General features: G+C 46.2%; 2 protein-coding genes across 3 annotated transcripts; one reads left to right on the top strand and one right to left on the bottom strand.

The window, feature by feature from the left end:
- The first annotated feature begins 59,153 nt into the window (after nt 1-59,153).
- LOC132407732 (catechol O-methyltransferase-like) lies at nt 59,154-135,111 on the top strand. Of its 2 annotated transcripts, none has more exons than XM_059994665.1 (5): nt 59,154-59,313; nt 77,059-77,341; nt 97,875-98,068; nt 118,280-118,411; nt 134,776-135,111. In XM_059994665.1, exons 1-5 carry the CDS (start codon nt 59,188-59,190, stop codon nt 134,953-134,955), a joined length of 915 nt encoding a protein of 304 aa, XP_059850648.1. In that variant the 5' UTR covers nt 59,154-59,187; the 3' UTR covers nt 134,956-135,111. The 2 variants fall into 2 exon arrangements, with proteins under 2 accessions (XP_059850648.1, XP_059850649.1); XM_059994666.1 differs by lacking the exon at nt 59,154-59,313 and adding an exon at nt 59,344-59,471.
- On the bottom strand, nt 81,646-116,931 carry LOC132407731 (uncharacterized). Its single transcript, XM_059994663.1, has 2 exons — nt 115,944-116,931; nt 81,646-91,093 (listed from the first exon to the last, which is right to left on the bottom strand). Exon 2 carries the CDS (start codon nt 85,573-85,575, stop codon nt 84,595-84,597), a length of 981 nt encoding a protein of 326 aa, XP_059850646.1. The 5' UTR covers nt 85,576-91,093; nt 115,944-116,931; the 3' UTR covers nt 81,646-84,594.
- Nucleotides 135,112-144,179: the final 9,068 nt, after the last annotated feature.

Raw genomic sequence — 144,179 nt, 5'->3', positions numbered from 1 at the left:
TATTGAATGCTTTTATTGTCTTCTACTGTCAAGACCAATCCAGTTGAATTATAACCAATGCTATAACTTCTTTAATTACAATCATTAATTCTCCAGGCTCGTCCTCTCTAAGCATTCAGTAGTTACTTTAAATGCTTTTTATTTAACCCATCGAAGCTCTTACTGTCTACTTTGATGATTTGCTAATCAATCCACATACTTAATCTTCTGTATAATTTTTTTCAGCCATCCTTTGCTAGTTACGAAGTATTTCTCAAATCTTTGGCCTATTATAGATCTCTGAGCTTTCCTTTTAATTTGATACCACTCTTCGTTGGTCCATAGGCTGTTTCTTCCTCATCAGAATTTACCTTCACAGAGACATGGAACATAGAACAGTACAACACAGAAACAGGCCATTTGGCCCACAATGTTGTGCCAACCCAGCTAAAAAGCAAATCAAAGACTGTCAAACACTAATTCTTCCTACCTACACCACATCCATATCCCCCCATCTTCCTTACATCCATGTGCCTATCTGAATGTCTCTTAAGATCCTCGAATGTATTTGCCTCTGCCACCACACCAGGCAGTGCACTCCAGGCATCCACCACTCTTAACTTCTATGCATGCCCTCTGGTATTAGCCATTTCAACCCTGGGAAACAGATATTCCCAGTCTAATCTATCTATGCCTGTAGTGTTCTCGCACAGGTGTAAAAGAACTCTGAACTAAACACCGAGGTAAACCGTGGTCAATGAAGACAGGAACGCAGTAAGATTAACTGTTCACTGTTCACTCTTCCACATTAACTTATGGTGAAAGCTGTTGATAAAGCAGTACAAAATGTATACAGTATTTGTTTCCTTCTTGATATCACATTTACATCATAAATACTTGCAAAAGTAAAACTACAACAACTACATTACATTAAAGTGCAACATACAGTCAGAAACTACCTACGCCATCGACTGCTTTAAATACACTTCAACACAAACTATCCACAACTCTTTAAATAACAAAAACATAAACCTTATCAATCGTCATTACTTTCAGCGTTAACATTTTTAATTCAACATATCGATTATCTCATGAACTTACGGCGTTGCTTCACTGATGTTTCTAGTGCGTAGAAAGAAAACTTTTCTCGCGCTGATCCTGCACATGTGAGCCCCCTCCTTCCCGTTTCTCCAAACCGGTATTTTCCCACAAGACGCGGCGAAACCAGGTGTGATGTCATCGCATGCCGCGATATATCACAGACAATGAATTTACTTTAAACAATCTTAACTTTAACTAGAAAACGATAACAAACAAATTACTAAAGTGAAAATATAATAAACTAAACAAATGTCATAAAGGCAACACAATGCCTCTCATAGTTTTGTAAACCTCTATCAGATCTCCCCTCAGCCTCCAGCATTTCAGAGAAAACAACCCAAGTTTATCCAGCCTCTCATGATAGCGCCTGCCCTCTAAACCAGACAGCACCCTGGTAAACCTCTTCTGCACCCTCTCCAAAGCCTCAACATCCCTCCTATAGAGGGGTGACCAGAACTGTTTGGAGTGAACTCTGAACAAAAATATTGGACAATGTCACTGCAATGCAAATCAGATGAACTGTTTGTGGAGGGTATTGCTGTTACATATTCTTGTGTGCATAGCGGCTGTTATTTGTTTCTTTAACGGTAACTGTACTCTAGAAGGAGAAGGGACAAAGGTGGGATTAAAACCAGTCGTTTTGGGCAGATGGGGCTCGTCAGCCGTGGTTGGCAGCTCGGGTAGGAGAAGGAAAACTCTGATCTCAAACCTCCGCTGCCTTGCGACTATACCCACTCATGGGGAAGGCTTCAGGAGTAAACTCTGAGCAAAAAATCCAGAGCTGGAGTTTCTGGGGCAGTCCTACACTGAGTTCAACACTGACTGGCAACTCTTGCGACGTAGCTGGCACCAAACTGTATCAGTTCCTGCCATTCTTTTGGGTTCATCAGCTGCATGGAGAGGGGGAGCCTGTTGCATGGGCAACAGCTTGCTGTCCATATTCTACTGCCCTGGCTTGCATATCACGTAGACAGCTGGGACCTCGACCAATGGAGGGCCTTACAAGAGATATATTCTGGATACCCAACTCAGCAGTAGCTTGGACTCATTGTTACATGGCCTTTTCGTTTATCCACTGCATGCCTTATGATTTATGTCAGTTCTGAGAAACAGAAATAAGCCATCTGGCCTGAGGGCAACTATGCACAGATGAGCAGTAATCCTTAAGACAAGATGACATCTCAGATGACTTGCCTGCTTATTCAGCTGCACACGTGTAGGTGGGGAGAAGAGAATGACAGCATGCAGAGAGAAAAGAATCAAAACTACAAAAATTATTGGCAATAAAACTCTAATGTGACGTTGTCATTTTCTTCAATCTATTTGGAAATACTCAGATATTAGCGATATTTTCCTTTTATTCATTTTCCAGAGTAGAATCAAACTTCATTGTTTAATGGTTCAATCTAATATCAGAGAATGTATATAGTATACAACCTGATATTCTTACCCTTCACAGATATCCACAAAACATAAACCCCCCAAAGATTGAATGACAGAAACATCAGAACCCAAAGCCTCCTCCCCCTCCCACACACAAGCAGCAGCAAAAGCATCAACCCCCCCTTCCTCCACTTGTTTCAGCAAAAGTACTGACCCCCTCCCCACCATGCAACCAATAGCAAAGCCCCCAAAAAGACCAGTCCGTAACCCAGAACTTTGCATCTGTTGGGGTCCGGGCCTTGCAGCCAGCCCTCCTGTCACACGCAGCCATTGGATCATCTTGGCTTAAGGAGGTACACCTGTTGCCTATTAGGGGACAGTTGTTTATAAGGGGCTTGGGGACTAAGCCTGGTTATGGGGTTGTCCTGCTCTGAAGCTGGTTTAACCTGCTCTGTACCTGGTCTGCTGGCTCTGAATCATGCTCTGTACCTGTTTTGCCCACTTGGAATCTGGTTCTGCTCTGGTTGCTGCCCTGCTCCGTATCCTGACTTTGCTCTGGTTTCTGGCCTGTTCTGCGTCTGTTTTGTCTGGTTGGTCTTGTTCCCCAGTTTCTCTCATGTGTGCTGGTCCCGCTGTTCCGCCTTATTCGCCTTGCTTGCGCTGCCATGCTGTTGGTTGCCTTTCCCAATTTACTGGTGTATCATGGCAGTCCTGCTGCTCACCCTAGACCCAGCGTCCTTCTGATCCCTTGCCTCTGTCGGGCAGGTCTGGCTGGACTGCCGCTGCCCAGCGGAGGTTCTGCCCTTTCCACCCATTACTCCCTAAGGGTTGTGCCCTGCACCTGCCCAGGTGTCTGAGCCTTGCCCAGGCCTCCGTGTTTCTGACTGGGATTCTCCTGCCTTGCCTGACCTCCGGGATCCAGCCCCTCCTGCCTTCCCCTTGCATGCCATGGCAACATCCCATCCTAGTACTTCAGTGTCTACGTCCTGCATTTGGGTCCAATCCTGCCCCCATTCCTGACAGTATCTTAGACAGGCTCTCTCTCTCTCCATTGAGGGACCAGCAACTTGTTCAGATGTTAAAATCTACTGCTGTGCTTCTCCGAGTCCCCTCACTCAAAGGCTGACAGGCTCTCACTCACCAAAAGAGAGAATTACTTGGGTACAGGGGATTTCTTCCAGCGGCAGTGCACATCGCCTGCTGATTCGATATTTCAGTCTCCCACGACACATCAGTCATTGACACCAGTGAGGAACTCGGTTGTCCACAGAGCCGCACCTGGAGATATCAAAACCCCAGGCCTCACAGTGAGTCCGAGAACGAGAACCCATTGCCCATGGAGAACCGTAGTTTCAGCTGTAGCTGTAGATCACGGACTTTGACAGGACCCCAACCACCTTGAAAAGAAAAGAAAGACATGAGGAAAAAAGAATAAGCTGTTTCACAGACAAACTGGAAGAATTTCAAGAAACAATAAATTAACTTTCATTGAATACAATGTGTTTAATTGCATAAAAGTGCTGACGCTTTGCAATTGTTCAACTAGGCTAAATTGCTTTGCGATTTTTGTTTGTATTCAGCATCTGAGGATTCTCACTTATGTGTTCAACAATAATCAGCCAACCTTTCGCCGTGCTCATCACTGACAGCACCAGGATTTTCAGAGAAGAAGTCTAAAGGGGAATGCAGAAAATGAATCTTTAGTGACAAGTTGCACTTCATGCTTGAAGCATGTTGTCAACCGGCTGCAAGTAGTTTGGTGCTTTGTAGCTGCCCAGAAAATTTTCAACAACATCCTTGAATACCTTCCATGTGATTTTCTCCAGTCCCACTAGAAGTTCTTTGAATTGCTTATCCTGATGTCCTATTTGATTTGTGGACCAATGAAAATTCCCCTCCTTAATCCTGGCATCAGCTATTCTGACTTGAATTATGAATTGAAATAACAAATATGGGCAATTTTTTAAAAATAGTGCACGATAGGGAAATTTCATGGTGATTTTCACGATCATCAAACTCCGGCATAGTTAGGAAGCTGTAGGGGTGGGCAGTAGAAGTTCCAGGGTAGCCAGTGGTCCTGTATAGAAAAGGAACTCCTTTGACTCGAAGACAATTCTTTCTGCATCATTTTCTGGATCCATTCCATCAAACAACGGCCACTTTGACCGAGAACTGAATGAACCAGGCATCCAGGTGCAGAATGTGGATGCCAGAGGAGCTGAATTAATTGCACGTACTACAGGAGTCGCTTTTCTACATCTGACAACAGGTTCTAACCTCGATCATAGCGATGGAATCTGTCCACTTGCAACCATGTTCTTCCATTGAGAATGGGTCTTTCTTAGAGCATGTTATGCTAAGGCTCATCCACTGTATTCCTCCTTACTGCAAAGTATCTTTGTGACATTGTCTTCCCTCTAAAGAACAAAATGCTGGCAATGTTCAGCAAGAGAGGCGGCATCCACGGGGAAACCATTAAGACTGGTTGGGTTGAGTTATTCTCCAATCTTGGTGATCTACTTGCAAATGTTTCATCATACAAGGAGACATTATCAGTGCACTTTTGATTTAGGGGTGTCGTCCAAATGCTTGACCTGTATGTAGTTATCATTCAGTTGATTGGTCATCATTTTGGAAACTCAACTATGATGTGGGGAGGAAATCTCGTTGCTGATCGGTTGCACAGCAAACTTCATGTGTTCTGGTCAGGAATTTTGCCCACATTGGCTCATAAATAGGATCAAGGTCTACATGTCTGTGTACAGAATTGTTCATGGAAAACCACTCTTCCAGGAATTCTCTTGCATGATAAGTGCTTGCTTACGCCATGACTTTCACTAGTGCCCAGTTGAATTTGAGCCCCTCTCGATCTTCATGGGTAGAGATCAGGGAGATTTGGTCACGCTACTTCACAGCCAGTTGATGTTCATGGATCCTTGTGGTTAGTTTTCTCCAAGCTTGGCCAATGTAACATTTGTTGCAGTCCTCACATTGGATTTTGTAGACCACATTGGTCTTGTCCAATAGCTTGGTTCGTTCTTTTGATCTGCAAAGCGCACTCCTCAACATTACTGTCAGCTTATGCGCAACCAAATTCTATGTTCTTGGAGCAGCTGGGCTGCAGCTTCTTTGATATTTCAGATGTATGGAAAGACAACCCATTTGGTCATTAATATTTCAGACCGAAGACTTTCATCGGAATGTACTTTAATGAGAGCCTTTCCTCAGAACATGATTAATTACTTAAAGAAAGGAGAGAGGTAGAAAGAGACAAAGAAATTAGTTAGTGATGCCATACTTGAGGATCCAATAGGAAAGAGTCATAATATCATGTCTAAGGTCAAGAAATTTGGATCAAATTATCAAAGTATATAATGTCACCATACTAAACCCTGACATTAATTTTCTTGAGGACATACTCAAAAAGTCTACAGAATAATAACCATAACAGTATCAATGAAAAACTGCACCAACTTGGGCCTTCAACCAGAGTGGAAAAGATGACAAACTGTGCAAATACAAAAAGAAAGAAATAATAATAATAAATAAATAGATCAATAAATAGTGGATGAATACATACATATGTACATACATACATGAATAAATAAACAAGCAAACAATAAATATTGAGAACATGAGATGAGGAGCCCTTGAAAGTGAGTCCTTAGGTTGTGGAAACATTTCAGTGGTGGGGCAAATGAAATTGAGTGAAGTTATCTCCTTTGATTTAAGGGCCTGATGGTTAAGGGATAATAACAGTTCCAGAACCTGATGGTGTGAATCCTGAGGCTCTTGTACCTTCTTCCTGATAGCAGCAATAAGAAGGGAGCATGTCCTGGGTGGAGGGATCCTTAATGATGAGATTCTGCTTTCCTGCAACAACACTTCATGTAGATATGTTCAATGGTGGCATGGTGACACCTGCCGATTGCCCCCAGTACATCTTGATCTGTGTTGGTCATTGACAGAAACAACACATCTCACTGAACATTTCAATGTACATGTGACAAAGAAAGAGAATCTCTTTAATCTTTAAAAAAAACAGAAATGCTGCCCATTTTCTGAATGATGAGAGACTGAGAAGCATTAATGTTCAAAGGAACTTGGATGCCCTTGTACACAATCCACTGCTCTGACACGAAATGTACTCATTAACTTCAGGACCTATCCAGCAATTCACTTGTTCCACTATATTTCATATCATCGCCAAAGGCAAAGGTACAAAAGCCTTCCACCAGTCACAGTCAGAGGAAATATGCCTAAAGATCTTAGGTCAACTCAAAAAATCTAACTGAAATCAAACTGTAGGTGTGATGAAGGGTCTCATTCTGAAACGTCCATGCTTCATTCCATTCTATAGATGCTGAGTTCCTCCTGCATTTTATGTGGGTAATTGTAGAAGTTACTTTCTGATTAAATATGCTCTTTAGGTGGTAGAAATTTGATTGAACTTTTAAAAAGTATTAAAATATAAAAAAGATGATGACTACATATTCATTCCTTGATTGTTTGAACTGGATATATCTGAACCTACACACACCTACCTTTATGAGTCCTGATGAAAGGTAGGTGCACGAAACATTAACTGTTTATTTGTTTCCATAGAATCTGCCTGACCTGCTGAGTTCCTCCAGCACTTTGTGTGTGTTGCCCTGGATTTCCAGCATCTGTAGAACCTCTTGTCTTGGTATCTTAAACTAGCTAACTTTGGTTCCTTAAGGTTGTTATAGCCGGGGGGTGGGGTGGTAATGGGGATAAACTCCCATTAGCTATTAAATGCTCCCAGTGCCGTGCATCCCAAAAAGCCTCTGACAACTAAGTCCAGCTCCTGGCCTTTATGTGTGGCTTAGCGAATAATCTCAGCAGAACCATTTCTACTGACAGGAGAAGGAGCAAAGGCAGGTTACTGGTGCCTTAAAACCATTTGCTTCAGACAGATGGGGCTTGTCAGCCATGGTTGGCAGCTTATCTAGAAGACGGAAAACTCTGTTCTCAAACTTACACTGCCTTGCAGCTATACCTACTCATAGAGGAGGCTTTGGGAGAAAACACCGAGGGAGAAATGTGGTGCTGGAGTCCCTAACGCAGTCTTACATTGAGTTCAATGCTGACTGGCGATCCCTGTAATACTGCTGGTACCAAACTGCATTGGTCTCTGCTGTTCCTTTGGGCATGGAGATGGGAAACTTGCTCTCCATATTATATTGCCTAGGCTTGCATATCTAGACAGCTAGGATGCAACATTCATGACCAACCCTGACTGCTGCAGGCCTCATTCATTTACTCACTCAGTTACTTTTCTGAGTATTTTGTACAGTTAAAAAAGATGCTTTGTTAAATCATAAGTTTGTGCTGTTGGATAATGAAGTTGGTGTAATTATCCTGAATTAGGATTGGAAGAAGCAATTAAGATTCTTCTCACAATGAACAGCCTGATATCGGGTTCCAAATGAGTCCTCCTGTTGAATTCCCTTACCAAAATCATCCTGGATTCCATCCTCCAAAGCTGGACCCAGACCCTCTCTGCTCATAGAACACAGAACATAAAACAGTACCGCACAGGAACAGGCCCTTCAGTCCACAATGTTGTACCAAACCAGCTAAAAAGCAAATCAAAAACCCCCAAACACTAATCCCTTCTACCTACACTATGTCCATATCCCTCCATCTTCCTTACATCAATGCACCTACCCAAATGACTCTTAAAAGTTACATTTGGATAGGCACATTTGCCTCTACCATCATACCAGACAGTGCATTCCAGGCATCCGCCACTCACTGAGTAAAAAACTTAGCCCTCACATTCCCTTTAAGCCTTACTCTTCTCACCTTCAATGAGTGCCCTCTGGTATTAGTCATTTCAACAGCGGGAAATAGACACTCCCTCTAAACCAGACAGGATCCTGGTGAACCTCTTTCTGCACCCTCTCCAAAACCTCAACATTCTTCCTATATTGGGGCAACCAGAACTGTATGCAATACGCCAGATGTGGCCTAACCAGAGTTTTATAAAGTTGCAACATAACCTCCTGACTTTTGAGTTTAATTCCTTGACTAATAAAAGCAAGCATTCCATCAGCTGCCTTAACCACCTTGTTGACCTGTGTAGCCACTTTCAAAAAGTAATGAATTTGGATCCCAAGACCTCTCTGCTCAGCAACACTGTTAAGGATCCTGCCCTTGACAACGTAATGTCTCCTTGCGTTTGCCCAGTGGCAGGATTGGAGAAAAATGGACGATCATGGGCACAGTAATCTGCTTGGCTGAAGACTGCTCAACTCCCAGAACCTTCTCAGAGACAGAAATGATGCAGTATCTTTCATGAAAAATAGATCAGCTATAGTTTAACATGGTCTGGTTAGTACTGAAGCTTTGTTTTGACACCATTAACTTATCCTCTGTTGCTTTTCAGTTCAAAGTCATTGTTATTCTTCAGCAGTTTCCAAATACCATTGGTTCAAAAAGCTAATAATTACTTCATTTTTTTCCACCCAAAGTATTCTGAAAACCCATTGCGCTTACACCTTAAATATCTCAAGCTGTGAATGAGCAGGTCTTTGTGCAATTCAACCAATTGTTTTATCAAAATTAAGATCTCACAAGGTAAATAATTTGATAACACAACAGTGTTACTTCCTCAGAATTCTTTTTTCTTTAGGGTACATCGCTCAAACACAAATATAATTTCAAACTACTTGTATCATGTAGGAATTTGGAGAAACAAGAAATTAACTTTTATTAAATATAATGCATTTAATTGCAAAATGGTGCTGATGCTTTACAATTGTTCAACTAAGCTTTTTGTTGTGTTGATAATTTTCATTTGTACTCTGTGTCTGAGGCTTCTTGTTTATGTGTCCAGCCAGCATTGATGGATTCCTGTTGCCCTGATACCGTTTCTCCATGACCACTGTGTCCTGGTGAAACCTTTCACCGTGCTCATCACTGACAGTGCCAAGATTGGCAGGGGAGAAGTCTAAATGGGAATGCAGTAATTAATCTTTAGTGACATGCTACACTTCATGGTTTTGTATACTTGAAGCATGTTGTCAACCAGCTGCACATAGATTGGTGCTCTGTAGTTGCCAAGAAAATATTCAACAACATTCTTGAATGCCTTCCATGTGATTTTCTCCGGTCCCACTAGAAGTTCTTCGAATTGTCTGTCATTGTTGACCTGTTTGATTCATGGACTAACAAAAATGCCTTCCTTCATCATGGCATTAGTTATTCTGAATTGGATTATGAATTAAAATAATAAATATAGGCAACTTCCAAAAAATGGTGCATGATATGGAAATGTCATAATGACTTTCATGATTAGCAGCCTGAAATCCATGTGATATACGCAAAAGCATTCAGGAAGCCAATCTGTGTTGTCCGGTATAATTGGTGCACTCCAGTAGTGACTGGAAGAATGCCAACCTGAACACTGGGACAAATCCTTGCTGAGTGTTATTGTAAAATTTATCTGAGTCCTTGCAAAGGGCCCAAGTGCTACACCTGCCCATACACCTCCTCCCTCGTCTCCATTCAGGGCCTCAAACAGTCCTTCCAGGTGAGGTGACACTTCACCTGCGAATGTGCTGCAGTTGTCAGATGAGTCTGGTGCTCTCAATGCAGCCTCCTCTGCATTGGTGAGACCCATTGTAAGTTGGGAAACCACTTTGTCAAGATCCTCTGCACCATCCGCCACAAGTGGGACTTCCTGGTGACCAAACATTTTCATTCCAATCCCCATTCCAGTCCTGTCCTGTTGATCCATGGCCTCCTCTACTGCCAAGATGAGGCCACCCTCAGGTGGAGGAGCAACTCCTTATAAATCTGTCCGCGTAACCTACAACCTGATGGCATGAATATTGGTTTTTCCTTCCAGTAAACAGTTTCCACACTCCCCCCACTTTCTTTATTCCCCACTCTGACCTTTTTCTTCTTCTCAGCTGCTTTTTACTTCCTCTGGATCCCCTCCTTTTCTTCCCTTTCTCCTGTGATTGACTCTCCTTTCCTATCAGATGCTTTCTTCTCCAGCCCTTGACCTCTCCCACCCACCTGGCTTCACCTATCACCTCCCGGCTAGCCTCTTTCATTCCTCCACCTTTTTATTCTGGTGTCTTTCTCCTTCCTTCTCTGCCCTGGAGAAGGGTCTCAGCTTGAAATGTTGACGATCTATTTCTCTCCATAGGTGCTGACTGACCTGCTGAGTTCCTCCAGCATTTTGTGTGTGTTGCTCTCTGAGTTATTAGTTTTGATGAATAACTGATGTAACATAATAAGATTTGACAGTATCACCAACACATTCCTTCAAAATTATCCTTGAGGGCCCTCTCCCTCTCCATTTACACTACTTTTTAATCTGTAGTGCTTGTCAAAGGATTGTTTGTACATCCAATAATCTGCTGGAAGAACTCGGAAGGTCACACAGCATCTGTAGGGGGAAGCCCTGTATCAGGATTAAATAGAGGTGACCCTCCCCCTCCCACCACTGAGGTCACGCTCTCTTCTCACTGATGCCATCAGGAAGAAGGTACAGGAGCCTCAGGATTCACACCACCAGGTCCAGGAACAGTTATCACCCCTCAACCACCAGGCTCTTGAACTAGAGGGGATAATTTCACTCATCTTCAATTGCCCCATCATTGAAATGTTCCCACAACCTATGGATTCACTTTTAAGGACTCTTTATCTCATGTTGTTGGTATTTATTACTTATCTGTATACTACTAAAACTCTTGTGCTCTGTGTGTCTGTTTGCAACCTCCAATTAGCACAAACGGTGCATTACAGCAGCACTATTATTGGCTAAATCGACTTAAAATGCATTATCTTACAGAATGCAGGCAAAGTTCAGGGTTATACATTCATATAAAATTGCTCCCTCGTCAAAATCAACAGCCCTGTTTTCACCTGAGAGCCGATGTCAGCCATGATGGAAACCGCGACGCGACGCCACGACGCAAGCGCACGGCCAGCCTCAGCAGTGCCTCATGACGCTCACAGCAATGACACCAACCAGAGCAAACGGGCAGGGCAGCTTTATTTCATACCGCTGATCACCATCAGCATGTGCAGGATTGGGACAGATCAAGCTGCCACCCATCAATAAGAGAGAATTAAATCTTATTGTAATGATGTACTTCGAGACACCCATCAAACCCTTTGCTGCAGTCAAAGGACAGCGGTGACTATATCCCGTCCATTTAGGAGAGCGCCAACCACATCATCAAGAATAATCAGCGTACTGGAGGCTTTGGTGTTACTGATTCGTATCTTCTATCCAGCATTAGGGTAAAAAAAATATGGTTAGCCTAATTATGCCACGTGGAAAGAGAAGGGGGACCTTATGGTCAAGAGATGACACCAAACGTCGTCAGGAAGCGGCAAGGAGAGGGAGAGAACAAGAATCTGATGAGGCCAGGGCCGCACGACTCCAGGATCGAAGAGTCGGGATGAAAAAGATGAGAGGAGGAGAGGCATGCATGCCTCCAGAATGACAAAAACAGGCATGGAAGGAGGAGAGAGGAAGAGACAAAGGAGCAGAGAAATGCGTGTCTCCAGGATCAGAGACAAACATCAAATAGCAGAAGAGATGAAGAGACAGGGGATGAAAGGACTACACGTCTCCAGAATGACAATGAGAGGCACAAGGGTGGCAGATCAACCAGACATGACGCCATCAAAAGTGTCCTTCGTTAAACGAGGAGGAGCTATTGATTCCAACCACTGTGTTGATATTAACTGTAAGCTTGAGAGTTTTAGATAACGGCCCATTAGGACTAGCATTTATAATTTTTCCTTTCATTAAAGTCAGTGAATTGTTGGTCTGCTTCAGTGTCTCTTCCTCCACACTTGGGCCCTAATCAAATGTTTTGATCTACATATGGTGGCATATGTGTACTTCGATAATAAATTGTACCTTAGCCTCATAAAGAAAAGATGGGCACTTTTATTCCTGATGGAGAGTTTCAACCCAAAATGTCAACAATTCCTTTCTGCTCCTCCCATGCAGGTGTTGCACAATATCCTGAGTTCCTGTAGCAGATGTTTTTTTGCTCCAGGTAACAGATTCTGCAGTCTCTTGTGTCTCAATTTGGACATCCAACTGGAACCAGATGGGGCTAGGATCATGTGCAGAGACCTTGTCCCCATCTGCTTCCATCTTCCCATCATGCCCTGCTCATCTGGATCCACCAATCTCCTGCCAGCCTCTATTTCGGCCCCCATTCACTACTATCCCACTTGCCTCTCGGTCTTGATGCAGAGTTTAGACCAGAAACATTGACTTGCACCTTCCTGCCTTCACAGATGTCACTTGGCCCCTGGAGTTCTTCCAGCATTCTGGTTATTTGTTAAAGATTCCAGCATCTGCGGCTTCCTGTTCTCGAGGCACTGAAAGATATGGGCTGAAAGCAGGAAATGGAATTACTGCAGATGGGCAGAAAGGTTGGCATGGATGCGTCAACTGAGAATGATACAACACCTTTATCGTACAACAACCAATCCTGAACCAGTGTGGATCCTTTCACTCTCCTCAAATCTGAGCTGATTCCACAACCTACAGACCCACTTTCAAGACTCTACAACTCGTGTTTTCAGTTCCTTTATCCTGTGATGCAAGCCAATTTGTAAATGTGTGCATGGACACACATACTTAAAGAAATATTGGATCCTTGTGGTTACCGCCAGTGGTTTTGATCAGTCAGATAGTCAGCAGATGCTTCCATGGCCACGGCACTGAGTGAAAATGTGACAAAACATGAGCAGGAGGAGATAGGCAGCTACACTGTCTTAAACACCACGGTTTGGGGCAGGCGGCAAAACGCACCTTGTCACAAGGAAAACTCCTTACCGACAGCAGCAGGAATTGAACCCCTGTCGGTAACTGCTGGTACTATAAATGATGTCTGATTGATTTAAGCACCAGGCTGAATTGATTGGAAAGATTGGGTACGGGCTGAATCATGGTGGTGGGGTCATGGAGAGAGGAACAACCCGGTGTTTGCACAATTTGAATACTAGACCAGATTGAAAAGGTCAGGGTGTTGGGACCCACAACAGTTCTGCTAGCTTGCACCATGATGTTTACTCGGCTCTGCGCTGAGTAACGAGGTTTTGGCCTGCTCTGGCTGCAGTGATTACCGTCTTCGCGTCGGTGGTCCTGTGATAGTTACTGGGACCTGCGCTGAACTGAGGCTGCGGCCTGCTCCGGCTGCAGTGATTACCGTCTTGGCGTCGGTGGTCCTGTGATGTTTACTGGGACCTGCGCTGAACTGAGGCTGCGGCCTGCTCCGGCTGCAGTGATTACCGTCTTGGCGTCGGTGGTCCTGTGTTGTTTACTGGGACCTGCGCTGAACTGAGGCTGCGGCCTGCTCCGGCTGCAGTGATTACCGTCTTGGCGTCGGTGGTCCTGTGATGTTTACTGGGACCTGCGCTGAACTGAGGCTGCGGCCTGCTCCGGCTGCAGTGATTACCGTCTTGGCGTCGGTGGTCCTGTGATGTTTACTGGGACCTGCGCTGAACTGAGGCTGCGGCCTGCTCCGGCTGCAGTGATTACCGTCTTGGCGTCGTTGGTCCTGTGATGTTTACTGGGACCTGTGCTGAACTGAGGCTGCGGCCTACTCCGGCTGCAGTGATTACCGTCTTGGCGTCGGTGGTCCTGTGATAGTTACTGGGACCTGCGCTGAACTGAGGCTGCGGCCTGCTCCGGCTGCAGTGATTACCGTCTTGGCGTCAGTGGTCCTGTGTTGTTTACTGGGACCTGCGCTGAACTGAGGCTGCGGCCTGCTCCGGCTGCAGTGATTACCGTCTTGGCGTCGGTGGTCCTGTGATGTTTACTGGGACCTGCGCTGAACTGAGGCTGCGGCCTGCTCCGGCTGCAGTGATTACCGTCTTGGCGTCGGTGGTCCTGTGTTGTTTACTGGGACCTGCGCTGAACTGAGGCTGCGGCCTGCTCCGGCTGCAGTGATTACCGTCTTGGCGTCGGTGGTCCTGTGATGTTTACTGGGACCTGCGCTGAACTGAGGCTGCGGCCTGCTCCGGCTGCAGTGATTACCGTCTTGGCGTCGTTGGTCCTGTGTTGTTTACTGGGACCTGCGCTGAACTGAGGCTGTGGCCTGCTCCGGCTGCAGTGATTACCGTCTTGGCGTCGGTGGTCCTGTGATGTTTACTGGGACCTGCGCTGAACTGAGGCTGCGGCCTGCTCCGGCTGCAGTGATGCCTGGCTCTGTTTCTTTCATCAAACCAGTTCCAAATGCTAAATGCTTACTTATATCTTTTTTCTCTCTGCGCATTGGGTGCTTGAAGTTTTTTTAAAATGGGTCCCTTTGCTTTGTGGCTTCCTGTAAGGAGATGAATCTCAAGGTTGTGAAATGTATACATACTTTGATAAAAGTATACTTTGAGCTATGAACTGTAAAGGTTGCACTAACCACTAAGCTTCCTTGTCCTTTTGACAACAAAAATCTCACACAGTATTTCGTGTAATTACATCCTCATGCACGGACTTGGCGAAAATGAGGCTAATCCACTCCTGGACCTGAGTGGTAGGGTAACCGTCCCTGCCCACTGCAGAGGGCTAGACATCAAGGCCAGGCTGTACTGGAGAATGGCATCTCACTCTAATCATGCCATCTGAAAGCAACCACAAAGAATTTTCAACTTTGTAAAAGGAAAAAGGTGAGCTAAATCAAAGATAATAAAAGTAAGCAATATTTGGCCTTGAGGGGAACAGCAGAAAAGGTCAAACATTGCCTTTTTCAAGAATGCTTTTTCAAAGCAGATGACAGTTGCAATACGGGGAAAATGATGTAATGGCCTTTGATTGACGCTACAGATCTCTACCCAAACAAGATCTTGTAGAAACCAGCTTGTCTGAAGAGGGTGAGTGTGTCTGAACAACTGTCGTTCCACAAAGGTAATTACTAATATTTCTGTATTAGAATGGTTGGATAAACTGTGATTGAATTTTTTTTACAAGAAAGTAATATTACCTCATCCCACTATCATTACCCCATGAAGCTAATGACAAATTTATTACAGGTCAGTTCTACTGGTACAGCTTTATATTATAGTGCAGGAGTAGTGGACAGGTTAATTGATTATCCTTTGAAGTGACTGTCTCCAACATGGAATTAATGTCATTAAGATTAGGAGAGAACAGTTTTAGGAAAACATTCGTCAGTATTTTCATGCAGGTGCATTATATCCAGAGGGTTGTCAGAGCGTTACCGTGACAACCAGACAGTCTCTATATTCAGCTCCTTGACTGGAAAAGTCATTAAGAAAAAACATAGGGATGCCCTTGTTTGGTCTGAGAAGCAACGCGAGGGAAAGCCAAAGGAGAGGGGAAAAAGACTTGTCTGCTGACAGAAAGAGGCACTCTGAGGGGCAGAACAAACTCTGTTGTCGGAACTGGTGAAACCAATGTCTAAAGAGGGCTTTCTCCCTTGGTGAAGTAACAATGGTAAGAAATAGCACCACGTTGACTTGCAAACTGTTGTCTTTCGTATACAGACTCTAGATGCAGAGGCAGTGCAGGGGATCTCCTTGCATGAATGTTTTAATGTTCCGAACATCACTGCCTCCAAGCCAAGGAAAAGACAATTGGAGGAATGAAATAAATTCTGTTTATTCATAATCATTGTTTGCTATAAATCCTTCCCTAATATTTTTAAGTTAAAAAAAGGTCTCTTCACCGGTAGGTTGGATACTGAAGATATGTGAAATGACCCCATGAATGAGTTCTGTCAGTGACCCTGTGAGTTCTTTCCTCAATTGGCAGCAATTAGCTGAGGAACCAAGGTCAAAGGGGTCCCAGCAGCAGGCAAGTGATCAGCTGCAAGGACCTCCTTTTGGTTCTTTGTGTAGGACCTTCAGTGTCGCTCAATCTGAGCTGGAGCGCTTTCTCTGAGTTGGCAGATTGTTATTTAGTCATATTGGTCACAATTCTGGTGATCTTAACAGGGTAGGAGGTGGCAGGAAGAGGAGAAAGTATGGTAAAGACGCCTACATTCTCGCTATTTCTTGGAGTATTTATCTATCTATTTATTGATTGATTGATTGAGAGGTCTCCTTTCGGCAGTCCATGGAGTAAGACACGTGTGGTACTGCTCCTTCCTTTTACAACTTACGCTCCACTGCTAGATTTGTTTAAAGTTTGAAGGAATTACTTTAAGTGAAGGAATTATGATTCAATTATGATGACTGAAACTCGAGCTGGGATCGAAATAAGAGGTGGCAAAATTGTTTCTGAAGTTGACCAAACAAATCAATTAGCGGAAGTCTCTACTTCAAAAAGCTCTCTATAACAGGAGATATTAGCAGTAAGATCGGTATGCTGGACACCAAGATTGATAAACTGATGGATGCTAATGGAAAGCTTGAAAAAACTATCTCTGCTGTCCAGGAATCTTTGAGGAATCTGGAATTTTAGTATCAGACGCTCAAAAAGAATACAAACAGAATTCAAAGAGAACAGCAGACAGTGAATCAAGTTAAGAACCCAGTTTCAACACCTGGCACGGTACATGATGGACTGGGAATCTGTGTGTTATGTCCCTAGTAATAATTCTTAGAAAACTACGTGATGTACTGGGAATTTTGTTTCTTGTAGTCTCACGCGATAACCTACCACAACAGTATAAAATCACTGCGCAGAATGCTCCAAACACACTTTGAGAGAGACACACACTTTCGGAGAAACACTTTGGGAGACACACACTTTAAGAGACAGACATGTTGGGAGAGAAAAACTTTGGGAGACACACACTTTGAGAGAGACACACGTTGGGAGAGAAAAACTTTGAGTGAGACACACTGTGGGAGTGAAACACTTTGAGACAGACACACTTTGAGCGAGACACACACTTTAGGAGACACACTTTGGGAGAGACACACTTTGGTAAAAACACTTTGGGAGAGACACACTTTGGGAGAAACACTGAGAGAGACACACTTTGAGAGACACTTTGGGAGAGACACACACTGAGAGAGACACAATTAGGGAGAGACACACACTGAGAGTGACACACTTTGGAAGACACACACTGACAAACACACTTAGGGAGATACACTTTGGGAGAGTCACACTTTGAGAGAGACACGCATTGGGAGAGACACACTTTGAGAGAGACACACTTTGGGAGTCACACTGAGAGAGACACACTTTGGGAGAAACACACTTTGAGAGAGACACACTTTGGGAGTCACACTGAGAGAGACACACTTTGGGAGAAACACTGAGAGAGACACACTTTGAGAGAGACACACTTTGGGAGACACACTGGGAGAGACACACTTTGGGAGAGATACACTGATAGAGACAGACTTTGGGAGAAACACTTTGAGATAGACACACTTAGGCAGAGACACACTTTGAGAGAGACACACACTTTGGGAGAGACAAACTAAGAAACACACTTTGGGAGAGACCCACTGAGAGAGACACACTTTGGGAGAAACACTTTGGGAGAGTCACACTTTGGGAGAAACACTTTGGGAGAGTCACACTTTGGGAGACACACTTTGGGAGAGACACACTGAGAGAGACACACTTTGGGAGACACTCTTTGAGGGACACACTTTGAGAGACACACTTAGGGAGAGACGCACACTGAGAGAGTCACACTTTGGGAGAGACACACTTTGAGAGACACTGAGAGAGGCATACTGGAAGAGACACACTGAGAAACACTTTGGGAGACACACTGGGAGAGACACACTTTGGGAGAGACACACTTTGAGAGACACACACTGAGAGACACACTTTGAGAGACACTGAGAGAGGCATACTGGAAGAGACACACTGAGAAACACTTTGGGAGACACACTGGGAGAGACACACTTTGAGAGAGACACACTTTGGGAGACACACTGGGAGAGACACACTTTGGGAGAAACACTGAGAGAGACACACTTTGGGAGAGACACTTTGGGAGAGACACACTGAGAGAGACACACTTAGGGAGAGACACACACTGAGAGTGACACACTTTGGGAGAGACACACACTGAGAGTGACACACTTTGGGAGACACACACTGTCAAACACACTTTGGGAGAGTCACACTTTGAGAGAGACACATTGGGAGAAACACTGAGAGAGACACACTTTGGGAGAGACACACTTTGAGAGACACTGAGAGAGGCATACTGGAAGAGACACACTGAGAAACACTTTGGGAGACACACTGGGAGAGACACACTTTGGGAGAAACACTGAGAGAGACACACTTTGGGAGAGACACACTTTGAGAGACACACACTGAGAGACACACTTTGAGAGACACTGAGAGAGGCATACTGGAAGAGACACACTGAGAAACACTTTGGGAGACACACTGGGAGAGACACACTTTGAGAGAGACACACTTTGGGAGACACACTGGGAGAGACACACTTTGGGAGAGACACACTGATAGAGACAGACTTTGGGAGAAACACTTTGAGATAGACACACTTAGGCAGAGACACACTTTGAGAGAGACACACACTTTGGGAGAGACAAACTAAGAAACACACTTTGGGAGTCACACTTTGGGAGAGACCCACTGAGAGAGACACACTTTGGGAGAAACACTTTGGGAGAGTCACACTTTGGGAGAGACACACTTTGGGAGAGACACACTTTGGGAGACACTCTTTGAGGGACACACTTTGAGAGACACACTTAGGGAGAGACGCACACTGAGAGTGACACACTTTGGGAGAGACCCACTGAGAGAGACACACTTTGGGAGAAACACTTTGGGAGAGACACACTTTGGGAGAGACACACTGAGAGAGACACACTTTGGGAGACACTCTTTGAGGGACACACTTTGAGAGACACACTTAGGGAGAGACGCACACTGAGAGTGACACACTTTGGGAGAGTCACACTTTGGGAGAGTCACACTTTGGGGAGACACACTGAGAGAGACACACTTTGGGAGAGACACACTTTGGAGAGACACTTTGAGGAGACACATTGGGAGAGACATTTTGGGAGAGACACACTTTGGGAGACATACTTTGACAGAGACACACTTTGAGCGAGACACACACTTTGGGAGAAACACTTTGGGAGAGACACACTGAGAGAGACACACTTTGGGAGAAACACTTTGGGAGAGACACACTGAGAGAGACACACTTTGGGAGAAACACTGAGAGAGACACACGTTGGGAGAGTCACACTGAGAGACACACACTGAGAGTGACACACTTTGGGAGACACACTTTGGGAGAGACACACTGAGAGAGACACACTTTGGGAGAAACACTGAGAGAGACACACGTTGGGAGAGTCACACTTTCAGAGACACACACTGAGAGTGACACACTTTGGGAGACACACTGACAAACACACTTTGGGAGAAACACTTTGGGAGAGACACACTGAGAGAGACATACTTTGGGAGAAACACTGAGAGAGACACATGTTAGGAGAGTCACACTTTGAGAGACACACACTGAGAGACACACTTTCAGAGACACACACTGAGAGTGACACACTTTGGGAGACACACTGACAAACACACTTTGGGAGAGACACACTTTGGGAGAGACACACTGAGAGAGACACACATTGGGAGACACACTTTGGGAGACACACTTTGGGAGAGACACTTTGGGAGAGTCACACTTTGGGAGAGACACACTGAGAGAGACACACTTTGGGAGAGACACACTGAGAGAGACACACTTTGGGAGAGACACACTTTGGGAGAGACACACTTTGGGAGAAACACTTTGGGAGAGTCACACTTTGGAAGACACACTTTGGGAGAAACACTTTGGGAGAGTCACACTTTGGAAGACACTCTTTGAGAGACACACTTAGGGAGAGACACACTGAGTAACACACTTTGGGAGGGACACACTGAGTAACACACTTTGGGAGAGAGACACTTTAAGAGACACACTGAGGGAGAGACACATTGAGAGAGACACACTGAGAGAGACACACTTTGGGAGAGACACACTGGGAGAGACACATTGAGAGAGACACACTGAGAGAGACACACTTTGGGAGAAACACACTTTGGGAGGGACACACTGAGTAACACACTTTGGGAGAGAGACACTTTAAGAGACACACTGAGGGACAGACACATTGAGAGAGACACACTTTGAGAGAGACACACTTTGGGAGAGCCACACTTTGAGAGAGACACACTTTGGGAGAGACACATTGAGAGAGACACACTTTGGGAGAGACACATTGAGAGAGACACACTTTGGGTGAGACACACTGAGAGAGACACTTTGGAAGACACACTTTGAGAGACACACTTTAAGCGAGACACACTTTGGGAGACTCACTGGGGGAGACACACTTTGAGAGAGACAGACTTTGGGAGACACACCGGGAGAGACACACTTTGGGAGGGACACACTGAGAGAGACAGACTTTGGGAGAAACACTTTGAGAGAGACACACTTTGGGAGACGCACTTTGGGAGAGACAAACTGAGAGAGACACACTGAGTAACACACTTTGGGAGAGAGACACTTTAAGAGACACACTGAGAGAGAGACACTTTGGGAGAGACACACTTTGAGAGAGACAAACTGGGAGAGACACATTGAGAGAGACACACTGAGAGAGTCACACTTTGGGAGAAACACTTTGGGAGAGACACACATTGGGAGAGACACTGAGAGAGACACACTGAGAGAGACACACTGAGAGAGACACACTTTGGGAGTCACACTGAGAGAGACACACTTTGGGAGAAACACACTTTGAGAGAGACACACTTTGGGAGTCACACTGAGAGAGACACACTTTGGGAGAAACACTGAGAGAGACACACTTTGAGAGAGACACACTTTGGGAGACACACTGGGAGAGACACACTTTGGGAGAGATACACTGATAGAGACAGACTTTGGGAGAAACACTTTGGGAGAGACACTTTGGGAGAGACACTTTGGGAGAGTCACACTTTGGGAGAGACACACTGAGAGAGACACACTTTGGGAGAAACACTGAGAGAGACACACGTTGGGAGAGTCACACTTTCAGAGACACACACTGAGAGTGACACACTTTGGGAGACACACTGACAAACACACTTTGGGAGAAACACTTTGGGAGAGACACACTGAGAGAGACATACTTTGGGAGAAACACTGAGAGAGACACATGTTAGGAGAGTCACACTTTGAGAGACACACACTGAGAGACACACTTTCAGAGACACACACTGAGAGTGACACACTTTGGGAGACACACTGACAAACACACTTTGGGAGAGACACACTTTGGGAGAGACACACTGAGAGAGACACACATTGGGAGACACACTTTGGGAGACACACTTTGGGAGAGACACTTTGGGAGAGTCACACTTTGGGAGAGACACACTGAGAGAGACACACTTTGGGAGAGACACACTGAGAGAGACACACTTTGGGAGAGACACACTTTGGGAGAGACACACTTTGGGAGAAACACTTTGGGAGAGTCACACTTTGGAAGACACACTTTGGGAGAAACACTTTGGGAGAGTCACACTTTGGAAGACACTCTTTGAGAGACACACTTAGGGAGAGACACACTGAGTAACACACTTTGGGAGGGACACACTGAGTAACACACTTTGGGAGAGAGACACTTTAAGAGACACACTGAGGGAGAGACACATTGAGAGAGACACACTGAGAGAGACACACTTTGGGAGAGACACACTGGGAGAGACACATTGAGAGAGACACACTGAGAGAGACACACTTTGGGAGAAACACACTTTGGGAGGGACACACTGAGTAACACACTTTGGGAGAGAGACACTTTAAGAGACACACTGAGGGACAGACACATTGAGAGAGACACACTTTGAGAGAGACACACTTTGGGAGAGCCACACTTTGAGAGAGACACACTTTGGGAGAGACACATTGAGAGAGACACACTTTGGGAGAGACACATTGAGAGAGACACACTTTGGGTGAGACACACTGAGAGAGACACTTTGGAAGACACACTTTGAGAGACACACTTTAAGCGAGACACACTTTGGGAGACTCACTGGGGGAGACACACTTTGAGAGAGACAGACTTTGGGAGACACACCGGGAGAGACACACTTTGGGAGGGACACACTGAGAGAGACAGACTTTGGGAGAAACACTTTGAGAGAGACACACTTTGGGAGACGCACTTTGGGAGAGACAAACTGAGAGAGACACACTGAGTAACACACTTTGGGAGAGAGACACTTTAAGAGACACACTGAGAGAGAGACACTTTGGGAGAGACACACTTTGAGAGAGACAAACTGGGAGAGACACATTGAGAGAGACACACTGAGAGAGTCACACTTTGGGAGAAACACTTTGGGAGAGACACACATTGGGAGAGACACTGAGAGAGACACACTGAGAGAGACACACTTTGGGAGTCACACTGAGAGAGACACACTTTGGGAGAAACACACTTTGAGAGAGACACACTTTGGGAGTCACACTGAGAGAGACACACTTTGGGAGAAACACTGAGAGAGACACACTTTGAGAGAGACACACTTTGGGAGACACACTGGGAGAGACACACTTTGGGAGAGATACACTGATAGAGACAGACTTTGGGAGAAACACTTTGGGAGAGACACTTTGGGAGAGACACTTTGGGAGAGTCACACTTTGGGAGAGACACACTGAGAGAGACACACTTTGGGAGAGACACACTGAGAGAGACACACTTTGGGAGAGACACACTTTGGGAGAGACACACTTTGGGAGAAACACTTTGGGAGAGTCACACTTTGGAAGACACACTTTGGGAGAAACACTTTGGGAGAGTCACACTTTGGAAGACACTCTTTGAGAGACACACTTAGGGAGAGACACACTGAGTAACACACTTTGGGAGGGACACACTGAGTAACACACTTTGGGAGAGAGACACTTTAAGAGACACACTGAGGGAGAGACACATTGAGAGAGACACACTGAGAGAGACACACTTTGGGAGAGACACACTGGGAGAGACACATTGAGAGAGACACACTGAGAGAGACACACTTTGGGAGAAACACACTTTGGGAGGGACACACTGAGTAACACACTTTGGGAGAGAGACACTTTAAGAGACACACTGAGGGACAGACACATTGAGAGAGACACACTTTGAGAGAGACACTCTTTGGGAGAGCCACACTTTGAGAGAGACACACTTTGGGAGAGACACATTGAGAGAGACACACTTTGGGAGAGACACATTGAGAGAGACACACTTTGGGTGAGACACACTGAGAGAGACACTTTGGAAGACACACTTTGAGAGACACACTTTAAGCGAGACACACTTTGGGAGACTCACTGGGGGAGACACACTTTGAGAGAGACAGACTTTGGGAGACACAATGGGAGAGACACACTTTGGGAGGGACACACTGAGAGAGACAGACTTTGGGAGAAACACTTTGAGAGAGACACACTTTGGGAGACGCACTTTGGGAGAGACAAACTGAGAGAGACACACTGAGTAACACACTTTGGGAGAGAGACACTTTAAGAGACACACTGAGAGAGAGACACTTTGGGAGAGACACACTTTGAGAGAGACAAACTGGGAGAGACACATTGAGAGAGACACACTGAGAGAGTCACACTTTGGGAGAAACACTTTGGGAGAGACACACATTGGGAGAGACACTGAGAGAGACACACTGAGAGAGACACACTTTGGGAGTCACACTGAGAGAGACACACTTTGGGAGAAACACACTTTGAGAGAGACACACTTTGGGAGTCACACTGAGAGAGACACACTTTGGGAGAAACACTGAGAGAGACACACTTTGAGAGAGACACACTTTGGGAGACACACTGGGAGAGACACACTTTGGGAGAGATACACTGATAGAGACAGACTTTGGGAGAAACACTTTGGGAGAGACACTTTGGGAGAGACACTTTGGGAGAGTCACACTTTGGGAGAGACACACTGAGAGAGACACACTTTGGGAGAGACACACTTTGGGAGGGACACACTGAGAGAGACAGACTTTGGGAGAAACACTTTGAGAGAGACACACTTTGGGAGACGCACTTTGGGAGAGACAAACTGAGAGAGACACACTGAGTAACACACTTTGGGAGAGAGACACTTTAAGAGACACACTGAGAGAGAGACACTTTGGGAGAGACACACTTTGAGAGAGACAAACTGGGAGAGACACATTGAGAGAGACACACTGAGAGAGTCACACTTTGGGAGAAACACTTTGGGAGAGACACACATTGGGAGAGACACTGAGAGAGACACACTGAGAGAGACACACTGAGAGAGACACACTTTGGGAGTCACACTGAGAGAGACACACTTTGGGAGAAACACACTTTGAGAGAGACACACTTTGGGAGTCACACTGAGAGAGACACACTTTGGGAGAAACACTGAGAGAGACACACTTTGAGAGAGACACACTTTGGGAGACACACTGGGAGAGACACACTTTGGGAGAGATACACTGATAGAGACAGACTTTGGGAGAAACACTTTGAGATAGACACACTTAGGCAGAGACACACTTTGAGAGAGACACACACTTTGGGAGAGACAAACTAAGAAACACACTTTGGGAGAGACCCACTGAGAGAGACACACTTTGGGAGAAACACTTTGGGAGAGTCACACTTTGGGAGAAACACTTTGGGAGAGTCACACTTTGGGAGACACACTTTGGGAGAGACACACTGAGAGAGACACACTTTGGGAGACACTCTTTGAGGGACACACTTTGAGAGACACACTTAGGGAGAGACGCACACTGAGAGAGTCACACTTTGGGAGAGACACACTTTGAGAGACACTGAGAGAGGCATACTGGAAGAGACACACTGAGAAACACTTTGGGAGACACACTGGGAGAGACACACTTTGGGAGAAACACTGAGAGAGACACACTTTGGGAGAGACACACTTTGAGAGACACACACTGAGAGACACACTTTGAGAGACACTGAGAGAGGCATACTGGAAGAGACACACTGAGAAACACTTTGGGAGACACACTGGGAGAGACACACTTTGAGAGAGACACACTTTGGGAGACACACTGGGAGAGACACACTTTGGGAGAAACACTGAGAGAGACACACTTTGGGAGAGACACTTTGGGAGAGACACTGAGAGAGACACACTTAGGGAGAGACACACACTGAGAGTGACACACTTTGGGAGAGACACACACTGAGAGTGACACACTTTGGGAGACACACACTGTCAAACACACTTTGGGAGAGTCACACTTTGAGAGAGACACATTGGGAGAAACACTGAGAGAGACACACTTTGGGAGAGACACACTTTGAGAGACACTGAGAGAGGCATACTGGAAGAGACACACTGAGAAACACTTTGGGAGACACACTGGGAGAGACACACTTTGGGAGAAACACTGAGAGAGACACACTTTGGGAGAGACACACTTTGAGAGACACACACTGAGAGACACACTTTGAGAGACACTGAGAGAGGCATACTGGAAGAGACACACTGAGAAACACTTTGGGAGACACACTGGGAGAGACACACTTTGAGAGAGACACACTTTGGGAGACACACTGGGAGAGACACACTTTGGGAGAGACACACTGATAGAGACAGACTTTGGGAGAAACACTTTGAGATAGACACACTTAGGCAGAGACACACTTTGAGAGAGACACACACTTTGGGAGAGACAAACTAAGAAACACACTTTGGGAGTCACACTTTGGGAGAGACCCACTGAGAGAGACACACTTTGGGAGAAACACTTTGGGAGAGTCACACTTTGGGAGAGACACACTTTGGGAGAGACACACTTTGGGAGACACTCTTTGAGGGACACACTTTGAGAGACACACTTAGGGAGAGACGCACACTGAGAGTGACACACTTTGGGAGAGACCCACTGAGAGAGACACACTTTGGGAGAAACACTTTGGGAGAGACACACTTTGGGAGAGACACACTGAGAGAGACACACTTTGGGAGACACTCTTTGAGGGACACACTTTGAGAGACACACTTAGGGAGAGACGCACACTGAGAGTGACACACTTTGGGAGAGTCACACTTTGGGAGAGTCACACTTTGGGGAGACACACTGAGAGAGACACACTTTGGGAGAGACACACTTTGGAGAGACACTTTGAGGAGACACATTGGGAGAGACATTTTGGGAGAGACACACTTTGGGAGACATACTTTGACAGAGACACACTTTGAGCGAGACACACACTTTGGGAGAAACACTTTGGGAGAGACACACTGAGAGAGACACACTTTGGGAGAAACACTTTGGGAGAGACACACTGAGAGAGACACACTTTGGGAGAAACACTGAGAGAGACACACGTTGGGAGAGTCACACTTTGAGAGACACACACTGAGAGTGACACACTTTGGGAGACACACTGACAAACACACTTTGGGAGAAACACTTTGGGAGAGACACACTGAGAGAGACATACTTTGGGAGAAACACTGAGAGAGACACACGTTAGGAGAGTCACACTTTGAGAGACACACACTGAGAGACACACTTTCAGAGACACACACTGAGAGTGACACACTTTGGGAGACACACTGACAAACACACTTTGGGAGAGACACACTTTGGGAGAGACACACTGAGAGAGACACACATTGGGAGACACACTTTGGGAGACACACTTTGGGAGAGACACTTTGGGAGAGACACTTTGGGAGAGTCACACTTTGGGAGAGACACACTGAGAGAGACACACTTTGGGAGAGACACACTGAGAGAGACACACTTTGGGAGAGACACACTTTGGGAGAGACACACTTTGGGAGAAACACTTTGGGAGAGTCACACTTTGGAAGACACACTTTGGGAGAGTCACACTTTGGAAGACACTCTTTGAGAGACACACTTAGGGAGAGACACACTGAGTAACACACTTTGGGAGGGACACACTGAGTAACACACTTTGGGAGAGAGACACTTTAAGAGACACACTGAGGGAGAGACACATTGAGAGAGACACACTGAGAGAGACACACTTTGGGAGAGACACACTGGGAGAGACACATTGAGAGAGACACACTGAGAGAGACACACTTTGGGAGAAACACACTTTGGGAGGGACACACTGAGTAACACACTTTGGGAGAGAGACACTTTAAGAGACACACTGAGGGACAGACACATTGAGAGAGACACACTTTGAGAGAGACACACTTTGGGAGAGCCACACTTTGAGAGAGACACACTTTGGGAGAGACACATTGAGAGAGACACACTTTGGGTGAGACACACTGAGAGAGACACTTTGGAAGACACACTTTGAGAGACACACTTTAAGCGAGACACACTTTGGGAGACTCACTGGGGGAGACACACTTTGAGAGAGACAGACTTTGGGAGACACACCGGGAGAGACACACTTTGGGAGGGACACACTGAGAGAGACAGACTTTGGGAGAAACACTTTGAGAGAGACACACTTTGGGAGACGCACTTTGGGAGAGACAAACTGAGAGAGACACACTGAGTAACACACTTTGGGAGAGAGACACTTTAAGAGACACACTGAGAGAGAGACACTTTGGGAGAGACACACTTTGAGAGAGACAAACTGGGAGAGACACATTGAGAGAGACACACTGAGAGAGTCACACTTTGGGAGAAACACTTTGGGAGAGACACACATTGGGAGAGACACTGAGAGAGACACACTGAGAGAGACACACTGAGAGAGACACACTTTGGGAGTCACACTGAGAGAGACACACTTTGGGAGAAACACACTTTGAGAGAGACACACTTTGGGAGTCACACTGAGAGAGACACACTTTGGGAGAAACACTGAGAGAGACACACTTTGAGAGAGACACACTTTGGGAGACACACTGGGAGAGACACACTTTGGGAGAGATACACTGATAGAGACAGACTTTGGGAGAAACACTTTGGGAGAGACACTTTGGGAGAGACACTTTGGGAGAGTCACACTTTGGGAGAGACACACTGAGAGAGACACACTTTGGGAGAGACACACTGAGAGAGACACACTTTGGGAGAGACACACTTTGGGAGAGACACACTTTGGGAGAAACACTTTGGGAGAGTCACACTTTGGAAGACACACTTTGGGAGAAACACTTTGGGAGAGTCACACTTTGGAAGACACTCTTTGAGAGACACACTTAGGGAGAGACACACTGAGTAACACACTTTGGGAGGGACACACTGAGTAACACACTTTGGGAGAGAGACACTTTAAGAGACACACTGAGGGAGAGACACATTGAGAGAGACACACTGAGAGAGACACACTTTGGGAGAGACACACTGGGAGAGACACATTGAGAGAGACACACTGAGAGAGACACACTTTGGGAGAAACACACTTTGGGAGGGACACACTGAGTAACACACTTTGGGAGAGAGACACTTTAAGAGACACACTGAGGGACAGACACATTGAGAGAGACACACTTTGAGAGAGACACACTTTGGGAGAGCCACACTTTGAGAGAGACACACTTTGGGAGAGACACATTGAGAGAGACACACTTTGGGAGAGACACATTGAGAGAGACACACTTTGGGTGAGACACACTGAGAGAGACACTTTGGAAGACACACTTTGAGAGACACACTTTAAGCGAGACACACTTTGGGAGACTCACTGGGGGAGACACACTTTGAGAGAGACAGACTTTGGGAGACACACCGGGAGAGACACACTTTGGGAGGGACACACTGAGAGAGACAGACTTTGGGAGAAACACTTTGAGAGAGACACACTTTGGGAGACGCACTTTGGGAGAGACAAACTGAGAGAGACACACTGAGTAACACACTTTGGGAGAGAGACACTTTAAGAGACACACTGAGAGAGAGACACTTTGGGAGAGACACACTTTGAGAGAGACAAACTGGGAGAGACACATTGAGAGAGACACACTGAGAGAGTCACACTTTGGGAGAAACACTTTGGGAGAGACACACATTGGGAGAGACACTGAGAGAGACACACTGAGAGAGACACACTGAGAGAGACACACTTTGGGAGTCACACTGAGAGAGACACACTTTGGGAGAAACACACTTTGAGAGAGACACACTTTGGGAGTCACACTGAGAGAGACACACTTTGGGAGAAACACTGAGAGAGACACACTTTGAGAGAGACACACTTTGGGAGACACACTGGGAGAGACACACTTTGGGAGAGATACACTGATAGAGACAGACTTTGGGAGAAACACTTTGAGATAGACACACTTAGGCAGAGACACACTTTGAGAGAGACACACACTTTGGGAGAGACAAACTAAGAAACACACTTTGGGAGAGACCCACTGAGAGAGACACACTTTGGGAGAAACACTTTGGGAGAGTCACACTTTGGGAGACACACTTTGGGAGAGACACACTGAGAGAGACACACTTTGGGAGACACTCTTTGAGGGACACACTTTGAGAGACACACTTAGGGAGAGACGCACACTGAGAGAGTCACACTTTGGGAGAGACACACTTTGAGAGACACTGAGAGAGGCATACTGGAAGAGACACACTGAGAAACACTTTGGGAGACACACTGGGAGAGACACACTTTGGGAGAAACACTGAGAGAGACACACTTTGGGAGAGACACACTTTGAGAGACACACACTGAGAGACACACTTTGAGAGACACTGAGAGAGGCATACTGGAAGAGACACACTGAGAAACACTTTGGGAGACACACTGGGAGAGACACACTTTGAGAGAGACACACTTTGGGAGACACACTGGGAGAGACACACTTTGGGAGAAACACTGAGAGAGACACACTTTGGGAGAGACACTTTGGGAGAGACACACTGAGAGAGACACACTTAGGGAGAGACACACACTGAGAGTGACACACTTTGGGAGAGACACACACTGAGAGTGACACACTTTGGGAGACACACACTGTCAAACACACTTTGGGAGAGTCACACTTTGAGAGAGACACATTGGGAGAAACACTGAGAGAGACACACTTTGGGAGAGACACACTTTGAGAGACACTGAGAGAGGCATACTGGAAGAGACACACTGAGAAACACTTTGGGAGACACACTGGGAGAGACACACTTTGGGAGAAACACTGAGAGAGACACACTTTGGGAGAGACACACTTTGAGAGACACACACTGAGAGACACACTTTGAGAGACACTGAGAGAGGCATACTGGAAGAGACACACTGAGAAACACTTTGGGAGACACACTGGGAGAGACACACTTTGAGAGAGACACACTTTGGGAGACACACTGGGAGAGACACACTTTGGGAGAGACACACTGATAGAGACAGACTTTGGGAGAAACACTTTGAGATAGACACACTTAGGCAGAGACACACTTTGAGAGAGACACACACTTTGGGAGAGACAAACTAAGAAACACACTTTGGGAGTCACACTTTGGGAGAGACCCACTGAGAGAGACACACTTTGGGAGAAACACTTTGGGAGAGTCACACTTTGGGAGAGACACACTTTGGGAGAGACACACTTTGGGAGACACTCTTTGAGGGACACACTTTGAGAGACACACTTAGGGAGAGACGCACACTGAGAGTGACACACTTTGGGAGAGACCCACTGAGAGAGACACACTTTGGGAGAAACACTTTGGGAGAGACACACTTTGGGAGAGACACACTGAGAGAGACACACTTTGGGAGACACTCTTTGAGGGACACACTTTGAGAGACACACTTAGGGAGAGACGCACACTGAGAGTGACACACTTTGGGAGAGTCACACTTTGGGAGAGTCACACTTTGGGGAGACACACTGAGAGAGACACACTTTGGGAGAGACACACTTTGGAGAGACACTTTGAGGAGACACATTGGGAGAGACATTTTGGGAGAGACACACTTTGGGAGACATACTTTGACAGAGACACACTTTGAGCGAGACACACACTTTGGGAGAAACACTTTGGGAGAGACACACTGAGAGAGACACACTTTGGGAGAAACACTTTGGGAGAGACACACTGAGAGAGACACACTTTGGGAGAAACACTGAGAGAGACACACGTTGGGAGAGTCACACTTTGAGAGACACACACTGAGAGTGACACACTTTGGGAGACACACTTTGGGAGAGACACACTGAGAGAGACACACTTTGGGAGAAACACTGAGAGAGACACACGTTGGGAGAGTCACACTTTCAGAGACACACACTGAGAGTGACACACTTTGGGAGACACACTGACAAACACACTTTGGGTGAAACACTTTGGGAGAGACACACTGAGAGAGACATACTTTGGGAGAAACACTGAGAGAGACACACGTTAGGAGAGTCACACTTTGAGAGACACACACTGAGAGACACACTTTCAGAGACACACACTGAGAGTGACACACTTTGGGAGACACACTGACAAACACACTTTGGGAGAGACACACTTTGGGAGAGACACACTGAGAGAGACACACATTGGGAGACACACTTTGGGAGACACACTTTGGGAGAGACACTTTGGGAGAGTCACACTTTGGGAGAGACACACTGAGAGAGACACACTTTGGGAGAGACACACTGAGAGAGACACACTTTGGGAGAGACACACTTTGGGAGAGACACACTTTGGGAGAAACACTTTGGGAGAGTCACACTTTGGAAGACACACTTTGGGAGAAACACTTTGGGAGAGTCACACTTTGGAAGACACTCTTTGAGAGACACACTTAGGGAGAGACACACTGAGTAACACACTTTGGGAGGGACACACTGAGTAACACACTTTGGGAGAGAGACACTTTAAGAGACACACTGAGGGAGAGACACATTGAGAGAGACACACTGAGAGAGACACACTTTGGGAGAGACACACTGGGAGAGACACATTGAGAGAGACACACTGAGAGAGACACACTTTGGGAGAAACACACTTTGGGAGGGACACACTGAGTAACACACTTTGGGAGAGAGACACTTTAAGAGACACACTGAGGGACAGACACATTGAGAGAGACACACTTTGAGAGAGACACACTTTGGGAGAGCCACACTTTGAGAGAGACACACTTTGGGAGAGACACATTGAGAGAGACACACTTTGGGAGAGACACATTGAGAGAGACACACTTTGGGTGAGACACACTGAGAGAGACACTTTGGAAGACACACTTTGAGAGACACACTTTAAGCGAGACACACTTTGGGAGACTCACTGGGGGAGACACACTTTGAGAGAGACAGACTTTGGGAGACACACCGGGAGAGACACACTTTGGGAGGGACACACTGAGAGAGACAGACTTTGGGAGAGAGACACTTTAAGAGACACACTGAGGGAGAGACACATTCAGAGAGACACACTTTGAGAGAGACACACTTTGGGAGAGCCACACTTTGAGAGAGACACACTTTGGGAGAGACACACTTTGGGTGAGACACACTGAGAGAGACACTTTGGAAGACACACTTTGAGAGACACACTTTAAGCGAGACACACTTTGGGAGACTCACTGGGGGAGACACACTTTGAGAGAGACAGACTTTGGGAGACACACCGGGAGAGACACACTTTGGGAGGGACACACTGAGAGAGACAGACTTTGGGAGAAACACTTTGAGAGAGACACACTTTGGGAGACGCACTTCGGGAGAGACAAACTGAGAGAGACACACTGAGTAACACACTTTGGGAGAGAGACACTTTAAGAGACACACTGAGAGAGAGACACTTTGGGAGAGACAAACTGGGAGAGACACATTGAGAGAGACACACTGAGAGAGTCACACTTTGGGAGAAACACTTTGGGAGAGACACACATTGGGAGAGACACTGAGAGAGATGGTTTGGGAGACACACTTTGGGAGGGACACTTTGGGAGAGTCACACTTTGGGAGAGACACACTGAGAGAGACACACTTTGGGAGAGACACACATTGGGAGAGACACTGAGAGAGACGGTTTGGGAGACACACTTTGGGAGAAACACTTTGGGAGAGTCACACTTTGGGAGAGACACACTGAGAGAGACACACTTAGGGAGAGACACACTGAGTAACACACTTTGGGAGGGACACACTTTAAGAGACACACTGAGGGAGAGACACATTGAGAGAGACACACTGAGAGAGACACACTTTGGAAGAGACACACTGGGAGAGACACATTGAGAGAGACACTGAGAGAGACACACTTTGGGAGAAACACACTTTGGGAGGGACACACTGAGTAACACACTTTGGGAGAGAGACACTTTAAGAGACACACTGAGGGAGAGACACATTGAGAGAGACACACTTTGAGAGAGACACACTTTGGGAGAGCCACACTTTGGGTGAGACACACTGAGAGAGACACTTTGGAAGACACACTTTGAGAGACACACTTTAAGCGAGACACACTTTGGGAGACTCACTGGGGGAGACACACTTTGAGAGAGACAGACTTTGGGAGACACACTGGGAGAGACACACTTTGGGAGGGACACACTGAGAGAGACAGACTTTGGGAGAAACACTTTGAGAGAGACACACTTTGGGAGACGCACTTCGGGAGAGACAAACTGAGAGAGACACACTGAGTAACACACTTTGGGAGAGAGACACTTTAAGAGACACACTGAGAGAGAGACACTTTGGGAGAGACAAACTGGGAGAGACACATTGAGAGAGACACACTGAGAGAGTCACACTTTGGGAGAGACACACTTTGGGAGAGACACATTGAGAGACACTGGGAGAGACACACTTTGGGAGGGACACACTGAGAGAGACAGACTTTGGGAGAAACACTTTGAGAGAGACACACTGAGTAACACACTTTGGGAGAGACACACTTTGAGAGAGACACACTGGGAGAGACATACTGAGAGACACATTTTGGGAGACACACTGGGAGAGACACACTTTGAGAGAGACAGACTTTGGGAGACACACCGGGAGAGACAGACTTTGGGAGAAACACTTTGAGAGAGACACACTTTGAGAGAGACACACTTTGGGAGAGACACACTGAGTAACACACTTTGGGAGAGAGACACACTGGGAGAGACACATTGAGAGAGACACATTGAGAGAGACACACTTTGGGAGAAACACAGTTTGGGAGAGACACACTTTGGGAGAAACACACTGAGAGAGACACTTTGGAAGACACACTTTGAAAGACACACTTTAAGCGAGACATACTTTGGGAGACTCACTGGGGGAGACACACTTTGAGAGAGATAGACTTTGGGAGACACACCGGGAGAGACACACTTTGGGAGGGACACACTGAGAGAGACAGACTTTGGGAGAAACACTTTGAGAGAGACACACTTTGGGAGACGCACTTCGGGAGAAACTGAGAGAGACACACTTTGGGAGAGACACACTTTAAGAGACACACTGAGAGAGAGACACTTTGGGAGAGACACACTTTGAGAGAGACAAACTGGGAGAGACACATTGAGAGAGACACACTGAGAGAGTCACACTTTGGGAGAAACACTTTGGGAGAGACACACATTGGGAGAGACACTGAGAGAGACGGTTTGGGAGACACACTTTGGGAGGGACACACTGGGAGAGACACACTGAGAGGCTCACTGGGACGGACACACTTTGAGAGACACACTTTGGGAGAGATACACTTTGAGAGACGCTTTAGGAGACACACTGAGAGAGACACATTTTGGGAGAGACACACTTTGAGAGAGACACATTTTGGGAGAGATACACTGAGAGACACTTTGGTTGAGACACGGAGAGACACACTTATGGAGAGACACACACTGAGAGTGACACACTTTGGGAGACACACACTGACAAACACACTTTGGGAGATACACTTTGGAAGAGATGCACACTGAGAGAGATGCACTTTGAGAGAGGCACACTTAAAGCGAGACACAGTTTGGGAGAGACACACTTTGGGAGAAACACACTTTGAGACAGACACACTTTGGGAGAGTCACACTTTGGGAGAGACACTGAGAGAGACACACTTTGGGAGAGACACACTTTGGGAGAAACACACTTTGAGACAGACACACTTTGGGAGAGTCACACTTTGGGAGAGACACAGAGAGAGACACTGGGAGACACACTTAGGGAGATACACACACTGAGAGAGACACGCTTTGGGAGACACACACTGACAAACACACTTTGGGAGAGTCACACTGAGAGAGACACACATTGGGCGACACACTGGGAGAGACACACTTTGGAAGAGACGCACACTGAGAGAGATGCACTTTGAGAGAGGCACACTTTAAGCGAGACAGTTTGGGAGAGACACACTTTGGGAGAAACACACTTTGAGACAGACACACTTTGGGAGAGACACTGAGAGAGACACACTTTGGGAGAGACACAGAGAGAGACACTTTGAGAGACACACTTAGGGAGATACACACACTGAGAGAGACACGCTTTGGAAGAGACACACTGGGAGAGACACATTGAGAGAGACACTGAGAGAGACACACTTTGGGAGAAACACACTTTGGGAGGGACACACTGAGTAACACACTTTGGGAGAGAGACACTTTAAGAGACACACTGAGGGAGAGACACATTGAGAGAGACACACTTTGAGAGAGACACACTTTGGGAGAGCCACACTTTGGGTGAGACACACTGAGAGAGACACTTTGGAAGACACACTTTGAGAGACACACTTTAAGCGAGACACACTTTGGGAGACTCACTGGGGGAGACACACTTTGAGAGAGACAGACTTTGGGAGACACACTGGGAGAGACACACTTTGGGAGGGACACACTGAGAGAGACAGACTTTGGGAGAAACACTTTGAGAGAGACACACTTTGGGAGACGCACTTCGGGAGAGACAAACTGAGAGAGACACACTGAGTAACACACTTTGGGAGAGAGACACTTTAAGAGACACACTGAGAGAGAGACACTTTGGGAGAGACAAACTGGGAGAGACACATTGAGAGAGACACACTGAGAGAGTCACACTTTGGGAGAGACACACTTTGGGAGAGACACATTGAGAGACACTGGGAGAGACACACTTTGGGAGGGACACACTGAGAGAGACAGACTTTGGGAGAAACACTTTGAGAGAGACACACTGAGTAACACACTTTGGGAGAGACACACTTTGAGAGAGACACACTGGGAGAGACATACTGAGAGACACATTTTGGGAGACACACTGGGAGAGACACACTTTGAGAGAGACAGACTTTGGGAGACACACCGGGAGAGACAGACTTTGGGAGAAACACTTTGAGAGAGACACACTTTGAGAGAGACACACTTTGGGAGAGACACACTGAGTAACACACTTTGGGAGAGAGACACACTGGGAGAGACACATTGAGAGAGACACATTGAGAGAGACACACTTTGGGAGAAACACAGTTTGGGAGAGACACACTTTGGGAGAAACACACTGAGAGAGACACTTTGGAAGACACACTTTGAAAGACACACTTTAAGCGAGACATACTTTGGGAGACTCACTGGGGGAGACACACTTTGAGAGAGATAGACTTTGGGAGACACACCGGGAGAGACACACTTTGGGAGGGACACACTGAGAGAGACAGACTTTGGGAGAAACACTTTGAGAGAGACACACTTTGGGAGACGCACTTCGGGAGAAACTGAGAGAGACACACTTTGGGAGAGACACACTTTAAGAGACACACTGAGAGAGAGACACTTTGGGAGAGACACACTTTGAGAGAGACAAACTGGGAGAGACACATTGAGAGAGACACACTGAGAGAGTCACACTTTGGGAGAAACACTTTGGGAGAGACACACATTGGGAGAGACACTGAGAGAGACGGTTTGGGAGACACACTTTGGGAGGGACACACTGGGAGAGACACACTGAGAGGCTCACTGGGACGGACACACTTTGAGAGACACACTTTGGGAGAGATACACTTTGAGAGACGCTTTAGGAGACACACTGAGAGAGACACATTTTGGGAGAGACACACTTTGAGAGAGACACATTTTGGGAGAGATACACTGAGAGACACTTTGGTTGAGACACGGAGAGACACACTTATGGAGAGACACACACTGAGAGTGACACACTTTGGGAGACACACACTGACAAACACACTTTGGGAGATACACTTTGGAAGAGATGCACACTGAGAGAGATGCACTTTGAGAGAGGCACACTTAAAGCGAGACACAGTTTGGGAGAGACACACTTTGGGAGAAACACACTTTGAGACAGACACACTTTGGGAGAGTCACACTTTGGGAGAGACACTGAGAGAGACACACTTTGGGAGAGACACACTTTGGGAGAAACACACTTTGAGACAGACACACTTTGGGAGAGTCACACTTTGGGAGAGACACAGAGAGAGACACTGGGAGACACACTTAGGGAGATACACACACTGAGAGAGACACGCTTTGGGAGACACACACTGACAAACACACTTTGGGAGAGTCACACTGAGAGAGACACACATTGGGCGACACACTGGGAGAGACACACTTTGGAAGAGACGCACACTGAGAGAGATGCACTTTGAGAGAGGCACACTTTAAGCGAGACACAGTTTGGGAGAGACACACTTTGGGAGAAACACACTTTGAGACAGACACACTTTGGGAGAGACACTGAGAGAGACACACTTTGGGAGAGACACAGAGAGAGACACTTTGAGAGACACACTTAGGGAGATACACACACTGAGAGAGACACGCTTTGGGAGACACACTTTGAGAGACACACTTAGGGAGATACACACACTGAGAGAGACACGCTTTGGGAGACACACACTGACAAACACACTTTGGGAGAGTCACACTTTGAGAGAGACACACTTTGGGAGAGTCACACTTTGACAGAGACACATTTTGAGAGAAATACACTTTGGGAGACACACTGAGAGACACATTTTGGGAGACACACTGGGAGAGACACACTTTGAGAGAGACAGACTTTGGGAGACACACCGGGAGAGACACACTTTGGGAGACACACCAGGAGAGACACACTTTGGGAGGGACACACTGAGAGAGACAGACTTTGGGAGAAACACTTTGAGAGAGACACACTTTGGGAGACACACTTTGGGAGAGACACACTGAGTAACGCACTTTGGGAGAGAGACACTTTAAGAGACACACTGGGAGAGACACACTTTGGGAGAAACACATTGGGAGACACACACTTTGAGAGAGACACACTTTGAGACACAGATTTTGAGCGAGACACACACTTTGGGAGAGACACACACTTTGGGAGCCACACTTTGACAGAGACACACTTTGGGAGAAACACTTTGGGTGAGACACACTGAGAGAGACACACTTAGGGAGATACACACACTGAGAGAGACACGCTTTGGGAGACACACACTGACAAACACACTTTGGGAGAGACACACTGGGAGAGACACATTGAGAGAGACACACTTTGGGAGACACACTGAGAGAGACACACTTTGGGAGAGACACACTGGGAGAGACACATTGAGAGAGACACACTTTGGGAGACACTCTTTGGGAGAAACACACTTTGGGAGACACACTTTGGGATAAACACTTTGGGAGACACACGTTGGGAGAGACACACTTTGGGATAAACACTTTGGGAGACACACGTTGGGAGAGACACACTTTGAGAGAGACACACTTTGGGAGAGACACACTTTGGGAGAGACACACTTTGGGCGACATACTGAGAGAGACACACTTTGGGACGGACACACTTTGGGAGAGATACACTTTGAGAGACGCTTTAGGAGACACACAGAGAGACACATTTTGGTTGAGACACACTGGGAGAGACACACAGAGAGAAACACTTTGGGAGAGACACACAGTGAGAGACACACTTTGGGAGAGACACACTGAGAGAGACACACTGAGAGAGACTCTTTGAGGGACACACTTTGAGAGACACACTTAGGGAGAGACGCACACTGAGAGAGTCACACTTTGGGAGAGACATACTTTGAGAGACACTGAGAGAGGCATACTGGAAGAGACACTGAGAGAGGCATACTGGAAGAGACACACTGAGAAACACTTTGGGAGACACACTGGGAGAGACACTTTGGGAGACACACTGAGAGAGACACACTTTGGGAGAGACACACTTTGAGAGACACACACTGAGAGACACACTTTGAGAGACACTGAGAGAGGCATACTGGAAGAGACACACTGAGAAACACTTTGGGAGACACACTGGGAGAGACACACTTTGAGAGAGACACACTTTGGGAGACACACTGGGAGAGACACACTTTGGGAGAAACACTGAGAGAGACACACTTTGGGAGAGACACTTTGGGAGAGACACACTGAGAGAGACACACTTTGGGAGACACACACTGACAAACACACTTTGGGAGAGTCACACTTTGAGAGAGACACATTGGGAGAAACACTGAGAGAGACACACTTTGGGAGAGTCACACTTTGAGAGAGACACATTGGGAGAAACACTGAGAGAGACACACTTTGGGAGAGACACACTTTGAGAGAGACAAACTGGGAGAGACACATTGAGAGAGACACACTGAGAGAGTCACACTTTGGGAGAAACACTTTGGGAGAGACACACATTGGGAGAGACACTGAGAGAGACGGTTTGGGAGACACACTTTGGGAGGGACACACTGGGAGAGACACACTGAGAGGCTCACTGGGACGGACACACTTTGAGAGACACACTTTGGGAGAGATACACTTTGAGAGACGCTTTAGGAGACACACTGAGAGAGACACATTTTGGGAGAGACACACTTTGAGAGAGACACATTTTGGGAGAGATACACTGAGAGACACTTTGGTTGAGACACGGAGAGACACACTTATGGAGAGACACACACTGAGAGTGACACACTTTGGGAGACACACACTGACAAACACACTTTGGGAGATACACTTTGGAAGAGATGCACACTGAGAGAGATGCACTTTGAGAGAGGCACACTTTAAGCGAGACACAGTTTGGGAGAGACACACTTTGGGAGAAACACACTTTGAGACAGACACACTTTGGGAGAGTCACACTTTGGGAGAGACACTGAGAGAGACACACTTTGGGAGAAACACACTTTGAGACAGACACACTTTGGGAGAGTCACACTTTGGGAGAGACACAGAGAGAGACACTGGGAGACACACTTAGGGAGATACACACACTGAGAGAGACACGCTTTGGGAGACACACACTGACAAACACACTTTGGGAGAGTCACACTGAGAGAGACACACATTGGGCGACACACTGGGAGAGACACACTTTGGAAGAGACGCACACTGAGAGAGATGCACTTTGAGAGAGGCACACTTTAAGCGAGACAGTTTGGGAGAGACACACTTTGGGAGAAACACACTTTGAGACAGACACACTTTGGGAGAGACACTGAGAGAGACACACTTTGGGAGAGACACAGAGAGAGACACTTTGAGAGACACACTTAGGGAGATACACACACTGAGAGAGACACGCTTTGGGAGACACACTTTGAGAGACACACTTAGGGAGATACACACACTGAGAGAGACACGCTTTGGGAGACACACACTGACAAACACACTTTGGGAGAGTCACACTTTGAGAGAGACACACTTTGGGAGAGTCACACTTTGACAGAGACACATTTTGAGAGAAATACACTTTGGGAGACACACTGAGAGACACATTTTGGGAGACACACTGGGAGAGACACACTTTGAGAGAGACAGACTTTGGGAGACACACCGGGAGAGACACACTTTGGGAGACACACCAGGAGAGACACACTTTGGGAGGGACACACTGAGAGAGACAGACTTTGGGAGAAACACTTTGAGAGAGACACACTTTGGGAGACACACTTTGGGAGAGACACACTGAGTAACGCACTTTGGGAGAGAGACACTTTAAGAGACACACTGGGAGAGACACACTTTGGGAGAAACACATTGGGAGACACACACTTTGAGAGAGACACACTTTGAGACACAGATTTTGAGCGAGACACACACTTTGGGAGAGACACACACTTTGGGAGCCACACTTTGACAGAGACACACTTTGGGAGAAACACTTTGGGTGAGACACACTGAGAGAGACACACTTAGGGAGATACACACACTGAGAGAGACACGCTTTGGGAGACACACACTGACAAACACACTTTGGGAGAGACACACTGGGAGAGACACATTGAGAGAGACACACTTTGGGAGACACACTGAGAGAGACACACTTTGGGAGAGACACACTGGGAGAGACACATTGAGAGAGACACACTTTGGGAGACACTCTTTGGGAGAAACACACTTTGGGAGACACACTTTGGGATAAACACTTTGGGAGACACACGTTGGGAGAGACACACTTTGGGATAAACACTTTGGGAGACACACGTTGGGAGAGACACACTTTGAGAGAGACACACTTTGGGAGAGACACACTTTGGGCGACATACTGAGAGAGACACACTTTGGGACGGACACACTTTGGGAGAGATACACTTTGAGAGACGCTTTAGGAGACACACAGAGAGACACATTTTGGTTGAGACACACTGGGAGAGACACACAGAGAGAAACACTTTGGGAGAGACACACAGTGAGAGACACACTTTGGGAGAGACACACTGAGAGAGACACACTTTGGGAGACACTCTTTGAGGGACACACTTTGAGAGACACACTTAGGGAGAGACGCACACTGAGAGAGTCACACTTTGGGAGAGACATACTTTGAGAGACACTGAGAGAGGCATACTGGAAGAGACACACTGAGAAACACTTTGGGAGACACACTGGGAGAGACACTTTGGGAGAAACACTGAGAGAGACACACTTTGGGAGAGACACACTTTGAGAGACACACACTGAGAGACACACTTTGAGAGACACTGAGAGAGGCATACTGGAAGAGACACACTGAGAAACACTTTGGGAGACACACTGGGAGAGACACACTTTGAGAGAGACACACTTTGGGAGACACACTGGGAGAGACACACTTTGGGAGAAACACTGAGAGAGACACACTTTGGGAGAGACACTTTGGGAGAGACACACTGAGAGAGACACACTTAGGGAGAGACACACACTGAGAGTGACACACTTTGCGAGAGACACACACTGAGAGTGACACACTTTGGGAGACACACACTGACAAACACACTTTGGGAGAGTCACACTTTGAGAGAGACACATTGGGAGAAACACTGAGAGAGACACACTTTGGGAGAGACACACTTTGAGAGACACTGAGAGAGGCATACTGGAAGAGACACACTGAGAAACACTTTGGGAGACACACTGGGAGAGACACACTTTGGGAGACACACTGGGAGAGACACACTTTGGGAGAAACACTGAGAGAGACACTTTGGGAGAGACACACTTTGAGTGACACACACTGAGAGACACACTTTGAGAGACACTGAGAGAGGCATACTGGAAGAGACACACTGAGAAACACTTTGGGAGACACACTGGGAGAGACACACTTTGAGAGAGACACACTTTGGGAGACACACTGGGAGAGACACACTTTGGGAGAGATACACTGATAGAGACAGACTTTGGGAGAAACACTTTGAGATAGACACACTTAGGCAGAGACACACTTTGAGAGAGACACACACTTTGGGAGAGACAAACTAAGAAACACACTTTGGGAGTCACACTTTGGGAGAGACCCACTGAGAGAGACACACTTTGGGAGAAACACTTTGGGAGAGTCACACTTTGGGAGAAACACTTTGGGAGAGACACACTTTGGGAGAGACACACTTTGGGAGAGACACACTTTGGGAGACACTCTTTGAGGGACACACTTTGAGAGACACACTTAGGGAGAGACACACACTGAGAGTGACACACTTTGGGAGAGACCCACTGAGAGAGACACACTTTGGGAGAAACACTTTGGGAGAGACACACTTTGGGAGAGACACACTGAGAGAGACACACTTTGGGAGACACTCTTTGAGGGACACACTTTGAGAGACACACTTAGGGAGAGACGCACACTGAGAGTGACACACTTTGGGAGAGACACACTTTGGGAGACACACTTTGAGAGAGACACACTTTGGGAGAGTCACACTTTGGGAGAGTCACACTTTGGGGAGACACACTGAGAGAGACACACTTTGGGAGAGACACACTTTGGGAGACATACTTTGACAGAGACACACTTTGAACGAGACACACACTTTGGGAGAAACACTTTGGGAGAGACACACTGAGAGAGACACACATTGGGAGAAACACTTTGGGAGAGACACACTGAGAGAGACACACTTTGGGAGAAACACTGAGAGAGAATCACGTTGGGAGAGTCACACTTTGAGAGACACACACTGAGAGTGACACACTTTGGGAGACACACTTTGGGAGAGACACTGAGAGAGACACACTTTGGGAGAAACACTGAGAGAGACACACGTTGGGAGAGTCACACTTTCAGAGACACACACTGAGAGTGACACACTTTGGGAGACACACTGACAAACACACTTTGGGAAAAACACTTTGGGAGAGACACACTGAGAGAGACATACTTTGGGAGAAACACTGAGAGAGGCACTTTGGGAGAGTCACACTTTGGGAGAAACACTTTGTGAGAGACACACTGAGAGAGTCACACTTTGGGAGAAACACTGAGAGAGACACACGTTAGGAGAGTCACACTTTGAGAGACACACACTGAGAGACACACTTTCAGAGACACACACTGAGAGTGACACACTTTGGAGACACACTGACAAACACACTTTGGGAGAGACACACTTTGGGAGAGACACTTTGGGAGACACACTTTGGGAGACACACTTTGGGAGAGTCACACTTTGGGAGAGACACACTGAGAGAGACACACTTTGGGAGAGACACACTTTGGGAGAAACACTTTGGGAGAGACACACTTTGGGAGAAACACTTTGGGAGAGTCACACTTTGGGAGACACACCGGGAGAGACACACTTTGGGAGGGACACACTGAGAGAGACAGACTTTGGGAGAAACACTTTGAGAGAGACACACTTTGGGAGACGCACTTTGGGAGAGACAAACTGAGAGAGACACACTGAGTAACACACTTTGGGAGAGAGACACTTTAAGAGACACACTGAGAGAGAGACACTTTGGGAGAGACACACTTTGAGAGAGACAAACTGGGAGAGACACATTGAGAGAGACACACTGAGAGAGTCACACTTTGGGAGAAACACTTTGGGAGAGACACACATTGGGAGAGACACTGAGAGAGACACACTGAGAGAGACACACTGAGAGAGACACACTTAGGGAGAGACACACACTGAGAGAGACACACATTGGGAGACACACTTTGGGAGAAACACTTTGGGAGAGTCACACTTTGGGAGAGACACACTGAGAGAGACACACTTTAGGAGAGACACACTTTGGGAGAAACACTTTGGGAGAGTCACACTTTGGAAGACACACTTTGGGAGAAACACTTTGGGAGAGTCACACTTTGGAAGACACTCTTTGAGAGACACACTTAGGGAGAGACACACTGAGTAACACACTTTGGGAGGGACACACTGAGTAACACACTTTGGGAGAGAGACACTTTAAGAGACACACTGAGGGAGAGACACATTGAGAGAGACACACTGAGAGAGACACACTTTGGGAGAGACACACTGGGAGAGACACATTGAGAGAGACACACTGAGAGAGACACACTTTGGGAGAAACACACTTTGGGAGGGACACACTGAGAGAGACACTTTGGAAGACACACTTTGAGAGACACACTTTAAGCGAGACACACTTTGGGAGACTCACTGGGGGAGACACACTTTGAGAGAGACAGACTTTGGGAGACACACCGGGAGAGACACACTTTGGGAGGGACACACTGAGAGAGACAGACTTTGGGAGAAACACTTTGAGAGAGACACACTTTGGGAGACGCACTTTGGGAGAGACAAACTGAGAGAAACACACTGAGTAACACACTTTGGGAGAGAGACACTTTAAGAGACACACTGAGAGAGAGACACTTTGGGAGAGACACACTTTGAGAGAGACAAACTGGGAGAGACACATTGAGAGAGACACACTGAGAGAGTCACACTTTGGGAGAAACACTTTGGGAGAGACACACATTGGGAGAGACACTGAGAGAGACACACTGAGAGAGACACACTGAGAGAGACACACTTAGGGAGAGACACACTTTGGGAGACACACACTGAGAGAGACACACTTTGGGAGAAACACTTTGGGAGAGTCACACTTTGGAAGACACACTTTGGGAGAAACACTTTGGGAGAGTCACACTTTGGAAGACACTCTTTGAGAGACACACTTAGGGAGAGACACACTGAGTAACACACTTTGGGAGGGACACACTTTAAGAGACACACTGAGGGAGAGACACATTGAGAGAGACACACTGAGAGAGACACACTTTGGGAGAGACACACTGGGAGAGACACATTGAGAGAGACACTGAGAGAGACACACTTTGGGAGAAACACACTTTGGGAGGGACACACTGAGTAACACACTTTGGGAGAGAGACACTTTAAGAGACACACTGAGGGAGAGACACATTGAGAGAGACACACTTTGAGAGAGACACACTTTGGGAGAGACACACTGGGAGAGACACATTGAGAGAGACACTGAGAGAGACACACTTTGGGAGAAACACACTTTGGGAGGGACACACTGAGTAACACACTTTGGGAGAGAGACACTTTAAGAGACACACTGAGGGAGAGACACATTGAGAGAGACACACTTTGAGAGAGACACACTTTGGGAGAGCCACACTTTGAGAGAGACACACTTTGGGAGAGACACACTTTGGGTGAGACACACTGAGAGAGACACTTTGGAAGACACACTTTGAGAGACACACTTTAAGCGAGACACACTTTGGGAGACTCACTGGGGGAGACACACTTTGAGAGAGACAGACTTTGGGAGACACACCGGGAGAGACACACTTTGGGAGGGACACACTGAGAGAGACAGACTTTGGGAGAAACACTTTGAGAGAGACACACTTTGGGAGACGCACTTTGGGAGAGACAAACTGAGAGAGACACACTGAGTAACACACTTTGGGAGAGAGACACTTTAAGAGACACACTGAGAGAGAGACACTTTGGGAGAGACACACTTTGAGAGAGACAAACTGGGAGAGACACATTGAGAGAGACACACTGAGAGAGTCACACTTTGGGAGAAACACTTTGGGTGAGACACACATTGGGAGAGACACTGAGAGAGACACACTGAGAGAGACACACTGAGAGAGACACACTGAGAGAGACACACTTAGGGAGAGACACACTTTGGGAGACACACTTTGGGAGAAACACTTTGGGAGAGTCACACTTTGGGAGAGACACACTGAGAGAGACACACTTTGGGAGAGACACACTTTGGGAGACGCACTTCGGGAGAGACAAACTGAGAGAGACACACTGAGTAACACACTTTGGGAGAGAGACACTTTAAGAGACACACTGAGAGAGAGACACTTTGGGAGAGACAAACTGGGAGAGACACATTGAGAGAGACACACTGAGAGAGTCACACTTTGGGAGAAACACTTTGGGAGAGACACACATTGGGAGAGACACTGAGAGAGATGGTTTGGGAGACACACTTTGGGAGAGACACATTGAGAGATACACACTGAGAGAGTCACACTTTGGGAGAAACACTTTGGGAGAGACACACATTGGGAGAGACACTGAGAGAGACGGTTTGGGAGACACACTTTGGGAGGGACACACTGGGAGAGACACACTGAGAGGCTCACTGGGACGGACACACTTTGAGAGACACACTTTGGGAGAGATACACTTTGAGAGACGCTTTAGGAGACACACTGAGAGAGACACACTTAGAGAGAGACACATTTTGGGAGAGACACACTGAGAGACACTGGGAGAGACACACTTTGGGAGGGACACACTGAGAGAGACAGACTTTGGGAGAAACACTTTGAGAGAGACACACTGAGTAACACACTTTGGGAGAGACACACTTTGAGAGAGACACACTGGGAGAGACATACTGAGAGACACATTTTGGGAGACACACTGGGAGAGACACACTTTGAGGGAGACAGACTTTGGGAGACACACCGGGAGAGACAGACTTTGGGAGAAACACTTTGAGAGAGACACACTTTGGGAGAGACACACTGAGTAACACACTTTGGGAGAGAGACACACTGGGAGAGACACATTGAGAGAGACACATTGAGAGAGACACACTTTGGGAGAAACACAGTTTGGGAGAGACACACTTTGAGAGAGCCACACTTTGAGAGAGACACACTTTGGGAGAAACACACTGAGAGAGACACTTTGGAAGACACACTTTGAAAGACACACTTTAAGCGAGACATACTTTGGGAGACTCACTGGGGGAGACACACTTTGAGAGAGACAGACTTTGGGAGACACACCGGGAGAGACACACTTTGGGAGGGACACACTGAGAGAGACAGACTTTGGGAGAAACACTTTGAGAGAGACACACTTTGGGAGACGCACTTCGGGAGAGACAAACTGAGAGAGACACACTGAGTAACACACTTTGGGAGAGAGACACTTTAAGAGACACACTGAGAGAGAGACACTTTGGGAGAGACACACTTTGAGAGAGACAAACTGGGAGAGACACATTGAGAGAGACACACTGAGAGAGTCACACTTTGGGAGAAACACTTTGGGAGACACACACTGAGAGAGACACACTTAGGGAGATACACACACTGAGAGAGACACGCTTTGGGAGACACACACTGACAAACACACTTTGGGAGAGACACACTGGGAGAGACACATTGAGAGAGACACACTTTGGGAGACACACTGAGAGAGACACACTTTGGGAGAGACACACTGGGAGAGACACATTGAGAGAGACACACTTTGGGAGACACTCTTTGGGAGAAACACACTTTGGGAGACACACTTTGGGATAAACACTTTGGGAGACACACGTTGGGAGAGACACACTTTGGGATAAACACTTTGGGAGACACACGTTGGGAGAGACACACTTTGAGAGAGACACACTTTGGGAGAGACACACTTTGGGCGACATACTGAGAGAGACACACTTTGGGACGGACACACTTTGGGAGAGATACACTTTGAGAGACGCTTTAGGAGACACACAGAGAGACACATTTTGGTTGAGACACACTGGGAGAGACACACAGAGAGAAACACTTTGGGAGAGACACACAGTGAGAGACACACTTTGGGAGAGACACACTGAGAGAGACACACTTTGGGAGACACTCTTTGAGGGACACACTTTGAGAGACACACTTAGGGAGAGACGCACACTGAGAGAGTCACACTTTGGGAGAGACATACTTTGAGAGACACTGAGAGAGGCATACTGGAAGAGACACACTGAGAAACACTTTGGGAGACACACTGGGAGAGACACACTTTGGGAGAAACACTGAGAGAGACACACTTTGGGAGAGACACACTTTGAGAGACACACACTGAGAGACACACTTTGAGAGACACTGAGAGAGGCATACTGGAAGAGACACACTGAGAAACACTTTGGGAGACACACTGGGAGAGACACACTTTGAGAGAGACACACTTTGGGAGACACACTGGGAGAGACACACTTTGGGAGAAACACTGAGAGAGACACACTTTGGGAGAGACACTTTGGGAGAGACACACTGAGAGAGACACACTTAGGGAGAGACACACACTGAGAGTGACACACTTTGCGAGAGACACACACTGAGAGTGACACACTTTGGGAGACACACACTGACAAACACACTTTGGGAGAGTCACACTTTGAGAGAGACACATTGGGAGAAACACTGAGAGAGACACACTTTGGGAGAGACACACTTTGAGAGACACACACTGAGAGACACACTTTGAGAGACACTGAGAGAGGCATACTGGAAGAGACACACTGAGAAACACTTTGGGAGACACACTGGGAGAGACACACTTTGAGAGAGACACACTTTGGGAGACACACTGGGAGAGACACACTTTGGGAGAAACACTGAGAGAGACACACTTTGGGAGAGACACTTTGGGAGAGACACACTGAGAGAGACACACTTAGGGAGAGACACACACTGAGAGTGACACACTTTGCGAGAGACACACACTGAGAGTGACACACTTTGGGAGACACACACTGACAAACACACTTTGGGAGAGTCACACTTTGAGAGAGACACATTGGGAGAAACACTGAGAGAGACACACTTTGGGAGAGACACACTTTGAGAGACACTGAGAGAGGCATACTGGAAGAGACACACTGAGAAACACTTTGGGAGACACACTGGGAGAGACACACTTTGGGAGACACACTGGGAGAGACACACTTTGGGAGAAACACTGAGAGAGACACTTTGGGAGAGACACACTTTGAGTGACACACACTGAGAGACACACTTTGAGAGACACTGAGAGAGGCATACTGGAAGAGACACACTGAGAAACACTTTGGGAGACACACTGGGAGAGACACACTTTGAGAGAGACACACTTTGGGAGACACACTGGGAGAGACACACTTTGGGAGAGATACACTGATAGAGACAGACTTTGGGAGAAACACTTTGAGATAGACACACTTAGGCAGAGACACACTTTGAGAGAGACACACACTTTGGGAGAGACAAACTAAGAAACACACTTTGGGAGTCACACTTTGGGAGAGACCCACTGAGAGAGACACACTTTGGGAGAAACACTTTGGGAGAGTCACACTTTGGGAGAAACACTTTGGGAGAGACACACTTTGGGAGAGACACACTTTGGGAGACACTCTTTGAGGGACACACTTTGAGAGACACACTTAGGGAGAGACACACACTGAGAGTGACACACTTTGGGAGAGACCCACTGAGAGAGACACACTTTGGGAGAAACACTTTGGGAGAGACACACTTTGGGAGAGACACACTGAGAGAGACACACTTTGGGAGACACTCTTTGAGGGACACACTTTGAGAGACACACTTAGGGAGAGACGCACACTGAGAGTGACACACTTTGGGAGAGACACACTTTGGGAGACACACTTTGAGAGAGACACACTTTGGGAGAGTCACACTTTGGGAGAGTCACACTTTGGGGAGACACACTGAGAGAGACACACTTTGGGAGAGACACACTTTGGGAGACATACTTTGACAGAGACACACTTTGAACGAGACACACACTTTGGGAGAAACACTTTGGGAGAGACACACTGAGAGAGACACACATTGGGAGAAACACTTTGGGAGAGACACACTGAGAGAGACACACTTTGGGAGAAACACTGAGAGAGAATCACGTTGGGAGAGTCACACTTTGAGAGACACACACTGAGAGTGACACACTTTGGGAGACACACTTTGGGAGAGACACTGAGAGAGACACACTTTGGGAGAAACACTGAGAGAGACACACGTTGGGAGAGTCACACTTTCAGAGACACACACTGAGAGTGACACACTTTGGGAGACACACTGACAAACACACTTTGGGAAAAACACTTTGGGAGAGACACACTGAGAGAGACATACTTTGGGAGAAACACTGAGAGAGGCACTTTGGGAGAGTCACACTTTGGGAGAAACACTTTGTGAGAGACACACTGAGAGAGTCACACTTTGGGAGAAACACTGAGAGAGACACACGTTAGGAGAGTCACACTTTGAGAGACACACACTGAGAGACACACTTTCAGAGACACACACTGAGAGTGACACACTTTGGAGACACACTGACAAACACACTTTGGGAGAGACACACTTTGGGAGAGACACTTTGGGAGACACACTTTGGGAGACACACTTTGGGAGAGTCACACTTTGGGAGAGACACACTGAGAGAGACACACTTTGGGAGAGACACACTTTGGGAGAAACACACTTTGGGAGAAACACTTTGGGAGAGACACACTTTGGGAGAAACACTTTGGGAGAGTCACACTTTGGGAGACACACCGGGAGAGACACACTTTGGGAGGGACACACTGAGAGAGACAGACTTTGGGAGAAACACTTTGAGAGAGACACACTTTGGGAGACGCACTTTGGGAGAGACAAACTGAGAGAGACACACTGAGTAACACACTTTGGGAGAGAGACACTTTAAGAGACACACTGAGAGAGAGACACTTTGGGAGAGACACACTTTGAGAGAGACAAACTGGGAGAGACACATTGAGAGAGACACACTGAGAGAGTCACACTTTGGGAGAAACACTTTGGGAGAGACACACATTGGGAGAGACACTGAGAGAGACACACTGAGAGAGACACACTGAGAGAGACACACTTAGGGAGAGACACACACTGAGAGAGACACACATTGGGAGACACACTTTGGGAGAAACACTTTGGGAGAGTCACACTTTGGGAGAGACACACTGAGAGAGACACACTTTAGGAGAGACACACTTTGGGAGAAACACTTTGGGAGAGTCACACTTTGGAAGACACACTTTGGGAGAAACACTTTGGGAGAGTCACACTTTGGAAGACACTCTTTGAGAGACACACTTAGGGAGAGACACACTGAGTAACACACTTTGGGAGGGACACACTGAGTAACACACTTTGGGAGAGAGACACTTTAAGAGACACACTGAGGGAGAGACACATTGAGAGAGACACACTGAGAGAGACACACTTTGGGAGAGACACACTGGGAGAGACACATTGAGAGAGACACACTGAGAGAGACACACTTTGGGAGAAACACACTTTGGGAGGGACACACTGAGAGAGACACTTTGGAAGACACACTTTGAGAGACACACTTTAAGCGAGACACACTTTGGGAGACTCACTGGGGGAGACACACTTTGAGAGAGACAGACTTTGGGAGACACACCGGGAGAGACACACTTTGGGAGGGACACACTGAGAGAGACAGACTTTGGGAGAAACACTTTGAGAGAGACACACTTTGGGAGACGCACTTTGGGAGAGACAAACTGAGAGAAACACACTGAGTAACACACTTTGGGAGAGAGACACTTTAAGAGACACACTGAGAGAGAGACACTTTGGGAGAGACACACTTTGAGAGAGACAAACTGGGAGAGACACATTGAGAGAGACACACTGAGAGAGTCACACTTTGGGAGAAACACTTTGGGAGAGACACACATTGGGAGAGACACTGAGAGAGACACACTGAGAGAGACACACTGAGAGAGACACACTTAGGGAGAGACACACTTTGGGAGACACACACTGAGAGAGACACACTGAGAGAGACACACTTTGGGAGAAACACTTTGGGAGAGTCACACTTTGGAAGACACACTTTGGGAGAAACACTTTGGGAGAGTCACACTTTGGAAGACACTCTTTGAGAGACACACTTAGGGAGAGACACACTGAGTAACACACTTTGGGAGGGACACACTTTAAGAGACACACTGAGGGAGAGACACATTGAGAGAGACACACTGAGAGAGACACACTTTGGGAGAGACACACTGGGAGAGACACATTGAGAGAGACACTGAGAGAGACACACTTTGGGAGAAACACACTTTGGGAGGGACACACTGAGTAACACACTTTGGGAGAGAGACACTTTAAGAGACACACTGAGGGAGAGACACATTGAGAGAGACACACTTTGAGAGAGACACACTTTGGGAGAGACACACTTTGGGAGAGACACACTGGGAGAGACACATTGAGAGAGACACTGAGAGAGACACACTTTGGGAGAAACACACTTTGGGAGGGACACACTGAGTAACACACTTTGGGAGAGAGACACTTTAAGAGACACACTGAGGGAGAGACACATTGAGAGAGACACACTTTGAGAGAGACACACTTTGGGAGAGCCACACTTTGAGAGAGACACACTTTGGGAGAGACACACTTTGGGTGAGACACACTGAGAGAGACACTTTGGAAGACACACTTTGAGAGACACACTTTAAGCGAGACACACTTTGGGAGACTCACTGGGGGAGACACACTTTGAGAGAGACAGACTTTGGGAGACACACCGGGAGAGACACACTTTGGGAGGGACACACTGAGAGAGACAGACTTTGGGAGAAACACTTTGAGAGAGACACACTTTGGGAGACGCACTTTGGGAGAGACAAACTGAGAGAGACACACTGAGTAACACACTTTGGGAGAGAGACACTTTAAGAGACACACTGAGAGAGAGACACTTTGGGAGAGACACACTTTGAGAGAGACAAACTGGGAGAGACACATTGAGAGAGACACACTGAGAGAGTCACACTTTGGGAGAAACACTTTGGGTGAGACACACATTGGGAGAGACACTGAGAGAGACACACTGAGAGAGACACACTGAGAGAGACACACTGAGAGAGACACACTTAGGGAGAGACACACTTTGGGAGACACACTTTGGGAGAAACACTTTGGGAGAGTCACACTTTGGGAGAGACACACTGAGAGAGAGACACTTTGGGAGAGACAAACTGGGAGAGACACATTGAGAGAGACACACTGAGAGAGTCACACTTTGGGAGAAACACTTTGGGAGAGACACACATTGGGAGAGACACTGAGAGAGATGGTTTGGGAGACACACTTTGGGAGAGACACATTGAGAGATACACACTGAGAGAGTCACACTTTGGGAGAAACACTTTGGGAGAGACACACATTGGGAGAGACACTGAGAGAGACGGTTTGGGAGACACACTTTGGGAGGGACACACTGGGAGAGACACACTGAGAGGCTCACTGGGACGGACACACTTTGAGAGACACACTTTGGGAGAGATACACTTTGAGAGACGCTTTAGGAGACACACTGAGAGAGACACATTTTGGGAGAGACACATTTTGGGAGAGATACACTGAGAGACACTTTGGGTGAGACACTGGGAGAGACACACACTGAGAGTGACACACTTTGGGAGACACACACTGACAAACACACTTTGGGAGATACACTTTGGAAGAGATGCACACTGAGAGAGATGCACTTTGAGAGAGGCACACTTTAAGCGAGACACAGTTTGGGAGAGACACACTTTGGGAGAAACACACTTTGAGACAGACACACTTTGGGAGAGACACACTTTGAGAGAGACAAACTGGGAGAGACACATTGAGAGAGACACACTGAGAGAGTCACACTTTGGGAGAAACACTTTGGGAGAGACACACATTGGGAGAGACACTGAGAAAGACGGTTTGGGAGACACACTTTGGGAGGGACACACTGGGAGAGACACACTGAGAGGCTCACTGGGACGGACACACTTTGAGAGACACACTTTGGGAGAGATACACTTTGAGAGACGCTTTAGGAGACACACTGAGAGAGACACATTTTGGGAGAGACACATTTTGGGAGAGATACACTGAGAGACACTTTGGGTGAGACACTGGGAGAGACACACACTGAGAGTGACACACTTTGGGAGACACACACTGACAAACACACTTTGGGAGATACACTTTGGAAGAGATGCACACTGAGAGAGATGCACTTTGAGAGAGGCACACTTTAAGCGAGACACAGTTTGGGAGAGACACACTTTGGGAGAAACACACTTTGAGACAGACACACTTTGGGAGAGTCACACTTTGGGAGAGACACTGAGAGAGACACACTTTGGGAGAGACACACTTTGGGAGAAACACACTTTGAGACAGACACACTTTGGGAGAGTCACACTTTGGGAGAGACACAGAGAGAGACACTGGGAGACACACTTAGGGAGATACACACACTGAGAGAGACACGCTTTGGGAGACACACACTGACAAACACACTTTGGGAGAGTCACACTGAGAGAGACACACATTGGGCGACACACTGGGAGAGACACACTTTGGAAGAGACGCACACTGAGAGAGATGCACTTTGAGAGAGGCACACTTTAAGCGAGACAGTTTGGGAGAGACACACTTTGGGAGAAACACACTTTGAGACAGACACACTTTGGGAGAGACACTGAGAGAGACACACTTTGGGAGAGACACAGAGAGAGACACTTTGAGAGACACACTTAGGGAGATACACACACTGAGAGAGACACGCTTTGGGAGACACACTTTGAGAGACACACTTAGGGAGATACACACACTGAGAGAGACACGCTTTGGGAGACACACACTGACAAACACACTTTGGGAGAGTCACACTTTGAGAGAGACACACTTTGGGAGAGTCACACTTTGACAGAGACACATTTTGAGAGAAATACACTTTGGGAGACACACTGAGAGACACATTTTGGGAGACACACTGGGAGAGACACACTTTGAGAGACACACTTTGGGAGAGATACACTTTGAGAGACGCTTTAGGAGACACACTGAGAGAGACACATTTTGGGAGAGACACACTTTGAGAGAGACACATTTTGGGAGAGATACACTGAGAGACACTTTGGTTGAGACACGGAGAGACACACTTATGGAGAGACACACACTGAGAGTGACACACTTTGGGAGACACACACTGACAAACACACTTTGGGAGATACACTTTGGAAGAGATGCACACTGAGAGAGATGCACTTTGAGAGAGGCACACTTTAAGCGAGACACAGTTTGGGAGAGACACACTTTGGGAGAAACACACTTTGAGACAGACACACTTTGGGAGAGTCACACTTTGGGAGAGACACACTTTGGGAGAAACACACTTTGAGACAGACACACTTTGGGAGAGTCACACTTTGGGAGAGACACAGAGAGAGACACACTTTGGGAGACACACTTGGGGAGATACACACACTGAGAGAGACACGCTTTGGGAGACACACACTGACAAACACACTTTGGGAGAGTCACACTGAGAGAGACACACATTGGGCGACACACTGGGAGAGACACACTTTGGAAGAGACGCACACTGAGAGAGATGCACTTTGAGAGAGGCACACTTTAAGCGAGACACAGTTTGGGAGAGACACACTTTGGGAGAAACACACTTTGAGACAGACACACTTTGGGAGAGACACAGAGAGAGACACTTTGGGAGAGACACACTTTGGGAGAGACACACTTTGGAAGAAACACTGAGAGACACACTTAGGGAGATACACACACTGAGAGAGACACGCTTTGGGAGACACACACTGACAAACACACTTTGGGAGAGTCACACTTTGAGAGAGACACATTGGGAGAAACACTGAGAGAGACACACTTTGGGAGAGACACACTTTGGGAGAGTCACACTTTGACAGAGACACATTTTGAGAGAAATACACTTTGGGAGACACACTGAGAGACACATTTTGGGAGACACACTGGGAGAGACACACTTTGGGAGACACACCAGGAGAGACACACTTTGGGAGGGACACACTGAGAGAGACAGACTTTGGGAGAAACACTTTGAGAGAGACACACTTTGGGAGACACACCGGGAGAGACACACTTTGGGAGACACACTGGGAGAGACACACTTTGGGAGGGACACACTGAGAGAGACAGACTTTGGGAGAAACACTTTGAGAGAGACACACTTTGGGAGACGCACTTTGGGAGAGAGACACTTTAAGAGACACACTGGGAGAGACACACTTTGGGAGAAACACATTGGGAGACACACACTTTGAGACACAGACTTTGAGCGAGATACACACTTTGGGAGAGACACACACTTTGGGAGCCACACTTTGACAGAGCCACACTTTGGGAGAAACACTTTGGGAGAGACACACTGAGAGAGACACTTTGGAAGACACACTTTGAGAGACACACTTAGGGAGATACACACACTGAGAGAGACACGCTTTGGGAGACACACACTGACAAACACACTTTGGGAGAGACACACTGGGAGAGACACATTGAGAGAGACACACTTTGGGAAACACTCTTTGGGAGAAACACACTTTGGGAGACACACTTTGGGATAAACACTTTGGGAGACACACGTTGGGAGAGACACACTTTGAGAGAGACACACTTTGGGAGAGACACACTTTGGGCGACACGCTTTGGGAGACATACTGAGAGAGACACACTTTGGGACGGACACACTTTGGGAGAGATACACTTTGAGAGACGCTTTAGGAGACAGAGAGACACATTTTGGTTGCGACACACTGGGAGAGACACACAGAGAGAAACACTTTGGGAGAGACACACAGTGAGAGACACACTTTGGGCGACACGCTTTGGGAGATACTGAGAGACACAATTTGGCAGACACGCTGAGAGACACACCTTGGGAGACACACTGAGAGTCTCACTTTGGGACGGACACACTTTGGGAGAGATACACTTTGAGAGATGCTTTAGGAGACACACTTTGAGACATATTTTGGGAGAGACACACTGGGAGAGACACACACTGAGAGACTCACTGGGACGGACACACTTTGAGAGACACACTTTGGGAGTCACACTGGGAGACACACTTTGGGAGGGACAGACACTGAGAGACACACTTTGGGAGGGACAGACACTGAGAGACACACTGGGAGACACACTTTGGGAGGGACAGACACTGAGAGAGACACTTTGGGAGGGACAGACACTGAGAGTCACACTGGGAGACACACTTTGGGAGGGACAGACACTGAGAGTCACACTGGGAGACACACTTTGGGAGGGACAGACACTGAGAGAGACACTTTGGGAGGGACAGACACTGAGAGTCACACTGGGAGACACACTTTGGGAGGGACAGACACTGAGAGAGACACTTTGGGAGTCACACTGGGAGACACACTTTGGGAGGGACAGACACTGAGAGTCACACTGGGAGACACACTTTGGGAGGGACAGACACTGAGAGAGACACTTTGGGAGGGACAGACACTGAGAGTCACACTGGGAGACACACTTTGGGAGGGACAGACACTGAGAGAGACACTTTGGGAGGGACAGACACTGAGAGTCACACTGGGAGACACACTTTGGGAGGGACAGACACTGAGAGAGACACTTTGGGAGTCACACTGGGAGACACACTTTGGGAGGGACAGACACTGAGAGTCACACTGGGAGACACACTTTGGGAGGGACAGACACTGAGAGAGACACTTTGGGAGGGACAGACACTGAGAGTCACACTGGGAGACACACTTTGGGAGGGACAGACACTGAGAGTCACACTGGGAGACACACTTTGGGAGGGACAGACACTGAGAGAGACACTTTGGGAGGGACAGACACTGAGAGTCACACTGGGAGACACACTTTGGGAGGGACAGACACTGAGAGAGACACTTTGGGAGGGACAGACACTGAGAGAGACACTTTGGGAGTCACACTGGGAGACACACTTTGGGAGGGACAGACATTGAGAGACACACTGGGAGACACACTTTGGGAGGGACAGACACTGGGAGACACACTTTGGGAGGGACAGACACTGAGAGTCACACTGGGAGACACACTTTGGGAGGGACAGACACTGAGAGAGACACTTTGGGAGTCACACTGGGAGACACACTTTGGGAGGGACAGACACTGAGAGACACACTGGGAGACACGCTTTGGGAGGGACAGACACTGGGAGACACACTTTGGGAGGGACAGACACTGAGAGAGACACTTTGGGAGTCACACTGGGAGACACACTTTGGGAGGGACAGACACTGAGAGACACACTGGGAGACACACTTTGGGAGGGACAGACACTGAGAGACACACTGGGAGACACACTTTGGGAGGGAGAGACACTTCTGTGGAGAGTCGTTATGTTTAGACCGCGGAGTTGTTAGTGAGAGTGCAGAGTCGATGGAACCGAAAAGGAAGTGGGCACTTGATAACGCTGTGCAGTGTGGAGGTGACTGACAAATGTGGAGTTTGGTGTGTGGTGACCAGTCCTGGAAACGGGACTTCTCCTGTCCGTTACGCGGTGGATTTCTCACTTTCTGCGGACTCTTCGAGTCGGGTCGCACCGTGAACGCTTCCGCTGGGAAGGTACGGTGGCCAGTTTGCTATTTCCTGCCAGGCGGGCTTCCTCGCTGCATTGTGAATATCGGCGCTTCACCGCACGTCGACGCTAAAAGTCTTTCCCATCGTTCCCCCCCGTGAACCCCTTCAAACTTTCTGTACTGTCATTCTGAGACTGAGCTTCGGTAAGACTGCGTTAAGAATCGTTTCTGAGTTGAACCGTGAGGGAGCTGTAGACGCACAGCGCCGTTAACTTCAGTGCAGGAGTTTGGGGGGGGGGGGTGAAGCTGAGAGCTGATTAACGAAAGGGTTACACAGCTGGAGCAGGGAAAGGGTCAGGGGACGGGAGGCCTAGCGAGAAAGAAAGGGGGAGTGGAAGCACTAGAGGGCAAGAAGTGATTGTGAGAGGGGCAGAGAGAGAGAAAAGAAAAAAAAAGTGAGGGGGGGATAATAAATAAATAAGGTGTCAGAAACACACTGAGTCTCAGCAATTTGCAGAACGGTAAACTTTATTTTTCGAGTCTGCAGAGTCGGACCCAACCAGCTCCTGCTAGATTGAGTGCCGAATTACACTTTGCACAGTTTTTTTATACCCTAGTTGTTTACGACTTTGTGAGTTGCACCCATGTGAGGTGCAGACATTCTTCCTTAATCTCATTACAAAATTACAAATGTGACTACCCTTTGGCCCACTTATCAGCCTCAGCGCATTAACACCGTTATTGTTCAACCGTTAAGCATGTCTTCCCGTTACCTGTATCGCTTCTTTAATCAGCAAGCTATTGTTTCATCCTGATTTTGCAAATTGGTTTATACGTTGCCCTGCAAGTTGCTTTGCACGTTCTTTCTGTGTCAGCACATTCTAAATGGACTCCTTAAGAATCATTTCTCTCAATCCACCCTTTTTCTTTTTAGAATGTGCTATCAGTTGGGCTTTTGCCACGGGTTTACATAGGCTTCTTCCTCTAGCTCTATTTCCCTTTGTAGGAGTACCTGAACAGGATCAGCTGGGGCCCCTGGTTGCATGACTTGTCTTGCCACCCGAGCTACTAGCTCCCGCAAGCAGGGGATCAGACATGGTAGCAGAAGGAGGACCATCAATCCCCCTCCTATAACCCCTAAAGCGGTTCGCCACCAGCCTCCTTTCAACCATCCGTCCAGCCAGTCCCAATACCCCAGCGGCTTCCAGGTCTGTACAGGCACGTGGGCCAGTTTCCTTATTTTATCTGATATTTTTTGAACCACCTTTCCGTTGTCATCTATCTTTAAGCAGCAGTTGGTTAGATTAAACTTTCCACATACTCCTCCTTTTTGTTGTAGTCATAACATTTCTCGTTTACATGAGAGTGTGATACAAAGGACCCTGGAAAAACCGTCATGCCCACCCTTACCATCGTCCTGCACTTATCACATCCCCCTTCAGCGCTTCTCAACAATAGCAGTATATACATTACAGTCCCAAAGTTCATTCTGTCCGTCTTTTGAGCTTTAGCACCATCGGGTCTTCTCCCTGGACGCAAGTCCATTCTGCACCTTCTTCGGGCTTTACGGGTCCCTTGATTCTCGCGGCGTGGGTCCACCCTTTTTCTTTTGTCCTTACTGCGGCTTCGGTGGTCAGTAGCACCTGGAATGGGCCTTCCCACTGCGGCTGTAACTTCTCTGGCTTCCAAGTCTTAATCAGGACCCAGTCACCGGGCTGAGTTCGGTGGAGTGCGAAGTCCAGAGGTGGGGTTTGTGCGAGTAACCCCTTCCTGCGCAATTCTGCAAAAGAACGAGATAGTGCCTGTAAATAGTCCCTTACAAAGACATCTCCCCCTTGCAGGGAAGGATAGCCCTCCACCTTGTTCCAATATGGAAGGCCAAACAACATTTCATAAGGGGATACTCCTGTATCTTTTCGAGGAGCCGTGCGGATTCTTAGTAGGGCCAGGGGTAGACACTTGGTCCAGGGTAGCTTGGTTTCCATCATTAGTTTTGTCAATTGCGTCTTCAAAGTACTGTTCATCCTCTCAACTCTTCCTGAGATCTGAGGGTGCCAGGGGGTGTGCAGCTTCCACTGGATTCCTAAGGCGTCACAGATTAGCTGGTGTGTTTTTGAGGCAAAGTGTGTTCCCCTATCTGAATCAATAGACCCCATTATTCCATATCTCGGGACTATATTTTCTAATAGGATCCGTGCCACTGTAGGGGCGTCCGCTTTAGTGGTTGGGAATGCTTCCACCCACCTAGTGAAGTGATCCACAATTACTAACAGGTACTTCCATCTCTGAACTTGTGGTAGTTCCGTAAAGTCTATTTGGATCCGATGGAACGGTCGGACGGCTAGTGTTTGTCCCCCCTTATGGGTGGCACGCATCATTTTCTTGTTTACCTTTTGGCAGGTAACAGCCCCACACCTCCTGTTGAGCTAGTGTGAATATCCCTTTACAAACATAGTCCCTTAGGATAGTGTCGCACATAGCTTGCACTCCCCAATGGCTTTGTTGGTGTAGTTGTTGCAGTATATGACGAGTTACTTCCTTATTCAGTACTTGCCGTCCGTCGGGGGTCTTCCACTCGCCTTCTGATGTTTGTCGGGCTCCCCTGTTGATTCCCCGTATAAGAACTGTGCCGGGTTACAACTATTGTTCCTTTCAAAGCTTACATCATCCCCGACCATCAGAATGGTTTCGTATTTCAGTATGCGAGAGTCCGTCAACCACCGCTGAGCTTTTTGGGCTAAGAGGGTGCTAACGGAGTGCTGGGTATACACCGTCATTCTTCCCCCAAAGGTTAATTTCCGTGCTTCTTCTACTAGTACGGCTGCTGCCGCTACGGCTTGTATGCACGTCGGCCATCCCCGGGATACCGGGTCTAACATTTTTGATAAAAAGGCCACAGGTTGCCGCTTTCCTTTTTCTTGGGTTAGTACTCCTAACGCAGTTCCTTCATTGTTTGTTGCATACAGCTGAAAGGGCTTTTCCAGTGCTGGCAGTGTTAATACCGGGGCCCGAATTAGTTGCCCTTTTATTTTCCTGAACTTCTGTTCTTCTTCTTCGGTCCAGCTGATTATTCCCCGGTCTTCCTTTGCCAATTTGTCGTACATAAACTTCACCAGGGGGGTATAATTCTCTATCCAAATCCGGCAATAGCCCACTAAGCCCAGAAATTGTCTTATTTCCTTCTTTGTCCTGGGAAGCGGTATTTTTAGTTATTCCCGCTATTCTTTCTGGGGTTATTTGGCGGTGCCCTTTACTGACTCTGTGTCCGAGATATGTTATTTCCTTCTCGACAAATTGCAGTTTCTTCTTGGACACCCGCAATCCTTTTTCTCCTAGGTAATTCAGGAGTCTTATAGTATCGTCTCGCACTACCTCCTCTGCTGGTCCCGATAGTAGTAGGTCATCGACATACTGTAATAGTTGGTTCTTTTCGGTACAATGGAATCCAGCCAATACTTGCTCCAGTACCTGTTCGAATAGGTTTGGGGACTCCGTGAACCCTTGGGGCAAGACGGTCCACCGGAGTTGCTTCTTCCGCCCAGTGAAGGGATTTTCCCATTCAAATGCGAACATATCTCGGCTACCTTCCTCCAACGGGCAACTCCAAAAGGCATCTTTTAGATCTATCACACTGAACCATTCATGTTCAGGAGGTATTTTGCTCATTAATGTATAGGGGTTAGGCACTACCGGGTATCGTGTTTGGACTACCGCATTTAAGCCTCTCAGATCTTGAACCATTCGATACGTGCCGTCGGGCTTTCGGACCGGTAGGATGGGGGTATTAAAGGGTGACATACATTCTTCCAGGAGTCCATCTGATACTAATGTCTCAATTACAGGTTGTAATCCCCTCCTCCCTTCCATGGCAATGGGATATTGCCGTCTTCTCTCTTCTGCTTGTTTGTCCCACTGTGGGTCGTTTACTGGAAATTTCCGGTCCCCCGGTAACTCATTCGGCTGTTCCCTTCCCCAAATTGATATTGCAGCTTGTCGTATCATTTGCCTCTCTTGTGCAGAAAATAGCGTTCCCATAATCGCATGCATTTCTTCCCAAGTGTAAACATTAGGTCCTAAGAATTTATCCAACTGTTCTGCCAGTCCCATTGGATCTTCTAATAAAGTTTTCATATCTTTCTTAAATCGTCGTACTTCGGTACTTGTCAGAGGGACGTTTACAAATCCTGTTCCTCCCCGTTCTCCTCCCATTGGAACCTCTCGAAGGGGACACAGCTGTACCTCTTACTTTTTTAATTCGTCTTTCTTTTTCTTATCTGCTCCTGTCACACTCCTTGTTTCGATCCTTGCTTTTGCTTTTTCCCTAACATCCCTCTCTTCCCTCTCCGGGTCTATTTCTTCTGTTTTTTCACTTTCTTCACGTCCTCCCTCTGCTCCCGCAAGGGGCGCAGAAGGCTGGACATAGGGAGGGGGTAAATGATCGAGTGGGTCCCACTTCCGCTCCCCTTTAATGCCCAATTTAAAACTCTTTGTTGTTACTCCTGGCCAGGGAGCCCAACAAAAAGCATAAGCAATTTCTTCCGGTTTTACACTTGGTTTTGAATTAACGTAAATGTTTAAGGCTTGTCGTACCCAATCCTCCTCAGACCCAAGCCGCGGCCACCAGACCGCAGGTTTTTCTATCGGCTGTTTCGACCAAATTAAACAGTACTGTATCATTTTTTTCTTTTGTTTCCCTTTTAGTCTTCCACATCCCCAATTCTCAAACATTCTACCGAGGGGGCTATCAGGAGGAACCCCCTGGTATGGTCCCGGTCTCTCCGTTTCCTCTTTCTTTTTAGAGCCACCCCCTCCCATCTTATTCCGCTCTTACTTAATCAGGAGGACCCCCGGGTAGCGATCCCGGTCTTCTCCGTCCTTACTTATTCCCGCACCTTTCTACTATAATAGTAGGCACTTACCCGGTGCGTCCTGGGGACTTCCAGTACCAGGTACTGTCCCCTTCTCCCTGTTTACCGCTCTGCGCTGTCCGGATATCACTCGCTCAAGCCACGCTGGAGCGACGAGCAAGGAGTCAGGGACCGCCAAACTCGGCGGGGTGCACCGTCTCCGATGTCCTTCCTCGTGTCCACCGCGGCCGGAGTGTGGATCCCGGACGAGCCCCCACGTTGTCAGAAACACACTGAGTCTCAGCAATTTGCAGAACGGTAAACTTTATTTTTCGAGTCTGCAGAGTCGGACCCAACCAGCTCCTGCTAGATTGAGTGCCGAATTACACTTTGCACAGTTTTTTTATACCCTAGTTGTTTACGACTTTGTGAGTTGCACCCATGTGAGGTGCAGACATTCTTCCTTAATCTCATTACAAAATTACAAATGTGACTACCCTTTGGCCCACTTATCAGCCTCAGCGCATTAACACCGTTATTGTTCAACCGTTAAGCATGTCTTCCCGTTACCTGTATCGCTTCTTTAATCAGCAAGCTATTGTTTCATCCTGATTTTGCAAATTGGTTTATACGTTGCCCTGCAAGTTGCTTTGCACGTTCTTTCTGTGTCAGCACATTCTAAATGGACTCCTTAAGAATCATTTCTCTCATAAGGGGTGGGGTAAGAAGGGGGGGCATTAACAGAAGTTAGAGAAATCAATGTTCATGCCATCAGGTTGGAGGCTACCCAGACGGAATATAAGGTGTTGCTACTCCAGTCTGAGTGTGGCTTCATCTTGACAGTAGAGGAGGCCAAAGATAGACATATCAGAATGGGAATGGGACGTGGAATTAAAATGTGTAGCCACTGGGAGATCCTGCTTTCTCTGGCGGACAGAGTGTAGGTGTTCAGCGAAAAGGTCTCCCTGTCTGCGCCAGGTCTCACCAATATATAGAAGACCGCACTGGACGCAGTATACTACAGGTGAAGTGTCGTGTGAGGTGGTGAGGGATGAAGTGTAGGGACAGGAACCCGTTGGAGAAGGTGGAAGTGACAGAGAATTATATTTTGGACCTGGAGGCTGGTGGGGTAGTAGGTGAGGACAACGGGAACCCGATCACGAGTGCGGTGGTGGGTGGATGGGGTGAAAGCAGATGTGCGTGAAATGGGAGAGATGCGTATGAGGGCAGAGTTGATGGTGGAAGAAGGGAAGCCCCTTTGTTTAAAAAAGGAAGACATCTCCTTTGTCCTGGAATGAAAAGCCTCATCCTGAGAGCAGATGCGGTGGGGACGGAGGAATTGTGAGAAGGGGATAGCATTTTTGCAAGAGACAGGGTGGGAAGAGGAATAGTCTAGGGAGCTGTGAGAGTCAATAGATAAGCCTTCTCCAGAGATGGAGACAGAAAGATCAAGAAAGGGGAGGGAGGTGTCAGAAATGGACCAGGTAAGTTTGAGGGCGGGGTGAAAGTTGGAGTGGAATTCCACTACCAAGCGCATCTTTCCCTCCTACCCCCCCACCCCCGTGCTTTCTGCAGAGATCGCTCCCTACGCGACTCCAATAATTCCCTGACTCCATTCCACATCCATTTTTGCTGGTTCCACATAACAATTTAAGGATGTCTACTGTGGAAAAGAAAATTAACGAGGTTACTTCAGAAATATCAAGAATTAAAAAGAAAAGGATTGATCTGGAAAGCAGAAGCCGCAGGAGGAATTTATGCATACTGGGTTTGTCTGAAAATATGGAAACCGGTGAGCCATTAAAGTTTTTTATGAACATGCTACACTCACTTTTTAGTGAGATACTTGAAGCTCCTCCGATGATCAATAGAACTCACTGAACCCTCCGTCTGAAGCCCTCAGCTGAGCTGAAACCTCACCCTGCGATCTTATGTCTGTATTACTTTACACCCAAGGAATTCTCCGTGATGCAAGGAAGCGGGGGAAGCTAATTTATAGTGGGGCAGAGATTCGTATAGTTGAAGATTTTACCTCAGAGGTATATGCTGAAAGAGTTAAATATCGGAAAGTGATGGCTGAACTTTATAAGAATAACTGCCGTCCCTCTTTGCGCTTTCCGGCTCGTCTGAGAAATTTTCCAACTAATGGTCACCCAAAATGGATTGACTCCCTGGAAGAGGGTTGGAAGTTTATAAAGGAGTTGCAAGCAACTTGAATAGTTAATCCTCAGCTGGGAGTCGTTGATACGGGAGTTTGTAGCTGGATCTATGAAAGCCTGGTCCACGTTTTATGTGTGCCCAGACATTGACTTGGCTGGTTTATTTCTTAAGAATCTCTCTTTCCTTTTTTCCTCCAGGTTTCATTTTTCCTCCTTTGGATCTTGTTTTGTCTTTTGTTTCTCAGCCTGTCCTTTTTTATTTTTCTCGCCTTTCTTCTTCTTAATAAAAAATATTTAGAATTTTATCTTCAAATGGTTTAATTAGTATCTTTATATGTCCGTGGGAAATACAAGTCAAGTCACTTTTATCGTCATTTTGACCATAACTGCTGGTACAGTTCACAGTAAAAACAAGACAATGTTTTTCAGGACCATGGTGTTACATGAACAGTACAAAAACTACACTGAACGATGTAAACCAACACAAAAACTACACTAGGCTACAGACCTACCCAGGATTGCATAAAGTGCACAAAACCGTGCAGGCATTACAATAAATAATAAACAAGACAATAGGCACAGTAGAGGGCAGTAGGTTGGTGTCAGTCCAGGCTCTGGGTATTGATGAGTCTGATGGCTTGGGGGAAGAAACTTACATAGCCTGTTCTGTCGTCGGCGATGTCACAACGATGTTGGTACCGGCCTGGTGGCCTTTTCCATTAATGTTGGATTGTTCGATGATGATTTTAAGCTTTAATACCCAATATAGTTTTGCATTTAATATACAAGTTTGGACGTATATTTACTTATTTTTTCCTTGACTTGTAAGTGTCTAACAGTAGTCGTAACTAATTATGAGGAAATCTACAAATGCTGGAAATTCGAGCAATACACACAAAATGCTGGTGGAACACAGCAGGCCAGGCAGCATCTAGAGGAAGAAGCGCTGTTGACCCTTCGTCAGGACTAACAGAAAGAAGAGATAGTAAGAGATTTGAAAGTAGGAGGGGGAGGGGGAGATCTGAAATGATAGGAGAAGACAGTAGGGGGAGGGATGAAGCTAAGAGCTGGGAAGTTGATTGGTGAAAGGGATACAGAGCTGGAGGAGGGAAAGGATCATGGGACAGGAGGCCAAAGAAAGGGGCAGGGGAGTGCCAGAAGGAGATGGAGAGCAGGCAAGGAGTGATTGTGAAAGGGGCAGAGAGAGAGAAAAGAAGAAAAAAATATGGGAAATAAATAAATAGATAGATAAATAAATAAATAATTAGGAAGGAAGGGACAATTAGTGAGGTCATGGAACCTATACAGATTGAAGAGGAGGAGATGCTTGCTATCTTGAGGCAAATCAGAGTAGATAAATCCCTCGGACCTTGAAGGAGACTAGTGTTGAAATTGCAGGGGCCCTGTCAGAAATATTTAAAATGTGGGTATATACGGGTGAGGTGCCAGAGGATTGGAGGATAGCTCATTTTATTCCGTTGTTTAAAAAAAGCTCTAAAAGTAATCCAGGAAATTATAGGCCAGTAAGTTTGACATCGGTAGTAGGTAAATTATTGGAAGGAGTACTAAGAGATAGGATCTACAGGTATTCAGATAGACAGGAACTTATTAGGGAGAGTCAACACAGCTTTGTGTATGGTAGGTTATGTTTAACAAATCTATGTTTTTCGAGGAGGTTACAAGGAAAGTGGTTTAAGGGATGTTGTCTACATGGACTTCAGGAAGGCCTTTGACAAGGTCCCGCATGGGAGGTTAGTTAGGAAGATTCAGTTGCTAGGTGAGATAGTAAATTGGATTAGACATTGGCTCAATGGGAGAATTCAGAGAGTGGTAGTGGAGGATTGCTTCTCTGAGTCGAGGCCTGTAACTACTGGGCCACAGGGATCAGTGCTGGGTCCATTGTTGTTGTCATCTATATCAATGATCTGGATGATAATGTGGTAAATTGGATCAGCATATTTGCTGATGATATAAAGATTGGACGTGTAGTGGACAGTGTGGAAGGTTTCCAAAGCTTGCAGAGGGATTTGAACCAGCTGGGAAAATGGGCTGAAAAATGGCAGATGGAGTTTAATACAGGCAAGTGTGAGGTATTGCACTTTGGAAGGTAAAACCAATGTAAACATACAAGGTAAATAGTAGGGCACTGAGGGATCCAGGAATACAGATACAAACTTCCCTATAAGTGGCGTCACTGGTAGATAGGATCGTAAAGAGAGCTTTTGGTACATTGGCCTTTATAAATCAAAGTATGGAGTATAAGAGTTGGAATGTTATGGTGAGGTTGTATAAGGCATTGGTGAGGCCGAATTTGGAATATTGTGTGCAGTTTTGGTCACCGAATTACAGGAAGGATATTAATAAGGTTGAAAGAGTTCAGAGAAGGTTTACAAGGATGTTGCCTGGACTTGAGAAACTGAGTTACAGAGAAAGGTTGAATAGGTAAGGACTTTAATCCCTGGAGTGTAGGAGAATGAGGGGTTATATTTGATAGAGTTATAGAAAATTATCATGGGTAATAGAGAGAGTGAATGCAAGCAGGTTTTTTCCACTGAGGCTAGGGGAGAAAAAAACCAGAGATCATGGGTTAAGGGTGAAGGGGGAAAAGTTTAAAGGGAACATAAGGGGGGCTTCTTCACACAGAGAGTGGTGGGAGTGTGGAATGAGCTGCCAGATGAAGTGGTGAATGCGGGCTCACTTTTGACATTTAAGACAAACTTGGACAGGTACATGGATGAGAGATGTATGGAGGGATATGGTCCAGGTGCAGGTCAGTGGGACTAGGCAGAAAAATGGTTCGGCACAGCCAAGAAGAGCCAAAAGATCTGTTTCTGTGCTGTAATGTTCTATGGTTCTATGGATGGGGTAAGAAGGGGAAGAGGGACATTAACGGAAGTTAGGGAAACCAGTGTTCATACCATCAGGTTGGAGGCTACCCAGACGGAATATAAGGTAGTGTTCCTTCAACCTGAATATGGCTTCATGTTGACAGTAGAGGAGGCCATGGTTAGACATATCAGAATGGGAATGGGACATGGAATTAAAATGTGTGGCCACTGGGAGATCCTGCTTTCTCTGGCGGACAGAAATTAAGTGTTCACCGAAAGTCTCCTAGTCTGCGTCGGGTCTCACCAATATATAAAAGGCCACGCCGGGATCACTGGACACAGTATACCATACCAGCTGACTCACAGGTGAAGTGTTGCCTCACCTGGAAGGACTGTCTGGGGTCCTGAATGGTGGTGAACGGGATTCCACCACCAAGCACATCTTTCCCTCCCTCCCTCCCTCTTCCTGCTTTCCGCAGGGATTGCTCCCTAAGCAACTCCCTTGTCCATTCGTGCCCCCCATTCCTTCCCACCGATCTCCCTCCTGGCACTTATCCTTGTAAGTGAACCAAGTGCTACACCTGCCCTTACACTTCCTCCCTCACCACCATTCAGGGCCCCAGACAGTCCTTCCAGGTGAGGCGACACTTCACCTGTGAGTCAGCTGGTGTGGTATACTGCGTCCGGTGCTCCCAGTGCAGCCTTCTATATATATACCCGACGCAGACGGAGACTGTTTCGCTGAACACCTACGCTCTGTCTGCCAGATAAAACAGTATCTCCCAGTGGCCACACATTTTAATTCCATATCCTATTCCCATTCTGATATGTCTAACCATGGCCTTCTCTACTGTCAACATGAAGCCACACTCAGGTTGGAAGAACAACACCTGATATTCCGTCTGGGTAGCCTCCAACCTGATGGCATGAACATTGATTTCTCTAACTTCTGTTAATGCCCCCCTCCCCTCTTGCCCCATCCTTTATTTATTATTCCCCCCCCCACCTTTTTTTCTTCTTTTCTCTCTCTGTCCCTCGCACAATCACTCCTTGCCCTCTGGTGCTCCCCTCCGCCTATCTGTCTCCCTAGGTCTCCTGTCCCATACTCCCATCCCATCCCTTCTCCATCTCTGCATCCCTTTTGCCATTTAACTTTCCAGCTCTTAGCTTCACCCCTCCCCCTCCTGTCTTCTCCTATCTTTTTGGATTTCCCCCTCCCCCTCCCACTTACAAATCTCTTACTATCTCTTCTTTCAGTTAGTCCTAACAAAGGGTCTCAACCCGAAACATCGACTGTGCTTCTTCCTCTAGATGCCTGGCCTGCTGCATTCCACCAGCATTTTCTGTGTGATGCTCGTAACATATTAGTTGATTGGCATTATCTTTTTTTGAACATATGATTAACTTATTTTAAATGAATTTAAGGTGGCCATTGTTAATTGGGTTTTAACCTCTGTAGACATAATTTCAAAATATTTGAAATTGTTTATTTCCTCAAGTATTATTTGTTTTGTCTTTAGTCAGTAGTGTTAACGTATAACTTTGTAAGAAGAGTCTGCCAATCAATGACAGGTATAAGGGATAGTACATACTGTAACATGCTGTCTGCCTATTGGATGGTTTTTGGGTCTTGGGGAGAAGGGGCGGGTCTATTAGATTAGGTGTTTTTCAACTGGGCAGTCCTGAGAGGTTTTCCTGTCTATCATGTTGCTTTTTTCCTCTCTGATCAAGTCCATGCTTTGTTCTCCCCTGAGGGTTTGGTCTGCACCTGTGCAATAGCTTACTTTACAAATTCTTACTTTAAAGCCTTATTATGGATGTTAGTAAAATTAATATAATATCTTGGAATCTGAACGGCATGAACCAATCTATCAAGCAGAGAAAGATCTTCAAGAAATTAAAAACACTTCGAGCTGATATTATTTTTGCGCAGGAGACTCATATCCGTAGGGAGGATGAAAATCGTTTTTTTAAATTTTGGAGGGATTCTCAATTTTAGTCCTTATCAGTAACTAAAATTAGAGGGGTATCTATTTTTATTAATTCTAAAATCCCTTTCATACATTTTAATACTGTTACTGATTCAATTGGAAGGTACTTAATTGTTACTGGTTTATGTGGTCAAAAGGTGGCTCTGGTATGTGTTTATGCACCTAATTTAGATAGCCCTAAATTTTTTAAGAAGCTATTTTCTGCGCTGCCGAATTTAAATGAATACAAGTTGATTATGGGCGATGACTTTAACTGCTGTCTTAATCCTTCGGTTAATCATCAACCAATCCGTTGCTACCTAATAAGGCTGTGACCTGTATTAATTCTTTTTTATTAGAATACAGTTTGGTTGATATCTGGAGATTTATGCATCCTAAAGATAGGGATTTTTCTTTTTTTCACATGTATATCATAAATACTCAAGAATTGATTATTTTTTGTTGGAGACGCAATTGGTGCCCCTTGTTGACAACTGTGCATATGATGTCATCATGTTGTCAGACCACGCACCTGTGAAATTAACATTGAAGTTCCCTGACAATATACTGAATGCATCTCAGTGGAGGTTTAATGCTACATTGCTGCAGGATTCAGCTTTTGTAAGTTTTATTAAAGAGCAAATTTCTCTATTTTTTGAATTAAATACAACTGAGGGAATGTGAAATTTGGTTATTTGGGATACGATGAAATCTTTTCTCAGGGGACAGATAATTTCTTATTCAGTAGGTTTAAGAAGGAAAACCAAAGCGAAACTTCTAGTGATTACTAACAGGATTAAAGAAATAGATAAAGTTTATTCAGTAACACCTAGTGAAGACCTATATAAGGAAAGTGTGGAACTTCAAACACAGCATGATCTGCTTTTAACTTTTTTATTGAGCAGGAACTTCTTAAATCTAAAAGTCAATTTTATATATACTGAGTTAAGTCAGGCAAATTGTTGGCTGGTCATTTAAAAGACAGATTTTGAAAATACGAAGAGCTGATAGAACTGAAACGTCAGATTATCAGGAAATTAACAAGGCACTTCTGGATTCCTACATTAACCTTGATAAATCTGACTTTTCAGACAATACTACTTCTAGGAATAGATTTTTGCAAAAATTGAACATACCTAAAATTTCTATTCAAGATATGAACACATTAGATGTACCTATTAAACAAGAGAAAATAGCAAGGTCTATATCCTCTTTTCAATCTGGGACCGGATGGATATACAGTGGAATTTTTTAAGACTTTTACTGAAATACCTAAACATTTATGTCAAATTTTCACTGATTCTATATCCTCTGGGACTCTCCCAAAAACTTTTTATGAGGCATCAATTTAATTAATTCCTAAAAAAGAAAAAGATATAGCTGCATGCGCCTCTTTTGGACCAATCTCTTTACTAAATGTGGATTCTAAAATTCTTTCTAAATTATTGGCTAATAGGCTTGAGAATATTTTACCTAAGTTATTCCTAATGATCAAACTGGATTTATTAAGAATAGATATTCACATTTTAATATTCAGAGGTTATTGAGCATCATTTATTCCTCTCCATCCAAAAAAACCTGAATGTATTGTTTTCCTTGACTCAGAGAAAGCCTTTGATAGGGTGGAGTAGTGTTATTTGTTTGAGATCTTAGAAAGATTTACTTTCGGTCTGGGTTTAATTTCCTGGATCAAATTGATCTATCAAGCTGCTATGGCTGCGGTTATAACTAACAATGAAAAATCTCCTTATTTTAGACTATACAGAGGTACCTGGCAGGGCTGTCCTCTCAGTCCTCTGTTATTTAACTTGGCTTTAGAACCTCTGTTCAGGATTCCAATAATGTTCTGGGTATTAAGAGAGTGGATAAAGTGCATAAGGCTTTGCTGTATGCTGACGACTTGTTACTCTCTATTTCAGATCCTAAGAAATTATTCCTTCTATGTTATCTATATTTTCTGAATTCAGTAGTTTTTCTGAATATAAATTAAATTTACACAAAAGTGAGTTATTTCCTATTAATAATCACTTGGATCAATACGATCAAATACCTTTTAGTATTGCTAAATTTACTTATCTTGGTATTAAAATTACTAAACATTTTAAGGACATGTATAAATATAATTTTCTCCCATTAATTGATTATATGCAACAAATACTTTCTAAATGGTCTCCTATGTGGCTATCATTAATTGGTCGAATTAATGCTATTAAAATGATAGTTCTACCGAAGTTCTTCTATACATTTCAAGCAGTCCCTTCCTTTGTTCCTAAACTGTTTTTTGGTAGAATAGACTCTAAAATCTCAGCCTATATTTGGAATAATAAAAATCCTAGATTAAGTAAACCTTTATTGCAGAAATCATAAAAGGACAGTGGTATGGCTTTGCCGAATCTTATACTGTACTACTGGTCAATTAATATTCGATACTTTACCTTTTGGATTCATTACTCAGACATACATGACTGTCCTTTATGGGTCAATTTGGAGAAAACCTCGGTGAAGGGGTATTCTTTTGGCCTCTTTACTGGGAGCTCCTCTTCCTTTTCTGCTCTCTAAGATTGGTAGACCTCAACCCTCATTATTATACATTAAGAATTTGGTTTCAGATTCGCAGATTTTTTGAGTTAAATAATTTTGTACTTTCTAGTAAAATCCATCTTAACTATGTTTTTAAACCATCAATTTTAGATCAGGCCTTTTTAATTTGGAAAATCAAAGGAATAATAAACTTTTTGGGATTTGTTTATAGGGGATTCTTTAACGTCTTTCACTCAGTTAGTGGATAAATATGATTTATCTAATGCACACTTTTTTTTAGATATTTACAAATTTTAGGAATTTTTTACGTATTTTAGCTTCCAAATTACCCATCTGCTTATCCACCTAATATGATAGATACCCTTTTTCAGGTTAAACCACTTCAAAAAGGATTGATAGCTACAATTTATAAATGGTTATTGAATTTACGAATGATATCTAACGATAAAATTGCAGGTGCTCAGAAATTGAAATTTCAGGAGTTACTTTCAGATAATCAATGGAGTAAAATTTTTCATTTGGTAAATACTTCATCTACTTGTGCCTGTCATTCCTTGATACAGTTCAAGGTAGTGCATTGGGCACATACGTCAAAGGATAAATTAGCCTCTAGTTTTCCCAATATCAATCCTATTTACAATAGATGTAATATCGAGGTGCCACTTTAACACACATATTTTGGTCTTGCAGAAAGGTGGATCATTTTTGGAAAGATGTCTTTAAAACTTTATCAAAGTCTTGGATCTGGACTTACAACCAAATTTACTTACAGCAATTATTGCGATTATTCCATTGGAAGCAGGATATATTCCTGTTTCTGCTCAGCAGATGATAGCCTTTTCAACTTTACTGGCTAGGAAAGCCATTTTACTTAAATGGAAGGATTCTAATCCACATACTGTATTTTATTGGCTTTCCTCCATGTCCTGTTTAAGTTTAGAGAAAATAATAAGTCGGACATTTGATAAATTATTTAAATTTGAAGAAACCTGGTGACCTTTTATTCAATATTTTTATATGATTTGATTTATTGATCTTTGGACTGACTCTCTTCCAGTTATTTTTCTGAAGTTTTGGATTTGATCAGAAAGTCTTTCTTTTCTTGGCTTTACTCTCAGGATGGACTGCCCAATCCTTTTTTTCCCCTTTTTGTTTTTGTTTGTAGAGAATAGTGGGGGGGGGGGGTTCACATAAAAATTTCAAAAAGTCTTTTTTCTCTTCAGGAATTGATAAGAAGAGAATTAATTATTTTTTCCTTATCATACATTCTATATCAGATTAATACTATGCATGATTTTGATAATGTTTATTTCACCTTCTGTATGATTTGTTATTGATATATATATATCTGAGATAATTCTCCTCTTGCTTGTATATATGCTCTTTGTAAATCAATAAAAAGATAGAAAAAGAAAGATGATTGATTGAGATACAACACAGAGTAGCCTCTTCTGGCCCTTAGAACCACACCACCAAGCAATCCCCCGATTTAATCCTATCCTAACCACTGGCCAAATTACAAAGACCAGTTAACCTACCAACCAGTATGTCTTTGGGCTGTGGGAGGAAACCAGAGCACCCGGAGGAAGCCCATGCAGTCACAGGGAGAACATGCAAACTCCTTACGGGCAGCGTGGAAATTGAACTTGGGTCGCCTATACTGCAAAGAATGGTGTTGCCGTGCCACCCTTATAAGACCATAAGACACAGGAGTAGAATTAGACTATTTGGCCCATCGGATCTGCTCCACCTTTCTATCTTGGCTGATTTATTATCCCTCTCAACCCCATCCTACTGCCTTCTATCCCATAATCTATGATGCCCTTACCATCGAGAACCTATTAGCCTCCGCTTTAAATATACCCAATGAATTGGCCTCCACAGCCACCTGTGGCAATAAATTACACAGATTCCCCACCCTCTGGCTAAAGAAATTGTTCCTCATCTCTGATCTAAAGCGATTTTGAGGCTGTGCTGCCTGATCTTAGAGTCTCCTATTAATGGAAATATCCTCTCCACATCCACTCCAATTATGATGGCCAACTCTCTTCTTTAGATTTTATACCAACAGCTAGCAGGCATGCTCAGTTAGTAATATGTAATCCAAATGGATAGCTGGCACTAGAGAGGCCTCACTTGATTATTATGAGAAGTTTTGGGACCCTTATTTAAGAAAGATTGTGCTGACAGTGTGAGCCATGTTGTATTATGTGGGCAATCATGGACTTTCAATGAATATGATAGTACTTGGGCATTTTTTTCTACAGAACTGGTTTGCCATTACCTTCTTCTGGGCAGTGACTTTACTAGAAGGGTGACCCCAGCCATTATTAATGCTCTTCAACAACCCCGATTCAATTTCTGCTGCTGCCTATAAGCAGTTTGTATGTTCTCCCCCTGACCACGTTTCCTCCGGGTGCACTGGTTTCCTCCCACATTCCAAAGACATACAGGTTGGTAGGTTAATCGGTCACTGTAAATCATCCTGTGATTAGGTTAGGGTTAAATCAGGGGTTGGTGGGTGGCTGGAAGGACCTGTTTCCCACTGTATCTCAGTAAATAAATCAGAATCAGATTTAATATCACCAGCATATGCCATGAAATTTGTTAACTTTGTGGCAGCCTGAAGACACACACTCAACGATTCAGGAACAGCTTCTTCCCCTCTTTCATCCGATTTCTGAATGGACATTGAACCCATGAACACGTCTCTTTGCTTTATTTTATTTCTATTGTTGCACTACTTATTTAATTTAACTATCTAATATATACATTATACAATTCACATTTTTTCTATTATTATGTATTACATTGTACTGCTGCCACCAGGTTAACAAATTTCACAACATATACCAGTGATATTAAAACTGATTCTGTCCTTGGAAGTTGTGAATGCTGAGAACATTAAAAATATTCGAGGTTGAGATAGATAGATTTTTGGAATAATAGGGAATCAAGGATTAGGAGCTTAAACACGGCTGCTGCCTCAGTCAGAATAGCTCTCTGCCCCTCTCACAATCATTCCTTGCCTGCTCTCCATCTCCTTCTGGTGCTTCCCTCCCCCTTTCTTTCTCCCTAGGCCTCCCATCCCATGATCCTTTCCCTTCTCCAGCTCTATATCCCATTTGCCAATCACCTTCCCAGCTCTTAGCTTCACCCCTCCCCTCCTCTCTTGTCCTATCATTTTGCAATTCCCCCTCCCCCTCCTACTTTCAAATTTCTTATAATCTTTCCTTTCAGTTAGTCCTGACGAAGGGTCTCGGCCGGAAACGTCAACTGTGCTTCTCCCTATAGATGCTGCCTGGCCTGCTGCGTTTCACCAGCATTTTGTGTGTGTTGTTTGAATTTCCAGCATCTGCAGATTTCCTCGTGTTTGAATGGCAGGGTTCTTATTTCATGCCTGTTTTTACAAGGCAGCAGATGCATGAGTGTTTTCTTCTCCCTAGATGGAAGTGTACCTTGCAGCCGTCAGCTTCTTATTGGCCAGTCTCGTTCTGCTTTTCTTCCTTCTTCCCATCCTGCTTAAACACAACAGCAGAGCTGCAATTTTCTGGCACGCTGTCCTGGAAAAGAAGATGGCAGAGCTTATAACTGGAATGAGCAGAGAGAACAGAATTTTAGAATACGTGTTGCAAAGTGCTGTGCGAGGTGATGCAAAGAGTGTGGTGGACAGCATAGACAAGTACTGCAGGGAGAAGGAGTGGGCAATGAACGTAGGGGATGAGAAAGGTAAGCTTTTTTATATTTAACAACATGTCATAGTTACATATAACAATATTGAATGCATTATTTTGGTATGGTCCTTGTCATCTGGCTCTTTGGCACAGCCCAAACCCCAAAGTTACTTAGAGACTCACTATCTAGCATCTCAGGTAACGAGCTCTTTGGACCTGTGCAGAACACTGGAGAGCATTGAGCTCCACAGCTTTTAACGCACCTTAATTGATTAATTGTTGTCTAACAAGAATTTTAATTATTTAGGGTTCCTTGTGTTCTTCTCCACTCTCTGTAACATGGTCTCCTGGTGCTTTCTGCTTAAACTCGTTAAGTTTATTTTGATGGGCTCAGGGATTCTGTGTTACACGTATTATTTAAGTGGATGCCCGATTAGCGCTAATTGAGAGGTCCTAGTTTTGAGAATGCTGCTTCTTGTGGTGTCACTAGGCCGAGCCAAGAGGTTGTTTAGGAATTATTGTTGCCATCTCTACATCAGAGTCTGTCCATCCTCTGCATATCGGGACAACTCACCTTTCTTTGTGTGTGTATTGAACAGTTCAAAGTTTAAAGTAAATTTATTATCAAGGTATGTAAATGTCATTATATACAACACCAAGTGTTTGTATCATGGGAAGGACATACAACCTCCTTACAGAGGAAGCCAGAATTGAACTCTGAACTCCGACGCCCTAAACTGTGACAATGAAGGCCCTTTGACTCTGGGGGTGTTCAGGGCTTCCTTCATCATGTCAGTAGCTTCCTCTCAGTTTTCACTACTGTCAGTCACGTAAATCCCGGGTGGAGACTCAGGAATACCGTTACACTCACATGTAGAAGGATTCTTCATTGTTGTTCCCATAGCAATTTTGTTTTACCAGTCAGGGTTGTTAGCCCTCAGCTGAACTCATGAACCTGGAGGACTGGTGAGCCACTGTTAATCTGGCCTCTGCCCTTTGTCCTGTTTGGCATGGGTGACCCTACCAAGAGCCCCTGACTCCAGCTAACGTAGCTCTCTGGGTCATTGAGGTATGGCAAGCCTCCAAACCCTACAACGAGTTTGTGGTCCCCTTGGAGGTGAGCTGTAATAGCCTTCCGCTGTGCTGAATTCACAGTCCACAGACCGAAATGCTGAATTATGATTCCTAGATTTCAAATGTAACTGGGATTTTGATGTAAATTTCCTTTAACACTGGACAAAAGAGTTGGTTTATTATTTGCCAGTATGACCTTTCTTGGTGAAAGTAGTTTTGGTTTTCATTCAGCTACAGCAAGCTGGCAGGTTTATCATCTGGCTTCTCTGATAAAAATCTGTGTGGGGTTCATGCCTTAAATACTAAATGACATCCATGATTAATGAACTGCATGAGAAGACAATGTACTTCAGCTAAAATGTGGCGCTGAGGACTGCGTTCCTGTCTGTTACCATGGCAGCTATCTACTGGCTAGGCTGAGTCAAGGGACATTGTAGATTACCTGCCAAATTCAATATAAAAGATACTGATATGATCACAGAATAATTTACCCTTTGATAGTAAAATGCTGGAAAACATTGTTTTCAAGGGAAAGGTACTGATCTAAGTCATTACACAAATCCAAGTTTGTAAATAGGATTTAAAATTTGAAATTAAATAAGACCATAAGATTTGGGAGCAGATTTAGGCCTTTTGGCCCATCAAGTCTGCTCTGCCATTTCATCAGAATCAGGTTTATTATCACCAGCATGTGACGTGAAATTTGTTAACTTAGCTGCAGCAGTTCAATGCAATACATAATCTAGCAGAAACAGAAAAAAACAGTAATAATAAATAAAATAAAATAAAACAATAATAAATAAACAAGTAAATTACACATATTGAATAGATTATTTAAACATGTGCAAAAACAGAAATACTGTATATTTAAAAAGTGAGGTAGTGTTCAAAGCTTCAAAGTCCATTCAGGAATCGGATAGCAGAGGGGAAGTAGCTGTTCCTGAATCACTGAGTGTGTGCCTTCAGGCTTCTGTGCCTCCTACCTGATGGTAACAGTGAGAAAAGGGCATGCCCTGGGTGCTGGAGGTCCTTAATAATGGACACTGCCTTTCTGAGACACCGCTCCCTGAAGATGTCCTGGGTACTTTGTAGGCTAGTACCCAAGATGGAGTTGTCTAGATTTACAATCTTCTGCAGTTTCTTTCAGTCCTTTGCAGTAGCCCCTCCATACCAGACAGTGATGCAGCCTGTCAAAATGCTCTCCACGGTACAAATATAGATGTTTTTGAGTGTATTTGTTAACATGCCAAATCGCTTCAAACTCCTAATAAAGTGTAGCCACTGTCTTGCCTTCTTTATGGCTACATCAATGTGTTGGGACCAGGTTAGGTTCTCAGAGATCTTGACATCCAGGAACTTGAAGCTGCTCACTCTCTCCATTTCTTATCTACCTATGAAGGTTGGTATGTGTTCCTTCATCTTACCCTTCCTGAAGTCCACAATCAGCTCTTTCATCTTACTGACGCTGAGTGCCAGGTTGTTGCTGCAGCACCATTCCACTAGTTGATATATTCCTCGCTCCACATATTGCTCACTCCTGTACTCCCTCTTGTCACCACCTGAGATTCTACCAACAATGGTTGCATTGTCAGCCAATGTGTAGATGGTATTTGAGCTATGCCTAGCCACACAGTCATGTGTATACAGAAAGTAGAGTGGTGAACTGAGCACACACCCCTGAGGTGTGCCAGTGTTGATCATCAGCCAAGGGGAGATGTTTTCACTGATCTGCACAGACTGTGGTCTTCTGGTTAGGAAGTTGAGGATCCAATTACAGAGGGAGGTACAGAGGCCCAGATTCTGCAACCTCAATTAGGATTGTGGGAATGATGGTATTAAATGCTGAGCTATAGTCGATAAACAGCATCCCGAAGTAGGTGCTTGTGTTGTCTAGGTGGTCGAAAGCCGTGTGAAGAGCCATGGAGATTGCATCTGCCGTTGACCTATTGTGATGATAGGCAAATTGCGATGGGCCATGGCTGATCCAATTTCCCAATCTCCTTCCTTCTCCAAATAAACCTTTGTGCCCTGACTAATCAAGAAGCTATCAACCCCTGCCTTAAATATACCCAGTGACTTGGCCTCCACAGCCTCCTGTGGCAATGAATTCCATAGATTCACCACCCTTTGGTTAAAGAAATTCCTCCTGAACTCCATTCTAAAAGGACACCCCTCTATTCTGAGGCTGTGTCCTCTGGTCTTAGACTTTCCCACCATAGGAAACATCCTCTCCATATCCAGTCTATTGAGGCCTTTCAATATTTGATAGGTTTCAATGAGATCACCCCTCATTCTTCTGAATTCCAGTGTATACAGGCCCAGAGCCATCAAACGCTCTACAAATGACAAACCTGGAATTATTTTGTGAACCTCCTTTAAACTCTCTCCAAAGTCAGCACATCCTTTCTTAGATAACAGGCCCAAAATTGCTCACAATACTCCAAGTGAAGCCTCACCTGTGTTTCATAAAGCCTCAATGTTACATCATTAAATGTGTTAGTGAACAGAGATTCCTTGTTTTTTTGCATTTAAGTCTATTGGTATTTGTTCCTGCTTTACTGAGGGACATATTCCAAGCAAAGACAATGGAGTGAATTCAAGTTTCACAAGAGGATCTCACAAAGGTAAAACCCATTGGGCATACTCCAGTATGGGTCTGAGAGTTACCCACACAAACAGGGAAGGTCCTGATCTGTACATGTCCAGAGGGTCTCTCTCGCAAGGCTTGGCTGACTGAGACTACTTTAGTCCTCTCACAATTGCTGGTCCTAACACATCGATGCAGCTATAAAGAAGGCAAGACAGTGGCTATGTCTTGTTAGGGGCTTGAGGACATTTGGTATGCCCCGAAAAATATTCAAAAATTTTACTCAAGAGCATTCTGACTGGTTGCATCAACTACCTGGTATGGGGGGGGGGGGGTGGGGGTGTTGCTGGCTACTGCTCAGGATCAAAGTAAGCTGCAGAGAGTTGTAAGCTCAGTCAGCCCCATCATGGGTACTAACCTCCAGAGTATCCAGGACATCTTCAAGGAGTGATGCCCCAAAAATGCGGCATCTTGTCATGAAGGACACTCATCACTCAGGACATGCCCTCTTCTCACCAGGGAGGAGGTACAGGAGCCTGAAGACACACACTCAATGATCCAGTAACAGCTTCTTCCTCTCTGCCGTCGGATTTCTGAATAGACATGTGTTACAATCCAGCAACAATGAATATATGATTGAAACAGAGTTTTTATAACAAATAAAACATTTATTAAAAAAAACTTCAAAAAGTGAACGAACAACTAACAACCAGCAGTCAGCTGCAATACGGCAACTCAAACAGTTCTTAAAGCGATGATGCAAAAACGGTTCTCAGAAGTAGTAATGAGAAAGTCCAAAATGATTTACAGTCTGTTAAAGGATAGGCTTTCCTTAATAATAAATTCTCTTTCGTGGCGTTACTGCTGTTCCCAGTCAAAGTATGTTATTCCCCAGAGGACTTACGATCGAAGGAAATAAAACGGCTTAAAGGCACTGACCTTCCTTTGACAAAACTTCGCATCCAACTCACTGCTCTTTTGGCAAAGCAGAAGTTAACATGGACACAGGTCACTAATCCCTCATGTGAAGATTAAGCAAAGGTCGAATCTGTTTCACCATCAACATTAACTCCTTTCAATCTTTCAGCTTCCCGAACTTTGACGAATCTTCACTCTCCAACTTGATTTTAACTGGCAGTATTGCAGCAGAGTTGCCGGCAATAACCTTCGACTTAAGGCAGAAAGTAAAACTCCACTTTTAAATGAAACTGCGTCATAACATTGGAATACGCAGCAGTGTGGAGTCACTACCGAATTCAACCATGGACTGCCCACGTCACAGGGTGGGGTTCTCCTTTTATACCTAGTTGAAAAAAACTATCACATGACCTCTCATTGGCAGGAAAATGACGTCACTTCCCCCATCACAAGACCATTACCTCATGTCCAGCATAGCTTCAATTACATCATGGTCACTTGACAGGTACAAGCTACCCATGGGTATATAACACCTTGCTCCAAAAAATAAATTTTGAACTGTCGACAGCAAAATTTTAACAATTAACTATTTACGAAAAAATACAAACATACAAAATTTACAATGTACACAGTATACATAGTATTATCATACATCAACTGACAAATTATTACCCAGGAGTGTTACAAATGTTAAAATATCACTCCATAAAAAAAAATTGTACATTCAACATCAAGATAGACAATCAGCAATTACATTATCTTTACCTTTAATATGAGTTATCACAATATTGTACTCTTGTAACATCAAACGCCAATTTAATAACCTTCTGTTTTTGTTTTTCATCTTACTCAGAAACACTAACGGATTATGATCAGTGTAAATGATAAGTGGTTTTTGAGTTGTACCAACATATACATCAAAATGTTCTAAGGCTAAAACAAGAGATAACAATTCCTTCTCTATTGTTGAATAGTTCCTTTGATGCTTATTAAATTTCTTAGAAAAGTAAGCTATGGGATGATCAACCTCATTACCCTCATTCCTTTGCATTAATACTGCTCCTGCAGCCTCATCACTAGCATCTACAGCTAATGAAAGAGGTTTTTCAAAGTCAGGTGCCTTGAGCACAGGTTGTTGACATATCATAGTTATCAATTTTTCAAATGCTTCTTGACAAGGCACTGTCCACACAAACTTCTCATTCTTCTTCAAGAGGTTAGATAATGGAAGGGCAACATTAGCAAAATTCTTACAAAATTTTCGATAATATCCTACCATTCCCAGGAATCTTCTGAGAGTTTTTTTCCCAGTTGGAGTGGGAATCTCTAAAATTGCCCAAACTTTTGTCTGAACAGCAGCTACCTTACCTTGACCCACAACATAACCAAGGTAAGTTACAGTGGCGTATCCGAATTCACTTTTAGCTAAATTAATAGTTAAGTTAGCTTTTGAAAGCCTTTTAAATAATTTCTCCACCGCAGTAATATGTGCTTCCCAAGTATCATTTCCTGTCACTAAATTGTCAATATAAGCATCTGTATCCTTTAATCCCTGAATCACAGAGTTCATCATCCTCTGGAAAGTACCTGGGGCATTCTTATCCCAAATGGAAGAACATTATATTCATATAACCCAGATGGAGTTACAAACGCAGAAATCTCTCTACCTCTGTCCGTTAATGGAACACACCAATACCCTTTCAATAAATCAATCTTTGTAAGGAACTTTGCTTTTCCCACTTTACACGATCATCTACTCTGGGAATTGGATATGCATCTGTTTTCATTACAGCATTCACCTTCCTATAGTCTGTACAAAACCTAATGCTACCATCTGATTTTGGCACCATAACACAAGGTGAACTCCAATTCGAGTTAGAAGGTTGAATAATATTATTCTCTAGCATATATTTAATTTCTTTCTCAGCAAGTTCACATTTTTCCATGTTCATCCTATATGGATGTTGTTTAATGGGTTTGGCATCTCCAACATCTACATAATGTGAAGCTACAGTGGTTCTTCTAGGAACGTCTGGAAACAAATCTTTATATTTAAAAATTAATTGTTTCATTTGCTGTTTCTGCACTGGTTGTAAATGTGCTAATTTCTCATCAATATTTTCCAGAATGGTTGAGTTTGGTAACTTGACAGAAACAATGTTGGGTTTAGAATGAGTTTCAGATGAATCATCCATTATGTCCCTAGTGAGATCAGACTCATTATCATTAGCCACAACAGTCACAGTAGCAAACTGTTTCTCGTAATATGGCTTTATTATATTTATATAGCAAAGTTGTGTTGGCCTTCTGCGTTCTGGAATTTTTATCATGTAATCCACATAATTGATTTTAGACACAATTTCATAAGGACCATGAAATCTAGCTTGTAAAGGATTCATTTGCACTGGGAAAAGAACCAGCACCTTATCTCCAGGTTTAATCGTCCTCATCCTAGCTTCCTTATTGTACCAGGTTTTCATTTGCTCCTGAGCCAATTTTAAATTTTCCCTAGCTAATTACAAGCTTTATGTAATCTGTCCTTAAATTTCAAAACATAGTGTAACAAATTAGTGTATATCTCTTTATTAATCCATTGTTCTTTTAATAAGGCTAAATGTCCTCTAACTCTATGCCCAAATACAAGTTCAAATGGACTGAAACCGAAGGATTCTTGTACTGATTCCCTTACTGCAAATAGAAGTAAGTGTATATCCTCATCCCAATCATTTTCATTTTCCACACAATACATTCTTGAGGGTAGAATGAAACCTTTCCAAGGCACCTTGTGATTCTGGATGGTATGCAGACAAAGTGATTTGCTTAGCTCCCAATTTATAAACTATCTGTTGAAACAATCCGGACATAAAATTACTGCCTTGATCAGATTGTATTTCCTTAGGCAACCCAAAATAAGTAAAGAATTTTATAAGAGCTGGAATAGGTTGCAATGGAGCCACTGGTGTAACTTGATTTGGTTTACCCACAATTTGACAAGCATGGCACGTTTTACAAAACATCGCCACATCTTTTCTTAAACCAGGCCAATAAAAATGTTTTAAAATCTTGTCCACAGTTTTCCTTACCCCTTGATGTCCACCCAAGAATACACTATGAGCTAAAGTTAAAATCTCATTTTGATAAACTTTAGGAACAACTACCTGGTAAACAACATTCCATTCATCACTTGCAGGAATTGTAGGCGATCTCCACTTCCTCATCAACACTCCTTTTTCAAAATAATATCCTACTGGCACCTTCTCAATTTCACTATCTGGTAGAGCTTTTTCTTTTAATTTTATAATCTCAGGGTCTCTACTCTGCTCTGCTATCATCTCCTTCCTGGACAGAGACAAATCTTCATCGTCAGACTTACTCCAAGAACCTTGTTCAAACAATGAGTGTAAGAAAGTTTCTGACACATCCTCAAAAGTCGAATCCTGAGTTGAACAGTCACGAGTCACCTTATTCTGCTCATAAATCTTTTTAGCCATAGCTTGAGTTACAACACAGGAAGAATCTGTGTTAGAATCCATCCGTGGTTCCTCTGACTCTATTGTCAAATGCACTTCAGGGAAAACTTGTCCACCTGCCAAATCATTACCTAACAATAAAGAAATATCCTTCACAGGTAAGCTAGGCTGTAATCCTACTTTAACAAGTCCTGTAACTAACCCTGATTTTAACTTCACTTTATGCAAATATACAGGCATAAGGCACTCCCAACACCTTGTATATAATTTACCTCACCAGTGTCAGACTCTTCATTAAACTTTAAAACACTGTCTAACATCAGTGATTGAGAAGCTTCAGTATCCCTAAGAATTTTTATTGGCACCAGAGTCGATCCTTCTTCCAAGGATACAAACCCTTCAGTTATAAAATGATCATATCCCTTTTTAACTTGGTTGAATTCTAACAAAACTTCATTTGTGTTTATCAAACCCTGTGATTTTACAGGTGTTTCAGTATGTTGCACACAAGCAACTGGGACTGCTTCCTTCTCTTTTTCCATTCGGAAACAGTTAGCTATTACATGACCAGCTTTCTTAAAGTAATTACAAATGGGACCAAACTGTCTTTCCTTCACAGGTTTTCCTTCCTCCTTACCTTTCTCACCAACTTCTGGTTTAATTTCTGATTTACCTTCATTCACTGTGTTATTTTTCTTTTTAAAAGTTCTGTCCTGAGGAAATTTATTCTTACGGATTAAAGCAAGCCAGCAGGCAAGTTCAAATAACCAAGTGGGTCTGGAATAAAAATGGTGATGGTAACTAACTACAAAGGTGTCCAGGAACAAAGAATGCTTAACCAGTCTGGTTTCTATGTAGTCCTGGACTTGCAGAACCATCCACCATCATTTTCAAAATGATCTTGGAAATTAAAATGTCAACTGCTATGAAATAACTTAGCTGCAGAAATCAGAACTGTTGTACCTAATCTACATCAGAATTAGAATCAGATTTACTATCAGTGACAGATCGTGAAATTCTTTTCATTTGTGGCAGCAGTACAGTGTGTTACAAGGACGTCCCCTTAATAATAGCATTCAGTTCGGCAATGAGAGATTCTGTACTAACTGACAAATGCCTTCATTGTCTCAGCTAAAAAGTGCACGGGCTCACAAGCTAACTAACTGTGTGCATGCTCGCTAGGTTTCCCTGATCCTCCATGGACAGTCAAAGAAAAAGAGTCTGTGCTGGCCAGGTGTTCCTCGTGATCCCGATGTGAACCCCACGTGTCCGGCTCAGGGTCCTCAACATCCGTGAGGCTTAGTCTCCGGAGAGTTGTCACTGCTTTGTGTGTGGATAGTCAGAGGCTTTTTCCCAGGGCTGAAACGGCTAACCTAGGGCATAGTTTTAAGGTGTTTGGAAGTAGGTACAGAGGAGATATCAGGGTAAGTTTTGTTTTATGCAGAGAGTGTTGAGTGCATGAAATAGGCTTCCGGTGACGGTGGTGGGGACGGATACAATAGGGTCTTTTAAGAGACTCCTGGATAGGTACATGGAGTTTAGAAAAATAGAGAGCAATGAGTAACCCTAGGTACTTTCCAAATTAAGTATATGTTCGATACAGCTTTGTGGGCAGTAGGGCCTGTATTGTGCTGCAGGTTTTCTATGTTTCTATGCTTTCCCTCGAAGCTTCTTACTTTTAAACATCTTTATCAGTTCAAATGTTGCATTTCAATCTTGTTGGCTCAGGTTCATCTGACTAACCTGTGTTAAATCCCCATTGCATGTAGCCCAGGGTAACAAGCAATATTGTTTTATAGCCTTCGCCTACAATCTCATAAATCAAGAACTTTTGTTCTTTTCACTCTGGGCGGTTCAAACAGCGTCACCCAGACACTGGGCCCAGATGACGAGATTACTTACTCAAACCTGCCGTGTTACACAATGGGCATGTCCTTACTTGAGAATGATCATTCGCAGAAACTCTCTGTGCCCACTTTCAACTGCTCTGATTAAGTTACCCCAGGGCAAGCATCAGTTCATCAAACAGTTCACAAAATGGCGGCTACATGGACAGTCTCACAAAATGCCTGCCTCCATTCCTGTTCACCGATTGGCATTCTTTCTGGTCAATGAGTGTAATACATAAAAAGTAAGTAACAATAAGAAATATAAAAAATAAATAAGTAATGCAAAAAGAGATCAAAATAGTGAGATAATATTCATGGGTTCATGGGCTCATGCTGACAGTTTAAATGGTTCGGCGTGAACTAAATGTGCCAATATCCATTACATTTCTATGACTCTATGACCCTTTCAAAAATCGGATGGCCGAGGGGAAGAAGCTGTTCCAAAAATGTTGAGTGTGTGCCTTCAGGCTCCTGTACCATTTCCCTAATGGTAGCAATGAGAAGAGGGCATGTCCCGGAAGGTGACTGAGCTTCATAGTGGGCGCTGCCTTTTGGAAATGTCCGTGGTGCGGAATGGGCTAGCGCCCATGATGAAACTGGCTGAGTTTACAGCTCTCTGCAGCTTTTTCTGATCCTGTGCAGTAGCCACCCCCCACCCCATTCCGGATGGCAATGCAGCCAATCAGAATGCTCTCCATGGCACCTCTGTAGAGATTTGTCAGAGTTTCTGATGACATGCTAAATCTCTTCAAACTCCTAATGAAATATAGCTGCCAATGCGCCCTCTTTGTAATTGCATCAATATGTTAGGGGCGAGGATAGATCTTCAGAGATGGTGACCCCTGGAATCTGAAGCTGCTCACCCTTTCCACTGCTGACCCCTCAATAAGGACTGGTGTGTGTTTTCCTCAAGTCCATATTCTTGTAGTCCTTGTTCTTCCTGACCAAGTAACAATGATGTTGCTGCAAGCAAGTATGAATTTTCACGTACTTCACTGTACTTGTGCACAATAAACTTGATGTTAACCCTTTACTGCACTCAGCATTGTGTGACACCTTTCGGGGGCACTATTATCATTATATGCCCTGTCATATGACACCATCATTACGTGCCATTCATATGATGTTGCAAACATGGTGACCATAATAGTTCTTGGCTAATTTTTCTACGTTCATTATTGGCCTCTTCCAGGCAGTGTCTTTACAAGACGGGTGACTCCAGCCATTATCAATACTCTTCAGAGATTGTCTGCCTGGCGTCAGTCGTCACATAACCAGGACTTGTGATATGCACCAGCTGCTCAAACGACCAATGACCACCTGCTCCTAGGGCTTCATGTGACCCGGGTGTGGGATGGTGGGGCGAGGATGGGGGCTAAGCAGGCCTAAAGTAACTTGCAGGCTAGCGGAGGGAAGGAACACTTTACACATCCTTTGGTAGAGACTTATCTCCATCCTGCCACCCATTTCAGGGGATAGTTAGTTGTAAATGGAACAATATTTCTCAAAGCTTAGGAGGCCCATTAGAGTATTCACTTACACCCCATGTACTTCCAGCTGATCTGTTCTCTCTCACACGTCCATCAATTCCTTACCACTCATCTACCCTGGGGTCAACTTACAGTAAGCAAATAACCTACCAGTCCTGATGAAGGGAACCGCCCTGAAATGTCGACTGTTTATTCATTTCCATGGACACTGCCTAGCCTGCTCAGTTCCTCCAGCATCTTGTGTGTTTTGCCTTGGATTTCTAGCATCTGTGGATTTTCTCTGTTTGTGAACCTACTGACACAGACTCAGGATGTTTGAACAAATGAGGGCATCCAGGAGAAATCCACACCGTCACAGAGAGAATGCATATCTCCACACAGCGATGGATACGGGCACATGGTAGCAGTTAGTGTGATCCCTTACAGCTCAGAGCATCGGAGTTTCGAGTTCAGTTCCATGGCCTCTGTAAGAAAGTTTGGACATTCTCCCTGTGACTGCATGGGACACCTCCAGGACCTCCCACAGACCAAAGGTGTACCAGTTGGTAGGTTAATTCTCCTGTGATTAGGCTAGGGGTAAATCGGTGGCTTGCTGGGTTGCATGCCACAGTAGGCCAGAAGGGTCTATTTTATTGCTAAATGAAATATGATGAAATAAAGGCTAGCCATGACTGTAAGCTGTGAGCAGATTTCGTAACAGACGTTTGCTGGAAGAGGTTCTCTAGCCACTGCGTGTTTGGTACCCTAGAGACTGTTCTAACTGACTGCATCACCATCTGGTACGGGGGGGGGGGGGGGTGCAGAGTGTGGATGCCTACTGTGCAGGATCGAAATAAGCTGCAGGGAGTTTAAACTTAATCAGCTCCATCATCAGTCTGCCTCCGTAGTATCCAGGACATCTCCAAAGAGTGATGCCTCAGAAAGGCAGTGACCATCATTGAGGACCCCCATCTCTCAAGACATCCCTCTTCTATCAGGGAGGAGGTACAGGAGACTGAAGACACACACTCAATGATTCAGGAACAGCTTCTTTCCCCCGACATCCAATTTCTGAATGGACATTGAACCCGCAAACACTACCTCACTACTTTTTTATTTCTATTTTTGCACTATTTATTTAATGTAACTATATATTTTCTCTCATTGTAATTCAGTTTTTATTATTGCTGCATAGCAACAAATTTCATGACATATGCCAATGATTTTAAACCTGATTCTGATTCTGATACTTGCTTGAAGGAGGAGCACAGGACTGGGTAACTATGATTGGGAGACCTGTCCCACATGCAGGAGGTAAACAACAGCAAAGATTAGCTTTATTTGTCACATATAAATCAAAATATACAGTGAAATGAGTCATTTGTATAAACGAACAATACATTCTAGGTTGTGCCGGGGCAGCCCACAAGTGTCACCACACTTCCTGCACCAGCGAAGTGTGCCCACAACTCACTAACCCTGAGCCGTAAGTCTTTGGATTTGTTGGCAATGAAGAATCTGCAGCACCAAGAGAAACCCACGGGGAGAACATACTCACAGTCACAGGGAGAACGTACAAGCTCCTCACTGACGGTGGTGGGAATTGAACCCTGATTGCTGGAACTGTTGTAGCGTGAGGGAAGAGCAGGTTCAGGGATCCAATCACAGATTTAAAATGGGTACGTTGAATATTTACTTAAAAATGAAGAATGAGGGATGGACTTCCAGGTCATCAAGGGAATAGTGGCGTAGGGAAAGGTCTCTCGACAAAAAAGGTAAACTGCCCCAAAGCCGAAATTAGACAAATATTTAAAACTGAATAACTATATTAATAAAAGGAGCATGGATGTTGGCTAAGGACAAGAGTAAAAAGTCCGCTCAGAAGGTTGATAAAAACAAAGAGACGCAGCGAGACGACGGGCCTAGCTCCCCCACCGCTAGCCTGACGGAGATAATGAGGAAGAATCAGTGAATTTGACTTTGATTCTCAGACAGATTCGCGAGTTCCGACGACAGGAAACAATTGGAAGATATTAAAGGAGAAATAGTAAACACTAATTTGAGGTTAGACAAAGCTGAAGCGAGGATTGTAGCGACTGAGGAGAGGCTGCAAAAAGCAGAGGAAGTGATAGAAATAATGCTAAAGCTGCAAGAGCAGCTCCAGTGGAAGCTAACAGACCAAGAAAGCCGCTCAAGAAGGGAAAATGTGAGGATCTACGGCGTTCCCGAAGGATCTGAAGGTAAACCCGCATTGATGATTCCCTTCGTGGAGAAGCTGCTTAGAGAGAATCTTGATATACCAGACGTAAAAGGCCTACAGATAGAAAGGGCTCACCGTGCGTTAGCTCTGCTGCCCCTGGCAGGCGCCCATCCCAGATCAATTGTAGTCAGATTCTTCAGCTACAGAATAAGGGAAGAGGTGCTTAAACGTGCATGGCAAAAGAAAGGTTTCATGTTGAGCAACTGTAAAATCAGCTTAGACCACGATTACGCACCGGAGACCCTTGCCAGACGGAAGGAATATGAGGAAACATGGAGAGTCCTGAAGGAAAACAATATCAGACTCCAGACCCTGCATCCAGCTCGGTTAAGAGTCTTTTAGAACGAAGGGATAAAAACCTATGCTACAGTAGAAGAGGCAACGACGGACATGGCGGACCGAGGTCTACCTATAAAAGTTATCACCCAACCGGAGTCGTTACTGGAGAGGATTTGGCAAAAGTCATGGCAGCCAGCGCAGGGAGGATGCTACAGAGTGTCAAATTACAAGGAAAAGCTGCAAATATTCAGACGCAAACGGACAGAGAATATAGATTAATCAAGAGAAATGACTGAAAAGAGTAAATTGGACTTGAAGGTAAAATGTAAGTTGGTAACTGAAAATAAACTAGACAGAATAACTTGAATATAGCAATATGGTCGAGACATAAAAAGGAGAGAATTCTCTATGATTATTCACACTGCGGAGGGCCCTCTAACACAGGGTGAAGATAGAGGTATTCCCTCTGAACTGAGGCAGGTTGGTGCTCAAGCCTCATTGTTGGAAGTCGGGAAAAATTTTCAAATGTTATTTGTTCAAAAATGTCCAGGGTGTGGTTGTATGTTTTTGTTTATTGTTGAGAAGGGATTTCTTACTGTTTGGTTAGAAAAGGAGAGTTTTTTTTTATTAGAGAAAAATACAAATTGAACTGGTGAAAATAATTTCCTATAACGTTAATGGGGTTATGAATCCAATTAAGAGAAATAAGATTATGTCTAAATTGAAAAAAGAGAGGGCACAAATAGTTTTCCTTCAGGAAACACACATGAGCCAATCCGAACATGTAAATTAAAAAGAATGGGTTTTAAGCATGTATTTTATTCATCGTATAAATTGAGCCACAAGAGAGGGGTAGTAATTTTAATATCAAGTGCTCTTAATTATGAACATATTTCAGAGACTAAAGACAAGGATGGACGATTTGTGAAAATTACAGGAAGAATAGAAGGTACAGAAATAACATTGCTGAATGTTTATGCTCCACCCGGTTTTGAATGGTCATTCTATAGGCACTTTTTTGACCTAATGGTCAGTTCTCAAGGGGTAGTAATCTGTGGAGGGGATTTTAATACTAGGTTAAATCCTGCATTAGATTCTTCAAGAATAGTCACGCAAAATAAACCTTTGACTAGGAAAGTGAATTCATTGATAGAGGATTTGGGAATTATTGATGTGTGGAGGGAATTACATCCCACTAGTAAAGATTATACACATTACTCTTTCCCTCATTCAGCTTATTCAAGGATAGACTTTTATATTTAACATAGACTCAGGATAAAAGATTGTAATATTGCAACAATTGATTTGTCGGATCATAGCCCAGTCTCTATGTCCCTAATCCTGGAAAGGACAATGAGGAAAACACTATGGAGGTTAAATTCACATATGCTCAATAATCCGGAAGTAATGGAGAGATTAAGGGGAGAAATTAAAGAATACGTAGACCTTAATGACACGGGGGAAACATCACCAGTGATCTTATGGGATGCTGTACTGAGAAGAAAAATTATTTCCATAACCACTCACATGAAAAAAATTCAATGCACAAAAATTAGCAGACCTTCAAGGAAAATTAAAACAACTTCAAGTTGTAGATAGCAATAAAATTACTTCTAATTTAAAACAGGAAATTAAGAAATTGCAAAGTGAAATTGATGATATTTATACATTGGAAACTCAAAGAAATTTTCTTTACTTGAGACAAAAGAATTATGAAGTAGGTGGTAAATCAGCTAGATTATTAGCATATAAATTACGTAAACAACAAGCAGATAATACAATTTACAAAATAAAGAATCCAAAGACAAAGCTGGTGGAGAGCACAATAAGGAAAATTCAAGAGAGTTTTGAAACATATTATCGAGAACTGTACTCTCAACCCCAGGCCTCAAATGAGCCCTATATAGATACTTCACTGAATTCTTTGGATCTACCCAAGCTCACAGATTTACAAAACAAATACCTATTAGAACCAGTAACTGTCAAAGAACTGAACGTGGCCATCTCTAGATTAAAGACCAGAAAGTCTCCAGGTTCTGATGGGTTTACCTCAGAGTGGTACAGATCACTGAAATCACAGTTGGTCCCATTGCTACTTAACACCTTTAATTGGATATTACAGAGAGGAGAAATTCCACCTTCCTGGAGAGAAGCGATTATTTCTGTTATTCCGAAAGAGGGTAAAGATAAACTAGAATGTGGCAATTACCGGCCAGTCAGCGTTCTTAATTTGGATTACAAATTATTTACATCTATATTAGCGCGTAGACTGGAAAAGTTTTTACTTGGCTTCATCCACTTAGACCAGACTGGATTTATTCAACAAAGACAAACATAAGGAGAACTTTACACATACTAGAACAGGTTGTGGGACAAGAGTGGGACAGAGACAATAATAGTGGGGCTAGACGCTGAGAAAGCTTTTGATTCAGTTAGCTGGGCATTCCTATATAGAGTGTTAGGAACATTTGGCTTTTAAGAAAAGTTTATTAAAGTAATGCAGACTTTATATGACAGCTCGGATTGAGATAAATGGGGACCTCTCTGACTCCTTTATTTTAGAGAGAGGAACTGGACAGGGATGCCCAATTTCTCCTCTCCTTTTCGCGCTATACATTGAACCACTTGCCCAACTAATAAGACAGAGCGAAATCGTAAAAGGTATTAAGGTGGCAGGGATTGAACAGAAAGTGGCGTTATTCACAGATTACGTTTTAGTCTATCTGAGTGAACCAGAAAAATCATTTATGATTGTTTACACTGTTGGATGAGTTCAGGAAAGTATCAGGTTGTAAAATAAATGTAAAGAAAACGCAGATTATGCCCCTAAATTATACAGTATCCAAAAAACTGCAGGATACATATGATCTTGAGTGGGAAGCTAAATCATTAAAATATTTAGGAATAACCCCGACAAAGGATCTTTCAACGTTAATTTCAAAGATAAAAGCAGATATACATAGATGGAATTTTATACCCTTTTAAAGTTTTAATTCAAGGATAAATACTGTAAAAATGAATATTCTCCCTCGGTTACTCTATCTTTTCCGGATGTTGCCTGTAGAGGTGGACGATAATCAATTCAGGGAATGGGACAAATGGATTTCCCGCTTTATCTGGCAAGGAAAGAAACCTAGAATTTGAATTAACACCTTACAGTTAGGGAAGGAAGGAGGAGGTATGGCACTTCCTTGCTTGAGAAATTATTTTTATGCTTCACAGATAACCCCTCTGTTATACTGGTGTAATAAGGAATATCAGGCTAGATGGAAGGAAATAGAATTTGGATTGATTGACAATTTTCCTCTGCAGGCCTCAATAACAGACAAAGGATTGCTAGCCCAATTGAAAAAATCTAAAAACAGCTGGATAAATCTTACATTAAAAGTATGGCGGAAGGTGGCTAATTCATGTGGAATTAATAACATGTTAAAACTTTTTAGATGGTGTGCATATGATACCGAATTTCTTCCCAACAGAGTAGATAAAAGATTTGAACTATGGATAAAGAAAGATCTTACAACCTATCTCTCATTTACACAGAAAAGAGTATTGCAAAATTTCCAATCCTTACAGGACAAACATGGCCTAGAACATAATGACTTTTTCAAACACGACATTATGTTAACCAGAGTTGGAGATATACAGATTTATCAACAGTAGAATTAGAATTTTTCAAGATTCTGAATTCGGCTTACAGTTCAATGTCAAGTAAATCAATTTCTCGATTATACAATGTACTCTTACATGCTAAAAATGAAAACACATTGTATATTAAAGAGAAGTGGGAGAAAGAAGCGAGGTTGGTACTTTCAGAGGAGGTTTGGGGAAAACATGCAGCTTTCAGTGGTCTTCGACTAACTCTTTGATTTGGAGAGAACATTGTTGGAAAAATATTATAAGATACTTCAAGATCCCATATCAGGAAAAATATAAAGACACAAACGTGACGTGTTGGAGAAGGTGTGGCTCCAAGGAGGCAAATCATTTCCATATTTTCTGGGATTGCCCTAAATTAGAAACATAGAAACATAAAAAATAGGTGCAGGAGTAGGCCATTCAGCCCTTTGAGCCTGCACCACCATTCAGTATGATCATGGCTGATCATCCAACTCAGAACCCTGTACCTGCTTTCTCTCCATACCCCCTGATCCCTTTAGCCACAAGGGCCATATCTAACTTATATTAAATTAAGTTTATATTGGAAAGGTATTCATAGAACTTTAGGTCAGGTATTTAAGGCCCAGTTACCTCTGAACTTTAAGACGCTCTATTTGGGACGTACTGTTTTTGGATCAGAAGAAAGACATAAAGTTGTTACAGGTCCTCTTAGCGGCAAGTAAGAAATCAATCACCAGGAAGTGGCTAAATCTAATATCACCTACATTAGAAGATTGGCATGAAATTATTTTGGAAATATTTAAAATGGAAAAGATAGCCTACTCTTTGAGAATTCAAAAAGAAAAATTTAATCAAATTTGGAATAAATGGATTGAATTTATAACCCCAAAGCGAGCAGACTCTGGTTGACTCTCCGAATGATTTATACTGCTTTTCTCATCAACACAGTAATATTGCTAATGTAAGCATCCTTGGTTCGATTGTTTACTTTTTTAAAAAAATAGGGAATTAACACAAGTAAAGGAAAAGATTTGGGAAAGGGGAAAAATATGAAAAAATTAAGTAAATAAGTACATAGGGATTGGATAATTATGTTTGGGGGTAGGAGCAAACATGAATGAGTTAGGATATAAAATCCTACAATGGTAGTTATATAGGGTTACATATAATATTTTGGACCAGAAGTAATGGCTCAGAAGAGATACATGGAAATTATTATTAATCCACTATTATTAATATTTTCTTAACAATTATTGTCATTGCTTAGTCTAATAGGGTGGAATTACAATTGCACATAATTATCTATTTAAGTGCCTTATTACTTTTTATATTATCTCACTGTGTACTTATGAATGTATTAAAAATTATAGATTAAAATTAAATTTTTTTAAAAAATTAAAAAATGAACAATGAAATACTAAACTGGGTATCTAGCTAAACAAGTGTTCATCTAAAACTGGACATTCAGCTATCCTTTAATTGAGCAGATACTCTGCTAAATCTTCCCAAATTATAAAACTCAAGAAGGAAGTCTGCTCCAAACGGATACTTAACTAAACAGACACAGTCTATGTCTGCAATGCTCTTTCTCAATGGTCTATCAAGCAGTAGTAAATCAAGGCAGCTAGACTTCCTGTGTTGTCTAGAAGACACTTCACCATCATCCAGGAGGCTTCAGTTCTGATCCATGGTGGGTAGTTTTCCATCTTATAAATTCTGTGAGTTGTTTAAAGGTGTAGCAATCACATGAGGGTCGTTAAAAGTCACAGAGGTAAAGAGAGGGTCACTAGTCTTCTCTTTGCAAGAACTGGGGTGTGAACTGTTGTGGAGCTGCGAGGGTTAAAGGTGTTTGGATTGCATTGTAAGTAGCTGATAGCTGATGTCGTACCCCACCCCCTGTGTTCAGGGATGGGTTTTCCAGTTTGACAAAGATGGCTTTGTTCAAACCACCTTGGGGTAGTTGAGTTTCTGTCTGAGTGTAACGATATAGTCTAATAAACTTAGTCATCCCATATGTAGCTGGAGTTTCAGAAAAACTCAGAAGGATTTTCAACTAACATCAAACCCTTGTGTTTTTCAAACCTACAAACACTCTGAAACAGAAACTCATGATCCCCAAAGATCCTACACCCAAACATAAACAACAATATTGTATCTGCTTTCCAACACAATGAGAACTGCACAGATCTGTATATCGGCCAGACAAAACAACCACTTCACAAACGGATGGCCCAGCACAGGAGGGCTAACACCTCAGGTCAGGACCCGGCTGTATATCTACACCTAAAGGACAAGGGACACTCCTTTGATGATAACAATGTGCACATTTTGGACAGGGAGGACAGGTGGTTTGAAAGAGGGTGTTAAAGAAGCCATCTTTGTCAAACTGAAAAACCCACCCCTGACACCACCTATCAGCTACTTACAATGCAGTCTGAACATCTCTACCCCAGCGTCTCCACAACAGTTCACACCACACTTCATGCAAAGGTGACCCTCTCATTACCTCTTAATGACCCTCATGATTGCCATAGCTTTAAACAACTCACAGAGTTTATAAGCCAGAAAACTGCCACCATGGATCAGAACTGAAGCCTCCTGGACGAGTGGCGAAATGTTTTCTGGACAACACAGTAAGTCCAGTTGCCTTGATTTACTGCTGACCTGAAAGACTGAGGACCTTTATAGACAAATTTCTCAATGTCCTTCTGCACTGGTCGTCACTTCAGCCTGAAGCAGGTCCCATGGATGGCAGGAAAGAAAGAGGGCAAACCTCTCATGCGTTACTCTTATACCCCCAGAGGTGCCCAGAACCGGAAATGGGCATTGTGGCATACAAGCCAACCAATGGGAAAAGAGCATTGCAGACTTTAAATGAACCAATCACTGACCAGTGTGACAGAAGCATTTTTTGACTGGCGAATAAGCCATGCCCCCCCCCCCCCCCCAGGACAACTGTAAATTATTCTGCTAACAGCCTGCCTCTTTACTCCTGTGTTTCTGCGATGTGTCTCAATGCAGGTGCGATTTTGGACCGGCTGTTGGAAGAGACAAACCCTTCGACGGTGCTTGAGCTGGGGACTTACTGTGGTTACTCAGCTTTACGCATGGTCCGTGTGCTGAAACCTGGTGCTCACCTGCTGACCATCGAGTGCAATCCCACCTGTGCACAGGTTGCAAAGCAGATCTTCCACTTCGCTGGAGTGGAGAACAAGGTAAACGTTCTGAAGCCCACAAGAGAAATTCAAGTATTCTTTCAAACAAAACATCTACTCTCCCGCCTAATGTTATGGATACCCATTAACGTACTGCCGGCCAATCTCAGTGCTAAATTGGGCCCCTTATCCAAGGAAAAATGGGCTGGCTTTGGAAAAGATCCAGAGGTTTACGAGAATGATCCCAGGAATGAAAGGGTTAACATTTGAAGAGTGGTCGAGGTCTGTACTTTCTGGAGTTTAGAAGAATAAAGGGGGATTTCATTGACATCTCTTTCGAACTGAGAGGAAGTGCAATTTTTTTTAGCCAGAGGGTGGTGAATCTGTGGAATTTATTGCCACAGATGGCTGTGGAGGCCATGTCATTATTTAAAACTGCGATTGATAGATTCTAGATAAGTAAGGGTGTCAAAGGTTATGGGTCGAGTGACAGTATATCAGGCACAATGATGGCTGATTTATTATCCCCCTGTATAATGAATGGTGGAGCAGACCAATGGCTTATTTTGCTCCTATCAGCATCAGAAGCAGAATCAGGTTTAACATCGCGGGCGTATGTCATGAAATTTCAAACGAGAATATCTGCAGATTCTGGCAAATCCAAGCAACAGACACAAAATGGTTTTGGCCCGAAACATTGACTGTACTCTTTTCCATAGATGCTGCCTGGCCTGCTGAGTTCCTCCAGCATCTTTTGTCTGTTGCTTGTTGTGAAATTAGTTGTCTTTGTGACAGCAGGTCGAAGCAATAGAGAAAAAGAACTGTGAGTTACGATAAGTGTGAATGTATATAAGATCATTACATTAAACAAGTAATGCAAAAAATAGAAATAAAAAAAGTAGTGAGGTAGGGTTCATGGGTTCAATGTCTATTCAGAAATCAGATGGCAGAGGGGAAGAAGTTGTTCCTGGATCACTGAGTGTGTGTACCTCTTCTGTGATGGTAGCAATGATCTCCATGGTACATCTGTGAAATCTGTGAGTGTCTTTGGCAATTTCCTGAATCTTCTCAAATTCCTAATGAAGTATAGCCACTAGCTTGTCTTCTTTATGGCTGCATCGATATGTTGGGTCCAGGTTAGATCTTCAGAGATACTGACACCAGGAACTTGTCTCATGGTTAAAGAAAAGATCTTTAAATGTGATATGTTTGAAAAAGAATTGGATAGGATCTGAAATGTAAATAATTTTCTTAATACCAGGATAACCCAAAGTGCTTCAAATTCACCTAAAATGCTTTGATAAGTGGGGAGCCAGTAAACATGAGGCACTGAGTCACACAAAGTAAATAATCTCAGGATTAACCTGTCACAAGCTAGAAGATCTTTTCACATCTGAAGCCTGTTTCAACATTACTGAGAAAAGTAAGGGCCCCTATTACTCAGGACATGCCCTCCTCTCATTGTTACCATCAGGAAGGAGGTACAGGAGCCTGAAGACACACACTCAGTGATTCAGGAACAGCTTCTTCCCCTCTGCCATCCGATTCCTGAATGGACAATGAACCTGTGAACACTACCTCAGTACTTTTTTCTGCACAACTTATTTAAGTTAATATCTACAGTATGTGTGTCTGTGTGTGTGTGTGAGTGTGTGCGTGTGTGTATATATATGTATATGCAATTCAGTTCTTATTCTTGTGCACTGCATTGTGCTACTGCTGAAAAGCCAATACATTTCATGATATATGGTTCAACGGTTCAACTTAATATCACAGAAAGTTATTAACCTGAAATTCTTACTCCTTACAGACATCCATGAAACAGAACAAAATCCCCAAAGAATGAATGACAGAAAAACATTCAAACCCCAAAGCCCCCCTCCCCAGGCAGTAGCAGCAGCAAAAGAATCAAACCTCCCCCCACCCCACTAACTCCAGCAGAAAGCATCAACCTCCCCATCAACACTCCCCCCTCTCCCTCACCCCTTACTCTAGCAGAAGACATCAACTTCCCCATCAACCCTCCCGACTCTCCCTCACCCCTTACTCGAGCAGAAAGCATCAACCTCCCCATCAACACTCCCCCCTCTCCCTCACCCCTTACTCTAGCAGAAGGCATCAACCTCCCCATCAACCCTCCCGACTCTCCCTCACCCCTTACTCGAGCAGAAAGCATCAACCTCCCCATCAACCCTCCCCCCTCACCCCTTACTCTAGCAGATAGCAACAACATCCCCATCAACCCTCCCTCTCTCCCTTACCCCTTACTCTAGTAGAAAGCATAAACCTCCCCATCAAAGCTCCCCCATCTTCCTCACCCCTTACTCTAGTAGAAAGCATCAACCACCCCATCAACCCTCCCCCAACTCCCTCACCTGTTATTCTAGTAGAAAGCATCAACCTCCCGATCAACCCTCCCCCCTCACCCCTTACTCTAGCAGAATGTATCAACCTCCCCTTCAACCCTCACCCCTCTCTCCTCACCCCTTACTCTCGTAGAAAGCATCAACCTCCCATCAACCCTCCGCCCTCTCCCTCACCATTCACTCTAATAGAAAGCATCAACCCTCCCCCTTCACTCACCTCTTTCTCTAGCAGAAAGCATCAACCCCATCAACCCTGTCCCCTCTCTATCCCCCTTACTCTAGCTGAAAGCATCAACCTCCCCATGATCCCTCTTCCCTCTCACTCACCCCTTACACTAGTAGAAAGCATCAAACTCCCCAACAACCCTCCCCCCTCAACCCTTACTCTAGCAGAAAGCATCAAACTCCCCAACAACACTCCCCCCTCTCCCTCACCACTTACTCTAGTAGAAAGCATCAACCTCCCATCAACCCTCCCCCCTCTCCCTCACCACTTACTCTAGTAGAAAGCATCAACCTCCCCATCAACCCTCTCCCCTCTCCCTCACTCCCTCCTCTTGCAGAAAGCATCAAACTCCCCATCAACCCTCCCCCCGCTCCCTCACCAGTTACTCTAGTAGAAAGCATCAACCTCCCATCAACCCTCCCCCCTCTCCCTCACCACTTACTCTAGTAGAAAGCATCAACCTCCCCATCAACCCTCTCCCCTCTCCCTCACTCCCTCCTCTTGCAGAAAGCATCAAACTCCCCATCAACCCTCCCCCCGCTCCCTCACCAGTTACTCTAGTAGAAAGCATCAAACTCCCCATCAACCCTCCCCCCTCAACCCTTACTCGAGCAGAAAGCATCAACCTCCCCATCAACCCTCTCCCTCACCCGTTACTCTCGTAGAAAGCATCAACCTCTCCATCAACCCTCCCACCTCTCCCTCCCCCCTTTCTCTAGTGGAAAGCATCAACGTCCCCATCAACCCTCCCCCCTCTCCCTCATACCTTACTCTAGTAGAAAGCATCAACCTGCCCATCAACCCTCCCCCTCTCCCTCACCACTTACTCTACTAGAGAGAATCAACCTCCCCATCAACCCTCCCCCTCACTCACCTCTTAGTTCAGCAGAAAGCATCAACCTCCCCATCAATCCTCCCCCCTCAACCCTTACTCGAGCAGAAAGCATCAACCTCCCCATGAACCCTCTCCCCTCTCCCTCACCCCTTACTCTAGCAGAATGCATCAACCTCTACATCAACCAAAGCATCAACCCTCCCCCCTCTCCCACCCCCCTTACTCTAGTAGAGAGCATCAACCTCCCATCAACCCTCCCCCTCTCCCTCACCACTTACTCTAGTAGAAAGCATCAAACTCCCCATCAACCCTGCCCCCTCTCCCTGCCCCCTTACTCTAGTAGAAAGCATCAACCTCTCCATCAACCCGCCCCCTTTCCCTCCCCCCTTACTCTAGTAGAAAGCATCAACATCCCCATCAACCCTCCCCCCCTCTCCCTCACCCGTTATTCTGGTAGAAAGCATCAACCTCCCCATCAACCCTCTCCCCTCTCCCTCACCCCTTACTTTAGCAAAAGCATCAACCTCCAAATCAACCTTCCCCCCTCTCCCTCACCCGTTATTCTGGTAGAAAGCATCAACCTCCCCATCAATCCTCCCCCTCACCCCTTCCTCTAGCAGAAAGCATCAGCCTCCCCATCAACCCTCCCACCTCCACATCACCACTTACTCTAGTAGAAAGCATCAACCTCCCCATCAACCCTCCCCCCTCTCCCTCACCCTTTACTCTAGTAGAAAGCATCAACCTCCCCATCAATCCTCCCCCCTCTCCCTCACCACTTACTCTAGTAGAAAGCATCAACGTCCCCATCAACCCTCCCCCTCACTCACCTCTTACTCCAGCAGAATATATCAACCTCTCCATCAACCCTCCCCCCTCACCCCTTACTCTAGTAGAAAGCATCAACCTGCCCATCAACCCTCCCCCCCTCGCTCACGTCTTACTCTAGCAGAAAGCATCAACCACCCCATCAACCCTCCTCCCTCACCCCTTACTCTAGCAGAAAGCATCAAACTCCCCAACAACACTCCCCCCTCTCCCTCACCACTTACTCTATTAGAAAGCATCAACCTCCCATCAACCCTCCCCCCTCTCCCTCACCACTTACTATAGTAGAAAGCATCAACCTCCCCATCAACCCTCTCCCCTCTCCCTCACCCCTTCCTCTAGCAGAAAGCATCAAACTTCGCATCAACCCTCCCGCCTCTCCCTCACCAGTTACTCTAGTAGAAAGCATCAACCTCCCCATCAACCCTCTCCCCTCTTCCTCCCCCTTTACTCTAGTAGAAAGCATCAAACTCCCCATCAACCCTCCCCCCTCAACCCTTACTCGAGCAGAAAGCATCAACCTCCCCATCAACCCTCTCCCTCACCCCTTACTCTCGTAGAAAGCATCAACCTCCCCATCAACCCTCCCCCCTCTCCCTCCCCCCTTTCTCTAGTGGAAAGCATCAACGTCCCCATCAACCCTCCCCCCTCTCCCTCACCACTTACTCTAGTAGAAAGCAGCAACCTGCCCATCAACCCTCCCCCTCTCCCTCACCACTTACTCTAGTAGAGAGAATCAACCTCCCCATCAACCCTCCCCCTCACTCTCCTCTTAGTTCAGCAGAAAGCATCAACCTCCCCATCAACCCTCCCCCCTCAACCCTTACTCGAGCAGAAAGCATCTACCTCCCCATCAACCCTCTTCCCTCTCCCTCACCCCTTACTCTAGCAGAATGCATCAACCAAAGCATCAACCCTCCCCCCTCTCCCACCCCCCTTACTCTAGTAGAGCATCAACCTCCCATCAACCCTCCCCCTCTCCCTCACCACTTACTCTAGTAGAAAGCATCAAACTCCCCATCAACCCTGCCCCCTCTCCCTGCCCCCTTACTCTAGTAGAAAGCATCAACTTCCCGATCAACCCTTCCCCCTCACCCCTTACTCTAGCAGAATGCATCAACCTCCCCATTAACCCCCCCCCCCCACCTCACCACTTTATCTGGCAGAATGTATCAACCTCCCCTTCAACCCTCACCCCTCTCTCCTCACCCCTTACTCTCGTAGAAAGCATCAACCCTCCCCACTCTCCTTCACCACTTACTCTAATAGAAAGCATCAACCTCCCCATCAACCCTCTCCCCTCTCCCTCACCCCGTACTCTAGCAGAAAGCATCAAACTCCCCTTCAACCCTCACCCCTTACTCTAGCAGAAAGCATCAACCTCCCCATCAACCCTTTCCCCTCTCCCTCACCCCGTACTCTAGCAGAAAGCATCAACCTCCCCATCAACCCTGCCCCCTCTCCCTGCCCCCTTACTCTAGTAGAAAGCATCAACCTCTCCATCAACCCGCCCCCTTTCCCTCCCCCCTTACTCTAGTAGAAAGCATCAACATCCCCATCAACCCTCCCCCCCTCTCCCTCACCCGTTATTCTGGTAGAAAGCATCAACCTCCCCATCAACCCTCTCCCCTCTCCCTCACCCCTTACTTTAGCAAAAGCATCAACCTCCAAATCAACCTTCCCCCCTCTCCCTCACCCGTTATTCTGGTAGAAAGCATCAACCTCCCCATCAATCCTCCCCCTCACCCCTTCCTCTAGCAGAAAGCATCAGCCTCCCCATCAACCCTCCCACCTCCACATCACCACTTACTCTAGTAGAAAGCATCAACCTCCCCATCAACCCTCCCCCCTCTCCCTCACCCTTTACTCTAGTAGAAAGCATCAACCTCCCCATCAATCCTCCCCCCTCTCCCTCACCACTTACTCTAGTAGAAAGCATCAACGTCCCCATCAACCCTCCCCCTCACTCACCTCTTACTCCAGCAGAATATATCAACCTCTCCATCAACCCTCCCCCCTCACCCCTTACTCTAGTAGAAAGCATCAACCTGCCCATCAACCCTCCCCCCCTCGCTCACGTCTTACTCTAGCAGAAAGCATCAACCACCCCATCAACCCTCCTCCCTCACCCCTTACTCTAGCAGAAAGCATCAAACTCCCCAACAACACTCCCCCCTCTCCCTCACCACTTACTCTATTAGAAAGCATCAACCTCCCATCAACCCTCCCCCCTCTCCCTCACCACTTACTATAGTAGAAAGCATCAACCTCCCCATCAACCCTCTCCCCTCTCCCTCACCCCTTCCTCTAGCAGAAAGCATCAAACTTCGCATCAACCCTCCCGCCTCTCCCTCACCAGTTACTCTAGTAGAAAGCATCAACCTCCCCATCAACCCTCTCCCCTCTTCCTCCCCCTTTACTCTAGTAGAAAGCATCAAACTCCCCATCAACCCTCCCCCCTCAACCCTTACTCGAGCAGAAAGCATCAACCTCCCCATCAACCCTCTCCCTCACCCCTTACTCTCGTAGAAAGCATCAACCTCCCCATCAACCCTCCCCCCTCTCCCTCCCCCCTTTCTCTAGTGGAAAGCATCAACGTCCCCATCAACCCTCCCCCCTCTCCCTCACCACTTACTCTAGTAGAAAGCAGCAACCTGCCCATCAACCCTCCCCCTCTCCCTCACCACTTACTCTAGTAGAGAGAATCAACCTCCCCATCAACCCTCCCCCTCACTCTCCTCTTAGTTCAGCAGAAAGCATCAACCTCCCCATCAACCCTCCCCCCTCAACCCTTACTCGAGCAGAAAGCATCTACCTCCCCATCAACCCTCTTCCCTCTCCCTCACCCCTTACTCTAGCAGAATGCATCAACCAAAGCATCAACCCTCCCCCCTCTCCCACCCCCCTTACTCTAGTAGAGCATCAACCTCCCATCAACCCTCCCCCTCTCCCTCACCACTTACTCTAGTAGAAAGCATCAAACTCCCCATCAACCCTGCCCCCTCTCCCTGCCCCCTTACTCTAGTAGAAAGCATCAACTTCCCGATCAACCCTTCCCCCTCACCCCTTACTCTAGCAGAATGCATCAACCTCCCCATTAACCCCCCCCCCCCACCTCACCACTTTATCTGGCAGAATGTATCAACCTCCCCTTCAACCCTCACCCCTCTCTCCTCACCCCTTACTCTCGTAGAAAGCATCAACCCTCCCCACTCTCCTTCACCACTTACTCTAATAGAAAGCATCAACCTCCCCATCAACCCTCTCCCCTCTCCCTCACCCCGTACTCTAGCAGAAAGCATCAAACTCCCCTTCAACCCTCACCCCTTACTCTAGCAGAAAGCATCAACCTCCCCATCAACCCTTTCCCCTCTCCCTCACCCCGTACTCTAGCAGAAAGCATCAACCTCCCCATCAACCCTCACCCCGTTCTCTAGCAGAAAGCATCAGCCTCCCCATCAACCCTCCCCCCGACTCTCCTCTTACTCTAGCAGAATGCATCAACCTCCCCGTGAACCCTCCCCGCTCTCCCACACCTCTTACTCTAGTAGAAAGCATCAACCTCCCCATCAACCCATTCCCCTCTCCCTCACCCCGTACTCTAGCAGAAAGCATCAACGTCCCCATCAACCCTTTCCCCTCTCCCTCACCCCGTACTCTAGCAGAAAGCATCAACCTCCCCATCAACCCTCCCCCCGACTCTCCTCTTACTCTAGCAGAATGCTTCAACCTCCCCGTGAACCCTCCCCCCTCTCATTCACCCCTGACTCTAGCAGAAAGCATCAACCTCACCATCAACCAAAGCATCAACACTCCCCCCTTACTCTGCTGGAAAGCATCAACCTCCCCATCTACACTCCACCCTCTCCCTCACCAGTTATTCTAGTAGAAAGCATCAACCTCCCCATCAACTCTCCCCCCTCACCCCTTACTCTAGCAGAAAGCATCAACCTCCCCATTAACCCTCTCCCCTCTCCCTCACCCCTTACTCTAGCAGAATGCATCAACCTCTACATCAACCAAAGCATCAACCCTCCCCCCTCTCCCACCCCCCTTACTCTAGTAGAGAGCATCAACCTCCCATCAACCCTCCCCCTCTCCCTCACCACTTACTCTAGTAGAAAGCATCAAACTCCCCATCAACCCTGCCCCCTCTCCCTGCCCCCTTACTCTAGTAGAAAGCATCAACTTCCCGATCAACCCTCCCCCCTCACCCCTTACTCTAGCAGAATGCATCAACCTCCCCATTAACCCCCCCCCCCACCTCACCACTTAATCTGGCAGAATGTATCAACCTCCCCTTCAACCCTCACCCCTCTCTCCTCACCCCTTACTCTCGTAGAAAGCATCAAGCTCCCCATCAACCCTCCCCCCTCACCCCTTACTCTAGCTGAAAGCATCAACCTCCCCATGATCCCTCTCCCCTCTCCCTCACCCTTTACTCTAGTAGAAAGCATCAACCTGCCCATCAACCCGCACCCCTCTTCCTCCCCCTTTACTCTCATAGAAAACATCAACCTCCCAATCAGCCCTCCCCCCTTACTCACCTCTTACTCTCGCAGAAAGCATCCCCCTCCCCATCAACCCTCCCCCCTCACCCCTTACTCTAGCAGAATGCATCAACCTCCCCAGTAACCCTCCCACCTCACCGCTTACTCTGGCAGAATGTATCAACCTCCCCTTCAACCCTCCACCCTCTCCCTCACCACTTACTCTAATAGAAAGCATCAACCCTCCCCCTTCACTCACCTCCTTCTCTAGCAGAAAGCATCAACCTCCCCATCAACCCTCTCCCCTCTCTATCCCCCTTACTCTAGCTGAAAGCATCAACCTCCCCATGATCCCTCTCCCCTCTCCCTCACCCCTTACTCTAGCAGAAAGCATCAAACTCCCCATCAACCCTCCCCCCTCACTCACCTCTTACTCTCGCAGAAAGCATCACCCTCCCCATCAACCCTCCCCCGTCAACCCTTACTCTAGCAGAATGCATCAACCTCCCCATTAACCCCACCACCTCACCGCTTACTCTGCCAGAATGTATCAACCTCCCTTTCAACCCTCACCCCTCTCTCCTCACCCCTTGCTCTCGTAGAAAGCATCAACCTCCCATCAACCCTCCCCCCTCTCCCTCACCATTTACTCTAATAGAAAGCATCAACCCTCCCCCTTCACTCACCTCTTTCTCTAGCAGAAAGCATTAACCTCCCCATGAACCCTCTCCCCTCTCTATCCCCCTTACTCCAGCTGAAAGCATCAACCTCCCCATCAACCCTTCCCCTACTCCCTCACCTCTTACTCTAGCAGAAAGCATCAACCTCTCCATCAACCAAAGCAACAACCCTCCACATCTCCCTCGCCCCTTACTCCAGCAGAATGTATCAACCTCTCCATCAACCCTCCCCCTCACCCCTTACTCTAACAGAAAGCATCAACCTCCCCATCACCCCTCCTCCCTCACCCCTTACTCTAGCAGAAAGCATCAATCTCCCTATCAACCCTCCCCCGTCTCCCTCACCCCTTACTCCAGTAGAAAGCATCAACCTCCCCATCAACCCTCCCCCCTCCCTCACCACTTACTCTAGTAGAAAGCATCAACCTCCCCATCAGCCCTCCCCCCTCACTCACCTCTTACTCTCGCAGAAAGCATCACCCTCCCCATCAACCCTCCCCCCTCACCCCTTACTCTAGCAGAATGTATCAACCTCCCCATTAACCCTCACCCCAACCTCACAGCTTACTCTGGCAGAATGTATCAACCTCCCCTTCAACCCTCACCCCTCTCTCCTCACCCCTTACTCTCGTAGAAAGCATCAACCTCCCATCAACCCTCCCCCCTCTCCCTCTCCACTTACTCTAATAGAAAGCAACAACCCTCCCGCTTCACTCACCTCTCTCTCTAGCAGAAAGCATCAACCTCCCCATGATCCCTCTCCCCTCTCCCTCACCCCTTACTCTAGCAGAAAGCATCAAATTCCCCATCAACCCTCCCCCTGTACCTCACAGCTTACTCTTGTTGAAAGAATCAACCTCCCCATCAACCCTCCCCCTCACTCACCTCTTACTCCAGCAGAAAGCATCAACCTCTCCATCAACCAAAGCATCAACCCTCCCCCCTTACTCTAGTGGAAAGCATCAACCTCCCCATCAACCCTCCCCCCTCTCCCTCACCCTTTACTCTCGTAGAAAGTTTCAACCTGTTCATAAACCCTCCCCCCTCTCCCTCATACCTTACTCTAGTTGAACGCATCAACCTCCCCATCAACCCTCCCCCCTCTCACTCACCCCTTACTCCAGTAGAAAGCATCAACCTCCCCATCAACCCTCTCCCCTCTCCCTCACCCCTTACTCTAGCAGAAAGCATCAACCTCTCCATCAACCAAAGCAACAACCCTCCCCCTCTCCCTCACCCATTACTCTAGTCGAAAGCATCAACCTCCCCCCTCTCCCTCACCCCTTACTCTCCCAGAAAGCATCAACCTCCCCATCGACCCTCCCCACTCTCCCTCACCCCTTACTCTAGTAGAAAGCATCAACCTCCCCATCACCCCTCCTCCCTCATCCCTTACTCTAGCAGAAAGCATCAACCTCCCTATCAACCCTCCCCCTCTCCCTCACCCCTTACTCCAGTAGAAAGCATCAACCTCCCCATCAAACCTTCCCCCCCTCACTCACCTCTTACTCTCGCAGAAAGCATCACCCTCCCCATCACCCCTCCTCCCTCACCCCTTACTCTAGCAGAAAGCATCAACCTCCCTATCAACCCTCCCCCCTCTCCCTCACCCCTTACTCCAGTAGAAAGCATCAACCTCCCCATCAAACCTTCCCCCTCACCCTTTACTCTAGCAGAATGTATCAACCTCCCCATTAACCCCCCGCCCCCCCAACCTCACAGCTTACTCTGGCAGAATGTATCAACCTCCCCTTCAACCCTCACCCCTCTCTCCTCACCACTTACTCTAATAGAAAGCATCAACCCTCCCCCTTCACTCACCTCTTTCTCTAGCAGAAAGCATCAACCTCCCCATCAACCCTCTCCCCTCTCTATCCCCCTTACTCTAGCTGAAAGCATCAACCTCCCCATGATCCCTCTCCCCTCTCCCTCACCCCTTACTCTCGCAGAAAGCATCAAATTCCCCATCAACCCTCCCCCTGTACCTCACACCTTACTCTTGTTGAAAGAATCAACCTCCCCATCAACCCTCCCCCTCACTCACCTCTTACTCCAGCAGAATGTATCAACCTCTCCATCAACCCTCCCCCCTCACCCCTTACTCTAGCAGAAAGCATCAACCTCCCCATCAACCCTCCCCCCTCTCCCTCACCTCTTACTCTAGTAGAAAGTATCTACCTGCCCATCAACCCTCCCCCCTCCCTCACCACTTACTCTAGTAGAAAGCATCAACCTCCCCATCAACCCGCACCCCTCTTCCTCCCCCTTTACTCTCATAGAAAACATCAACCTCCCAATCAGCCCTCCCCCCTTACTCACCTCTTACTCTCGCAGAAAGCATCCCCCTCCCCATCAACCCTCCCCCCTCACCCCTTACTCTAGCAGAATGCATCAACCTCCCCAGTAACCCTCCCACCTCACCGCTTACTCTGGCAGAATGTATCAACCTCCCCTTCAACCCTCCACCCTCTCCCTCACCACTTACTCTAATAGAAAGCATCAACCCTCCCCCTTCACTCACCTCCTTCTCTAGCAGAAAGCATCAACCTCCCCATCAACCCTCTCCCCTCTCTATCCCCCTTACTCTAGCTGAAAGCATCAACCTCCCCATGATCCCTCTCCCCTCTCCCTCACCCCTTACTCTAGCAGAAAGCATCAAACTCCCCATCAACCCTCCCCCCTCAGTCACCTCTTACTCTCGCAGAAAGCATCACCCTCCCCATCAACCCTCCCCCGTCAACCCTTACTCTAGCAGAATGCATCAACCTCCCCATTAACCCCACCACCTCACCGCTTACTCTGCCAGAATGTATCAACCTCCCTTTCAACCCTCACCCCTCTCTCCTCACCCCTTGCTCTCGTAGAAAGCATCAACCTCCCATCAACCCTCCCCCCTCTCCCTCACCATTTACTCTAATAGAAAGCATCAACCCTCCCCCTTCACTCACCTCTTTCTCTAGCAGAAAGCATTAACCTCCCCATGAACCCTCTCCCCTCTCTATCCCCCTTACTCCAGCTGAAAGCATCAACCTCCCCATCAACCCTTCCCCTACTCCCTCACCTCTTACTCTAGCAGAAAGCATCAACCTCTCCATCAACCAAAGCAACAACCCTCCACATCTCCCTCGCCCCTTACTCCAGCAGAATGTATCAACCTCTCCATCAACCCTCCCCCTCACCCCTTACTCTAACAGAAAGCATCAACCTCCCCATCACCCCTCCTCCCTCACCCCTTACTCTAGCAGAAAGCATCAATCTCCCTATCAACCCTCCCCCGTCTCCCTCACCCCTTACTCCAGTAGAAAGCATCAACCTCCCCATCAACCCTCCCCCCTCCCTCACCACTTACTCTAGTAGAAAGCATCAACCTCCCCATCAGCCCTCCCCCCTCACTCACCTCTTACTCTCGCAGAAAGCATCACCCTCCCCATCAACCCTCCCCCCTCACCCCTTACTCTAGCAGAATGTATCAACCTCCCCATTAACCCTCACCCCAACCTCACAGCTTACTCTGGCAGAATGTATCAACCTCCCCTTCAACCCTCACCCCTCTCTCCTCACCCCTTACTCTCGTAGAAAGCATCAACCTCCCATCAACCCTCCCCCCTCTCCCTCTCCACTTACTCTAATAGAAAGCAACAACCCTCCCGCTTCACTCACCTCTCTCTCTAGCAGAAAGCATCAACCTCCCCATGATCCCTCTCCCCTCTCCCTCACCCCTTACTCTAGCAGAAAGCATCAAATTCCCCATCAACCCTCCCCCTGTACCTCACAGCTTACTCTTGTTGAAAGAATCAACCTCCCCATCAACCCTCCCCCTCACTCACCTCTTACTCCAGCAGAAAGCATCAACCTCTCCATCAACCAAAGCATCAACCCTCCCCCCTTACTCTAGTGGAAAGCATCAACCTCCCCATCAACCCTCCCCCCTCTCCCTCACCCTTTACTCTCGTAGAAAGTTTCAACCTGTTCATAAACCCTCCCCCCTCTCCCTCATACCTTACTCTAGTTGAACGCATCAACCTCCCCATCAACCCTCCCCCCTCTCACTCACCCCTTACTCCAGTAGAAAGCATCAACCTCCCCATCAACCCTCTCCCCTCTCCCTCACCCCTTACTCTAGCAGAAAGCATCAACCTCTCCATCAACCAAAGCAACAACCCTCCCCCTCTCCCTCACCCATTACTCTAGTCGAAAGCATCAACCTCCCCCCTCTCCCTCACCCCTTACTCTCCCAGAAAGCATCAACCTCCCCATCACCCCTCCTCCCTCATCCCTTACTCTAGCAGAAAGCATCAACCTCCCTATCAACCCTCCCCCTCTCCCTCACCCCTTACTCCAGTAGAAAGCATCAACCTCCCCATCAAACCTTCCCCCCCTCACTCACCTCTTACTCTCGCAGAAAGCATCACCCTCCCCATCACCCCTCCTCCCTCACCCCTTACTCTAGCAGAAAGCATCAACCTCCCTATCAACCCTCCCCCCTCTCCCTCACCCCTTACTCCAGTAGAAAGCATCAACCTCCCCATCAAACCTTCCCCCTCTCCCTCCCCCTTTACTCTCATAGAAAGCATCAACCTCCCCATCAGCCCTCCCCCCTCACCCTTTACTCTAGCAGAATGTATCAACCTCCCCATTAACCCCCCGCCCCCCCAACCTCACAGCTTACTCTGGCAGAATGTATCAACCTCCCCTTCAACCCTCACCCCTCTCTCCTCACCACTTACTCTAATAGAAAGCATCAACCCTCCCCCTTCACTCACCTCTTTCTCTAGCAGAAAGCATCAACCTCCCCATCAACCCTCTCCCCTCTCTATCCCCCTTACTCTAGCTGAAAGCATCAACCTCCCCATGATCCCTCTCCCCTCTCCCTCACCCCTTACTCTCGCAGAAAGCATCAAATTCCCCATCAACCCTCCCCCTGTACCTCACACCTTACTCTTGTTGAAAGAATCAACCTCCCCATCAACCCTCCCCCTCACTCACCTCTTACTCCAGCAGAATGTATCAACCTCTCCATCAACCCTCCCCCCTCACCCCTTACTCTAGCAGAAAGCATCAACCTCCCCATCAACCCTCTCCCCTCTACCTCACCCCTTGCTCTGGTAGAAAGCATCAACCTCCCTATCAACCCTCCCCCCTCTCCCTCACCCATTACTCTAGTCGAAAGCATCATCCTCCCCATCAAACCTCCCCCCTCTCCCTCACCCCTTACTCTCCCAGAAAGCATCAACCTCCCCATCGACCCTCCCCACTCTCCCTCACCACTTACTCTCCCAGAAAGCATCAACCTCCCCATCGACCCTCCCCCCTCTCCCTCACCCCTTACTCTAGTAGAAAGCATCAACCTCCCCATCAACCCTCCCCCCTCTCCCTCACCCCTTACTCTCGTAGAAAACGTCAACCTCCCCATCAACCCTCTCCCCTCTCACTCACCCCTTACTCTAGCAGAAAGCATCAACCTCCCCATCAACCCTCCCCCCTCTCCCTCACCTCTTACTCTAGTAGAAAGCATCAACCTCCCCATCAACCCTCCCCCCTCTCCCTCACCCCTAACTCTTGTAGAAAGCATCATCCTCCCCAATAACCTTCAACCCTCTCCCTCACCTCTTACTCCAGCAGAGAGCATCAACCTCCCTATCAACCCTCCCCCCTCTCCCTCACCCCTTACTCTAGCAGAAAGCATCAACCTCCCCATCAACCCTCCCCCCTCTCCCTCACCCCTTACTCTAGCAGAAAGCATCAACCTCCCCATCAACCCTCCCCCCTCTCCCTCACCTCTTACTCTAGTAGAAAGCATCAACCTCCCCATCAACCCTCCCCCCTCTCCCTCACCCCTAACTCTTGTAGAAAGCATCATCCTCCCCAATAACCTTCAACCCTCTCCCTCACCTCTTACTCCAGCAGAGAGCATCAACCTGCCCATCAACCCTCCCCTCTCACTCACCCCTTACTCTAGCAGAAAGCATCAACCTCCCCATGATCCCTCTCCCCTCTCCCTCACCCCTTACTCTCGCAGAAAGCATCAAATTCCCCATCAACCCTCCCCCTGTACCTCACACCTTACTCTTCTTGAAAGAATCAACCTCCCCATCAACCCTCCCCCTCACTCACCTCTTACTCCAGCAGAATGTATCAACCTCTCCATCAACCCTCCCCCCTCACCCCTTACTCTAGTAGAAAGCATCAACCTCTCCATCAACCAAAGCATCAACCCTCCCCCCTTACTCTAGTGGAAAGCATCAACCTCCCCATCAACCCTCCCCCCTCTCCCTCACCACTTACTCTCCCAGAAAGCATCAACCTCCCCATCGACCCTCCCCACTCTCCCTCACCACTTACTCTCCCAGAAAGCATCAACCTCCCCATCGACCCTCCCCCCTCTCCCTCACCCCTTACTCTAGTAGAAAGCATCAACCTCCCCATCAACCCTCCCCCCTCTCCCTCACCCCTTACTCTCGTAGAAAACGTCAACCTCCCCATCAACCCTCTCCCCTCTCACTCACCCCTTACTCTAGCAGAAAGCATCAACCTCCCCATCAACCCTCCCCCCTCTCCCTCACCTCTTACTCTAGTAGAAAGCATCAACCTCCCCAATAACCTTCAACCCTCTCCCTCACCTCTTACTCCAGCAGAGAGCATCAACCTGCCCATCAACCCTCCCCCCTCACCACTTACTCCAGTAGAAAGCATCAACCTCCCCATCACCCCTCCTCCCTCACCCCTTACTGTAGCAGAAAGCATCAACCTCCCTATCAACCCTCCCCCCTCTCCCTCACCTCTTACTCTAGTAGAAAGCATCAACCTCCCCATCAACCCTCTCCCCTCTCTATTCCCCTTACTCTAGCTGAAAGCATCAACCTCCCCATGATCCCTCTCCCCTCTCCCTCACCCCTTACTCCAGCAGAAAGCATCAAATTCCCCATCAACCCTCCCCCCTCTACCTCACAGCTTACTCTTGTTGAAAGAATCAACCTCCCCATGAACCCTCCCCCTCACTCACCTCTTACTCCAGCAGAATGTATCAACCTCTCCATCATCCCTCCCCCCTCACCCCTTACTCGAGCAGAAAGCATCAACCTCCTCATCAACCCTCCCCCCTCAACCCTTACTCGAGCAGAAAGCATCAACCTCCCCATCAACTCTCCCCCCTCACCCCTTACTCTAGCAGAAAGCATCAACCTCTCCATCAGCCAAAGCAACAACCCTCCCCATCTCCCTCGCCCCTTACTCTAGTCGAAAGCATCAACCTCCCCATCAAACCTCCCCGCTCTCCCTCACCCCTTACTCTCCCAGAAAGCATCAACCTCCCCATCGACCCTCCCCACTCTCCCTCACCACTTACTCTCCCAGAAAGCATCAACCTCCCCATCGACCCTCTCCACTCTCCCTCACCCCTTACTCTAGTAGAAAGCATCAACCTCCCCATCAACCCTCCCCCTCTCCCTCACCCCTTACTCTCGTAGAAAACGTCAACCTCCCCATCAACCCTCCCCCTCTCCCTCACCTCTTACTCCAGCAGAAAGCATCAACCTGCCCATCAACCCTCCCCCCTCACCCTCACCACTTACTCTAGTAGAAAGCTTCAACCTCCCCATCAACCCTCCCCCCTCTTCCTCCCCCTTTACTCGAGTAGAAAACATCAACCTGCCCATCAACCCTCCCCCCTCACCCTCACCACTTACTCTAGTAGAAAGCATCAACCTGCCCATCAACCCTCCCCCCTCACCCTCACCACTTACTCTAGTAGAAAGCTTCAACCTCCCCATCAACCCTCCCCCCTCTTTCTCCCCCTTTACTCGAGTAGAAAACATCAACCTCCCCATCAACCCTCCCCCCCTCCCTCACCCCTTACCCTAGTAGAAAGCATCAACCTCCCCATCAACCCTCCCCCCTCTTCCTCACGCCTTACCCTAGTAGAAAGCATCAACCTCCCCATCAACCCTCCCCCCTCTTCCTCACGCCTTACCCTAGTAGAAAGCATCAACCTCCCCATCAACCCTCCCCCCCTCTTCCTCACGCCTTACCCTAGTAGAAAGCATCAACCTCCCCATCAACCCTCCCCCCTCTTCCTCACGCCTTACCCTAGTAGAAAGTATCAATCTCCCCTTTACCCACCATGCAGTCAATAGCAAACCCCCCCAAAGAGAGACCATGATCTGCAGTCCAGTAAAAACCATTGTTGAGCCAACAGTTCGATATGCCACAGGCTCTCTCGCACTTACAAGAACAGCGAGGCCTTGCCCCTTCCACAGCAAGAGTGGAGGCCAGAAGATCTTCTTGCTGGCTACAGGGTCACCCTGAGATTATTTCCTCTGTGTGAACCAGTTTCTCACATCTACTGGCTATTCACTTCTTGAAGCACTTTAGGTATATTTGAAGCACTTTGGGATATCCTGATATTAAGAAAATTATTCATATTCCAGATCCTATCCAAGTCTTTTTCAATCATATCACATTGAAAGATCTTTCTGACATTACAGTCTGAAGCAATACTTAGTCAAGCTCACCCAACTTCAGAACCAGTCGTCTCTCCCAGAGAGAGAGAGAGAGCGTGAGAGAGATCACTTGAGTGTATAAGGTGCATATCTTCCAACCCGCATCTTGAACTATCAGCTGGTCGGCGAGCTCTGAGAGCAGGAACCCACTGCCATGAAGAACCACAGTTGGAGTGCAGCTATAGATCACGACTCTGTCAGGATCCCGACCACCTTGAAAAGGAAAAAGAGAGACATTAAAGGCAGCAATTTACTCTGTTTCACTGATGAGCCTGATGAAATTGCCATTTTAGCACCTCCCCCAGTGATACTAAGCCTAATTCTGATACCTGCTTGAAGGATGAAAATGGGAGTGGGTAACTATGATTGGGAGACCTGTCCCACGTGCAGAAAGTCAACAACAGAAACTATACCATTTAAAGATAAAGATTGCCTTTGTTTGTCACATGTAAGTTGAAATATACAGTGAAATGCATCATTCTGCATCAATGACCAACACAGTCTTGGATATGCTGGGGGCTGCCCACTCATGTCACCATGTTTCCAGCACCAACACAACATGCCTGCAACTCTTTTAACTCAATCTTACTGAGAAAAAAATAGATAAAATTATTTGCCAGGGGAGGATTCTAATGCCTCCAAGGGTATTCAGGGAAGGAATGGGTAGGTACTAATTCTCCTGCAACAGGTTCATGTGGAATTTGAAGTGGAGGTTGATAGGTACTTGATTATTAGGGCATCAAACGTTACAGCGAGAAGGCAGGGGAATGGGGAAGAGGGATAATAATTACTTCTATGGGTCAGCATGGTAGTGTAGTGGTTAGCACAACACTTTACAGTACCAGTGACCCGGGTTCAATTCCCATCACACAGTAGTGTAGTGGTTAGCACAACACTTTACAGTACCAGTGACCCGGGTTCAATCCCCATCACACGGTAGTGTAGTGGTTAGCACAACGCTTTACAGTACCAGTGACCCGGGTTTAATTCCCATCACACGGTCGTGTAGTGGTTAGCACAACGCTTTACAGTACCAGTGACCCGGGTTTAATTCCCATCACACGGTAGTGTAGTGGTTAGCACAACACTTTACAGTACCAGTGACCCGGGTTCAATTCCCATCACACAGTAGTGTAGTGGTTAGCACAACACTTTACAGTACCAGTGACCCGGGTTCAATTCCCATCGCACGGTAGTGTAGTGGTTAGCACAACACTTTACAGTACCAGTGACCCGGGTTTAATTCCCATCACACAGTAGTGTAGTGGTTAGCACAACGCTTTACAGTACCAGTGACCCGGGTTCAATTCCCATCACACAGTAGTGTAGTGGTTAGCACAACACTTTACAGTACCAGTGACCCGGGTTCAATTCCCATCGCACGGTAGTGTAGTGGTTAGCACAACACTTTACAGTACCAGTGACCAGGGTTCAATTCCCATCACATGGTAGTGTAGTGGTTTTACAGTTCCAGCAACCAGGGTCCAATCTCTACTGCTGCCTATCAGGAGTTTATATGCTGTCCCTGTCACCGCATGGGTTTCCTCCGGGTGCTGCAATTTCCTCCCACAGTCCAAAGATGTACCAGTTGGTAGGTTAGTTATTCATTGTAAATTGTTGTGTGATTAGGCGAGGGTTAAATCGAGGGATTGTTGGGTGGCACAGCCCGAAGGGCTGGATAATCGATTCGTGCTGGATCTCAATAAATAAATAAATGATCAGCCACGATCAAATGTCAGAGCAGACTTGATGGACTGAATGGCCTAACTTTGCTCCTAAGCTCTTACGGAGTTCAGCTTCCTGTTAGCTTGAATTGCAATGCAAAGGGAAACGGCTTATTCTCGGAGAGAGCGAACAGCACAGTTTGATGTTGCAGTGTTCGCTGAGCTCGGCAATTAGCTTGCAGACGTTTCACTGGTGAACAGTCCATGGCCTGAACACACAGTTATGAACTCACACTAAATGCTGGTGGAACTCAGCAGGTCAGGCAGAGTCTGAAAAGGGGAACAAAGAGTCAACACTGTCAAGTCCTTGATCTCGGTTAGAAACATCAACTGTTTATCCCTCTCCACAGATGCCATCTGACCTGCTGAGTTCCTCCAGCATGTTGTGTGTTGCTCTAGATTTCCAGCATCTGCAGAATCTCTTGTGTTTTCCAGTTTATTAATCTACTGAAAGAGAAAAGCTCTGTTACAGCTGCCGTTTCACGATGAAGCTGAGTTTCAATGTTGGGGCTCAGGTGGAATCTGGGTCTTGCCATTTCTTGCCGTCTACATCCCGGTTTACTCACGCAGTCTTGTCCAATATTCCCCCCATCCCGTTGTCTGTCTCCGGCTCTGTGGCCTCAGGTGGAACTTCTGGAAGGTGCATCTGGTGATATTATTCCTCAACTGAAGAATCAGCACAAGGTGGAGATGGTGGATTTTGTTTTCCTTGATCACTGGAAGGACCGTTACCAACCTGACACCCAGCTCCTGGAGGTAAGACTTTGGCTCACAGGAAGCTGCTGAAAAGAGGCTGTTGGGCCCACCAACCTCTTACGAGAAATTCAGTATCTCTTTCAGGGATGAGAGTAAGCAACAAACCACAGGAGTCTGAGCAGTACCTGTGACTTTATCGGAATAGAAGTCACAGATCTGGTCAAATCACATCTCAAGACATCATTTACGGCATGCTCATGCTCGTCACTATTTTGAAATGATAGTAGTTATTCGACCTGACCTTAGAATCAGAATTACGTTGATCATCACCGACATGTGTCATGAAATTTGTGAACTGAACACCACCAGTTCACTACAATACATAATATAGAAAATAAATAAATTAGTTACATCAAGTATATATGTGTATATTAAATATAGTGCAAAAACAGAAATAATATTAGAACAAAGTGAGGTAGTGTTCATGGGTTCAATGTCCATTCAGAAATCAGATGGCAAAGGGGAAGAAGCTGTTCCTGAATTGTTGAATGGGTATCTTCAGGCTCCTGTACCTCCTTCCTGTTGGTAACAATGAAAAGAGGGCATGTCCTGGGTGATGGGGGTCCTTAATGATTGTCCTTTCTGAGGCATTGCTCCTTGAAGCAGTCTTGGATACTACAGAATCTAGTACCCAAAATGGAACTAACTAATTTTACAACTTTCTGTAGGTTTTTTTGGTCCTGTGCAGTAGCCCCTTGCCTCACACTGATGTCACCTGTCAGAATGCTCGCTACAGTGCATCTGTGGAAGTTTTCAAATGTTTTGGTGACAAACCAGAACTCCTCAAACGCCAAACGAAATATAGTCGCTGTCGTGCCTTCTTTGTATCTGCATCGACACGGTGGGTCCAGGTTAGATCCTCGGAGATATTGACACCCAAGGACGGTCAAATGTGATTGCAGTCTTCCTGTCTGCAAACCCTTGTGTGATGTAGCTGGCCAACTGCCCGGCAGCTCTGGGCTTAGGAGGTGTTGAGCCACCAAACAGCGAAGATGTGTGTGACCCAGACATCTATGTTGCTCTCCCTTATACCCCATCTACAAGTGCTAGGTGACCAATGTGTGGAAGGAGGTTAAATCCTGAGTATTTTATTTTATATGTTTAAACACATTTTTCCGAGGAGGGTCCAGACTGACAAAGGGGCCCATAGGCTTCACCAGACTGACAAAGGAGTCCGTAGGCTTCACCGGACTGACAAAGGGGTCCATAGGCATCGCCGGACTGACAAAGGGGCCCGTAGGCTTCACCAGACTGACAAAGGGGCCCCTATGCTTCACCGGACTGACAAAGGGGCCCGTAGGCTTCACCGGACTGACAAAGGGGCCCATAGGCTTCACCGGACTGACGAAGGAGCCCGTAGGCCACCGGACTGACAAAGGGGCCCATAGGCTTCACCGGACTGACAAAGGGGCCCCTAGGCTTCACCGGACTGAGAAAGGGGCCCCTATGCTTCACTGGACTGATAAAGGGGCCCGTAGGCTTCACCGGACTGACAAAGGAGCCCGTAGGCTTCACCGGACTGACAAAGGGGCCCATAGGCTTCACCGGACTGACAAAGGGGCCCCTAGGCTTCACCGGACTGAGAAAGGGGCCCCTATGCTTCACTGGACTGACAAAGGGGCCCGTAGGCTTCACCGGACTGACAAAGGAGCCCGTAGGCTTCACCGGACTGACAAAGGGGCCCATAGGCTTCACCGGACTGACGAAGGGGTCCATAGGCTTCACCGGACTGACAAAGGAGCCCCTATGCTTCACTGGACTGACAAAGGGGCCCCTAGGCTTCACCGGACTGAGAAAGGGGCCCCTATGCTTCACTGGACTGACAAAGGGGCCCGTAGGCTTCACCGGACTGACAAAGGAGCCCGTAGGCTTCACCGGACTGACAAAGGGGTCCATAGGCTTCGCCGGACTGGCAAAGTGGCCCTTAGGCATTGCCGGACTGACAAAGGGGCCCGTAGGCTTCACCAGACTGACAAAGGGGCCCCTATGCTTCACCGGACTGACAAAGGGGCCCGTAGGCTTCACCGGACTGACAAAGGAGCCCATAGGCTTCGCCGGACTGACAAAGGGGTCCATATCATAAAAAGGCTAAGATCCTTGATTCAGAGATGCAACACAGTAAGATGTTCTCCTTGCCCAACGAGCCCATGCCACCTAATTAGGCTTCATGTCACAAATTAAACTACTAACCCGTGCATTTTTGTACCACAGGAGGAAACTGGAGTACCTAGAGGAAACTCATCTTAAATGTAATGTGGATTTTTTTAACCTTCATTTTTCTTTCTGAACCTGAACTTACTTTCTGGCTGAAAATACTTTTTTTATTGAACTTCCTTGTGGCACTTTGATACATGACCTTTTACCTGTGTCGTGCTAAGGGTGCCAAAACTTATTGGGAAAAGGCGGGAGAATGGGATTGAGAGAGAAAATGACTGAATGGCAGGGTGGACTCAATGGGAGAAGTGATCAACCTGTCAGTTTCTACACCTTCTCCTTACCCCACCTTCATATTCTGACTTCTGCCCCCTTCGTTATCAGTCCTTGACTGTTTATTCCTCTCCATAAATACTGCCTGGCCTACTGAGTTCCTCCAGCATCTCGAGTGTGTGTTCCTCTGGATTTCCAGCATCTGTGTTGTCAGATCTCTATTCATTTCCTGATCTTTGGGGTACTCCCAGCAGTCGGGAATTACAAACAGGCTTAATTCGTAGTATTCTGTTTACTTTAGAGTACAACCAAATATACAAATACCAAGCAATCTAAGTAAAGAGTTGAGAATTGATGCTAAGAGGTGTATGGACGTGTGGACTGTGGAATAAAGAAGCCAAGAAGGAGCCTCTGAAAAATCCAGCACTCTTATAGATAAGATAAGAGAAATTTCTTAGGTTGGAATAAACTAGTTAATAGGCCACATAATTAAAACAATTACATCACTTGGGTAATGTGCTAGTACTTAGCCAACGAAAAATGAGAAAGATGATAAACCGTTAGTTTAGCTGCTATACCGCTTTCTGACAGTGAGTATGAAAAATACACGAGTTTGTTAAAAAATAAAAAAACATATTAAAAATATAATTAAAACAACAGTGGTTTCCAACAGTGTTTAAATATAATACTTTATATAGCCCTAAGTCCCATGCTCTACACCCTGTGATCCGGGAAGGACAAGTATTTGGAATTGAAACAGAAAATGCTGAAAGGATTCAGTAGGTCAGGCAGTACCTAACAAGGAACTGTTGATTTGAAATATTAACTCTGTTTTACTTTCCACAGATGCTGCCCGACCAGCTGAGTATTTTCTGTTTTTATTCCTGATTTCCAATATCAGCCAATTTCCAGATCATGTTTTAGTCTGGTTGGTGAGGCCTGCTTGGATAATTCTGAGTTCAGTTTTTCTCTTCCCTATTTGTATTTTCATGTGCATACAGCTCCAAATCTTCCAGCTGTTCAACTTACAACTTGCAACACACTCCCTATATTCATAGAACAGCACAGCACAGCACAGCAACAGGCCCTTCAGCCCACAATATTATGCCAAACCAGCTAAATCAAATTACCCCATAAAAATAATCCCTCCTGCATAGATAATGTCCATCTCTCTCCATCTTCCTCATTTTCATGTGTCTATCTAACTCTCTTTAAAGCCTCATCCATTATGTGCTGTGTCATATGACATGGGTGATCATGGTCTTTTGACCATGATTGTTCTTGGCAAATTTTTCCTTGGAAAAGGTTTGCCGTTGCCTTCTTCTGGGCAGAGTCTTTTCAAGACGGGTGACCCCAGCCATAATCAATACTCTTCAGAGATGGTCTGCCTGGCGTCAGTGGTCACATAACCAGGACTTGTGGTCTGCACCGGCTGCTCATACGACCGTCCACCACCTGCTCCCATGATTTCACATGACCCCATGGGGGACTAATCAGGTGCTACACCTTGTCCAGTGGTGACCTGCGGGCTAGCGGAGGAAAGGAGCACCTTACACCTCCTTTGGTAGAGATTAACCTCCACCCCACCACCCAAACACTCCCTACACCTGCAATGATACGCAGAGCCAGACAGCCAGGAAACAGGCCATTCAGCCCAGCTGGTTCTTGTTGACCCTGATTCCCATTTAAGCTAGACCCATTTCCCCATGTTTGATGCATGAGAATCAGGGTTCTCGTGGCTTGATGGTATTGGTCCATGGCATTAAAAGGGTTGGGAACCCCTGCGCTAAACAATTCCTATCCATTAGCCTTTCAATAGTTCCGTTTAATATCAGAGGAATGTATGTAATACACATCCTGAAACTTGCTCTTTGCAAACATCCATGAAAACAGAAGAATGAGTGTCAATAAAAATATTAGAATCCCGAACCCTCCCCTCCCCCACGCATTAGCAACAGCAAAACAATGACCTTCCCCCTTCCCTATTTCAGCAAAAACAATGGCATCAGCACCCTCCACCCACCAAGCCAGCAATAACAAAGCCCCCAAGACAGACCATGATCTGCAGTACAACAGAATCTCATTGTTCACCCGACAGTTCGACATGCAGTGAGAAGGGACACATATACAAAACATTCACAGATAAAGTCTGCCCCTTATTTTTCCCCCGAGGTCTCTGACTCGAAAGTTGGCAACAAACTCTCCCACCAATGACAGGGAAAGCATGTTGTGCCAAGTTCAGAGGCCCTGACGTCTGATCCACAGTTCCCAATCTTCCATTTTCACAGCTCATCCACGGGACCGCGACGCCTCAGAACCCCGAAGGCACCCTCGTCTTCTAGGCTGCATCCTTGGAATCTCATAACGCCCCCAGGGTGGGTCCCAGCAACACAAAGAACTAAAGTCCACATCAGGGTCTCCAACAGAACTCCATTCACCCAGAAAAGGAAAAAGAAAGACATCTGCTGATGAGCTCGAAGGAATCGCTGTGTGCGCTATCGTAGCTCTGCCCCGGGATCCATGGAAACTGGGAGGGTCCAGTTTCCTCCCATATTCCAAAGCTAGAGTTCGGCTCAGTGAGTTGCCGGCATGTTATGTTGATGCTGGAAGTGTGACAACACTTGTGGCTGCCCCCAGCACGCCCTCAGATCGTGTTGGTCACTGACACAAAAATTTACGCATTTGACTGCAAATTTCGATGTTTCATTATAAATGTGACTAATAAGGGAGGGTGGAGATACATCTCTATCAAAGGAGGTGTAAGGTGCTCCTTCCCTTCGCTAGCCTGCAGGTCACCCAGGGGCAATGTGTAACACCTGCTTAGCCCCCCCGATCAGGGTCATGTGAAGCCATGGGAGCAGGTGGTGGACGGTCGTATGAGCAGCTGGTGCATATCACAAATCCTGGTTGTGTGATCACTGACGCCAGGCAGACAATCACTGAAGAGTATTGATAATGGCTGAGGTCACCTGTCTTGTACAGACACTGCCCAGAAGAAGACAATGGCAAACCATTTCCACAGGAAAATTTGCCAAGAACCATGATTGCCCACATCATACAACATGGCACATAATGATGATGACTTAATCTCAAACCACCATCAACCACCAGCTACACCATTCATCTCAACTATAGCATAATACATTGCAATCCTATCAAATGCCTAGAAAAATCCTGCCAGTGATAATACGAGGAAATCTGCAGATGCTGGAAACTCGGGCAACACACACAAAATGCTGGTGGAACACAGCAGGCCAGGCAGCATCTATCGGAGAAGCGCTGACACTCCGCCTGTTCTCCATCTCCCTCTGGTGCTCCCCTCCCCCTTTCTTTCTCCCTAGGTCTCCCGTCCCCTGATCCTTTCCCTTCTCCAGCTCTGTATCCCTTTTGCCAATCACCTTTCCAGCTCTTAGCTTCATCCCACCCCCTCTGGTCTTCTCCCATCATTTTGCATTTCCCCCTCCCCCTCCTACTTTCAAATCACTTTGTATCTTTCCTTTCAGTTAGTCCTGACGAAGGGTCTTGGCCCGAAACATCGACAGTGCTTCTCCCTATAGATGCTGCCTGGCCTGCTGTGTTCCACAGCATTTTGTGTGTGTTGCCAATGATAATAGATTGGATTGTGGAGCGGAGTCAAACGTGGAATCTAGACTCCTGTGAATTGCTTCAGAACCTTTACGCAAGCTGCTGTTCAATGTTCTGGAAACAATTGTAATGGGCAGCGAGGATTGAGAATGAGATATTTATTGAGATACAGTGTAGAATTCTGGCCCTTCCAGCTGTGCTGCCAGCAATCCCCCAATTTAATCCTAGTCTCATCTCATGACAATTTACAATGACCAACTAATTTACCAACCGGTAGGCTTTGGTCTGTGGATAGAAACCCACGCGGTCACGGGGAAAACGTACAACCTCATTACAAACAGCAGCCAGAATTGAACACCAGTCGCCTGTGCTGAAAAGCATTGTGCTAACCACTACACTCTGTGGATTAGACTGAGGCAGGTCTCAGTTGAAAACAGTATATACAGAACATTGAAAGGCCTAGATAGGGAGGATGTTTCCGAGAGTGGGACCAGAGGGCTCAGCCTCCGAATAGGACACTTGCTGTCAAAGCGTAGTAAACCTGTGGAGTTCATCGCCAAAGACAGCTGCGGAGGGCCAGTCATCGGGTATGTTTAAAGTGGTGGCCGATAGGATTAGTAAGGCTGCCAAAGGTTACGGGGAGAAGGCAGGAAAATGGGGTTGAGAGGGAAATAAATGGAAACATGGAGAAGACATGATAGCCACAATGTCTTAATTCTTCTCCTACAGTACTATGCAAGAGACTTGGGAGCACATACGTAGCCAAGGTGCCTAAGACTCTTGCACAGGACTGTATTTATCAACATGGAGTGGTGTGAGTTTGTAAATCTGGCAGGAGCGAAGGATGTTAGGAATGGTGAGGGGGGAGCGCCGTGGGAGGGGTATGAGACAGATGACAGAGAAGGATTGCCAGGGTGGGAAGGGAGAGGGTGGTGAAGATGCAGACATACCCAACCCCGAGGCACCAGACAAGGTCATTTGTCTTCAAACAATTGTTTATTGATCATTACAGAATGTCTCTCTGGTGCTTCATGCTCCCTCCCCTCTCCCTTCCCCTTTTCCCAATTATGATTCCCTTCTCCCTGCCCCCTTCCCACTGTCAGTTCACAATAGAGAACCATATCAGAATCAGGTGTATGTCATATATGTCATGAAATGTGCTTTTTGCAGCAGTAAGGTGCAATACATAAAATTACTACAGTACTGTGCAAAAGTCTGAGGCACCCCAACTATATACACCTGAGACTTTTGCACAGTACTGTACGTCTTATGGCCTTAACATGCTGCCAAGCTAAATATATTTTGAACAAACACGAGGAAATCTGCAGATGCTGGAAATTGAAGCAACAACACACACAAAATGCTGGTGGAACACAGCAGGCCAGGCAGCATCCATAGGGAGAGGCGCTGTCGACATTTCGGGCTGAGACCCTTCGTCAGGACTAACTGAATGAAAAGATAGTAAGAGATTTGAAAGTGGGGGTGAGGGGGAAATGCGAAATGATAGGAGAAGACAGGAGGGGGAGGGATGAAGCTAAGAGCTGGAAAGGTGATTGGGAAAAGGGATACAGAGCTGGAGAAGGGAAAGGATCATGGGATGGGAGGCCTAGGGAGAAAGAAAGGGGGAGGAGATCACCAAAGGGAGATGGAGAACAGACAAAGAGTGATTGTGAGAGGAGCAGAGAGAGAGGAAAAAAGGGAGAGAGGGGGAAAAAATTAAATAAATGATTAATAAATAAGGGATGGGGTAAGAAGGGGAGGAGGAGCATTAACAGAAGTTAGAGAAATCAATGTTCACGCCATCAGGTTGGAGGCTACCCAGACGGAATATCAGGAATATCCTCCAATCTGAGTGTGGCCCATTTTAATATGTCTATCCATGGCCTCCTCTACTGTCAAGATGAAGCCACACTCAGGTTGGAGGAACAACACTTGATATTCTGTCTGGGTAACCTCCAACCTGATGACATGAACATTGATTTCTCTAACTTCCGTTAATGCCCCTCCTCCCCTCGTTACACCATCCCATACTTATTGTTTGTTTGTTTATTTATTTATTCTCTCCTTTTTTTTCTCTCTCTCTGCCCCTCTCACAATGGAGAACTCCTTGCCTGTTCTCCATCTCCCTCTGGTGCTCCCCTCCCACTTTCTTTCTCCCTAGGCTTACCGTCCCATGATCCTTTCCCTTCTCCAGCTCTGTATCCCTTTTGCCAATCACCTTTCTGGCTGTCAGCTTCACCCCACCCCCTCCGGTCTTCTATTATTTTGCATTTCCCCTTCCCCCTCCTACTTTCAAATCTGTTACTATCTTTCCTTTCGGTTAGTCCTGATGAAGGGTCTTGGCCTGAAATGTCGAGGGTGCTTCTCCTTATAGATGCTGCCTGGCCTGCTGTGTTGCACCAGCATTTTGTATATTTTGAGCAAAGTACATGGGTGAACAATGTTCTGAAACTAATCCTCCAAATCATTGTTTGTACAATGATAAATAGATTCATTTCCACAAATAACCACAGTAGTTTATATATCTAATCTACCCAAGAAAAGATGTCACAACTGTGGAATGAGTTTATCTTTTCTAAATCATGTGTATATAAAAGCTGCCTTACCTATGATTTCTTTCATTAACAGGAATTTGCAAAGGAAATTCATTGTTAATACTTCTGAATTCAACAGAAATTCAAAGAAAACTAAACTGAATCGAAAATGTCACAATCACTTTCACTTGTCCTAAACAAAACCCTCACCCACCAGCTGTTGATTTAATTGAAACTGACCATAATTTTTAAAAAATATAATCAACTGGTTACAATTGGATTTCACCAGGTGAAACACATCAATTTTACACAACTTTAAACAAGGTAATTTGTTTTGTAAGATATCAAATAACTTTATTATTGCTTCTAAGAATCTCACTTAGCTTTAACTGATAAGAAATCCTGTTGATAAAAACCAGCTCCCTTTGGATATATATTTAATTTTATGAAGTTGGAATATTGCTGGAATTGGAATAAGATGTGAAAAATTATCATCAGGCCTGCTATTTGCTTCACATTGAAGAATTCTGCCTGCCCAGCATTCATTGCCTCAGCTGCTAATTCAATAACATGAAGCAGCTGCTCAGTGTGTCACATTCTCAATTGTCCTTCAAGTGGACCACAACCTTGTCATGGGGTTTGGAGGCTTGTGTGCCTCAATGACCCAGAGAGCTATGCTGGCTGGAGTCAGGGCTTTATGCTTTGGCTCTCGGTAGGGTCACCCATGCCAAACAAGTCAAAGGGTAGAGGCCAGACTAAGAGTGGTCCACTGGTCTCCCAGGTTCAGGGGTTCAGCTCAGGGCTAACAACCCTGACTGCTCAAACAAAACTATTACAGAAACAGCAAAGGACCTTTATTGTTGCCCTAAGCGTCAGCAGCGTTAAGGGCAATAAGAAAGTTACTCCATTGCCTGCATAATGAAATAAAATTCCACAATGCTGGAATAGGTTCAAACCCCACTAAATGAGATACCCCAAGCCACAGGAAGATCTGTGGACTGAATGGCCATCCTAGTTTTGGAATGCCAATGTTCGCAGGGAAAGCATCCACTGTTCCTTTTAACCACCCTGATCCAACAGTCCTACTGCCAATGTGGAGTGGAGAGTGAGTTTGTAAATTTGTCTGTGGGCCGTGACAGAGAAGGAGTGTCAAGGGTTGTTGTGGGTGCAGACACCAGACAAGGTCACTTGACTCCAAACAGTTGGTTTATTGATTATTACAGAATCTCTCCTTTGTGCTTCCCACTTCCTCCCCTCTCCCTGCCCCTTCTCACTCCTAGTCCACAATAGAGGCCCATATCAGAATTAGGTTTATCATCACTCACGTATGTCATGAAATTTGTTTTTTTTTGTGTGGCAGTAGTACAGTGCAATACATAAAATTACTACAGTACTGTGCAAAAGTCTTAGACACCCTGGCTATATGTATGTGCCTAAGACTTTTGCACAGTACTGTACATTACAAAATATGGAGGGCCAAGTGTTGAGACTTGTAGAAAGCATCAATAACAGTCCTCTAGACAAAAGTTTCCTGCCACTGACCCAATCTTAATCAGAATCAGGTTTAATATGACTGACATACTGCATGTTGCGCAATTTGTTGTTTGAAATCCTAAATCCGATTTGCCACCTCCTTTGATTTGAGGAGATCTCGGGGCCATGAATATAGGTGTGGGTCGGACAATGTTTGTACTCCAATTTCCCGGTGAAATTGGCCCCTCCTGCTCCATGCCATTGGTTTCAATAGTAACCAGCACTGATCATCAAGGACCCCATCAACCAGACCAGGCTCTCTTTCTCATTACACCTATCAGACTCACACCACCGGGTTCAGGAACAGGTATTACCCTCAACCATCAGGCTCCTGAACCAGCATGGATAACTTCTTTAGAACATTGGATGTTTGTCAGTATTTGTTATTTATGGTTTTTCATAAATTCTGCTGCATTTCCTTATTTTCCTGTAAAGGACTGCAAGCAAATGAATCTCAGGCAATGTACCCTCTAAACAATTTTTCTCTCAGTCTTCTGTGTTCCAAGGAATAATGTAGGTAGGTGACCAAAACTGCACGCAGTACTCCAAATTAGGCCTCGCCAACATCTTATGAAGGCCAATTCCAAAAGCTTTCTTGATGACCCTATCTATCTGTGATGTCACTTTCAATGAATTATGGACCTGAGTTCCCAGATCCCTCTGTTCCACTGCACTCCTCAGTGCCCTACCATTCACTGTGTTAATTTCTATGTGTGCAAAATAGAAATATTTTGAGCTGTAAAGTTCTACAGTGAATTCACTCGCAGTTCCCATCTCTGGGAAATTGAATATTATTATTTTAGTAATTTAATGTGCAATAATTCTAGTTTATTTTTTTAAAGTGTTGTAGTGGTGTGCTACACGCAGCGCTAAAATTACGACACGGAGTCGGTAACTGCAGTCGAAGGAAAAAACTTTATTCGAAATCCTCAGCCTCACTTTTAAGCCTCCCTCAACCTGCCCCCCGTGGCGCAGAGGCTCCAAAGCTCTGTGCTCGCAAACCCCCATAGGCTATCTAATTGTGAGCCGGTTCGGATGTGCCAGGAAATGGGTCGCCACATAACCCCCCCCCAGAACCGGCGATACACCCCCCAATGTCCACAGTCTGGGCCAGAACCTGCTTGGGAGGTCGGCCTCTGCGCCGAGGTGCCGGAAACTCGGCCAGTTGCGCCAGGTCCACATGGGCCGGTTTGAGGCGGTCCACCGTGAAAACCTCCTCTTTCCCCCCAACGTCCAGCACGAACGTGGACCCGTTGTTCCGGAGCACCATAAACGGCCCCTCGTATGGCCGCTGCAGCAGTGGCCAATGCCCACCCCTTCGTACAAACACAAACTTACAGTTCTGCAGGTCTTTGGGTACGTAGGTCGGGTTCCGCCCATGCTGTGAAGTGGGTATGGGGGCCAGGTTACCAAGCTTCTCGCGTAGTCTGCCCAGGACTGCTGCGGGATCTTCCTCTTGCCCCCGTGGGGCTGGTAGGAACTCCCCGGGGACGACCAGGGGCGCGCCGTATACCAACTCGGTCGATGAGGTGTGCAGGTCGTCCTTGGGCGCTGTGCGGATGCCGAGTAGGACCCAGGGAAACTCATCCGCCCAGTTGGCTCCTCGCAGGTGGGCCATGAGGGCCGACTTCAGGTGACGGTGGAAACGCTCCACTAGCCCGTTCTACTGTGGGTGGTAGGCAGTTGTGTGGTGCAGATGAGTCCCCAAAAGGCTGGCCATAGCTGACCACAGACTGGAGGTGAACTGGGCGCCTCTGTCGGAGGTAATGTGGGCCGGTACACCAAAGCGAGATATCCAGGTGGTGATCAGGGCTCGGGCGCAAGATTCGGAGGTGGTGTCCGTGAGCGGGACTGCCTCTGGCCATCTTGTGAACTGGTCCACGATAGGCAGGAGGAGCCGCGCTCTGCGCGACACTGGCAGGGGGCCCACGATATCCACATGAATGTGTGGAAACAATGGTGGGCGGGATGGAACTGCTGCGGTGGGGCTTTGGTGTGCCGCTGCACCTTGGCCGTCTGGCAGTGTATGCACGTTTTGGCCCATTCACTGACCTGTTTGCGGAGTCCGTGCCAAACGAACCTGCTGGAAACCATCCGGACAGTCATCCGGATGGAGGGATGCGCCAAGTTATGAATGGAGTCGAAAACAAGGCGCCGCCAGGCTGTCGGGACGACGGGACGTGGCTGGCTGGTGGCGACGTCACAGAGTAGGGTCCTCTCACCCGGGCCTACGGGGAGGTCCTGGAGCTGCAAACCGGAGACTGCGGTTCTGTAACTCGGAATCTCCTCATCTGCCTGCTGTGCCTCTGCCAGTGCCTCAAAGTCTACCCCTTGGGAAAGGGCATGAATGGTAGGGCGAGAGAGCGCATCCGCCACGACATTGTCCTTACCCGAGACGTGCCGGACATCCGTCGTGTATTCAGAGATGTAGGACAGGTGGCGTTGCTGGCTGGACGACCAGGGGTCGGACGCTTTTGTAAACGCAAAGGTAAGCGGTTTGTGGTCCGTGAACGCGGTGAAGGGCCGACCTTCGAGGAAGTACCTGAAATGCCGGATTGCCAGGTAGAGCGCCAACAGTTCCCGGTCGAAAGCACTGTACTTGAGCTCGGGTGGCCGCAGGTGTTTGCTGAAAAACGCCAGGGGTTGCCAGCGACCTGCGATGAGTTGCTCCAGCACCCCACCGACTGCCGTGTTAGATGCGTCCACTGTGAGGGCGGTAGGGGTGTCCATTCTGGGATGTACTAGCATTGCAGCGTTCGCCAAAGCTTCCATCATTTGAACGAAAGCGGCGGCGGACTCCTCGTCCCAGGTAATGTCCTTGCTCGGACCTGACATCAGGGCGAACAGGGGGCGCATGATCCGGGCAGCTGAAGGGAGGAAGCGGTGGCAGAAATTGACCATACCTATGAATTCCTGAAGGCCTTTGATCGTGGTGGGTCGGGGGAAGTGGCGGACCGCATCTACCTTAGCGCGCAGAGTGGTTGCCCCGTCTTTAGTAATCCTGTGGCCCAGGAAGTCAATGGTATTGAGTACGAACTGGCATTTGGCGGGGTTGATTGTAAGACCGTACTCACTCAGTCGGGCGCAGAGTTGACGGAGGTGGGACAGATGCTCCTGACGACTGCTGCTGGCTATGAGGATGTCGTCCAAATAGATGAACGCGAAGTCCAGGTCCCGTCCCACCGTGTCCATTAACCGCTGGAACGTCTGTGCGGCATTCTTCAGGCCGAATGGCATGCGGCGGAACTCGAAAAGGCCAAACAGGGTGATGAGAGCCGTTTTGGGGACGTCGTCAGGATGCATCGGGATTTGATGGTACCCTCGGACGAGGTCTTCCTTGGAGAAGATCCGTGCGCCGTGCAGGTTTGCTGCAAAGTCCTGAATGTACGGCACAGGGTACCGGTCCGGTGTGGTAGCCTCGTTCAGCCTGCGGTAGTCGCCGCACGGTCTCCAGCCTCCCGTCGCTTTGGGCACCATGTGCAGGGGGGAGGCCCATGGGCTGTCGGAACGCCGGATGATCCCCAATTCCTCCATCCTCTGGAACTCCTCCTTCACCAGTCGGAGCTTGTCCGGGGGAAGCTGCCGAGCGCGGGCGTGGAGGGGTGGTCCCTGGGTCGGGATGTGGTGCTGTACGCCGTGTCGGGGCATGGCCGCTGTGAACTGAGGTGCCAGAACCGATGGGAAATCCGCCAGGACCCTGGTGAAGTCGTCGGACAGCGTGATGGAGCCGAGGTGAGGGGCTGGCAACTGGGCTGCACACAGGGAGAACGTCTGAAAGGTCTCTGCGTGTACCAGTCTCTTCCTGGGCAGGTCGACCAGTAGGCTGTGAGCCCGCAAAAAATCCGCACCCAGAAGCGGTTGGGCTACGGCGGCCAGTGTAAAGTCCCACGTGAACTGGCTGGAGCCGAACTGTAGCTGCACCTGACGGGTGCCATAGGTCCTTACTGTGCTGCCGTTCACGGCCCTCAGGGGGGGACCCGGTGCCCTGCTGCGGGTGTCGTAACTCGTCGGAGGTAAAATGCTGATCTCGACCAAAAACCGGCGTCCCGACCTTCTATCCCACACATACAGGAGGCTATCCCGATGGCCAGCCGCCGTAGCCATCAGCGGCGGCTGGCCCTGGCGTTTCCCGGGAACTTGCAGGGCGGGCGACAACGGCGGGCTTCTGCACCCCACCGCTTGTGGTAGAAGCACCAGTGTTCCTTGGGCCGGGGGTTGGCGGGCTCTGCGGCCGGGCCTGGACTGGTTTGCTGCTGGGAGCATGGCTGGGAGATCTGTGCGATGGACGCCCCGCTCACCTTTTTGGCGTTCCACAGCAAGTCCGCCCGGGCTGCCACCTTCCGGGGGTCACTGAAATCCACGTCAGACAGCAGCAGGCGTATGTCCTTGGGCAGCTGCTCCAGGAATGCCTGCTCAAACATGAGGCAGGGTGTGTGTCCGTCGGCCAGAGACAACATCTCATTCATTAAAGCCGAAGGAGGTCTGTCTCCCAAGCCATCCAGGTGCAGTAAACGGGCAGCCCGCTCACGCCGTGAGAGTCCGAAAGTCCTGAGGAGCAGGGCTTTGAATTCCGTGTACTTGCCGTCTGCCAGGGGCGACTGTACGAACTCTGCGACCTGGGCCGCTGTGTCCTGGTCGAGGGAGCTCACCACGTATTAGTAGCGGGTGTCTTCTGAGGTGATCTGGCGAACGTGGAATTGGGCTTCGGCTTGCTGGAACCATAGGTTCGGTCGCTGTGTCCAGAAACCCGGCAGTTTCAATGAAACCGCATGAACAGAGGCGGCGTCGGTCATTTCTGGTCCAAAAATCGTTTGGACCGTCAGGGTCACCAATTGTAGCGGTGTGCTACACGCAGCGCTAAAATTACGACACGGAGTCGGTAACTGCAGTCGCAGGAAAAAACTTTATTCGAAATCCTCAGCCTCACTTTTAAGCCTCCCTCAACCTGCCCCCCGTGGCGCAGAGGCTCCAAATCTCTGTGCTCGCAAACCCCCGTAGGCTATCTAATTGTGAGCCGGTTCGGATGTGCCAGGAAATGGGTCACCACTGTGTCTTTTTTTTTGCTGAGAAAGGTCCAAATACAAGGGCAGAGACATGGTGAGCATGTTCAGAATTGTGATTGTTGGAAGAAGGGAAGGTAAAGAGAGATGGAGAGAGAAAAAAAGAGGAAAGGCAAGGGAGATTGGAATGGAACAGAGAGAGTTCAGTGGGAGAGCTGTATAAAGCAATTTGGATTTATCCAGAAAGTGTTGGCACCCTGGGATATCTCATCGATACCGAGCTGACAAGTGCTCACTGCTGTGAGGTGGAAACTGTGAAGTCAGTTTGCACGGCCCATGCTCTTACAAACCTCAGCGTGCTCGGGACCGGGCAGTGACTTAATAAGCTTGATGCAGGAACAAATATTGGCCAAGGCATACCCACTGCAGTCAAATTGATTGCCTACACATCAAGGCCAAGCTATTTAGGTGAGGCTGTGGAGAGGATAATTTAACACCTTTAAAGTATTAATGCCTTCAAGGCAAAAAGGTTGATACAACATTATTTCACCCACAATTCCTTTGTAGAATCAGATAGACGCTGGTCACCTTTCCATGAATGCTTAGGGTTAATTTCTATGTGTGCAAGTTCATAATGCCCAAACAGCTCAATTTTCAATACTGGGTCTGGCAGAGAAGCAAGATCTACAAATAAGCATTTGATTTTATCATTTACCAGGATGCTGCTTGGTTCAGAGGGCATGTGCTTATCACAAGAGGCTGGATAAACATAAGTTGCTTTTGTCTGGAGAGGCAGAGGCTGAGGGGAGATCTGATAGAGGTTTAGAAAATTATGAAAGACATTGATAGAGTGGACAGAGAGTATCTGTTTCCCAGGGTTGAAATGTCTAACACCAGAGGGCATGCATTGAAGGTGAGAGGGGTTGTGAGGGGTAAGTTTTTTACTCAGGGAGTGGTGGATGCCTGGAATGTGCTCTCCGGTGTGCTGGTAGAGGCAAATGGTGTGGAGTTATTTAAGAGATGTTTAGATAAACACAAAATGTGAGGAAAATGGAGGGATATGGATATTGTGTAGGTAGAAAGGATTAATGTTTTGGTGTTTTTTTAAAATTTGCTCTTTAGCTGGTTCAGCACAGCATTGTGGGTTCAAGGGCCTGTTCCTGTGCCGTACTGTTCAATATTCTACGTTCATCGTTGGGATTGTACCCAGTGCCAGAATCATACTGCTCCTGAATCAAATTCTTGTCCTTCTGCATTTGTTGACCATTCTTTGCCTTCCCTCCAGGAATGTGGTTTGTTGAGAGAAGGCACAGTTCTCCTGGCAGACAACGTCATTTCTCCCGGAGCCCCAGAATTCCTGCAGTATGTGCGGAACAACCCTCACTACGAGTGCACTCACTACGCTTCTCACCTGGAATATACGAAGTTAAAAGACGGGATGGAGAAGGCTGTTTTTAAGGGCTAAAATGTGCAAGAAAAGTAAGTTCAGAGTGGTTGTAAAAGTTCTCACGTGCTGTTATACCATATACTGTATATGCAAAGTGATCACTTTCAGCCTCTGGCCATGCAGAACACCTCATGTTTGTGTTTCAATAATAAACCTCAGTCCTATTTGTCGGAACCTGTTGAGTTGCATCTTGAATCTTAGTGCTTAATGTAACACACACAAAATGCTGGAGAAATTCAGCAGGTCGGGCAGCATCTGTAGAAATGAATAAACAGTCAATATTTTGGGCTGAGACCTTTCATCAGGACTGGAAAGGAAAGGGGGAGGCGCCAGAATAAACAAGTGGTGGGGAGGGGAAGGAGGATTGCTGAAAGGTGATAGGTGAAGCCAAAAGAAATATTGCCTGCTACACCGCTGGCATTTAGGGCAGCAATGAAGATCTTCCATCTCTGGTGGTGTTCAGGGCTTCCTTCATCATGTCAGTAGCATCCTCTCGGTTTTCATTACTGCCAGCCCAGGGAGGAGACTCGGGAATACCATCACACTCAGATACCGAAGGATTCCTCATTGCTGTTTTGTTTTACCAGTCAGGATTGTTATCCCTGAGTTGAACCCCCGAACCCGGAGGACCGGTGAACCACTCTTAGTCTGGCTTTACCCTTTGACATGTTTGGCATGGGTGACCCTGCCAAGAACCAGAGCATAAAGCCCTGACTCCAGCCAACATAGTTCTCCAGGTCCTTGAGGCAAGCAAGCCTCCAAACCCAGTGACAAGGGTATCCTCTTGGAGGATAGGTGAAGCCAGGTGGGGAGAAAGGAATTTGATAGGAGAGGAGAGTGCACCAAGGAGAAGGAGGGGACCCGGAGGGGTGTGATAAGCAAGTGAGAAGAGGTAAAAGTCAGAGTGGAGAATAGAAGGCAGGAGAATGGAATTTTTTTACTGGAAGGAGAAATCAATATTTATGCCATCAGGTTGGAGGCTACCCAGATGGAATATAAGGTTTAGCTCCTCCAAACTGGGGGGGGGGGGGGCCTAATCTTGACACAAGAGGAGTCCATGGACCGACAAGTCCGAACAGGAATGAGAATTAGAATTAAAATATTTGGCCACCGGGAAGTTCAGCTTTTGGTGTATGGAGCTGAAGTACTCATTGAAATGGCCCCCAGTTTACACCAGGGCTTCCCAGGCCACATCGGGACAACTGGACACAACAGACCACCCCAACAGATTTGCCTCACCTGCAAAGACTGTTTGGGGCCATCAGTACTTAATGGAACAGACACAATCTCTGGAGGAGCTCAACAGGTGAAGCAGCATCTATGGAAAAGGGTAAACAGTTGAGGTTGCAGGCCAAGACCCTTCATCGGATCTGGAAAGGAAGGAAGAAGGAGTCAGACTAAGAAGGTGGGGGAGGGAAGTAAGAAGTACAGGTGGCAGGTGATAGGTGAAACTGAAAGAAGGGAGGAATGAAGAGCTAGGAAGCTGATTGATGAAAGACATAAAGGGCTGGAGAACAGGGACTCTTATAGGAGAGGACAGAAGACCATGGAAGAGAGGGAAGGGAGAGGAGCATCAGAGGGAGGGGATGGGCAGATAGGGAGATTAGATGAGAGAGGGAAATCAGAATGAGGAATGGTGAAGAAGAGGGGAGTTCATGACCGAAAGTTCATGTCATTAGGTAGGAAGCTATCCAGGTGGAATATAAGGTGTTGGTCCTCCACACTGAGGGTGGCCTCATCATGGCACAAGAGGAAGCCTTGACTGACATGTTGGAAAGGGAATGGGAATGGAATTAAAGTGTTTGGCCAGTAGGATGTTCCAATTTTGGCCGATGGAATGAAACTGCTCGACCAACATGGCCCCCCAATTTACAATGGGTCTCAACAATGCAGAGGAGGCCCAACCAGAGTACCGGACATAATAGATGATCCCAGTGGATTTGCAGATAAAGTGTTACCTCACCTGGAAGGACAGCTTGGGGCCTTCAGTGCTTAATGTGTCCTCTGCTCTTGATTATAAACAATGTGGAACATAGCAAGTCCATCCACCCATGGTGGATTCTCTGAGTCAGATTGGAAAAGGGGCAAAAATAACAAATTGCAAATGGTTGAACAATGGTAGATTGGTGTGAGAAGAGCAACCTAAGTCTGAACTTGGAGAAGACCAAGGTAGTAATTGTTGACTTCACAAAGATGCAGATGAACCATATGCATGGCTCCTCCATAGAGAGAGTTAAGTGTGCCAAGTTCCTGGGAGTTCACATCACGGATGAGCTCACCTCCCTGAACAAGAAGGCACAGCAGTGTCTGCACTTCCTATGGAGACTGAGGGAAGAGAGGCTCTCCCTCCCTCTACCATCTTAACTGAATTTTACAGCAGTACATTGCATCTCCACCTGTTCTGGGAGCAGCCAAACAACGGACCAGTAGTCCCTACAAAGGACAGCGAGAACAACTGAGAGGATCATAGAGGTCTCCCTACAAATCATCAGGTACATTTACCCATGCCTATAAAATATATTCACCCCCTTTGGAAGTTTCCACATTTTATTGTTTTTCACCATTGAGTCACGGTGGATTTAAATTGGCATTTTTTGACACTGATCAACAGAAAGAGACACTTTTGTGTGTAAGTAAAAACAGAACTCTACAAAGTGATCTAAATTAATTACAAATATAAAGCACAGAATAACTGTGGGACATGAACACAGAAAGCGCAGCATTCTCCTCTTTAATATGACACAACAAATCATCACTGGTGCAGCCTATTGGTTTTAGCAGTCACATAATTAGTTAAATAGAGATCTGTTTTTGGAGACCTGTGCACAAAGTGTTTCAATTTATTGTAGTGAGTCAGTATTCTGGCAAAAACTACACCATGAAAACAAAAGAACACTCCAAGCACTCTGCAAAAAGGTTTTTGAAATGCACAAGTCAGGAGATGGACACAAGAAAATTTCCAAGTCACTTCAGAGTACAGTTAAGCCAATCGTCAAGAAACAAAAAGAATATGTCACAGCTGTAAATCTGCCTAGAGCAGGCATGGGCAAACTACGGCCCGTGGGTCAAATGCGGCCCGTTAAGCTTTTTAATCCGGCCCGCAGAACTTGATGAAATTATATTAATAAACCTTGTTAACGTTTTTCTCCGCAATTCTGGCGTTTTCCCAATAGATGACGCACTCTGTATACATTAACCTTTGTTGAGGTGCAGCGTATTACTCCACATTTGCGCTTTACTCTTTGTTCGGCTCGACCTATTTGTGTGAACAGGCGTTCAGCGTCAATGACATCAACAAAGTCAGCCACAGATCCAAGTTAACTGACCAACACCTCAGATCCATCCTGAGAATCGCCACAACAAAACTAAATCCAGACTTTGATGCGCTGGCTAAAAAGGGAGACCAACAACACTGTTCCCACTGAAAGTAAAAATAAGTTTCTTCGTTGTGTTATGTAAAAAATGCATTTGAAAATATTTTTTTCAATAAGCCTTACATGTTACATGTCATTTCTGTTAAGTGATGGACATGAGTAGTGTGCAGGTGCACGTACGTTCTCAAAATAAAAAATGCACTCCAGATCAAATAACACGCTCCACATACTGGCGCGTTGTCATTGTTCTGTCTTTGTGCTGGTCGTTGTTGAGTTTTGGCACGGGACAATTGAATAAGAAGGAGCAGGACAAGTAGACCTGCATCTCCTACCGTTTTTGAAATAAAGACAGGAGGAGAGTGATGATGATAATATCTTGAAGGATAACAGAATTTTCAGTGCTTTAAAATAATAACTGTTACTATTAAAAAAAGCTGTATTTTATTCATTTAATTTTCAGTGTTTTAAAAGTCATTTCAATAAATAGCTAAATACCATGGGACTTCAAAGACAGATATTTTGTTGTAATGCATTTGTTCATTTTCAATTGAAATTAAAGCACATGTTTTCTACATATCCCATGATATTTTATTTTCTCTTATGAGGTGTATTACCAAAACACTCCATCCATCTGCTCCTGGTCCGGCCCCCCTGTCAAATTTTAGAACCCTTTGTGGCCCTCAAGTCAAAAAGTTTGCCCACCCCTGGCCTAGAGCGCCATCCTCCAAAACTGAGTGACCGTGCAAGAAGGGGACTAGTGAGGGAGGCCACCAAGAGACCTGTGACAACTCCGGAGGAGTTACAAGCTCCAGTAGCTGAGACGGGAGAGACTCACATACAACAACTGTTGCCCGGGTGCTTCACCGGTCATAGCTTTATGGGAGAGTGGTAAAGAGAAAGCCACTGTTGGGAAGAACTCACATGAAATCTCAGCTAGGGTTTGCCAGAAGGCATGTGGGAGACTCTGAAGTCAGCTGGAAGAAAGTTCATTCTATAGTCTGATGAAACCAAAATTGAGCCTTTTGGCCATCAGACTAAATGCTATGATTGACAAAAGCCAAATATGACACTTCATCAAAAACACACCATCCCTACCATGATGCATGGCCGTGGCTGCATCGTGCTGTGGGGATGCTTCACTGCAGCAGGTCTTGGAAGGCTTGTGAAGGTAGAGGGTAAAATGAATGCAGGAAAATACAGGGAAATCCTGGAGAAAAACCTGATGCAGTCTACACAGGAATGGCTTAAAAACAACAAAGTTAATGTCCAGAGTGGCCAAGTCAGAGTCCAGACCTCAATCCAATTGAGAATTTGTGGCTGGACTCAAAAAGGACTGTTCACTCACGATCCCCATGCAATCTAAGGGTGCTTTAGCAGTTTTGTAAAGAAGAATGGGGTAAAATTGCAGTGTCTAGATGCGCAAAGCTGATAGAGACCTATCCACACAGACTCAAGGCTGTAATTACTGCCAAAGGTGCATCTACTAAATACTGACTTAAATGGGGTGAATACTTATGCAATTAATTGTTGTGTGTATTATATTTGTGATTAATTTAGATCACTTTGTAGAGATCTGTTTTCACTTTGACACAAGAGAGTCTTTTTCTGTCAATCAGTGTCAAAAAAGCCAAATTAAATCCACTGTGATTCAATGTTGTAAAACAATAAAACATGAAAACTTCCAAGGTGATTGAATACTTTTTATAGGCTCTGTATCAGGAGTGCTGTGTATGCAGGACCCTTGGTGTTATCAAGGACCCTACCCATCCATCAAGCATCCTCTTTGATTTTCTACCAATGGGGGGTGGGGACCGATATTCTTGCGGGCAGATTTACTAGAGCTGTTGGGAGTGTGGATTAAGCTAATATGGCAGGGCGATGGGGACCGGGATGATAGCAATGAGGATGAGCCAACAGGTTTACAAGTAAATGATGGGTATTATATGAATGTAAGGAATGATTGGGTACAAATGCAGACAGAGCAGTGGCTCTGTACCGCAGAGGCAAAATTCAAAAGGGTGAAGAATGCAGGACTGAAAGTGCTGTATTTAAATGCACGAATTCAGAATAAGGTGGACAAACTTGTGGTGCAATTAGAGATTGGTTGGTGTGACACTATGGGCATCTCTGAGTTGTGGCTGAAAGAACACCATAGTTAGGAGCTTAACATCAAAGGATATACTTTATATCAAAAGGCAGGCATGAAGGCATAGGTGGTGGTGTGGCTCGGTTGGCAAGAGATCGAATTACATCTTTAGAAAGAGGTTATAGTGTCAGAGAATGTTGAATCTTCGTTGGATGGAGTTAAGAAATTTCAAGGGTAAAATTACCATTATGGGAATCATATATAGACCTCCAAATAAGAGTCAAGATGTGGGGTTGAGATTGCAAAGGGAGCTGGAAAAGACATGTAATGGTACAATTGTAATGGGGGACTTCAATATGCAAGGACATTGGGAAAATCAGGTTGGTGTCAGATCGCAAGAGAGGGAATTTGTTGAATGCCTACAAGATGACTCTTCAGAGCAGCTTGTGCTTGAGCCCACTCTGGGAAAGACTATCTTAGATTGTGTGTTGTGTAATAACCCAGATCTTATTAGGGAACTTAAAGTAAAGGAAACCTTAGGGGACAGTGATCAGAATATGATTGAATTCATACCGCAGTTTGAGAGGGAGAAGCATAACTCACATGTATCAGTATCGCAATGCAATAAAGGGAATTACAGGGGCATGAGAGAGGAGCTTGCCCAGGTGGATTGGAGGGGGATACTGGCGAGGATGATGGCAGAGCAGAGGTGGCTGAAGTTTCTGGGGATAGTTCACAAGGTGCAGGATAGATATGTCCCACAAACGCAGAAGCTCAGAACTCTCAAATGGCAGGGGTACACAATCATGGTTGACAAAAGAAGTTAAGAGCTGCATGAAAGCCAAGGAAAGGACATATAAGGTAGCAAAAGTGAGTGGGAAGCTGGATGATTGGGGAGGTTTTAAAATCAGAATCAGAATCAGACTTTAATCGCCAAGTACCTGTGCACATACAAGGAATTTACTTCCGGCAGATGTTGTCTCTCTGCTCATAACAATAATAATGATAAATATAAATGAAATCCAACAAAAGGCAACTAAACAGCTATAAGAAAGGGAAAGATGAAATAGGAGCACAGACTGGCCAATAATATAGAGCAGGATGCTAAAAGTTTTTTAGTTATATAAAGAGTAAAAGGGAGGTGAGCGTTGATATTGGATGATTGGATGGGGGACAAGAAATGGCAGATGAACTTAATGAGTTTGTCACATCAGCCTTCACTGTGGAAGATGCTAGCAGTGTACCAGAGGTCCGTGAGTGTCAGGGAGCTGGATTGAATGCCATTGCTATTACAAAGGAAAAAGTGCTAAGCAAGCTCAAAGATGGAGAAGTCACCTGGACCAGAGGACTACATCCCAGAGTCCTGAGAGAGGCTGCTGAAGAGATGACAGATACATTGGTCATGATCTTTCAAGAATCACTTGATTCTGACATGGTCCAGGAGGGCTGGAAGATTGCAAATGTCACTCCGCTCTTTAAAAAGGGAGGAAGGCAAAAGAAAGGAAATTATAGGCCAGTTAGCGTAACTTCAGTGATTGGGAAAGTGTTGGAGTCTATTAATAAGGATGATGTTTCTGGACTTGGAGACTAATGATAAAATAAGTCAAAGTCAGTGTGGTTTCTGTGAAGGGAAATCTTCCCTGACAAACCTATTAGAGTTCTTCAAGGAAGTAACAAGCAGGGTGGAGAAAGGAGAGGCAGTGGATGTCATTTACTTGGATTTTCAGAAGGCATTTGATAAGGTGCCACACATGAGGATGCTTAACAAGATAAAATCCTGTGGCATACAGGAAAAATACTGGAATGGATAGAGGAATGGCTGACAGTCAGGAGGCAGTGAGTGGGAATAAAGGGAACCTTTTCCGGTTGGCTACCAGTGACTAGTGGTGTTCCTCAGGTGTCAGTACTGGGACCGCTACTTCTTACATTGCTTGTCACTGATTCGGATAATGGAATTGATTGCTTTATGGCAACGTTTGTAGATGATACAAAGATAGGTGGAGGGGTAGGTGGTGCTGAGGAAGCAATGCGATTGCAGCAGGACTTAGGCAAATTGGAAGAATGGGCAAAAAAGTGCAGATGGAATACAGTGTTGGGAAATGTACAATAATGCATTTTGGTAAAAGAAACAAAAGTGCGGACTAGTATCTAAATGCGGAGAAGGTTCAAACATCAGAGGTGCAGAGGGACTTAGGAGTCTTCTTGCAAGACTCCCAGAAGGTTAATTTACAAGTTGAGTCTGTGGTAAAGAAGGCAAATGCAATATAACCATATAACAATTACAGCACGGAAACAAACCATCTCGGCCCTTCTAGTCCATGCTGAACGCTTACTCTCACCTAGTCCCACTGGCCCACATTCAGCCCATAACCCTCCATTCCTTTCCTGTCCATATACCTATCCAATTTTACTTTAAGTGACAATACCGAACCTGCCTCTACCACTTCTACTGGAAGCCCGTTCCACACAGCTACCACTGTCTGAGTAAAGAAATTACCCCTCATGTTACCCTTAAACTTTTGCCCCCTTATTCTCAACTCATGTCCTCTTGTTTGAATCTCCTCTACTCTCAACAGAAAGAGCCTATCCACATCAACTCTATCTATCCCCCTCATAGTTTTAAATACCTCTATCAAGTCCCCTCTCAACCTTCTACGCTCCAAAGAGCATAAATGTTGGCATTTATTTCAAGGGGAATAGAATATAAAGCAAGGAGATAATGCTGAGGCTTTATATGATACTAGGCAGGCCTCATTTCGAGTATTGTCAACAGTTTTAGCCCCGTATCTCAGAGAGGATGTGTTATCATTGGAGAGAGTCCAGAGGAGGTTCACGAGGATGATTCTGGAAATGAAGAGGTTAACATATGAGGAGCATTTGGCAGCCTTGGGCCTGTACTCACTGGAATTTAGAAAACTACGTAGGGATCTCATTTAAACCTACCAAAAGTTGAAAGGGCTAAATAAGGTGGATGTGGAGAGGTTGTTTCCTCTGGTGGGGGTATCTAGCACTGGAGGGCTGGGCCTCAAAATTGAGAGGTGACCCTTTAGAAAAGAGGTAAGGAGGAATTTTTTTGAGCCAGGGAGTAGTGAATCTATGGAATGCTCTGCTGTGGAGGCCAAGTCTGTGGGTATATTTAAGGCGGAGGTTGATCGTTTCCTGATCGGTCAGGGCATCAAGCGATATGGCGAGAAGGCAGGTGTATGGGGTTGAGTGGAATCCGAAATCAACCATAATGGAATGGTGGAACAGACTTGATGGGCTGAATGGCCTAATTCTGCTCCTTTGTCTTATGGTCTTGGCAGCAGAAGAATCCAATGCAAAAAGCCAGGAACAGTCAGGATGAGAAGCAGATTCCTCAGGCTATTAGGCTTTTGAACTACTTGCCGTATTGCATTCGAAGTGTCACCGGTTAATCTGCTGTGTACCTTATAATATTTAATTCATGCAATTTACTTATTTATGCATAATTCGTCTTTAGATTTTATTCTTACCTTCGCACCCTGGTTTGGAGAATCGTTGTCTCATTTGGCAGTATACAGTATATAGTTAAATGACAAAAATCTTGACTTGACTTGACTTTGGTTTTTATAGTAAAATTGTACCCAATCTGGTTCCTAAGAATGCAGTAGCAGGGCCAATGAGGGTAACTGGAATTCCTACTGTGATCAAGCTGAGCTTGACGCGAGAAGAGTCAAGGCTGTGCTTTATGAAACAGATATCTCAGTCTGATCCAATCCTTTCATCTTTACCTCTGTCAGATAAGAGGCTTTTGTTGCATA

The sequence above is a fragment of the Hypanus sabinus genome, chromosome 18, assembly GCF_030144855.1.
Source record: "Hypanus sabinus isolate sHypSab1 chromosome 18, sHypSab1.hap1, whole genome shotgun sequence".
In the NCBI taxonomy this organism is placed as follows: Eukaryota; Metazoa; Chordata; class Chondrichthyes; order Myliobatiformes; family Dasyatidae; genus Hypanus; species Hypanus sabinus.
This window is presented reverse-complemented; position numbering and strand designations above follow the sequence as displayed.

What these genes read in the sequence shown, in the direction of transcription:
- LOC132407732 (XM_059994665.1), top strand. Translation starts at nt 59,188, where the DNA reads ATGTGGAGTTTGGTGTGTGGTGACCAGTCCTGGAAACGGGACTTCTCC. An exon ending in TGAACGCTTCCGCTGGGAAG is followed by an intron (nt 59,314 to 77,058) that starts GTACGGTGGCCA and finishes TCTTCTCCCTAG; the next exon opens with ATGGAAGTGTACCTTGCAGC. An exon ending in TCGCTGGAGTGGAGAACAAG is followed by an intron (nt 98,069 to 118,279) that starts GTAAACGTTCTG and finishes CTGTGGCCTCAG; the next exon opens with GTGGAACTTCTGGAAGGTGC.
- LOC132407731 (XM_059994663.1), bottom strand. Translation starts at nt 85,575, where the DNA reads ATGCCTGTATATTTGCATAAAGTGAAGTTAAAATCAGGGTTAGTTACA.